General features: G+C 41.4%; 1 protein-coding gene and 1 long non-coding RNA gene across 5 annotated transcripts; one reads left to right on the top strand and one right to left on the bottom strand.

The window, feature by feature from the left end:
• Positions 1-4,614: 4,614 nt before the first annotated feature.
• EMP2 (epithelial membrane protein 2) lies at positions 4,615-36,299 on the bottom strand. Of its 4 annotated transcripts, none has more exons than XM_027827820.3 (5): positions 36,155-36,299; positions 14,077-14,187; positions 10,329-10,419; positions 8,087-8,233; positions 4,615-7,547 (listed from the first exon to the last, which is right to left on the bottom strand). In XM_027827820.3, exons 2-5 carry the CDS (start codon positions 14,152-14,154, stop codon positions 7,366-7,368), a joined length of 498 nt encoding a protein of 165 aa, XP_027683621.1. In that variant the 5' UTR covers positions 14,155-14,187; positions 36,155-36,299; the 3' UTR covers positions 4,615-7,365. The 4 variants fall into 4 exon arrangements, with proteins under 4 accessions (XP_027683621.1, XP_043379371.1, XP_043379370.1 ...); XM_043523436.1 differs by lacking the exon at positions 36,155-36,299 and adding an exon at positions 16,814-16,979; XM_043523435.1 differs by lacking the exon at positions 36,155-36,299 and adding an exon at positions 16,573-16,887.
• Positions 16,888-107,459, top strand: LOC122461910. The gene is made up of 3 exons (XR_006284156.1): positions 16,888-18,112; positions 106,389-106,546; positions 107,296-107,459. It is a non-coding gene; the product is annotated as an uncharacterized LOC122461910 (long non-coding RNA).
• The last annotated feature ends 2,229 nt before the right edge of the window (positions 107,460-109,688 follow it).

The raw sequence follows: 109,688 nt of genomic DNA, 5'->3' as shown, positions 1-109,688 counted from the left end.
AAGGATATAAAGAAATTAGAAAATATCTGGATTAATTTAATTTTAATAATAACTACAAGCAACGTAAGTTTTTTATATACAGTTTAAATCACGCTATGTAGGTTACTCAAAATATTTTAAAAACCCAATAAGTTTGATTCTTTCAGTATTAAACAAAAGTTTTCATATATGGAAAAATTCTAACAAAAGCAACTTGAAAGATCATTTTGTTGCAATAATTTGCTGTTCTTTGAATGGCCTCTACATATTCCCACTCTTGGGTTTGTGCCCTTGGTGCATCTTGAGTGGTGGAATGTTTTCTAGCAGTGCCTGTTGGAGTGCTCTCCTGCATTTTCCCTCACCGGTTTGAGCATTCTGAGGATGAGCCTATGTAAAAGCATGGCACTCAAGACACCTCAGTTGATTCCAGCCAAGGTTGTGAATGCACTGTATTAGAACCTCTCCAGAACAACCTCTTCAAGCAAGACAGCATCTTCAGGTAGTTTTAGTCATAGTTAGCTAGCTAGGATTAAAAACTTTGAACAAAACAATATAATTATTTATTTATATTTCTTAGGATCTTAGAGCTTCTACACCCCAGCGCCAACTAACAGTAGCCAATAGTAACTGATCCAGAAGATACTTGGACTACAGTACCTGCAGAAGGGAAAGATACAGGTGATACAAGGTGGAGAGAAATAAAAGATTGTATAGCATATTCAAATTTTCCAGTTTCCCTGTCCTAAATCTGTGAACTCACAAGTTTACTTCTCCCTTTCAGTTTTAAAGTTGCCAAGACCTTTCATTTCACCAATATCTTCTGCTTCTGATCTGAGGTCTGATTAGTCAGATAGGGACAGGCAAGTTATTCTACCACCTCAGTTCCAGTCACCTGACAAAAAACCATTTTAGAGCAGACATTAGACCAATGCTCTACATAGTCCAAACAGACACAGACTCTGCCTATATCCTGGTAGGTTCTATGACAGAGAACCTGATTCTGGTGTCTTTCAGTTTCCTCCTTGGTCTGGATGGGTTTACTGGCTTTCTTTGAGATACTATACAGAGGTTGAGAATAGCCTTTATAGAGGAGTCATTCCTCCCAAGACTTCAGGGGAAGCTCCATTCACCAGAGCTGGTTCTCTGGAATGCTATCCTTTGAGTGTCCCAGACATTTTATCAGAATAACCACCTATGAGTTGTGGAATTTCAGGACATTGATCTAAAGCCTAGGGACCAGACATCCCCAGATGACAGTGGAATTGCTGCAGCATCTTCCCTGTCTAAATATGCCATAAAATTTCATGAGATGGTATCTAGAAGGGCTTCTATTTAACATCAGTTTCTGTGGAAATAATCTTTTATCACTCATCTTGACTTTGATATTCTGGGAACCCTTCTAATTCCAAGATTGTTCTACCAGTATTAAAAGGACTTTTACAACCTGCCAGAACAATGTGGTCCAATCCAGCAGTGAATTTGGCAGGGCATTGGAGGTGTCAGACTATTTAGATTTACCCCTATTTGTATAACTGGTTCACAAAGGCCTTACAGAAGTCATCGTACATGTTTACTTTTTGAGAAAGTGGGACTCGGAATAAATTGAAAGAAATCTTACCTTCTTATACAGAAAGTCTTTTGTCTGGGTGATGTGTAGATTCTCAAGCAAGAAAGGTTTTCCTTCCAGAGGCAAGTCTGCCATTCTCAAACATGACGATAATTCCAACCAGCTGTAATATTCTTCCTCAGAATGATAGGCCTTATGGTTTCAGTAATATATTCTTCCATATGCTTATCTCAGAAAGAGAATATTATAACATTGACTGGTAATAAATTACCTGTCAAGTTCAGACAACACATACATGAAAACTAATTCTTCCAAAATTGGTGTTCCTATCTCTTACTGTATAGACGCAGCACATCCCACCCTGGGATGGGGAACTTAGGCTGTTAGAAGTAACAGCCCACCGTCATTTTCTTTTGAGTGAATGTTTGCATGTATTCCACTTCTAATGACTCAAAAGCAATGATTTTGTAGGTTGGAGATGGGTGCTCAATTTATTTGAATTTCTGCCAAACCAGACATTGGATCTTAATGCTGTGGCTAGGGAATAATATGGTGTAGAAGTGTGGACAGATCACAGTGAAGCTGCCCTGCAGTTTTCAGAGATTGGTATGCTTTCCTGGGAAGCTGCAGAAGCTGTTTGACCCCTGGTGGATTTTAAACTGTGGGTGCATCTAATCTTGCTAACTCATAGCAAGATTTAATACAAGTAAGCATCCATTAACACAGCATTTAGGTAGGCATTGCTTGATCCCTCATTCTGTCTTCCACACAAGAAGTAGCCTAGGGTTGCTCCTGAATGACTTCAGCCTGATCAGGTAAAATGATAAACTTTAGCTACACTAAGGGTGTTCTCTGAATCTATTCAGTTTTCTGTTTGTATCTTGCAATACTTTGCTTGTCACCTCATACCTATATAATAGTCTCTTGTAAGAGACCTTGTCAAATACTTTTTGAAAGTCTACATTATCAGCAGTTTCTATTTTATATACTACATTGACACATTAAAATAATTCTACCAGGTTTGTGAGGCATGATTTTCCTTTGCGGAAACCATACTGGTTAGACCCTACCTTACCATAATAATATGCTCATTGTGAATTTTTTTAACTGTCATTTTAACTAGTTGATTAGGTAAAGATGTAAGATTTATTGCTCTGCAATTCCCTGGAATACCCTCAGAGACTTTTTAAAATACAGATACAACACTTGCTACTTTACCACTCCTGTGGCATAGAAATTATTTCTAATGACATCTTTGCTAACAAATCAGTCATTTCACAGATGAACTCCTTCAAAAATCTTGGATACATATAATCTGGATCAGTTTGTTCCAGGTCCTCTTTATTAACCAACAAAGAGGAGTTTTGGGTAGGTAATTCCCTAACGTCATCTGTGGTGAAGACCCACACACAACAAAACAACCCGTAACATTTAGCTTTGCAGCTAGGTCCTTATTGTCCTTAATTTTAACCCATACTGACCCAGCAGATGCACTGATTCTTTTGCAGGTTCCTTGCTTCTGATATATTTAAAGAATTCCTTGTTTCTTTTATAGTGTTCGCTGTTTACTCTTCAGAATCTATTTTATACCTCATAACTTCCCTCTGAGATATCTTATTGCCTGCTGTAACTTACGTTCCTGTTTGTTAGCTTCATTAGGATTTGATTTCCAAATGTTGAAAGATCTGTTTTTCTTGAATAACTTTTTCAATCTTGCCTTTTAGTTATATATTTCTTGTGTGGCTGTCTCTTTTTTGCTTAGTAGTGTGCATGCCTTCTTAAATGTGGTATGGATTCGACTTAAGAAAAACATAAGATAGTCCAAGAATTTTACTTTAGTACCTTTGACTAGCTCTCTCCATATTGAAATCTCCCTTTCTAAAGTTTAGAGTTACTGTATCAATTTCTGGAATCTTATTTCCCCTTAAGAAGTTGAACTTAACTACTGTATATTGTGGTCACTGTTACATAATTCTCAAAAGTGAGTCTAACAGTAGCTATTCTGTTGTGCATAAGACCGAATTGAAGAAAGCCTCGTCTCTTGTGTGTTTTTAGAACTAGTTGTTTAGAGAAACAATTTTAGTGATTGCTTCTTCAAACAAAACTTTGTCCTGTTGTGCCATTGGACCAGTTCCCCCAGCAATGTCCTAGCCTTGGCTAGTAGTTTGACCTCTGAGTAGTGTGTGCTCATCATTTTGAGTCAGAAACTATTAGTGTAGCCCTCCTAATATATTTACATCTGACTGCAGAAGCTTTGTATCCATCCATATTCAGCCACGTGGTGTTCTCCATTCAATACTTCTCATTGGATTCAATTGAATCTTTTAAATAGTCTTATCTTTTCTGTGTAATTCATAGTCAAGTCCTAGCCTAACTGATATCATGTTTCAGTAATGCTTATTATCTGAAAGGCCTCTGCCATTGCCAGGCATTTTAATATTGCTTTTAAGCTTCTTGCATTTGTACATAGACCTCACTTTCACTTTTTAACAGATGCCTTGTTCATTTACCTCCTTATACTTTGCTGATGGCCCACACGCTTCTTGTGATCTTTTCCTGGCCTGGTTTGTGTTTTGGGTCCTTCCTTTCACTGGATACAGATTTTTGTATTACCTACTTCCTTGATCTAAGTTCTGTCTAAATTATGTGCTCTTTGGTTTCTGTCATCTTTCCCTCATGTCCTAGTTTAAACACTCAGCCAAAGCCTTATTAAATTTATATGCTGGCAATATGGTTTTACTTTGCTAAAGGAGCAGGCTCCACTTTAATCAAAGGGTCCCTCTTCATAGCCACACCGTGAGAGCATGAAGTTCCAGCTGCTTAGCTACTTCCAGTCACCTAGAGACAACTAAGGAAAATCTACCTTATCTGACTAAATTCTTCTTGCTACTTCTCCCATAATGAACCACCAACTTGTTTTCATTTATAGTGTCTTAATGAGGATCTCACAGGGAAAGTAAAGAGCTATTAATTTTTACTTATTTGCACAGAAATACTCACACACAATGTTTAAATGGATCCAGAACTTTAAGGCAATGTAAGGGCTATCAAATGTATCAAGCTTGCTGTTACAGTACAGTAGTTGTTTCTGCTTTATTTTCATGTACAATTTGAGTATATAAAACATAGAAAATGGAATATTTTCAAGGCAGAGTAGGTAAAAAGAATATCCTAAAACCATGGTTTTCCTGTCACAAGACACAGAAACTGTCAAGAAAAGTTTGAGCTTTCAGTGTACAAAAGATTCACACTTGGTCTAACTAAAATATGGCAGCATCTATAGATAGCTGTATGTACTCTTCCAGCATATGCTATTTGCTTTAGGGTGTTAGGGCTTTCATTATGAAAGCATGATTGTGTATACATGTATGTACATATATGCATGCTGTATCTTACATATTTAAATAGTCAAATATAAAATGACCCAGGTAAAATGATTTACTGTAAGTAACTGAAGTATCTGTCAAGTAGCCAGTCAGTGGCACAATTAGTATTTATACTGTAATGTGTGAACTTTTATAAAATATTGGACTGTTAGCCATAAGTCAGTTACATAGTTTTGGTCCAAGTATTTGCTTTATAATTTCATTAAATCATTTTACTGTTCATTACATGAAATGTAAGCCAGAATATCAAATTCTTGGGGTGAATGCTACTTTAACCCTTTCCTTATAGTACATCTGTTTATATACAGAACAAATTCTATTCTGTGTACCTAATTATTCCTTTAACAGAATGAAGATTAGGGGACAAATATTACAAATTAAAGGAGTGTTAGTTAGGAACTTCACACGTTAGGACACACTTAGAAGGGAAATAATGCAGGTAAGAGACTAGCACTGTCATGTTACGAGGGCAAGAAAGCCCCATAGTACTAGGACTACTTTAAATCTAGTTTCCCTCTTACTCTACTTGTTCTCAAAGGCCTGGGCTACACTAGGGAGGGAGGTTTGAACTAAGATACGCAACTTCTGCTATGCTATTTGCGTAGCTGAAGTCAAAGTATCTTCGTTCGAGTTACCTGGCCATCCTCATGGCGGCAAGTCAGCCGTGGTGGCGGTGGCTCCCCCTTGACTCTGCTTACTTCCTCTGCCAAGGTGGAGTACAGGCATCGATTTGGGGATCAATTGATCTCATCTAGATGAGACGTGATAAATCAATCCCTGATAGATTGATCACTACCTGCTGAGCTGGTCGGTAGTGAAGACATACCCTAAGCCAGTAGTTTTTTCCTGCCCCCTGCAAGTAATACATAACCACCACCAATTTGGGAAACAGAGTAAGACCCATTCCTATGTTTAAGATGGTTCACTTAGTTGTATCCATTCCTACCTTGTGAGTAGTCAAACAAGTGTTACCTCACTGTGTGGGTCAACTATTTCACTGATTTATAGGGTGTAGTTCTGACTTCAGTAGAGCTATGCTACTACTGATCTGACTCAAATGTAACCAGTTACAGGCCTATTCAAAACCTACTAGCTTTCCTTTTTCTAGACATGGGGTTTGTCCAACTGTGGTAGGTAAAAAAGGCCATGATTGATTATGCCAAACTATAAAATGTTACTTTAAACATACACTACAATAGACAAGTAAAAATGACAACCTTCAAGGATGATCAACCTTTAAAATCACCATTAACCACAACTGTATTTTACAGTAGCAATTATTTAAGTTTAATACCTAGTACAGGCTTATATCAGTTATTTCCATATTAAAAAAATCCTTAAGTCACTTTGAGGAAGTTTAAGTACACAGGGCTAAATGGCTTAGGAAAACCCCATCCTGATGTGTTGAGCAGGTGTGTTTAGGCTCCTTTAAACATCTCCAACAGAAGTTAAAGGCCACCTGTACATCTTTTGCCAGGATTTCCTAATGGGCAGTCCTGAATAATACTTTACCATGACATTCCTCTTTTGTCATGAAGTCACTTTACAAGTAAATACTTCATGCTAACTTGTACATCCAAACCTATGTGTGCTATCAGTGGGGAATATGTTGGCTTAAAATTTTTTTTTTAAAAAAAAGCCTGAAATAGAGGCAAGCAAATTTTAAGGTAGATCAAGAGTTGAGTAAAACTATGTACAATGCAGAGTTAAGAGTATTTAGGGTTTGTTTTGTTTGTAAATTAGCTTCAGCATGTACAAACAGAACCAATTCCAGACCCAAAATGTGCAATGAATTATTGACAGTTTGTACTGCTTGAGAATGCTCTGGACACAATCTGAAAAAATTCAGCATACAAAAGGGAGTGGTTTACTTTTTCAAAGCAAGGGGTTTTAATAAAAGCTTGTAGAGCATGTATTGTAGAGTTATAAACAGCAAGAATGCAGGTTCCCTACTATGATATGCTCAGTGCCTATCTTTGAACTCCCCTAATGGTTTTTTAGGTAATGTAGTGTGTGTGTGTGTCTTATTCTTTCCCCATACTTATCCCCAAGCAGATAGATCTTAACTTCTAGTAGCACATTGCTAACAGTGTAATAAGCACATACTGTATCTTTTCCACTATACATGGTGTGAACCATTTAGAGGGCAGGATCAAACTCTTATGAATGCCTAATTTAGTGGCAGCCCTTTAAAGTTGTGAAATGTACAAAGGAAAGCTAATTTGGCCTTGGCTTGTTCAGACTCTTGACCCTAGCTGGCAAAGTGTTCCAGTCAACTTGCATTATTTTTTCCATATAGTCTTTCATACCAAGAACACAGTACATTTTTAGAGAAACAATACCTTTACTACAAAACACAAATGATTATATACAAAATGGTTACTGAAATTCTGCTTCTGGACTGCAATGACAGAAATAACTACCTGCTGACATTTATTTACGTTTCCTTAATACTAGGTACATGACACCACTGATCAGAGTAAAAGCAAATGCAATCCAGGCTAAGATGAAGGAATATCCATATTGGCCACTAACAACAAACTCATATCCAACACTCCTGTGCAGATCTTCATGCCTATTTGTATAAATGGAGGCTGCCATCATAACACACAGGCCTGGAGGAGAAAGAAAGAAAGCATTAAAACAATGTGTTACTTTTTAAAAGATTTAAAGCAGTTATACAGGCTCACAGTGTGTAGTTCAACCACCCTATTCATCCCCTGCCCAGATGCTGCTCTTTGCAATCATAACTGTATTTAGGGTAATTCAGGGCTTCAAATCCTTTTCTTAAGCCAAGTTGAAATAGTCATGTTACTAAAATACGGTCAGTAGAGCTGGATGAAGTTTTTCCAATCAAAACATTTTTGGCAGAAAATGGAGATTGTGATACCGAAATGTTTTGTGAATGTTTTTTTTTTAAATTGTCAAAACCAAAGTCCAAAAAAAATCAGAACATTTAAATTTAAAACATAAATTTCAAATTAAAATGTAGTGTTAAGCTAGAAATCTAACAAATGTTTGGCAAAAAGCTTACCAATTATGTACAACATTTTTCTGCTTCTGCTTTGTGTTGTACCATGGCTCCATTCTGAACCCTATTTCCCACTTTTAATGGAAGGGCTATTGAAGTGAGACATGTCAAAGAACCACTCACATGACAGCAGCTGGATCGTAGAAGTCAACACAAATCTTTCTCCTTGCTTTAGGCGGAAGAGTTGAAGAATGAAAACCAGAAATGCCACACAACACAGAATAGTAGACAGGATCATGGTGGCCTGAACAGCCTGCACAGACTGATATTCTGTGAAAATAAAAGCAGGTTTTATTGTAAACCTTCCTCCCCAGCTGCTTCCACTACCAGCCCCAACCCTTACCTGTTCCCAGGTAGTCTGTTCTTACTGGGATTTGCTGGCTACCCTCCTTCTTGCAGCTTTCCCTTCTTGTTGAAGCCACTGCCTCTGTGCCACCTTCCTACTTCCACTCACCCTTCCCCTCTTACTGACTTTTCTAAAAGATGTGCTGTAGGAATTACATGGGGGACGTTTGGTGGTCTATACTGGAAGTCAGACTGGATGATCCTAATAATCCCTTCTGGTCTTAGAATCTATTACTGCTTTCCCATTAAAGGCAGCTTTTTAAACAGTCTCTGCCAGCCCTGCAACCACAATACACAAATGGAGCTTCCCCAGCCTCTCACACTACACCTTCCCAATTCCATCACTTGCTTCCCTTCAGATGCTTCTGATCTGTTATACAGAAGTGAAGTCAGAGAATATAGCAGTGCAAGCATCATCTACAGTATTTCGGATGGATTCCAGCAGTGCTGTCCTTTAGAAAGTACCTGAGGTCAGGTGTTTGAGGATTCCTGTGCTAGTGTGTCTCTGGTTGCCTTTTCTTAAATAAGGAAGAGTGGACAGTGCAATGCTAAGCAGACGAGCTACTGTAACCCAGGCCAGTGTGAATGGCTCATTGTTCTGCTTTCTACACTGTGGCCCTATAATACAGGGTCCAGTTGAAGGCGAAGGGATACGTCTGTACTGAAATTGGAGGTGTGGATTGCAGCAGATGTAGACGTTCTTGAGCTAGATTTAATCTAACTAGCTCAGGTACCAACAGCAGTGAAGCTTCGGCAGCATGAGCGGCAGTGCAGACTAGCCGCCCAAGTAGAAGCCTGCCAGGGAGCCTGGTTATGTACTCAGGCAACTAGCTCACTGCTGTCGATACCTGACCTAGTTAGATTAACCCTGGCTCACGTTCATCTACACGTGCTGCAGTCACACCTCCAACTGCAGCATACACACCCTTTGTCTTGATATGCAAAGCCTTCAATAGAACTGACTTTAGTTATTAAAAACACTGTCTTGCTCCAAAATAGTGTCCTCCTGTACCAGGTATATTCCACCACCACCGTGGAGATGGCTCGTGAATGCAGAGCAGGGCATTGCAGCAGACCTAGAAGAGGTAAGTGACCACGGACCTACCGGCTTTCAAAACTCAGTGTAAAACTCTACTTCCATTAATCTTTTCCTCAGTTTAGTCTCACAACCCTGTGAGTTAATCCAGCTATTGCTCTATAAACTGAAATGGAAAGGCTGTGGGGACTTTTAGTTTGGTTTTGTTGTGTTTAAATACTTGAGGTCCTTACTATAACCATATCATGGTGGAGGCCATAAATTACCTTAATAATCTTCATAACTCCTCCCTAAATGGACTTATAGACAGACAATACAATGATTTTCTATCCATCCATGATTATACTTGTCAAATTGTTCACCTCTTGGATATAGACCAAGAATGAATGGATGGGATAAGAGAAATTGTTACTACTGTTTCTCTCGTAACTGAAATACATCTTTTATTCCCAGTGAAGTCACTCATGTTAAAAATGGGGTAATCTAGTCCATATTGTACATTGTTTTCCCTTAGTTAAGATTTTGCATTGCGTTCTGTTTTGTTAATCTTTAAGTTAGACTCCTCAGAAGTATTTCTGGTAACTACCATTAATACTAGAAGAACCTGAATAGCGAATAAGTTAGAATTTGAAAACTGGAACTTATTTTTAGCATTTAATGCCCTTCATTGCAGTCACGTGGGACCTCCGTTTTGTTTTAGTCTCACTAGTTTGCTGTGGACTCTTGATGCCAGAGAATAGGGGGTGTACTTTATCTCAGACCTTTCAAAACACACTCTTGTGCACTTTATGAACATTAATTCTCAGTTCCTTTGTAGGATGGAGAGAAAGAAATAGCATCCACATTTTATAGATGGAGAAATGGAGGCAGAGAAATGGAGATATTAAGGTTTTTTTGTCTTGCAACATTTTATAGTTTATTTACATGATATTGTTTAAAAGCAGCTTCTAGTTTGACAGCTTAATAGTATGTACTAATACTCACCTGAATTCTTTTCGTTAATGACTGTACAGTTGGTGATGTTGATACAGACTTTCCAGACATCTGTAGAAAAGTCTTTTCCTACCCACCAGGCCTGTAAAACAATATAAAGGAAATATAAAAAAAAATTCAGACCAGGAAAGTTAGACCACCTCTTAAAATTGTTTTATAAAAAAAGTGTTTGGCTTAAATATATTAACTATGTCCAAAAACTGTACTGTGCACTTGTTCACAGCTATACAAGTGGGCATCCGTGTATAATAACAACATTCTCAGCACCTATCTTCAGCCACTTAAATTACTTGGAAGTGATGTTTCAGCCTAGAGATACACAGTCTAAGGATACAATTATGTAGCAACCAAGAAACTGATTACAAAGATCAATTGCTACTCACTAGGATACAAATGAATAAAAACAGCTTCTGCAATAAATGAACATACATTTTCCTGCATGAACTGGTTACACATTCTGAAATTAAGTAAATCTTACAATTCCAATCGCTAAGTACAATTTAGTCTTCTGTGAAGAGTGGGAAGGGAATGGGCAAGAAACAAATATCCAGTTACTTTGTCCAGATGTTGGAGAGACTTTCTGCTGCTCAGACAAGTGTTTCAGGTGCTTTTTTAAGGACTGATTAAAAATCATAAGTTGTTCAGATTTAAAACTCCGCTCATGCCATATACCTGCTTCTAAGTGAGGAACTTGTACATTACCGTGTCTGGAGAAGCACCAATTTTCTGCTGGTCAGAAGTCCCCTTACCCTCAAGAAAAAATAGAGATCAGATTCCTAGCTCCAGCTCCCAGAGTTCACATTTTCTAAATTTCAAATGTGGCCCCCTGAGGATCCAGGAGTTGGAATTTTCATACGTGTTTAAGTTGCTTCTTTTTCTGTAACCTCTCATGTATGTTTGCAACATTTGTATTTCTCCCTATGGCTTAAAACCCAATCAACAGGTGAAGAGCAGTGGGAACTGTCTTACTGTAAATATATCCAGTGACGGATGCTGGGGTAGTAGGCACTACTGGAATACTATTAATCTCTGCTACATTGCTAGGGTTGGAAAAGTAATAGAGCTCCATGTGGGGAAAGGGGGCACAAATCTTTCTACCCATCTATGCTACAGGAGGCTTACATGGTAGATCTCTGCAAGGCAACAGCGAAGTGTGGTGGGTATAGTGAGGTTAAGGTAGGCGAGTGCACGGAGCACAAGTCTATAGTGACCAGAACTATAAAACAGAAGTTGATGGCTGCATCTGCTACTCCTAGCCAGAAGTAGGAGATCACCAGCCAGAAATGCCAGTGTCTGTTCCTTTAATGAACAGAAGTGAAGCCTTCCCTGGTACATTCAGGTGGGGCCCTATGTTATGTGAGCATATAAGATACTCTTGTAATGCATGTGAGCAAGGGAGTAAAACTACAGGCGTGGGAAGTTGGAACCTTGTGCATGAATTTCCTGACTGATTTAACATCAGACATCATGCAAAGTTGGTATTGACTTATCTGTACTCTTGGTACAATGTCCAACTGTATGACATCAGACTGGAAGCGACTAGTGACTCATTAAGGTCCACTTGTGATATTACTATTGTTGGCGTACCATCTGTTAAACAAACTAGCACTGTAGTGACTGAATGCCTTCTTCATAGCAACACTACAAATTCTGCAAGCTGTCCAGCCAAGCATATTTCCTGAGGAAATCCAGACCAGTTAAAATACCTACCCAGGCCTTTATTCTGCTGGGCTTGGGAAAATATGCCATTTAAATATTATCTACAGTAGTGTCTGCTGCTGGAATAGCCCATAAGAAACCTGAGAGATTGTTAAGTCACTTAATGCAACAATTGTTTAGAAAGCAGTTCTGGAATTAGTCACTTTACAAGGAGAATTCAGACTGGATAGTGTCCTGAAATGCTGGATATTAATTCAAGGAAGACACAGATAGTTTCACATCTGCACTATCAGGTTTTATTATGGTATTGACTTATCTGTATTCTTGGCCTTTGTTCAAGACTAAATAAACTGGCCGTTTAAGGATGGCACAAAGAAGTGTTACAGTTCAATATAGCATTTTGAACACCCTTTTCATTATATTCAGCACTGTGCAAAATCAATTCAGGCAATGAGAAAAAAATTGAGAAGGTGGTTACAAACCTATAGGTTTCATTATTATTTTTTTTAAAACAATGCAACTAGATGACCAAGAATGCATGTTTCTTTATAGCTAGGGTTACTTGGGTTTCATTTGCTTGGACACTAGTGTATGATATTTGCACTGAAGTTAACATATTTCCTAACTGTCTTTCAGTCAATATTTTCCCAAAGTGTTTATAAAGGAGACAACTGATAGAACTTGAGTTCTTAAGATAGAGATGTAGGACTGAACGGGACCTCCTGGGTCAGAGTCCAGTCCCCTGCTATTGCAGGCAACCCCATCAAAGAGAGTCAAAGTTTTGCAAACAAAGTTTCTGCTACTGTTGGGAGGGAGAAGTGGGAGGGGGAGGGGGGCGCTTTGCTGAGCTAGTTGAAAAACAGATGGAGATACAAGCTGTGCTTTCAGTATCCCAAAAGCCTGTGTGTACATTTGCCTTCTTAGCAAGAGTGTACCATGATAAGTAACTGCAGTAGCAACAGTGGGACAAAGGGTGTTCAGCAAAAGGAAAAGATCCAGATGAAGAGCCAGACATGTACAGATATTGCTAGAGCAAAATCCCTTTATGTAAGAGCAAAAGGTCAGTAATGGGAAAATTCACCTTTCCAAGCAACACTAAAGTATTTCTAAACTTTGAGGCTCAATTGACTCCAAGCAGGCACAGAAGCTGTAACATATTTCAGCTTCTAGTGTGTCTTCCATGGTACTGTTTTAGGCATCTTGCATAAATGTATTAATAAGCCTCTTTCTGAAGGCTTATTAGGCTGAAAGTCTCCCCCTACACAAATATTAAATTAACTGGCTTTGTGTATGTGACATTGGCAGAAGTGCAGTAGAATCTTCACCTCTCCCCAAAGCCACAACTTCAGCCTCCAAGCTATAGTAGTGTTTGTAGATTGCTACACTTCTTCTGTGTAGGGTTCTTGGCTAATAGATCCATGTAAGTGCAGGCCCATGGGCCACATGCCCCTGCCCTGCTGCAGAATGCTGCTCTGTGAAACAGAGTGCCGTGGCATTGATTTGGATCGCCTCTTCCAGGCACAGTGGCAGCAGGAGGTTTCAGGTCTTTCGAGCAAGTACAAGAAGCCTAGAATTTCCCCATTAAGTAGATCAAGCGTATTAAATCTTAACACTATCAAATGCTTTTGAGAGCTCAAAAGCAAATCTTAAGTATATGAAATAAACACAAAACCAAGAGAGAAGAGATTGAGCTGCAATATGTTGTTTTATACTTACAAATAGCTGGTTTTTACCCAGGCTTTTGGGAAGTGAGGGATCTGATAAAAAAGGGGCACATTGTTGAGGTTAAATATGCTAGTTGGTTACATTTTGGGTTGGCCTGATGAGCAACTAATTTAATTTTTGATCCGACTGTATTTTTAACGTTCAGCTAGACTCTAGGACCAGGAAATGTTTTTCTTCACGTTTTATATAAAGGTGTATTTATATTTCAATTATGATTGTGCCCAGATCACACGCTGGGGAAGCTGCTTTTTCTGCGAACACACAGCTAGAAAACACATAATCTGAAGCTTGAGTCAGTATAACATGGAGAAACCTATGGCTCTGAATTACAATTTCTAGGTGGAATGAAACTTACATTGTCAATGGTTGAGATGAACAACAGCGCTGCTGAAGTTATGTGAAACACAATAATGAAAGCCAGAAGAATCAACATGTTTGCTCCTTGAAGGTTTAGCCTGAGATAAAGCTGTTTAAAAAACAAGGAATATATACAATTAGATTATGTAGTGATAAACTGAGTAGCTGACATCTTAAAACAGGGATATGATCTCAATTGCTTGTGGAATAGGAAGGTCTGAGTATTAATTACTTTCAGAGTAAGGAAATACTGTACCTGCCAAAATGTTACTATTCTGTATATTTTGAGCCAGGAAGTTAGAGCACTCGCTTTTATAAAAGATAGAAGGCTCACCTGTAGCTTTGGTCAATCTTAGTATAGAATAGCATAATGCAACAATTTCACTGGATATACAGGATTAGTTAGTGAGTTCCTTATGTCCTTTCCTGTTGCAATGAGTTATAATTAAAAAAACAAGAGTATGAATGGGAGTGTTGCATTTTGAAATATGCCAATTACAGACAGATGCATTGTGCTAGCCTTGTTGGGTGACACACTGTTCTACAGAATTTCCTAGCTGCACGTATATTTCTGACTGTGAGCCTCTCCAGCAAGCCAACAGGGCTTAGGAGATCTTGTCTTTACTTTTAGGAAAGTTAGTGTTTTAAAGACCAAGGGTGAGATCCTGGCCCCTCTGAAGATGATGGAGTCCTGGCAATGTGATTACAGTAGGGTCAAGATTTCACCCTAAATCTTCAAGGAAGAAATACTGGATTCGAAAGGATGCTGTTGCCGATCAAACCAGGACAAGATTAAGCAGTTCAGGAATTATTCGCTAGGTTTATCAATAACCATGGTATACTATATTATATTATACCATACCAAAAAGGTCTTAGTTTTTGTTTAAGGAAAAACTATTCTAGGTCTTTTGTCTATTGCTGACTGAGTGTTAGTACTTTTCCCACCGAAGCGTAGCTTTGCTCATACTCATTGTAGCTGATTTACTGTCAGTCACTTAATGTTTTTTCCGTTCCACCTTTATCTTATTGCCCAGTCAGCCTCCCTTTGACATCAAGAGCAATCAGAAAAGGGACCACTAAGAAAGAGGTATGGGTAGTCACCAAACACAGAGCGGAATGTATGTTAAAGACAATATTTAAACTTGTGTTATTGCCTATCCATTGCATTTTTTCCCTCTTGCTATTTAAGAATGCTTGTCAATGAGAGTGTATTTTAGTTATGTTCAGTTGTGTATTTTTCTGTTTCAAGCTCTTTATATTTCAGTATAAGGCTATTGTATATACCATTGTGAGAACACGGATATGTGACTGAAATTAAGATGTTTACATTAATGGATGTTTCTCCATTTCCTTTATTATGGAGGGTTTTTTTAAATGACCAGATTCACGTAACAGACTTAATTTAATGGTCAATCTATTTTTACAAATTTACCACAACCAAGTTGCTGCATGTCTAATCGTCTCAACCCCAGCCTTATCTGCTGGACTCATGAACTACATGTACACTCAGCAATGCAGACAGTGAGTTTAACCAAATAAAAGACTATTTTGACAGCATTTTTAATGAGCAAGGGATCTACTGGCATTCCCCTCCTCCAAAATACAACTACTCTGCGAAAGTTTAAACAAAAAAGCTGACAACATATAGACATACTGGAAACGAGGAGTTCCAGACTAATGTGCTGAGTCTACTATGGAGTATTATAAGATGTATAAACCCATTTAACAAAGCATTTTTTTGAGAAAAGGAAGACTGATCCGATAGGTCTTTTCCATATATAGCTGGCAAAATCCTACTGGAATATTGCAAAGTTAAATCTGGATTCTAAATTAAAGGAAACTACTGTTTATGCCGGTCTAATTACTCACTGTTAAACTTTGCCTTTTCCACATCTAGCCTTGTGTGCTAATTTTCACCAACAAATCTAGGTTATTATATGACTGAAGCCACTAGTCATGTTTGTTCCTATTAATGTCATCCAAACTCTTCCTTGAATGAAGCGCAAGTCTTGTGGTTTTGTATACAGGTAGTTTGAAATCATCTATACCACTGATCTCCATACTGAATGGAGAGCACACTCCCTCCCCAGTTTAAGATTTCATTTGCTGGACAAATTATTCCCAAACAAGAACTTAATCAGGAATAACAGGTCAGTTGCCACACCATGAGAGAAGCAAATTGTATTACAGTATAAAAAGCAGTATGATGCAATTCTGAGTTCAATTCATATCTCCTATCCTGCTGTACAAACTAACCAGATTTGCTCAAATTAAAGTCAGCCTTGTAAAATCAAGTTTTATCAGCCTAGGGGGAAAAAAAACAAAACAAAAAACTTAACCAAGTTAATGGTTTTGATTTACTGATTTTCAGCCATAGATTTAAGTACTTTAGAAAGCTATAGATAAACATCCTCCTTAGTTCACAGAATGGGTCATGAGGAATTAGAGATTGGGTATTAACTTGGTTAAGGCACAAGAAGTCAGTATTACTAACCTTAAGCTTTCAAAACACTTCAGTCAGGTCCTCAAAAAAAATCTTTAACAAAAAATGATTTTCTGCCAATGAAATTTGGTTTAGAATCTTCTAATAACTTGAATCCAGGAGCCAAAGCTTGAAGAAAAATCACCCCATATAGATTAGCAACCCACTAGAATCTAAACTCTTTTGTGCTCAATCCACTGGCCAACAGCTCCCTTATGATGCAAATAATGAAACTACTAATGATTTTAGTCACCTGTCAAATTATTCAGCCTGGCCACACAGATGTTTACAAGACCCAATGCTCAAAGAATCAGAAAACCCTGCTGGTGAGGTACATTTAATTGATAGGAGAGCAAAAAATATTTACAGCTGTCAAATTCAGCACCCGGGTGCACTAAGAATTTAACAGTGGCCAAGCAGGGAGATCCCTCCTCGTGGCAGCCAGAAGATAACATGCAAATGCCAATACCTGTTGTCAACTATCCAATTAAACACAACTCAATGAAAAATGCAGCTTCTTCAGCAGTGACAAGCTTAACCTATTTTATAAATTACATTTTTATTACATCAGAACTTCTACCTAAATTCAAGTAATTGACATAGACTCAAATCTCCCAATTTGTTGTTTGGAAGCCAGCCAAGAAAGTCTGAAATCAGAGCTATACTAAAGAGCTTTCTCCAGGTTTGGGCTGGTAAAGGGGCCTTATTGGGATCCAGGAAGTCTACAGCTTCATCAACTGAGATCATACCTTCCAAACTAATAAGGCCCAAACTTGGGATGCAATGCATGACAAAGACCTACAATGAGGGGAATTTCTTTTCCCTCTTGCAGAATGCTTGAAGTCTTTAATGCAATTAGCTTTCTAGACCGGCAGTTTTATGATTCTTCATTGCTGGCATGGTTGGTTTAGGATTTGCTAGGGTCAGCAAGTTTGGGTGGAATACAAATAATTTCTGGACTAACATGCCCTTCATAATGAAGCACACTGAGGCTTGATAGACTAAACTAGGGCTTCTGTGTTTAAATATAAAGCTGCCTGTCTTTTTAAGGTTTGAAAAGAAATAACCCTTCCTCAACTGCCTCCTTCTGGAATGTCTCAGAATGCATTGCTGTAAACCAAGGAGACTGGCCCTTCAGGAGACTGGGGAAGAGAGGGAGATGCCTCAAGTGCTAGCGCAATACAGAGCAGCAATGGGAATAAACCTGCCACCCCAACATGCTGTAGCAGGGCAGAAACTCAGGAAGAGGATGAAGAGGTCTGTGTGGCCCAGACATTACTAGCAACAGCTCGCTCCCCTTTGCCTCAGGGCTGAGAAGAGCAGAGGTATCCCTGCCCTCAAAGTAACAGAAGCGGTCAGGATGTATGTTCTACCTAAGTGCTATAGAATGTGGGCACCAGCAGAAGCAGGCAGCTGCTTTCCTCCCTGAGGCCAGCCTGCAGTAAAGGGAACACCCGAAACGCAGGTCTCACACACCACTTTCAAGAGACAGGAAGAAGACGCAGCTTCCTCGTCCTCTAGCCAACTGTCCTACCTTAACCTGAGAGACAAGGTGGGTGAGGTAATATCTTTTATTGACCCAACTTCTGTTGCTGCAACAGACAAGCTTTCGAGCTACACTGAGCTCTTCAACACTGCGAACTGCTAGTTTAGCCTGGACAATGTCTTGTTCTAGGGCATTGGGATCGTGAGTGAGGTATTCTTCCCTCTGACCTCCTCTGCAGGCAGCCTCTTTCTCATAGCAGTAGGCAGCTTCGGCTCCCCTTCCCTGGCTGAGCTAGGGGAAAAGAAAGGATTGGACCTTCACTGAGAGAAGTTCTGAGGCAGTGGGGAATAGAGGAAAACACTGAGCGTCAGGAAGGGATAGGTCCTATGGACAGGGAATAGAAGATGGGATTCACTGGGGGCCTTCTGGAGGGTTTGTGCCTTTTAAGCTAGCTTTTTCTGCTCAGCTCTCCCCTCTGCCCAGTGAAGTCCAACATGGTTCCTACACAGCCCTAAGGTGGCGGGACTTTAGATGCTTTTCCTGGAGAGGCACCTGAGCTCAAACAAATGCAGAGGAGCTCTCCCCACCTTTGAGGAAAAGATCCCCTCTGCTTTGTGTGCACAGACACCCTCCCCCCCCATCAGCACAGAACAAAAGAAACATCTCTTTCCATTTCTCTTCACTCAAAAGCAAGAGGCACAACACTCATCTCAAGAACATCCTCAGGGTATGTCTACACTGCAGTGTAAGCCCAGGGTTAGCAACACTCAAGTTAGTAGACTCTGGGTTTGTTAACCAAGGGCTTGAGAGCTACACTAATTTGTAACCCCAGGTTAGGAATAGTTGGACTCAGCATCCCAACCTGTGGCTCCAGGGTCCACATTGCTTTATATAGCCCCGACTCCAACCACCCATAGCCCAGATTTTCTAGCATCCTCCCCAAATGTGGCCGCTGTAGCCCTTTGTATGTTGGGCAGTGTGGGAAAACTTGACTGTCCACCAAACTTGATTGCTAGGGAACAAAGAAAATTGGCTCATGGGATTGTGGAATACTTTTGACAAATACCCAGAGCACAAGTCCCACAGGGCTGTGTCTACATGGTAAAGCAATAGAGCTTGAATCCTGAGTCCCAGCTTGACTCAAACTTGCACCCTCCATCCCTGGGGGATCCTGGAACACTGGATTAAAGTGCTTTGTGTGTAGAAGGAAGCGGGGGGTTAGGCTTGAGCCTGAGTTTGAACCTTGGGCTTACACTGCAGTGTAGATATACCCACAGCTGGCCCATATCACCTGACTCAACTGCAGGGCTATAAAACTGTATTGTAGATGTCCCTTAAGGGTTCCCAAGCCTGGGCTCCAGCTCAAGCCTGGCTGTCTACATTGCAGTTGTATAGCCCCACAGCCTGAAACAGCTGACACGGGTCAGCTGTGAATGTTTAACAGCAGCATAGACATACTCTCAGAGGCCAGGCCACTCAATCCCTGTAGGGCCTCCCCAGGGTCAGATGCTGGCTTTCTCATGCCTAATCCTAGGGGAGCAGCTCCAATTCTGTTCCAATCGAGAAAGAGGTAGTTTGATTCTGAAGCAGTGTTTTTCAGTCATTCTTCCTCTTCAGAGTTTGTGCAGGTTTTTTAAAATGGGAGGTTGTGATGGGGTGTTCCGGTCCCCCCCTCTCCACACACACACACACTCTGCTGCTAGGGTTGATGAGGGCCAATAAGGAGGCTAATTAACCTGAGAGGCCACAGCTGTCTAGGACTGCTGAGGAACTATACCCCGAAAGGGGGAACTTTGAGTGACCTAGCCAGAGGGCTGAGTCACGGAGAGGATGCTGCGGTTAATGAGGGGCTGCAGAGTTGGAGAGAGAGGTGGTGTGCAAACCACGGAACAGGGTGTTAACTGAATGAGCAAATCCCCAGAGCGACCAACAGGAGGCATCGCGAGTTGTGTGCCCTGTGACAGAAGTAATGAATAGATTTCAGCTGTGCATCTGTAGGCATCCCACATTCCAATATGCTGCAACAGCAGTGGTGCCTTTGTAAAAATTAAGTCACCTCTTGGATGCTTGTGGTGATCTTTGCTATATAGTATTTTGTGGGGGTAGGGAAGGAGACAGTAGGTGTAAAAATTGTGTAGGTTTTTTTTTTTATATCATTTGACTAATCTCTTCTTCCTCCATTCACATGGCCCTGTACTTATTCCATTATGTGAAGGGGGAAAAAACCCAGTCCACAAGCTGGCAGGGAGGGGGTTAAAATCCCTCCTCTGGAGAAAGAGGCACATGTATTCCCCAAGTGCAGACTAGAAGGGCTGGCCAGAAGTAGGAAAGTGATTCCCCCCTAGCTATCTATAACAATACTGTACTGTGGAGAGTTAGAAGGTAAATCTGGCAATGGGTCAGGAAAGATGGATCTGTATGAAAATGGCTGGTGCAGAACACTGGATGGACCATTTTTCTCCAAGGAACTTTGTTGTAGCAAGCCATGCCTTGGCTATCCAAACCCCTCTGGGCATAACTTACCTGATAAAAGTGCTTAGGTCAGAATGGTCATTTCTCATGGAATTGCCAAGTTGTACATAATATTACAAGCTTTTACTACTCCTAGCTTTGTGTTGCCATGGCCTGAGTCACAAATCCATGCTACGCTGCAAATTTTTGCACCTACAAGTAATATCATAGATTTTAAGATCACCTGAGCCTCGATTTCCTTGATATCCGTGTAAAGCCGCTGCACTTAGCATATCGTTGTGCATGTGCACACTTGGCTTCTTGTATAAGTGCTGCACATCTTCACCAGGTGTACTCGTGGACGCCAGGTTTGTATAATTTTTGGTGGTGCCCAGAACAGGTCCAAGCAGAGCTGTCTCATCCATAGGACGGACTGGGGCAACTGTCCTGGGCCCTGCGCTTTGGGGGGTCCTGCACTTCAGGGGGATGCAGGATCCAGGGCAGCCTGGGAGGTTAGTGAGGGGCCTAGTGCTGCCAGCAGCGAGCAACCCAGCCCCAACCCAGCCTGCTCCACCCTTCTGGTTCCCAGCATCTCTTGAGGGGGAAGGGGTGGAATGGTGGCAGGGAGGGGGTGGAATAGGGGCAGGAAGAGGTGGGGTGGGGACTTGTGGGTGGGGCATAGCAGGAGTGGGCTGGGGCCGGGTTGCTTGCTGCTGCCAGGCCCCCCGCTAACTCCCCAGGCTGCCCTGGACCTTGCATCCCCCTGAAGCGTGGGGTCGCCCAAAGCACAGGGCCTAGGGTGGTTGCCCTGGCCAGTCCTATGGATGGGACAGCTCTGAAAATATAAGCCCAAACATTCATGGAGCCAGGCCTACGTTCCTAAATATTGGTGGGGCCCTGGCACCACGGGCCCATATAACTCGCCACCTATGGGTGTGCTCGTGTCAATGTACAGTGCAGTACACCATGGATAGGTCTTCTAGTGCACAACCCACCATCATCCAACACAGTATCTTCTGGGAAGTTTTGGCAATGCATGGCAGGACAGAAACAAGTTGTGCAGGGATGACGGGGAGGAAGGAGTCAATTTCCCAGCATGCAACTGTATCCATCCCATAACATTAACCATAGCCTGTAATTTTCACACCTTTTTTAAAAATTCCATGAACCCACATGGTTCTCCTCACTGTCTGCCATCTTGACAGAAACATGGAGCCCGCACAGCTCTGCACTATTGTCATAAGCATTGCAAGCACAGAGTGCAAAATCCTCTAGAATTTACAGAGCTGCAAGAAGAACTGAATCAGGGGGAATATGATGATTCCTGGAGGGCAGATTGCTGTGGGACATAGCGTGAACCAGGAGTGGCGGAAACTCCCTAAATGTGTGTGAGGGGGCAGGGCCCTCATCCCACCCCTTCTCCCAAGCCCCACCCCCTGCTCACTCCTCTTTGCTCTCTCCCTCCCATCGCTCACCCTCACGGCCAGTAAAAACTGGGAGGGCATAACCCTCCCACTTTTAAAAGTGATGGGTCCCCTGTTCAGGGAGCCACAGTAATGCCTTGTGGTGTACTGTGCTCTTCCTGGCCCAGTTATTTTGGGGAAAGTTAGGATTCGTGTGATGCTTAGTGTACATCTGTGAATATAACATTGTCAATGGACCTATTAATCTTGTGGCGCTTGCTATATATTTAGGATTATTCCACTGTTTGTCACTGATCCTATGAGTTGTCACGCTGTGCAGTGACAAATAAGTGGGTGTGTTCGGTACCACTAGGCATTCTGTTGTGAACTAATCAAGAAGAATTATTTTCCAAATAATAGAATTTTGAGTAACACAACCAGTGCAATGAAAAATCTGTGAAATTTTAAAGCAAGTACATTAACAATTTAATAAATTAATGGAACAGAGCTTAACAAGGGGAAAGAACATGCATGTCCATTTTACCTACACATACAGCAACCATGGCTTTCACAGGTCAGCCTATGTGAAGCTGTGGCTGTCCTTAATGTCCCTTGGTGTGGAGTGGTATGGGTAGGGGTGCAGCCCCTGAAGCCACATGGGATACTGAGGAAGCAGGAAGGTGCTATAATGAAGTTTTCCATGGACTGCAAAGAGAGACGAGCCCATGACTGATTGTTGAACCTATAGGTCCACAAGAGTCTGCAGCATCCATGTTAGCTGTCGGAGAAGCCCCATCATGTCCTGATTCATCTCTGTCTCCTTTCCTGATGGGCATCCTGGGCCTTTCTCCTGTCCACTCTTTCCTTCTCTAAGCTGTCTGCAATATTCAACCTCCAGGCCCTTTGCGCACAGTCTGATGCAGCACTGGCTAATAGGATCTCTTTGAACATGTCATCCAGAGTCCTCTCTTTCTCCTCATCTGCCCTCAGGCGTTCTGCAGGTGTGGAGGGGGAACCCCTCAAGGCTGCAGTGGCAGCAGCTACAGATAAAACACAGAGAGGTACTATTGTCAGTATAGTCACAACAGAAAGCGAAAGTTAAGATTTAGAACTCCCTTTCCATGCTCCCCTAAAGTTTTAAACAAGACATGCTTATTGACACTTCTGCTTTGAAGTGCTTGAGCGTGACACCACTCACAACACCAGCCAGGGTGAATATGGCCTGTCAAGGGTGAGGGAAATGAAGAAGGAATCGCTCAGTTGCATGAAACTAAGCATAGGGCAATGGCACTGAATACTGGCACCGTTTTCCACAGGCAGTGGTGATTTTAGCTGATATCTCTCCTTAAGGTGACATGGGTTGAGAGAGCACAGCTGCTGCTGGCATCTTAAAGCCACCTGGGCCTGTATGCTGCTAGCCTGTGTACTGCGATGGTGTCTGCTGAAGTTAGCACTGACTGGTGTGGGAAAGTGTCCTACCATGGAGGAAGAAATAAGGCTGCCACCCCTAGAAACCTTCAGGAGAGGATTGCAGAGTACCCCCATCAAAGTTTCAAGATCTCTCAGGAGGATGTAAGGGACATGCCTGTGTACATAAAAAAACTGGTCTGTATTCCCCACCCCTGCCTAACTCTACAGGGGAAAGAAAAGAAGAGAACTTCTTTCAGTACTGATAACTACTTCTCCTTGAACAGCTACCTTTCCTAGTGTAAGTAAATTAATGAAAGGTCAATAACTGTGTCTTGCTACGTTAGGGGCACCAAACTGTAATGGGAAATACATTTACCCACATACCTGAGAATCGTTCCCTGGGACTGATTGGACTGTGGTGGTGTCTCAAACTGGTCCTGGCGCCTGGCGTAGCTGGAGCCCATGGTTGCATGTCTCCCACCACCTCCTCACTGTTCATGCCAGAGGTCTGTGACTGGATCCTCAGAGGTATCCACGTTGGTCTGTGGGGAGGTAGAGGGGTCTCCGCCAAGTACGGCATGCAGCTCTTTGTAAAGCACTGGATTGACTTCCCCAGTCTTCTGATACGCCTGTTGTCGTTCCTTCACTGTCATGTGCCATTGCTGCTGATTCCTGTCACACCCCTTCTCCTGCATCCCCTGTGCAATTTGCCGGTAGATGTCCACATTTCCACAACTGGTCTGTAGCTCTGCCCACACAGCCGCTTCTCCCCACGGGCTCCAATCTCTCTTGTCTACTCCAAGCCAGAGCACATCTGGAGCATGTAGCCGGCATGGTCAGCTGCACACAACAATGGAGAGCTGCTGTGTGTGCTCGCCAAGCTGAGCAATCAGGAAAAGGCATTTTAAAAGTTGCAGGGCTTAAAATGGGGCAGAGAGAGGGGACTTCTGGTGTCTGTGACCCTGGGCAGTGCAATTCACAAGTGTGATGAGAGCTGTCAGTGTCAGGCATTATGGGACAGCTGCTAGTAGACTGTTAGGATCGATATAGGTAATGCAGCGTCTACACTCACGCTACATCAACCTCAGTACATCGACCGCAGCTCAGTGCTGGTTGGGCAGGAGGCGTTACTGCATCTCTGTGACAGGGCGTTTACATCAGTGGGAGACAAATTTAAGCACAGACACATGAACAATGAGGTCTATGGAGGGCAGCTTATGTGACATAACTTTGTAGTGTAGACCAGGCCTCAGCCTATATTGCTTCTCTCATAACTCCTCCTTTTCACAGACACATGTCCATTTATCTACTGTATCTGAGACAGACTAACTCTCAGCAAAACATGCTGGTTTGAAATTCAAAGGTGACAAAAAGGTTGAGAAATCAGGCTACATGCACTTTATCTTATACCCTCCTATAAGCAGCTACTTCTGCTTCTCTATCCTTCAAATCCCTTGGCATGTAACATGCCACCTTTAATTTGTATCATTTACATAAACAATGGCCAGTTTCCTTCCAGAAGCCAGTTAAAGCTCAGAGGAAACCAGATCATTCATCGCTTGATTTTGTCTCAAGTGATTTAGTTGTGTAGTTCTTGAACATTAGGAAGGGTTCAGATGAGAAGACTTCCATCCATCAATATTCAGACACTTCTGTATCTTGACTGTTTACTTGTCCAGATAGTACAGTAACCTATCCATTTTTTTTTGTTTCCTAGTTGTTCACTTTGTCTTGTCAGCCACCACCAACACTTTTCCAAGAGTTCTCTTCATGTTCACAGTTGTACCCAGTTCTTTCAGCAATAGATCAACCCCTCATTGTAGCTTGCAAAGCCAACAGCATGGCATTTGGCACTGTATTCAATGTTGGCTCTCCCCTTGCTATTTCAAAATGGAATACTGTATTGTAACTAGTAGACAGTTTTTCAACAAACACATTATTGGACAGGGAATAACTTGCCTCTGCATGCCATGTTAGCAGCAGTATATGGATCAATACCAGTCCCTTACTCTTACTAAGAAAATAAGGCAGCTTCAGCCTCCTGACTTGTTTTCTGTTATTTAAGTGTAAGACAATAAGGAAAAACTAAGTTTTGCTTGTTGTTTAGATTAGCAAGTAGAAGAGAGTCCATCTCTGCTAATGCAGGACTTCTCTGCAAAAGAATTACCACTGCTTTCCAGTCTAGATGCCATCTCTGGTGGTATAACTCTTTCCACTGAGAGACTTCTCCCTGTCAGGAAGTTTCCTGATATTCAGCCTAAATTTCTCATCTTAATTCCATTACTCCTATTTGGAACACCCTTTTAAGACCTCTACAACTTTAACTCCATGATGTTTATCACTTAGGTTTTTCTCTCCCTCTGTATCAACTGTTCCTCCCCCTTCATATGGCAAGTGTTTTTTTGGTTTGTTTGTTTTTTACTGAAGTTCAAAGCTTGGATATATCTACCTTGACCTCCTTCATTGAATAAAGCCTGAGTTCTGGAAGGCAACTTCAGCATCCCACCCTTTGCTTGTCAAACTCTTCCACTATTTGTCAATTCTTCATTTTCTGGGACCAAAAGAGTTTTACCAAGGAAAGATGTTCTACTTATTTTATCCTGTGCTCACTGCATTTAGGTGATGGTAATTTTACCCTGCAATGTCAACTCCTGTCCTCTGCCTATTCATCACAAACTAGCTCTTCATATCATTTCCATCTGGGCTATGTACTTAGGAGAAAGCAAGAGTACCCCTGAGTTTTTAGAGTACACAGAATCCAAAATTCAGAGATACAGTATCTCTGTGCAGTCTTTTCAGAGTTTCAAATTCTAATCCACAAGCAGTTGTATGGAAGCTTAAAACCCTGGAGTATTCCGACTCTATGGCAGCAGCCAGATCATGTCCATGCATCTCCAAATCAAGGTGATTATCCCAATTTCATAGGGACATTGAATAGTTTGAATAACTGAGCGAATTCAGTGTAAGATAGGGAGAGGATCTTACCCTAACTTGTTGTTCAGCATCTGGTAAAGAACTTCCCAACCATTTGAGATTTGTTAGAGTGCAGGAAGAAGAGCAAATGTCCAAATTTTAACTCATGATTTCAAGCCTTAGCTGTATTTTCTACGTCATTATAGCTCAAAACTGAATCAGGAGAAGCCTGTTTCATTTTTTAGGAACTCCAAGTAGTGTCAAAGCTACATGTTTTTAAGTTAGAAGAAAAAACTTTTTATGGATTGGCATGAGAGGTTTGTTACCTTATGATGTATCACAAGATTTTTGATTTAATCACAATAACTTATTTTACTCAGAGTTCTTGTGCAACATCTCATGGCATCTTGTGACATATCACATGGTAACATAGAAGCCAGTTCAGGTTTTCATTGTACCTTTGTCCCTAAACTTGTACAAAATTCACTGGTTTGTAAGAACAGACTGGAAACTTACTAGATTTTTTAAAATCTAGTATGCAGGACTTCTTTTCCATGGCCAATAATCTTCAGTTAGAAAAGTAAAATAAGCTGGTTCAGTTAGTGGATTTTTTTTTCAAACTAGCAAAAGCTTTCTCTGCACACTTGTCAACCTGCTGAGGCCTAAACATGGGACAATATGCAAGACAGAAAATTCAGAAAACTTAATACTGTTAGATTAATTCCTTTAGTGAAAAGAATTAACTTCAGTTTCATTAGCTGAAGCTATTTAACATTACATTTGCAGGGTGCAATTTTGGGACTAAATTGAGCGTCATTCTTTAAGATGAGGGACAGATAAAGAAGAGACTCTGGATGCTTTTCCATTTGAATAAATGTGTCAGACTTTTTAAACAGGCTAGACTATTAAAATAAGCATCATAAAACCAAATAAATAGAAGTGCCTCTCAGATGTTCTTTGGGACACTGCCTAGCACATTCTGCAGTTATTTTCTCCTTCAAAGTATGCAGCTACAACAGATTCCAGGCAGTGGAAAAAACAGGCTTACTATTTGCTTAAGTTGTTCATTAGCCAGCTGTGATGATTGAAAGTATTCTGGCAAGTATAAACTGTGATTGGGCTTCTGTGATAAATTGAGGGGGGGGGGGGGGTGGAGCTCGCTTTTATAGACACCCACCCAGCCAGTTAGCTGTAAAATCCCTCTTAGTAGCTGTTCTCTAAGTGCTCTACCTGTAAAGGGTTAAAAAGTCTCACTGCTATGCATAGATAAAAGGAAGGGCGTGGGCACCTGGCCAAAAGAGCCAATGGGAAGGCTAGAACTTTTTAAAATGGAGAAAAGACTCACCTTTTGTCTGTCTGTCGGTCGTTCTCCCGGGGAGAGGCAGACAGGGCAGCAGCTATGCAATAAGAAGCTTGGGCCAGGTATGAAAAATCATCAGTATCATACCTAGAAACTACTCATTTAAAACCCCAGCTATGTAAGTAGATCAGGAAATGTCTAGGAAGACGTGATTAGGTTTATCCCTTTTATTTCATTATGGCTTGTGGACTGCTCTGTGCTAGCCCCAGGTGCTTTTGTTTTGCTTGTAAACTTTAAGCTGGACCTCAAGAAAGCTAGTCTTAGTGCTTAATCCTTGTAGTTGCTCTTTTAAAATCTAGCAACAGCCTGAGTTCCCAAATGTATTTTTTTTTCTCTTTTTAATAATAAAATGTACCTTTTTTAAGGACAGGATTGGATTTTTGTGCCCTAAGAGGTTTGTGCACTTGTTGTTTAATTAGCTGGTGGCAACAGCTAATTTTATTTTTATTTTTCCTCAGCTCTTCCCCAGAGAGGGGGTGAAAGGGCTTGAGGGTACCCCACAGGAAGGAGTTCCCAAGTACGCCTTTCTGGGCTCTCAAAGAGGTTCTGCACTTGAATGGTGGCAGCATTTACCAATCCAAGGTCAGAGAAGCTGTAACCTTGGGAGTTTAATACGAGCCTGGAGTGGCCAGTATTAATTTTTAGAATCCTTGCGGGCCCCCACCTTCTGCACTCGAAGACCCAGAGTGGGGAATCAGCCTTGACAGCCTCCATGATAACTTTGAACAAGCCAAGGATTGAAGTGTTAGTGGTTCTACTTTAATTAGCCTTCAATGGTATTAAAAATTTGACTGAATGTAATTATTTTGTACTCATTAGTATTTGTCAGAGTGTAAATTAAATCCATAATAATAGGAGGAATTTAGTCAAGAATGAAATTCTGGTCCAATTCTTCCTCCCCTCTCCCTGCTATGCTGGTGTGAATCCAGAATGTGAGATTTACACTGGTGTAACAGAAGCATTTGGCCCCTTGACCCATTTCTAAGTATTCCAGGAGTGGTCCTGTTAAGACATGTTCCTGCCCCAAAGTTCATATCTACTCTTTTGCTCAGTCATTCAACCCTTACCCATGAGTAAATCCAGTCAGGGTTAGATTAAGGTAATCAACATAAGGTAAACCACATACACCCTCAATGGCTCTGTTCTCCACTTAGTGGCAACAGGGTCCCATCTCCATTCAGTGATTGCAGCAAGGACTCCCTGCACCGTACCTACCCCTGTAGGCAGAGTATATCTATTTCGGAGGATGGGTGGGTGGGCCCTGCTGCATTCTCCTTCTCCCGCCACACAGCCCTTCACTGGGGTGATGTTAGCCCTTTGGGGTACAAGGGGGCAGGAACAAAACAGCCAAGTTCTAGTTAGGTGTTTAGCTATTGAATTAAGAAATTTACTTTAGGCAACTAGATTTTAACGTGTTAGCCTCTGAATACTCTTCAAATTATTAGCCCTGAGGATATGTAAAGTTGTCAGGGAAATGAATACAATGTATTACACATATAAAGACATTGCCAAGAAACTGCAAGCTGGATTCTGTACTTGTATCAGTAGTTCTCTGGTCAAAGAAGTGAGCTGCTATTGTTAGGTTTGTAGCAACCTGCTCATCACCTCTTTCTATAAAGTGTAGTTTTATGTTCTACAGAAGTTTTGTAATTAGTCTAATTTGAAAAATTAAAAATGTCCTTACTAACTAATAAAAATGGCCATACTGGGTCAGACAAATGGTCCATCTAAGCTAGGATCTTGTCTCTGACAGTGGCCAGTGGCAGATGCTTCAGAGGGAATGAACAGAAGAGGACAACTCTGCGTGATCCTTCCCCTGTCAGCAAGTCCCAGTTTCTGGCAGCCAGAGATTTTTGGGACACATGCAGCATGGGGACTTAAGCTGGCTTAACTATGTGGCTCAGGGTGTGGATTTTCCACACCTGAGTGATGTAGCTGGGTTGATCTCATTTTCTAGTGTAGCTCAGCCCTGTATAGCCTCCACTCTGCTGGACTTCTGGCTGCACATCTCCTACTCTTAGAAGGGTTTTCTGGGTGGGGGTGGTTGTTTTTTTGCAGGGAGGGGATGTGAATGGGTGTCCCCCACTCCCATACAAGGCCTAAGTAGGCAAAAAAAGCCAATTAATCCTGTGACAGGCTGCACCTGGAAGAGAGTCAGGGCTGAGAAGGTCTAACTGACGCTGAAGCCCCACTCAGCAGGGGAAGCCTGAGCAGTATAAAACCAGTATAAAGCGCAAGAAGGAGCAGCAAGAAGGAACCCTGCAGTCCTAGTCTCACTAGAGTAATGGGGAGTTGGTAACAGATGGGGGAGGGTCACTTAGGCTCTCCTCCTTGTTAGCCTGGAGAACTCCCTTGCAAAACTTCCCTGTTTGCTGCTCCTGTTTACAAGCCAATGTAACACCCCCATTTCTATAATCTTCCTTTTGCCTACTTGGTTCCCAGACAATTGAACATACTGGAGAACTTAGGAACAGTGAATGGTTTAAATGTGGTGCACATGCCAACCATATTCTGAACTAACTCTTTGTAACACTGCATAAAACTGTCAAATACCCATGTGACGCTGGACCCTAACTGATCTGAAGTGATTCTGGTTTAGTGATTGTGCTCCACACAGCTGAAAGGGGGACTGCTGAGGTACACCCTGGATCCTTCACTAAGGAGACAAACTAACAGTGTTTGTGTCTTATGAACAGAGGGTCACAGCCAAGCCTGGCTGTAACACACTGGAAGGACTTTTGTGTCTTACAGAACGTTGCTCCCCCAAAGTATCTAGTTAAGTCAGTCTAGGTTCTAGAATGGATGTTTCATTTCATGTGTAACCATTTGATACTTCTACTTGCTATCACTTGAATCTCTACACTTTATTCAATAAACTGTTACTTTTTTCGCTGTAAACATATGTAAGTACTCTGCATTATGTGGCACAGTGATCTGAGGTGAAACTGGCAAGCTGGGGTGTACTGCTTCTTTGGTAGCAGCAAATATGTGAATACTGCGAGTGTCCAGTGGAAGAGGGGTTGGACACTCCAGGAATGCTCAGGGGTTAGCGTATGCTCATCTCTAACCTACAGAGAGAAAGAGGGGGGCCTGCATAGGCCTACAGGGCAATACTTGTGTTGCCCTCAACAATCCATTGTCTTTACTCATACACAAGGACCTCTCCTGCTGTTTTTTTTTTCCTGTCAATTTCCTCTTGAAGATTTCATAATCTCTTGATTAGCATTTGGCTCAGTATGCCAACAGGCATTCACTGTCAGACATACAATGTCCAATACACACTACCGGACAGAAAGAGAGAAGCGTCCTGTCTGAGACATATCACCTCCTGGTTACCTGCCTTAACATAATTTTCAGAACAGGCAGTCCTCGACTTTTCTGATGTTTGACTTATGATGCACGGTACTTATGACATTTCTGAATTGACACCCTGATTCAACTTACAACAATTGGTTTTGACTTTGACACTTGGTCCTGCAATGGAGTGGACTGCAGTTCCGAGTTACGACCTTTCAACTTATGATGCAATTTTCAGGAACCAATTGTGTCATAAGTCCGAGGACTGCCTGTACAGACAACGCTTTTTAAATAGTATCCATATACACATTTTGCAGTGATTAAGATGAATAGTGGGCTACTGGCTCCTGTAAAATTCTATACACCATCTATGCCCTCTGCCAGTTGGCACCCAGAGGTTCTTGGGTCACACATACATTGAAATCTCTTCATGATCAAATTGAGCAAAACTGATGTTTTAACTGTAATGAGGTCCAAAATCACTACTACTTTAAAAAAAAAACAACAGATTTATTCAGTGCACAAACAACCTATCTTTCAAGGACAGAACAAGTTCTACTAGGCACTTTAGTTCCATGGCAGGTCAGTCAGGTTATACCAGCAGTTTACCCCCACATGCTTTAAAATCCTTCTCTTGGATTGCAGTGATCCACAGGCCTCTAAATTCCTTCCTATCTTTGGAAGAAATCACATACGTTGTTCCTGCTCCTTCAACCTACAGTCCCACTGATTAATATAAAGAGAAAACAAAGCATTTTAGAAATTCAATTTTGAACTATATAGCCGGGTGATCAATATGAGTGGTGGTACCTAAAACTGATCACTAACACAAATCAACCATCTCAAAGAAACTGTAGAATTTCTTAGGTTTATATTTTTGGGGAGGGGTCTTCTCCATTTTTAAAGGAGCTCCAAAGGTTTCCTTCCATATCTTGCACTTTGGTCACCAGGTCTCATGAAGAAGTATGTGGGACTCTATGGAATCTTCTGGCATAGTTGTCTTTCTAACATTGAGGAGCAAGAGACTTGAGGCCAGTTTTACTGAAGTTGGAGCAGGGAAATTGGGGAGTAGCTGTAACTCCCCAAAAGCTCCAGAAAAGCCTTGTGAGTGCCAGTTCATGGAGGGAGTGAATGAATCCATGCACGTCCTAGCCCCACTCTGACTGGGAAGGAGCTTGGCCACTTTTTTTGGTGTGACTGGCCCCTCTTTCAGAATCTCCCCAGTGCAAAGTGTCAGACTTTGTTCTATCAGGCCCTCCAGCAATGTCTATGTTGGCAGAAATTTGGGGTCAGTCTGGCTCAGTGAACTCTTCAGAATACTACTGAAAAGGCTGACCAAATTACTTTTGTTGAGCTGTACTCTTACAAATGTGTCTAGAATTAGGCCAACAAGTGACCTCTACTGAAAACAGACAGCCATTTATTCCAACTGTTATTCCAGATGCACTAGAACAGCTAGTGTGACTTATGCTGTTCCACCTAATTCGCCAAAAACAAAAGAAGAGTCTGTCTTTCCAAATTAAGCAAAATGCATCTAATTCAGTACAAGAGAAAGATATAATTGTTTTAACTTTGGCCAATGATATATAATATTGATAGCTATCTAATGCTTTATGCTCATGAATATAACAGTTTCAAACTATTTTGATTTTGGTTTAGAATCAGACACTAATTCTGTAGATAATGAGTATTTTTGCTTTCAGCTAATGTAAAATTTACAATTAAACTGCCAAGAACAAGGGTGATAATTACATCTATTACCTGCAAAACAATCAGCCATAAACTGAAGAGAGCAGATTCTTCAACTGCTAATATTTCATTCCATAGTGATCCTGTCAGGGCCATGAGTTATTGTAGCATATGATTGGAATTAAAATTCAATTGAGAACAAGCAGCTTTATTCTTAGTGACTATTTCTTCTCATCTTGATTTTGATCTGGTGCAATTGAAAGTGAAACTCGTGGCTGTCATGCGGTCAGGCTGTTCCAGAAGATGCATTACAAATATTTTGTTTGGCAAACGAATGGACCATTCATTAGGCAGAGATCGATCCTGTTCTGTATAGCTGTCATACTAATGTGGGCTGATGAGTCTGAAAGTGAGTATAATATGCTGCTTTTCATTGTTGATCAAGATTGAAAATAAGGTTGTGGATTTTCAATCCCATTTAGGAAGATGTGGCATGCATTTTTACAGCCATTCCACAGGAGTATGTGGTATCCTCTGAAGTAATAGTGGTCTCTATGTAATCAGATGCTTCAGAGAACCCAGGCTGCAAATAAGCAGAATGCTCAGGCATCTACAAAATGCAGGAGGAACTTCTTTCAAACCTGCACTCATGTAATATTTAAGAGATGCACAATCAAATTTTAGAGAGGGAAGTCTCTATGCATCCTGTTAACAAGCAGTTGCTGTCAACTGCATATTAATGAATGCAGCAACTTCAACACCTGGAAAGGTACTAGGACCAATTATTAAACAATCAATCTGTAAGCACCTAGAGGATAATAAGGTGATAAGAAAAAGCCAGCATACATTTGTCAAGAGTAACTCATACCAAACCAGCCTAGTTTCCTTCTTGACAGGATTGCTGGCCTAGTAGATGGGGGGGGGGGGGTGCAGTAGAGGTCATATCTTAATTATTAGTAAGGCTGTTGCCATTCTCATAAGCCAACTAGGGAAATGTGGTCTGGATAAAGTTACTATAAGATGAGTGCACAACTGGTTGAAAGACCATACTCAAATAGTAGCTATCAGTGGTTTTCTGTTAAACTGAGAGGGTGTATCTAGTGGGGTCCCAAAGGGGGTTAGTACTGGGTCTGGTACTAGTCAAAATTTTCATTAATGGCTTGGATAATAGAGTGGAGAATATGCTTCTAAAAATTGCAGATGACACCAAGATGGGAGGGGTTGCAAGAACTTTGCAGGACAGGATTAGAATTCAAAACTTTGACAAATTGAAGAATTGGGTCTGAATTCAACAAGATGAAATTCTAGAGACAAGTGCAAAGAAGGAAAAATCAAATTTATTCCCCATTTTATAGCTATGACTAGCAAGGTGGTAATACTGCTGGAAAGGATCTCCAGGTAATGGTGGATCACAAATTGAATATGAGCCAACAATATGATACAGCTGTGTGAAAGGCTCATATCATTCTGGGGTGTATTGTATGTAAGATAATTGTTCCTCTTTACGCCACACTGTGCAGTCAAATTGGAGGGAGTCCAGAGGATAGCAACAAAAAATAAGATTTTTCTAAATCTTACCTATGAGGAAAGGTTAAAAAAACTGCACGTGTTTAGTCTTGAGAAGTCTCAAGAGACCTGATAAGTCATCAAATATGTTAAGGGCAGTTAAAAAGAGACCAGTGATCAGTTGTCTATATCCACTGAAGGCAGGAGAAGAAGTAATGGGGTTAATCTGCAGCAAGGGAGATTTAGGTTTGATATTAGGAGAAACTTTCTAACTACAAAGGTTATAAAGACTCTAGAATAGTCTTCCAAGGAAGGTTGTGGCATCCCCATTTTTGTCAGCTTTTAAGAACAGGTTTGACAAACATGTATCAAGGATGGTCAAGATCAATGGCTCTCAACCTTTCCAGATTACTGGACACCTTTCAGGAGTCTGATCTGTCTTGAGTACCCTCAAGTCTCACTTCACTTAAAAACTACTTGCTTACAAAATCAGACATAAAAATACAAAAGTGACACAGCACAGTATTACAGAAAAATTGCTTGCTTTTTCATTTTTACCATATAATTATAAAATAAATCAGTTGGAATATAAATATTGTTCTTGCATTTCAGTGTATACTGTATGTTATATAGAGCAGTATAAACAAGTCATTGTATGAAATTTTAGTTTGTACTGACTTCACTAGTGCTTTTTATATAGCCTGCGGTAAAACTAGGCAAATATCTAGATGAGGTGATGTGCCCCCTGGAAGACCTCTGTGTACTCCTACAGGTATGCATACCCCTGGTTGGGAACCACTGGTCTAGGTTTACTTGGTCCTGCCTCAGTGCAGGTGAACATTTCTTGTTGGCAGCATGAACAGAGAGTTAGTAGCTTCCCGAGTGTTACCTGGCTGAACTGGGGAGGGCTTTGGAACATTCTTAGCAGTTATCTCCAAACAGGACATTAAAATTTACTACGGAGTGTTATGAGCAACATAAATTACTAAAGGCCATTTGCCTGAATCTGGCAATTAGTCCCTCTGAAGGAGAGAGGACAGCACATCTGGAAAGAGGTACCAGCATGCAGCTGTAGGAAGGCAGATGGCTTTTAAAAACTCTAGTCTAGTTAAAGAGGAAAAAACTTTTAACACCAGCAAGAATTTCATAAGCCAAAAATCTGTACTGAATTATGTTTAAATATTTTGTGCTTCCACTAGGGGGGGCACAGTAGTCAAGATCAGCCCGAGTTCTTGTTGGAGCCTAGCAAACCCTGCAGTGAATCACATAGAAAGAGACTATCCCAGAAAAAGTTTACAATTGTATTGTCCAGGCTTTAAGTTACTTGCAATAAAGTGAATTTCAAGTTTCTTCTGCCCTCCCTCTCCGCCCCCAAGTTCCTCCTGGATTTTGATAGGCTGAGCAATATCTTCCGATGAAGACTCTCTTCATATTTTTTTAAAGTCTAAAATTTCAAAGCAAGATAGTTTGACAGAGAAACTAAAAGGTTTCCAAAGTGCTGCCTGATTCTTTGGGGAAGTGAATAGTTTTCAAGGCCACTCTAGGCAGAGTTTCACAGGAGAAGGGCAACACCTTTTAAAGTTTCAGAGTAGCAGCCGTGTTAGTATGTATTTGCAAAAAGAAAAGGAGTACTTGTGGCACCTTAGAGACTAACCAATTTATTTGAGCATAAGCTTTCATGAGCTACAGCTCACTTCATCGGATGAGCTGTAGCTCACGAAAGCTTATGCTCAAATAAATTGGTTAGTCTCTAAGGTGCCACAAGTACTCCTTTTCTTTTTACCTTTTTAAGTGCCAGCTTTAGAAGGACCAGCTAAGCAGCAAAAGCCTAAACAAAAAGCATTTGTGGATGTCCCATTTTTAGAAATGTTTGTTCTAGACAAACCCCTGCTTTCTTGGTCTCTCCCTTTCTTTGCTGGAAAAGCAATTCCTCTCCCTCCAGCAGTGTAGAGATCCCTTTCCTCTCCCTCTCCACTAAATCCCATCTGGCAGCCAGCACTGCTTGCAAAACCTTTCTCTCATAATAAAATGCAACACCCCCCACCAACCCCTCCCTCACTAACCAGCAAGGCTACTCACGGGCTGCTTGTGTCCTCAGGAGTTGCCCAGAGATCTGAGCAGGGAGATGGTGGCGAGCAAGGCAGATCCGAGGGGAAGATGCTGCAGGACTCTGGGTTGTTTTGAAGGTCTGACTCTGGCTCTCTCCAGCCCTCCCTCCCTGGATGAATGATGTCAGAAGCAAACTGGGTGTGGAAAGAAAATAATTTTCAAAAGAGCCTCTCAACTGCCTGGAAATGCGGAGGGGGGGTGTGTGTGTGGAGGGAAACCTGGAACAAACTTTTCCCGCCCGTTTCAATCTCTGAACACATACAGATAGTTAGGTCTCCCTTTCCTGCATGTTAATGGCTAGGCTTGGCTTCCAAACTCTTTGTATTGGGGGGTCACAGACAGCTCCTGAGGACTAGAATTTCTAATTTCAGTCTCCACTGAGACTTGAAGGATTTCCCCTCTTTACCTCCCCTCTCCCTTTTCTTTTTTCTTTTTTTAAATATTGCCAGCCTAATAAATTGGCTTTGTCCAAGAGGAATGAGAAAGGTGGGATGCTACAATAATCACCCATGAGATTAGGGAGAGTTGCCTAGGTTTCCCTTTTAAAAAAGCTGTGGGATTTGCAAATAAGTTACTGTTTGTTTCTGCAGTTTAACAGAGACGTTCTCCACCCAGGGCACACATACCCCTGCGGGTACTCAGGGGTACATCAACTCATTTAGATATTTGCCTAGTTTTACAACAGGCTACAAAAAAGCACTAGGAAGTCAGTGCAAACTAAAATTTCATACGATGACTTGTTTATACTTCTGTATACTATACATTGAAATGTAAGTATTTATATTCCAGTCCATTTATTCATGGTTATATGGTAAAAACACTTACTCTTTTTCAGTAAGTGTGCTGTGATACTTTGTATTTTTGTCTGATTTTTGTAAGCAAGTAGTTTTTAAGTGAGATGAAACTTTGGGGTATGCAAGACGAATCACACTCCTTAAAGACTAGGGACCGAATGGCTAGGCAGCAGTTCTGCAGAAAAGGACCTAGGGGTTACAGTGGATCAGAAGCTGGATATGAGTCAACAGTGTGCACTTGTTGCCAAGAAGGCTAACAGCATTTTGGGCTGTATAAGTAGGGGCATTGCCAGCAGATTGAGGAACGTGATCATTCCCCTCTATTCGACTTTGGTGAGGCCTCATCTGGAGTACTGCGTCCAGTTTGGGGCCCCACACTACAAGAAGGAAAAATTGGAGAGAGTCCAGCGGAAGGCAACAAAAATTATTAGGGGGCTGGAGCACATGACTTATGAGGAGAGGCTGAGGGAACTGGGATTGTTTAGTCTGCAGAAGAGAGGAATGAGGGGGGATTTGATAGCTGCTTTCAACTACCTGAAGGGGGTTCTAAAGAGGAGAGATCTAGACTATTCTGAGTGGTACCAGATGACTGAACAAGGAGTAATGGTCTCAAGTTGCAGTGGGGGAGGTTTAGGTTGGATGTTAGGAAAAACTTTTTCACTAGGAGGGTGGTGAAGCCCTGGAATGGGTTACCTAGGGAGGTGGTGGAATCTCCTTCCTAAGAGGTTTTTTAAGGTCAGGCTTGACAAAGCCCTGGCTGGGATGATTTCGGTGGGGATTGGCCCAGCTTTGAGCACGGGGTTGGACTAGATGGCCTCCTGAGGTCCCTTCCAACCTTGATATTCTATGAAAGAGGTACAGTACCGTGGAAAGGAGACCCAGGGCTGGATCAAGGCCACACACAGACCCCTGGGGCCCTGCACCATAGCACTAACCCCACTGGGGTGGAAGTAGTGGCAGGGTCTACTCATGCACGGAGGATCCAACTGCTGTGCAGACTGACAACACTCTTTGCATGAAGTGTAGTTATAGTCAAGGCTGTCCCAAGACATTAGCAAGACAAGGGGAGTGAGGGTTAGGGATCCACTTCTGTTAGTGAGACAGACAAGCTTTCAAGTCACATAGAGATTTTCTTCAGGTCACAGAGGGGCTCCTAGCCTCACAGAAAAATGCATGGTGGAGCAGATTAGTTAGCATGTTAGATGCTAAAAATTATGGACTGAATAGACACTGGATCTATGGATTATTACAACAATCTGTAACCCACTAACCCCTCTCTTTCTGTCCTGTGCCTGCAGAGGTGCTAATGGGCCACTCTATGAATGGTCCCTTACAATATGCGCTAACTACTTTATGCTAAACAATCTGTTCCACATTGCATTTTGCTGGGTGTACCTTTCTCGACTCCGGGAATAGCTCTGTGTGGCTCAAAAGCTTCTATGTCACCAACAGATGATGGTTCAATAAAAAGTATGACCTTGCCCACCTTACACCACTCCTGATTCTTACTCTGGGGGTGCCCACCCTCAACCCTCTCCAGAGCTCTGCTCCTCATCTCCATCTAGGTGGGGTCTTTGCATATGAAGAGAGGACTTGGGCCTCCTCCACCTAAGTGTATTATTTCCTCACCATCTTTACAGCAAAACGTGGTGTGGGGGGGAGGTTGCCAGTCTAGCAAAGCCATAATGGGTTGACAGCAGTAAGGCTTCCCCCAACACAGTCCTCTACTTGCCTGACTGGGCCTCCCCATGCACCTGTTGTTAGAAGGGAGGGGAAGTAATATTTTCCCCTGGGTGGAATGAATGAATACCTGTGCTGAGCTCCAACACCTGCGAGTGTGCACTCCACCACCCCCTCCTTCTGCCCTTCCAGTCATGTATGCAACTGAAAGGGCAGCTGGAATGAGGGAGGAGAGAGGAATGGGAGAGGCTGTGCTCTTTGGTTTCAAGCAATTGATTCCCCAGAGGAAGAGGAAGAACAGCAGAAAGGGGCTGCACTGAAGCTCTCCTCTCCCCTCTCCCCCATGCTGGGACTTGGTGCTGGAGCTGCAGCAGATGAGAAGGGAGTCTCCTAGCAGCTGCAAGCTGCAGCAGGAGGGAGAACCCTCCCCTGGCATGTGGAGCAACAGCATGCAAAGGCATGCCTCAGGGGCAGCCCAGCAGGAAGTAAAACCTGTCCTGGGCAGGAGGTAATGCTGAGCTCCATGGGGCAGGTACTGCTGAATGTTGGATCCACTACCAGCTGGTGAGCAACTGCACAGCGAAGATACAACTTGCAAGGTAACCGAATGAGACTTTAGCCTTTCACCTCTACCTTACCCAAGCAGAGGGCCCTGAGTGAAGGAGCTGCAGTTGTGTCAGTTTCTCCTGTCCCCGAGGGAGGGGGGAAAAGGAGCTGAAATAGCACTGGTGCAAGACTGTCTTGTACAACACTATAGGCCATGTTGTGCTCATTTACCCCGGCTTCTTCCCCCTACTGGGTTGTATGTCAGGTTGCAGTCTGGCCCCATGTAGTGAGGTTAAAGCAGAACTGTTACGCTACCTCATGTCTCTGGAGCTATATAATTTTATTTTCTGAGAGCCCACAGGTTCTGAGAAACAAGGTGGGTGAGGTAATATCTTTTATTGCACCAACTTCTGCTGATGAGAGAATCTTTTGGGTTGCACAGAGCCCTTCTTCAGGTCCTTGAAAGCTGCCCTCTCTCTCTCACCAACAAAAGTTGGTCCAATAAAGGATATCTCTTCACTCACCTTTGTCTCTCTCCTATCCTGGGACCAACGCAGCTCCACCAACACTGCATACGTGGATACTGTTGTTTTTTCCAAAAACTGAAGCATCGTCCATATTCCATTTTAGGGGGAAATTCCCTGGGTAGAGTTTACAGTTTTATTTAAAGCAAACAAGCAGCATAATAAATCATCATGACTGATCCATTGAGCAATCACTTATCAGTGATTGCTCAATTATGTCAACCCTAGTGACTTTTTTATACCTTAAATGATATTTTGCCATTATTGGCCAAAGGAGCAGCTCCTGCAATACTTAGTATTTATATGCTGTCTGACTGTTACGGTGCTTGAATGCATCCACAAAGAGGAAGCGCCTCTAATGGTTAAAGCAAGGGACTGGAAGTTAAAATGCCTGTGTGCTATTCCCCAGCTCTGTTACTTCGCTGCAACCTTGGGGAAGACACTTATTCTCCATGTCTCCGTTTCAAGTTGGGATTGTTCACCTACCTCTCAAAAATGAGGTGAGAGTTGATGTTTGTGAAGCTTGTCAGAATATATGGATGTTAGGTGCTTTGTAACCATGCCGAAGAGTACTATTCACAGTTAAAGTGGGCCAAGCCTCTCTATCAGCCTTTAGGATTTGTTCCTTGGCTCAGACATTTCACCAAGAAATGTCTTAATTCTGATGGATGTATTCAAATGTCCCACTAAATATTTGTAAAAAGAAAAGGAGTACTTGTGGCACCTTAGAGACTAACACATTTATTAGAGCATAAGCTTTCGTGAGCTACAGCTCACTTCATCAATGATCCGATGAAGTGAGCTGTAGCTCATGAAAGCTTATGCTCAAATCAATGTGTTAGTCTCTAAGGTGCCACAAGTACTCCTTTTCTTTTTATGGATACAGGCTAACACGGCTGCTACTCTGAAACTAAATATTTGGCCATTGTTGCGCCTTCAGTCAGAGCATCTCCAAGAACATTTCCTTACCAGTAATGTAATCTCCAGCTGACTATTAGAGACAGTGAAGCATAGTTTGCTCAAGTGACTCTTAAGATCACCACAAGTCAGTGACAGAGCGGGGTACGGAAGCCAGGTTTTCTGACGTACCATCTCTTGCTTTCATCAGTAAGCACCACTGCTTCCTTTCATGCACAGAACCTTTCACCTAGTGGATGGGGTGATGACTTCTGTAACCATACCATTAACATGGTGACTACTACTTTCGTGCCATGTTTTACATATTTCCCCCCCTGGGTAATGCCAACTGCCAAACAGGACAAGGAGAGATACCAGTGCTGCTGTACACGAGTCACTTTCACATACTAAGCTTTTAAGCAAATCTGAAGATATCTCCTGGACATAGTGTTAATTGAACCATGGTAAAAAGTCTTTACTCTATGGATTCATTATATATAGCTATGACACTCATGACATTTTGAATACACACTTTCTCCTCAATCTTCTCTAAATGGTTACATCTAATTAAACAGAGAAGGTTAATGAGAATCCACTAGGAAAGTTCAAATCCAGAAGAGGTGAAATCAGGTCTAAAGCTAGCCCTTAACTTGATGACTGTACTGTAGCCACAACCAATTTTTGGAGTTTTCTTTATTATGTATGCTCATGAAAGACTTCTTTTGTCTATTTTAATCTGCAATATTCAACAATAAGGTACAATATCTTACCCTTGCCTCTCCATGCAACTTGGCTTCTACACATATTTGGGCATAAGACTAATCATAGTGTCCTGTTGGCAGTATTAAAGTCATTCTTCCTGTACTTTGAATAGCATGCATACGTCTAACATCCCATCTTGGTATCAAGATCATTGGGTCTCTGTCCAACAGGGAAAAGTGCTAACTCTCAGCCATATGCCACTCCATCTTCTCTGCTTTCCCCTTCGGTAAAGGTGGATCAAAATATGATTAAGAACAAGTAGGAGCTCCAGTATTGGCTTCCAAGTAGGACCTGAATGGGAAAAGGTTCTTCCATCCTTTCAGACATACAAGTCAGAATATTAGTATCCTTGAATGTCACAGGCATGACACTAGGAAATTCTGCTACTAATACAACAAATTATAATATGAGCATTTAGGGGTATTGCTTGAGCTACCTTTTTTGTATTAAATCAAAACTCTAGTCTCAAAACTGGAGATAACTGCTTTCCCATTCAGATTGTTATAACCTAGGTCTGTTTGTTATGTGCTTTCATTTTCCCTGCAAACTGAGTACATGTCAGATTCCTGTACTGAGTACAGTATTTGGTAGTACTTTTATTGAAAGAGGGTCACCTATATTAGGACAAGCTATACTGCTCTTTTGGGATACAAAGTAAAAGGCCATTTAGGCCATCAAGTTGGTCCCTGGAAAGGATAACATTTTATTTACTGCAAGCATTAAGGAATTAGATTTGGCTTGCTTAGTTGGTTTGGCATATAACCTACTGACTTGCCCTAAGTAGGGGAAGTATAGAAAATGATACAAGCCAGAGACCATATGCTAACAGCCCAATTACCTGAGTAGGGACTTACTCAAGTTTTGAATATTGGGTTCCTTTCACTTGAGGCATTTTGTGTACGAAATCAGCACCTGGCTAGAACCCTAGGTAGCTAGGTCCTTGTGTTTCATGTTTAAATGTAGGAAATAGGAGACAAGAATTCAGAATGCCTGCTATCTCTTATAGTCCGAGAGAAGCCAGGGCTCTATTGATCATTATACATACAGGGCAGTGGCTCTCAACCAGGGGTATATGTACCCTTGGGGGACACAGGTCTTCCAGGGGGTACATCAACTCATCTAGATATTTGCCTAGTTTTACAACAGGCTACATAAAAAACACTAGAGAAGATAGTACAAACTAAAATTTCATACAGACAATGATTTATTGTACTTCTCTACATGCTATACATTTAAATGTAAGTACAATATTTATATTCCAATTGATTTATTTTATAATTACATGGTAAAAATTAGAAAGTAAGCAATTTTTCAGTAATAGTGTGCTGTGACACTTTTTTGTATTTTTGTCTGATTTTGTAAGAAGTAACTTGAAACTTGGGGGTAGGCAAGACTATTTAGACTCCTGCAGGGGGTACAGTACTCCCGAAAGGTTGAGAGCCACTGATATAGAGCACTGGGAGTAACTTGGAGTTCAGACATAGGCAATCCTCCCTCACTGTGTGTGTTCCCTTTATGATTTATTACTTTAGCTTTAGCTACTAAATAAATTTGTTTGTCCATGAGTCACTTCAATGTGATTCACAACAAAATCTAGTGTCCTGAACTGGCCTCTTCCTACACAGTTCCTGTGTTCAAAACTTCAGGTTTTGTATAGTCATGTATTCCAAGTTACTAGGTAGGAGGAAGTTGGCAGAGACCTGAAGTGATTGCGTCCTTTGTCAATAGGGAGGACAAACATGTTTTCAATAACCGCGTTGTTGCTAGCCTGAGTACAGAATATTATTAGCTCGTGGAGCTAGAGGTAGTTGCTTATACCCTTGAGCCTGAAGAAGCAGCCTGCAGAGGTAAATAGAAGGGAAAAGCTGGAACTGTGGAATAAGAGCAATGGAGGCTGGGCCTCTGAATTTTGAAAGGGGACAGGGAGAAAAACCAGTCCGTCGTTTTAAAGGCTGTGCCTGCTAGCATAAGCATGAACAGCTGACTGCTTAGGCTGAAGAGCTGGAAATTAAGTCATTTAAACCATGCTTTTGATACATACAAAAGCATTTCAGAGAGAATGTGTTTTTTAAAAGCATGATGGTTTTAATGAAGTATTTCTGGCTGTGAATTATGACTAGAAAGGGGTAAGTTAGTGTGTTTCATGCCAAAAAAAACCAGAACTTACTAAAAAGTAATTTTTTTTTTCTTCCTTTCGCTGTAGGATAAATGGCTTAATCTTGCCAATAAGCATAATCAGCTTCTTTCTTGCTCCCTCACTTTCTCTTCCATATATTTTTGCTTCTCTTACAGTTTACTTACTCATTTGGTTTTTTTTAGCTAGAAATTAGATGCTTCTAGATCTTAATATCCTGCCAGATGACTTCAGGCTTCTCACTGAACACACACCTTGTTCAATGGTTCTACCACAGGTCACAAGTTCTCCAGGCCTGGGCTGGTCTGGAGACCGTGGTGAGCTTATCAACCCAAGGACTGCAAGGACCCAGTGTAGTTGATGAAGGATGTAGTATAGGAGCAAACATGTAGTGCAGGCAAACTTTTTGGCCTGAGGGCCACATTGGGTTTCCAAAATTGTATGGAGGGCCGGTTAGGGGAGGCTGTGTCTTCCCAAACAGCTAAGGGTGGCCTGGCCTCCGCCTCCTATCTGACCCCACCCTGCTTCTCACCCCCTGACGGCTCCCCCAGGACTCCTGCCCCAACCAACCACCCCTGTTCCCTGTCTCCTGATGGCCCCTCTGGGACTCCTGCCCCATCCAACCCCCCTGTTCCCTGTCTCCTGACAGCCCCCCCCCGGGACTCCTGCCCCATCCAGCACCCCATGCTCCCTGTCCCCTGACCACCCCTGGACCCCTCACCCCTGACTGCCCCCCCCGCCGGGGCCCCTGCCCCATCCAACCCCCCTGTTCCGCACCCTCTGACCACCCCACCCCCTATCCACACCCCTGACCACCCTGACCACACCCCCAAACTCCCCTGCCCTCTATCTAACCTGCCTTGAGCACTGGTGGCTGGCGGCGCTACAGCCGCGCTGCCCAGAGCACAGGGTCAGGCCATGGCTCTGCAACAGCAGTGTGCTGAGGCTGCAGGGAAGGGGGAACAGCGGGGGAGGGGCCGGGGACTAGCCTCCCGGGCCAGGAGCTCAGGGGCCAGGCAGGAAGGTCCCGGGGGCCGGATGTGGGCTGCGGGCCGTAGTTTGCTCACCTCTGATGTAGTGACTGACACTTTCTCTTGGTTTGACTACACAGACGTGTCTGAAGTTCTTCTCTTATTGCTCTAGCACCACTGTATTTCCATCCGTGGGAGCACTAGTGTAGACCAACCAGTGGGTTTTTTCCCACTGCACTAGTGAACAAGAGTCAGCTTAGACAGCAGGGTGTTAGGGTACAGGTGATAGATTCATCTTGGAGAGGATATTTAAGACCAAGGTCCTAGAATTTGTGGTCATTGAAGATACCAAAGCACCTCTATCATGAGCAGTAGTTTTAACCCTAGTGTCGTGAATTTAGATGCATGTATCCAATCTACCAAAATTCCCCATTCAGTCTCTGGAGAGAGGCATGGTTCGTTATCATAATTGTTTGTCACTGTGCCACCATTAGTTGACAAGCTTCACCACAGTATGCAGTATGCTCTGTGTAATCTTCCACATCAGTCTGTAAAATCTTTAAAGCCTATTCTATATATCCACATTAAGTCATAACTTACTGTTTTAACACAACTGTATAAAGCTCCCTTTTGGAAGATCTTATTTCTAATAGCAGGTCTTGAAGTCCCTTCAGCTGGTTTGATAACACAGTGTACTGGATGGATCATTCTACTTCCAGCTCCTTCAAAAAGCAAAGGTATGATGAGATTGCCCATTGGTAACTGCTAGTAGTAAATATCTCCAGTGGCCAGGACAGTAGATGGGAGGGCTCTGAGTCACTACAGTGAATTCTTTCCCGGATGTCAGTGAGACCCACCAGCCAGACATGCTCAGGATCTAACTGATCCCCATATTTGGGGTCTGTAAGAAATTTTTCCCCAGGTCAGATTGGCAGAGACCCTGGTTTTCTTCACCTTCCTCTGAAGCATGGGTTACCTACTGGTAGGTTACTAGAGCAGAGGTGGGCAAACATGGGTTACTAGAGCAGAGGTGGGCAAACTACAGGCCACATCCGGCCCGTGGGACCCTCCTGTCCGGCCCCTCCCCTGCTGTTCCCCCTCCCCCACGGCCTCAGCGCACCGCTGTTGCAGAGCCGCAGACTGACCCGGTGCTCTGGGCAGCACCACCAGCCACCGGTGCTCCAGGGAGCACGGTAAGGAGCCGGGGGGGTTGGATAGAGGGCAGGGGAGTTCGGGGATGTGGTCAGGGGTGAGGGGTGTGGATAGGCGTTGGGGCAGTCAGAGGGCAGGGAATAGGGGGGTTGGATGGGGCAGAGGTTCTGGGGGGGAGTCAGGAATGAGGGCGGGGGTGGATTGGGTGGCAGGGGGCAGTCAGGGGTGGGAAGTCCAGGGCTGGTCAGGGGACAGGGAGCAGGGGGTGGTGGATGGGGCAGGAGTTCCGGGGAAGGGGGCATCAGGGATCGAGAAGCAGGGTGGGGGGTTGGATAGGAGGCGGGGACTGGGATACCCCTGGCTGTTTGGGGAGACACAGCTTCTGTGTTTGCCCACTCCTGAACTAGAATAAAAGGTGGATTCTCCGTAACTAGCAGACTTTAGATCATAATCTGAGGACTTCAGCGAGTCAGACAGAGATTAGGGGTCTATTACAGCGGTGGGTGGGTGAGGTTCTGTGGCCTGCAATGTGCGGGAAGTCAGACTAGATGATCACGATGATCCCTTCTGGTATAAATTCTGAGACCTAAATGCTTTATTCTTATTTGAAGGAAGCATTTTCCCTCATTACTCATGAGAGGCTGAACCTCTAATGCACTGTGCAGAGGTTGAGAGCCAGATGCATCCTCCCCTGCCACCCACCCCCTTTCATGAGCCAAATGACTGGTTTTACATGAAAGTTTACAAATGTACTGGGTGTGACTGTCTTGGCTGACATAAATGATTTCAGGACTGGGACATAAATATGGGTATGGAAGCCTTAATTAGGCACCCAGATTTGAAAATTTAAGCCGTAAACTTTTTTGTGTTACTTCAATTCCTGATGGAAAAATAAGTGATAAGCTAGAATCTGAGATTATATTAAAAGTTAATTAGTTATTATTTTTCCATTACAATTATAGTAGAATATTTTTCTGCTTTTTAAAAAATGAATATCTACTTACCTTTTTGGAAAGTTTCCTTCAGTTGGTTCCATAGATAATTTCAGAATAATGATTTCTGAGGAGGAAGCAGTGAGATTATAGTACATGATCCTTTTTCAGAGTAGCAGCCGTGTTAGTATTGTATTCGCGTCTGTATTCGCAAAAAGAAAAGGAGGACTTGTGGCACCTTAGAGACTAACACATTTATTTGAGCATAAGCTTTTGTGAGCTACAGCTCACTTCATCGGAATGCATCCGATGAAGTGAGCTGTAGCTCACGAAAGCTTATGCTCAAATAAATGTGTTAGTCTCTAAGGTGCCACAAGTCTCCTTTTCTTTTTACATGATCCTGTAACTCTAACATAAAAACCTAGAATCCCTCTTATTTTCTCCCCATTGTCTGTAGTCGAAGTATTTGTACAATTACTCCAATCCTGGACAAGGATTAGTAATTAAAGGAACCCTCATTTCTGACGTATAGGGTACCACCACTGGAAGGTACGCCACAAAGTGCGTAAAAGAAAAAACTTACTTACAAAAATTCAAAATACCTTTTACTCCTATGGCTTAAAATTTAACATTAATATTTTTTTAATAGTTACCTGGTTAGTCTGCTGCTTCTTTGAAACCCACAGCAATGACTGAGCTTGCACTTCGGTTTTCCCTTTGATAGGAGCCTTTCCCAACATAATCTCCTTTGTGTTTGACTGTTTTAGGCATACTCTCTCTCTCAGTATCTTTTTATTACTATTGTTGTTGTTTTTCTGTGTTTAAGTTTTTGTTTAATTTTTTGAGGACTCGCTAGCTCTTTACAAATAGACTCAGGTAAAATAAGCTATTTTATTAGTCATAACTTAATTTATTGAAACTGATAGACTATAAGAAATTTAACTTGCATTTCACCATTTTCTGTTCTTTATTTCCTCTTTTATTTAATTTAGCTTGACCCAGAAAAATAGAACAGTTTTACTTTGCTTTCTGCTTAGTTCCATTTTTTTGGTTCCACGTTGCAGGATGGTTGTAGGGAGGTCAGGGTTGTTGGGTGGTTTTTTTGTTTGTTTGACCACATTTCAGGAAACAATGTTTTAAACTAAACAGCCATTTGTTTCAATTAAAATAGTCTAAAAAATTATCAATTTATTTTTATTAACAACGGTCTTATGTAAAAGCCCATTATTAACACACACTAAATTTGGGGTGTTAAGCTACCATTAAACAAAATAACTGCTCTACTGAAAAAGAAAGGCTTTTATCATCCACTGTTGACCTCATCAGAGCTATTGTCTTATCCTTATTTCATCTTTCAGTTTTTTATAAACTTAGATTGTCTTTTTATAACCTTTTAAAATCAAACTTTAAAAATGCATAATATATTATTACAATTAAGCTCTCGTTGTTTGACTTGATGGCTCAGGTCTAAATACTGGCACAAGGTCTTTTTTTAGGATGATTTTGCTTAATGGAGATTTTTAGGTTTATAGGCCTGCCGTTACTCATTTAGATATGACTTTGTAAGTGGCTTTCCTTTGACACTTTCTGAAATGTAGAGTCAAAAAATGACTGCCTTAGTGGGAGAGCCTAAACTTACTCTCCCAGTCCCCCGGGGGATTGCAGCCCAAAGCACACCATAAAAGCCCCATATGAAAACACTTTATTGTAGGTCCCCAGCTCAAGTTATTGGCTTTGCAATTAGTAACCGCTTTGACTCTGCCTTACTGTCCTTTCTCATTTCCTTTCATTTCTGTGTCTTTCTGTTTCTTCTTTAATTCTTTTTTTCTATTTTCATTTCATACAGTTAAGGTGCTGGTAATTAAGTTACATCCTAATAAAGTGGCACACTCTTAGTCATTTAGACAAAGAATAAATAATGACAAATTTTGGACTTAATGATAAGTTTTAATGGTTTCCTTTTAAAAAAAAATTACCCTCCTCCCTCCCCCTACATACAGTAATGAGTGAATACTCTCTTTATGGGACCTAGTCCAACCTGCTCTTTTTGAAAAATTATATTTTAAAAAGTTGTCAAAGATGGTTAGACTCCTCCTATACATGTATCTGCCTACAGAGTGTTACGGGGAGTTAGCTTACAGACTAATTCTGCCTCTGGCCACATGCAAAAGTTTTTTATTTCACTTAGGAGCCTCTTCATTTTCAGTCAATAGAATAATATTTATTTTGCAGTATTTTATCTAACACACTGCAGAGGCAGTAATTACAGGGTAGTAACAGACACTGTGTGAGCAGCAATGTGTTCTTGGAGGAATTCTGATGGAAAAATCCATAACTAGTATTCCAGGCATGTTACAATTGTGTGTGTGTGTGTGGGGGGGGAACAAGCGTACAAGTTCAAACCATTAAAAGGCCAGTTTTAAAGGTTCTCCTGCCTTCTGCCAAGAAGCTCCTGCAATCAGTAAGAATCTACCTAATGCTTATAGCAGTGCTACCATCACCCTCATAGCTTTGGAAAGCTGCAGTGTTTCCTGGACTTATTCACTGTCTGTCTCTTTCTTTCTTTTCCCCCTCCCTTCCTGCTGATCTCCAGAGGCCCGCGTGAGGGGAGCTGCACAGACCCACAACTCCACCTGAGTGGGTGCATCAGTCATTTGGTGCCTTAAGAGACTCAGCAGCAGTCTCTTGCCTTCCCCTCCCCTGCTGCAGGTGTTAGGAGGGTCTTTGCCCTGATCCCCATGGACCCTCAGATCCTGTGAGGAGTCTCACAGACCCCTGCCCATCTACAACGCTTAATGTGGCCTTTGTGGACAAACTTACTAACCGTTCCACCCCCCAGTTTTAGCAACTTTGTCCCCGATAAACCGATGAATTTAAGTAGGATCATTAGTGTCCCAGCTCTTTAGGTTCAAGGGGGCTGAAAACACTATTTAGCCATGGGAGAATCTGCTGAGTCTAATAAGGCCGTGGCTGTGAGAAAGGCTAGCGAGCCTATTAAAGGTTGGAGCCAGGGAGCTGATATTTGCTGCTGTTCTTCCTCTACTCTCTACTGCCGCCTGCTCTGGTGCACCTACAAGCTACCTGCTGTTCCAGTCCCTCCCCCTACAGGACATGGACGCCGATGGGATCTGTAGAGAGGGACATCAGAGCAGGGAGGTATTGTCCCCAGTCAAACAGATTAATGTAACGCAGCAATTAATCTAGTTCTGCTAATTTTCCTTTTCCTTGTCATGCAGCTCTACCGAGGTGATGTTAAAATGAAAGGGATGGATCTTGTGTGTTCTCGTGCAAAGTGCCCCTTTTGTATTAATGCTGTAAGTACTTTAAGAAAGCCAGTAAAAATTCTAACACAAACCGCCAAGACAAACTAAAGCGTTACCTCTGGAAATGTTATTACTTGATCGGACAAAGCTATTTGCTAGTGCAATGATCTCATTCTTAGAAGCACAGGTTTTTGGAGGCAATATTTCTGAGAATGACTTAGAAAGACAGAAGTATCTATTAGGTCTGAGTGCCTGCATGTCAGGCTATCCTTTCTGGCCCCCTTGATGAGTGTTTTTTTGTTTTTGTTTTTTCCTCCTCATTCAGTGATTGTGCAGACAATGACTAATTAAATATACTGAGTAACTGAACCTGGATGTTAAAATTCTGTCGTGTTAACATTTGACAATCCTACCTTTGTTTGGGGAAAGAAATTGGCAAAGATTAGAGACAAACTGAGAAAAGTAATGTGTGCGGCCCTTTAAAGTGCAGTATGTCAAGGTCCTCATACACTGCAAATAAACCTGTACACTTGTTTGCATGCTGCCAAAGTAATTTCGGTAGCAACTCAGCCCTCTGTTTGTCAGCTTTGCAAATGAAATACAGAAGAGAACAACTTCAAGCAAGTCAACGTACTAGAAATGTGAAAACAGAACACCAGTTCATGGGTTGTTAATAAGAGCTTTAGTGGACCTTACCCATACAAAACTCCCATTGTTTGAAATCAGTGGGTGTTTTCTAGGAGTAAGAACTTCAGGGATGGGCTGTAATTGTGCTAACAAAATCCAAAACTGAGTCAAAGTGCCCTACCAAAATTAATTTTCCAAACTAGCCCCTTGTATTAGTTAGTTCACAAATATTATGTCAGTTCAAATAGTGACTTTGCCAGCCAAAAACACAATCTGCATCGAGCAAATGCAGATACCCTCAAATAGATTTAGTGAAGTGATAAAAATGCCAGCTAGCACCACCAATATATAAGCCAAACATCGACATATTTGAAATGGCAACATATGCCTAGAATGTGGGAGATGAATAAAATTCCATTTATCTCATGGTTGGTAAAGATAAATTAGCACTTGATCTGGGTTCTATTCCCAGCTTTGCCACTGTTCTGATGTGTGATCTTGGGCAAGTTACTTCACTGTTGTGTGCCTCAGTTTCCCAATTTGTAAATTAGGAATAATGCTACTGACCACCTTTGTAGAACACTTTGAGACCTACTGTGAAAAGTGCCATATAAGAGGTAGGTATAAATATTATCATAGTAGTTACCTCTTAGTAATGTCAAAGTGTATAATGGGATTTACTCATCATAGATTAAATGGGACCTGTGGGTGATAATTTTGGATTCATTTTCAGATATATTTGTCCTGCTGTAGCAATACTCGTATAAATAGGCAGCTGTACAGTCAGTGCTAACCACGAAACAATCCTGCTGCTCTACCATGTAGTATCATTCCTGTAGCTTTCACATTTAAATAAGTAAATTCCCAGGAATAGCAGGCCTATTCCAGAGCTACACACACACACACACACACTTTTAAAAAATTGTTGAAAGCCAGTAATTCAGTCATTTACAAGGAATTTTGGCTAGGTATATTGTCAGAGGACTAGAAGTTGTATATTGGACAGATTCTTATTTTACACTGCATACTTTCTAAAAATGCACTAGCTTTGTATAGCATGTAATTTTGCCTCTTTATAAGGCTCTCTATTAGCAGACCACAGCACTGAGGCTCCTAGTTCTACTGAAATCCAATGTAAACTCCAGAATTTTTCTAAACCTCTTGTCTTTCAGAAAAAAGCACTGTGAAAAATGGGACCCTACATATTTGACCCCCACTGAAGTCAGTGGAATCTGCACATAAGTGCCGAAGGGAGAATAGGGTGCTGCATGAGACACTGGAACATCACTCAACTGAAATCTGCCCTCAGCCACATGCTTGTAAATCCCATTGACTTAACTAGGAGTTGCTACAAACATAGCTGTGGGCAGGATTTTGCCCAGTGTTGTTTCACAGTGGAAATTATTTTCACAGATGATGTGAGAAATAAAACTAGGTGGGCATAATATAAACCCTTCTCTGATGGCAATGCCAAAAAAAAAAAAGGCATGAATTGACAGTGTTAACAAAGTTTATGGATATTACTTTTAGGATTTTATTCCTACTGAGAAGTCAGTGCACTATCATGATTGCAGACACAGGTGTTGGCAACACTTCCAATTTTATTGTGAGTCTTGCAATATTAGGTGTTTTTCTTAAAGCCCCAGCTCCTGAAGTCATGAGCATCTCCACTTCCACTAAAAAAGTATGTTTTTAATGTCCAAGGTTGCAACAAAAAGGTAGAAAACATGACTTGAATATAATCTAAAGGCTCAAAAATCAGAAGGCAAAGATAATACGCCAAATTTGTTATTAAAAATCTCTTGATTTTAATGCTAATCTTATGATTTTTTGAAAGACCTGGGTCTGTCTTTTATTTTATTTATTTTTTAATGTTTGGAGTTAACAATACTGAGATGTCAGATTCAGGCGTGTGTCTAAATGCCAAAAAAACACCCCCACAACAAAAAACCTGCCAGCAATACCCTTTGACTGGTAAATTGCATGTTATTTATTTGAGTGCTGACGGCGTGTTTTGAGTTGCCCTGAACATGGAGTAGACTGAGCCTCTGCCAAAGGTGCCTATATAAAGATAGACTACAAATCAGACACAGAATACAGATTAATGGGCAGGGTGGAGGAATTTGTGCTTTAGGAATGGATTTGAAGGAGGGAGGGAGATCAGTCAAGGACCTTGTTCCAAGTACAAGCGGTTGCGGGGCAGAAGTTCAGGAGCTGAATGAGAGGCTGTGAATGGAGCACCTGGTCAGTCAGCTTGGACATCACTAAGGTAGCAAGCTACACAGTGAACTGAGAACAGGGAGCTAAGATATATAGAGTCTTGAAAGCAAGGATGGGCTTAAGTGTTAAGTGGAAGGTTGGGGGAAGTCAGTGGAGGGGTTTGGAAAAAAAGGCTGATGTGATTGCAGGGGGGGCAAAGCAGATGATTTGTGTGAAGGGGAAGGAGGTGGGATGTCTAGGACCCAGGAGAAGGGGTGTGCAGGAGTTAAGGTGACAATCTGGATAAAGTCTTTCTAGCAGAAGTGGATGAAAATATTTGCAGGAGAATGTGGGAGGGGTGGGGGGGGGGGGGGGTTCAGTAGGCTGTCCACTGACTGGGTCCAGGACTTGGCCCTTACTGTGAATCTGAAAATGTTCGATTTTAGAAATCGGGGAAGAGGGTCAAACAATTCAAAAGCTAATTCAGCCAAGCAGTATTTCCTCACTGATTGGAGCTGAAGTGTTCCTTAGAACCAGCAGTGCTTTTGGGACAACTGTTAATCTGAACACTTGCAGCAGTTCCTTTGCCAGACAAATGTTGTCTGTCTGCCATGCAGATGGGGCCTTTTCTTCATTGCTTCTTGCATTTATCCTGAGATCAGTCTAGACTCGTCTAGCACTGCTTTACATTCTGGCAGCTTTAAGTAAACACATGCCTTGCTGGCACACATGTAGGCTCCTCGCTCTGAACGCAACACAGCTGGAATGCCCAGGTTAGGCTGCTGATTTTGAAACCCTAGCTGTAAGTTTATGCTTCTTGAGAGCTCACTCTAAACTCCCCTGCCCCTAGTCAAAACATCATGTGGGACAATATTTATAGGCCAATGAGTGGGAAATTTGAACCTTGCGGTTCATCTGCTCCTATTTAAGTAATGGCTGTCAATATTCAAGAAAAGACATTAAGGACTAAATCATCCGAGAAACCTAGAGAGCACTTTTGTTCCTGCAAATAATCAGTTTGTATGTAGGTTTATAAAGAACTGATGGTAGATGAAATCTAAAATATATCTGAGAGAGGTGAATAACAGGAAATCTCATGACGATTCACAATTTATTTTTATTCTATACTATATAACACACCTTTTGTGCTTAGAGCGTTCAAGGAAAATGACAAAAAGGGCCACGTGCAGCCCTCTAATCAACCCTGAAGGTTAAAAAGCCTGTTAAAAGGGCACTTTCACGAATGACTGGCTGGCAGCTCAAACTAGGGCGACCAGACAGCAAATGCGAAAAATCGGGATGGGAAATAATAGGAGCCTATATAAGAAAAAGACCCCAAAATCGGGACTGTTCCTATAAAATCGGGACATCTGATCACCCTAGCTCAAACCCACTATTTTTCTTTTATGCGAGGCTGGGCAGCTAAAGAAGCAACCACACCCCCATTTGGCATTAGTGCAGGAACATTGCAAAGGTTTTTGGAAACTGATTCCCTCTGCTGCTGAGGTAAATTATTCTAGCGGGCAGAACAGGGAATCTGGTCTCCTGGTTTGGTTTGGTTTGGTTTGTTTTTTTTTCCTAACTCCGCTGCTGTCTTGCCTTTTGATATATGGCAAATCACATAAGCTCCCATCCGTGAAATGGAGTTAATGCTGACCTGCCACCAGGGACCTTACGAAGTCCAGTCTGTTTGTAAAGTGCTATATGATCCTATCAAGAAAGTTGCTGTAGAACGGAAAGCTATAAAGTATAAGTGATTATTATAAACTAATATACTACTTTTGTTTATAAAGCACCATGGCAGCGTTTAACTTGCTGGATTTTGAAAGCTGAACTGAAATGCCCGACACATCTCAATCCTGGTTGGAGTGCAGCTGAGTGGTGTGAGCAGCACTGAGCCACCTGGAGGGCTGCTGGGAGAGGTGCTTTGCTACTCACAGTTCCCCTAACAGTGCAGTTCTGCAGACTGGCAAGAGCACTCAAAGGAATACTGTTTTCTCAGGGCCCTGTATGTATTTTATGCCTGTTTTGTGTCTAAATGCAATTATTAAGCAGTAAAGTCAATATTTGCTGGGCAGTCAGTAACTGCAGATACTAAAAATGACAGCTATGCACGTTATTCAATGAATTACACTTAAATATCTCTGTTCTTGCCATTCTGACTCTTCCCTGGCGTGTCCTCTTGGCCATATTCATATATGCATAGTTCATTTCAGGCATTGAGGCTCACTCATATTGCTCTGCACAATGACTACGTCTCACTATGCAAATACTGTGTTTTGGATACTTCAATGCAAAGAGTTTCATACTTGGATATAAAACCAATCAAAAATCCTACTTGATACTGAACTGTAATGTATAGGGAATATGTTCCAGACATGGAAAAAAATATGGCCACCTAATGTTCAGAGTGTGAAATCTCTCCACAGGAATACAATTATCTTGCACCCAATCCAGGGTGACCAGATGTCCTGATTTTTATAGGGACAGTCCCGATATTTGGGGCTTTGTCTTTTATATAGGTGCCTATCTTTCTCCTCCCCCTCCCCCATTTTTCACACTTGCTATCAGGTCACCCTAACCCAATCAGGTGTGAAGTATAGTATAAATGCACTATGTAAAGCAATATTTTTTCAGGAGTGTAATAATATGCCTTTGGAACTCACTCTCTATGGCAATAGACCAGAGTTTTCCTTGGGTGAATATAAGGAATCAATGCACAATTGACCTGTTTTGGCCAGGCCTTTATTTAGCTGATATCATCCCTGCTGCAAGGTATTTTAAATTTAGTGTATTTTATTTTTGTTTTCAATTGCTGTAAGTTGTCCCCATGCTAGTGCAACAGGCAATGTTTGTAAATCTGTAAATAAAACTGTCTGCCATCTGTCAGAAGGATTTGAAATTAGAACAGTGCCCATTTTAGAAATACATTGCAGTATATGGGGGGCGTAATTTAAGATAGAAGATGAGTTTATAGTCCCTTGGAGACACCAGAGATCCACAGATGTATAAATAACAATCTTAGTAGAAACTCTTTAGCTCCTTCTTAGGCTCTTCTTTTGTGAAGATGTTTTTCTTAGAGCTTTTCCTGAAAGACAAGAAGAGTGACAATAGCATGCTTGACTGGATGGAAGGAAACTGTGTGATTCACTATAGCTTTTTGTAAGTAATGTTATGTAGACATGCTGAAAGTAGATGGTGTTTACTGTCAGAAAGAATTACCACCTTCAGTGCCTGGTAACATGCTCTATAAAGCTACCTCTACTTCCTCTTCTATAAGGATAATCATTTCAGTTTGGAGAAATACTGTTTCAGCCACCATGTTGGGAAGGGCTTGACCTACAGTATTTTATGTCTAATTTTTCTGAGTAGACGGAAGCATGGAAGACTGATAAACTTGGAGGCCACACTCAGCTCTCAATGGTTACTTTCTGGCTAGTGCCTTTTTCTTGAATTATAACCAAGGCAACAAGATACATGTTACATCACCACCCAGAATCAGTTATAAGACTCTCCTGTTTAGTTCTTCCTCCTCCCCCAAATTATACTTAATAAACCGTATCCCTCTGAGGATCTGATCCATCATGCTGATGAATACATGCAACTCCCACCGAAATCCATGCAAGGTAGGTACTTGAAGAGCTCTCCATGTGTGTTGCGTCCAGGAGCCTTTTTGTTGTTGTTGTTGTTACAAGAGCCCGGTGTCCGTTTTTCTCCCTTGTAGAGAAATTTAACTTTTTTTCACCTGTTTTCCATACTCTAAAATAGAAGTAATTTTAGACTAAAAGTACAAGATGTGTTCTTTCTGTAAAGACACATCACGCACCAATGCTGCCAGTGATATTTATTTCATGTAATAGGCATTTTCCCTGGCTAGCAAGAGTAACAGCTGTCCCATCCCACCTCTCGGCATTTTAAAAAATAATAGAAAATGGCACAATTTCATAACACATGTTTAAACCACATGTCTTCAAACACGTCAAAGGTACTTGTCCTTACTTTGGCCTAAATTCGTGGCAAAGTAGAAAGGTTCACTAGAAGCTGATGCAGAGTAGTTGAAATAAAATACATACAATGTTTTTCACCAGTGGACTTGCATATCTCAAAAAAACTGAACAGAAACTTTCCAGAGCAGTCCTCGTTTGGGCTGAGACCAAGAACCAAAAATTATCCAATGTGGTTTTGCCCCTTAAGGACATTAAATCAGGAATGATTTGGCAGTGTTTGGTAAAGAAAAGGTTAAAACCCTAATTTGACAGCAAGAAATGAACAGGTGTCTCCCACCCTCGCAGCACTGAAGAGGGATTGAGGAGATTGGGGTTGGACATAGCTGGGTGTGCTTATGCCCTCAAGAATGAGAATTCTGTAAGAGGAGAGGAGAAAAACTTATTGGTGTCCTGGCAGCGGAAGTCTCTCCCTGATATAGAAGGACACTTAGAAATTCTGGTTGCAAGAAGCCTTCTTCCTGTATGCTTGCGCTCTAGCTGTAAGGAAACCATCTGCTCTGCATTTGACTTTAGCCACAGGAGTCTTCCCTGGCGTTTGGAAGAAAGTAACTGAACGTGAGCCAATTAATTCCCACTGGGGGTACACTGTAGGCTGCTGATCCTCGCAAAGGTCTTAAGATGAAACTGCTTCCTAATGCAACAGTAGCATGATGCTAATGTGATTAAATCAAGAACATCCTACAGTAAGTTATTTTTATGCTACATTTTTTTGCACTTGAAGTGATGGAAGTGTGTGTGTTTCTGATCACGCTTTTGAAGGCGGTTATGTCTTTGTTCCTAGCATCTCTAAAACTCTAGTGTGATCAGTGATAAGTTTCAGCTCTTTTGGCAGACAAACACTGAAAGTCCTCCACCTCCCACCACAGCCCCAAGTTCCCTAATGAATTTGCATTAAAACAAGAGTCCAGTCCTAACCATCACCTAAATAGTCCTCACTGCTGTAGCTCACTAATTTTTTTTTTAACATGAGTCCTGTTCTTTTCCCATTTATTTATAGCAGTAAACTCCAAGGAGGGCTGTAATTACAAATGTTTGGTCTGAGTTCAAATAAAGGGCATTAAACTTCATCAGTGTCAAATCTTTGGTTATTAAAATAACCCACTTTTGAAGAAATGTACTGTTTAGCAAACATGTTTCTGTATCCTGTTGAGCTGTATCCTGTTGCTCCCTCCCTCTCTTGTAGGCTGGGGAAGGAGAAGTGCTCTTTTGTGGCCTTTGAGCAAAGGAGTGGAGTGGGGGTAGCAGCCTGGAACTCATCAGCAGGGCCGCCCTGCTCATCACAAAGGCTAGCAGACTTGTGAGCACTGCACGTGCTGGTGGTCTGTAAGGATTGATGAGCTTATGATCTACAGTGAAATTTCTCTATGTGAAACAAACAATCTTTCTCCTGACCATAAGGTCCCTCAAACCTGTACCTGGGGAAGAGAGGGGAGCTGATTGGTGCATGTACCCAGTTTATACATATTTAGAGTGATCACCTTTTCGAAAGACAAAAGCAGGACACATGCAGGAGCCCCGCTTCCTGGCCAGGTTGGAAGATGGAGCCAGGCCATAAGAGCCACCCATGGAGCCTGGGCCTTTGTGGGAGAGCCCTGAACCCTCTACCTCACCTTGGTGGGAGGTCAGAGGGCCTAAAAGCAGCCCCTGGCCTGTATCCCTGTCCTCCCAGAACATGCCACCCAGGGCAGGTGGAGGGTCTGGGGCTCCCCACAGTGGCCCAGGCTTTTACTATGGCCTGGCTCCAGCCTGGCCAGAACGTGGGGCCTTGGGGGGGAAGAGGAGGAGCAGGGGTCAGGGCCTTGTGGCAAGGGGGAGCTAAGGTCCACCTCAGCCCCCACCTCCTCCAGCAGGAGGAGGTGGCGCTGCCCCTGATCCTTGTGTGGACACGGAGCAGTGTGGCAGGGAATCTGGGACAAATGCTGTTCTGGAATCACTGAGCCCTGGATCGGGACTTCGACTCTGCATTTTGGGACTGTCCTGCCCAGTTTGAGATGGGTGGTCAAACTTGGCATATTCCATTACTTTAAGCATTAGAAATTATCCTGAGTTTCTTGAAGTGAGCAGAGATCCCTGCATTCCAGGCTTAAAAAATTAAAAGATCTGATCAAAATACTGGTGAATTCTGTCTAGGTAACAAGACAAAGCAATACAGGGCCTACTGCTGTGAGACCAGTCAGTTTGGTGATCAGAGTCCGATCACAGCTAGATTGAATGCTATGCTATAATCATAACCCAAGTTATAATCACCATTTTTATTGGGTCACATCTGGTATTTTGCCAGGAGCAATATCAGTTTTGTAGCTGAAAGTTCCCTTTGTCTATTCCCCTATGTGGAACTATTCATAACTATTGTATACTTTTTGTTTTGGGCTCTTTTTTGTTTTGTTTTTAATTTTACTTGTAAGCTATTTACAAGTCGCCTATCATGGAAGTAGCTGAATAAAGTCTTTAATTTTTAAACTTAAAAAATACAAAGTAGGAGCCCAGGGGGTGTGGTATAGAAATGTAATGCATTTCCATTGTTTGGTGTTCATACAAGTTACCTAGTTACCACTGACTCTATATATGACTTTCTGTATTTTCCCTCTTTCTTGTAAGGGTTTCCATAGCGCCTTAATATACCATGTTTGATTCTCCAAACTATGTATTAACTTTTTAAGGATCTATGACCTTCATTAGAGTAAAGATCTACTCTCCCTCTGGTGGTTGACTTGAGAGTGTAGTATCTAAGAGGAATATTTTTATACCATTAAAGGGGTTGAAACAGATTTAATCTTTTCACCTGGCATATTTAATGGCATTAAATAGTCTACCAGACTGCACGGGATATGGATGGATGCATGATGTACATGAAAGGATGTTGTATAATTCTGTTTTGCCCTGTGAGAGGCTAAAATCTGGACTCCAGTTTTTTCTCCTCAAGGCTTACAGAGAGGTCTACTAGAAACTTTCCACCCCAGTGAGTTCGAGATATCATCTCAGCTCAAAGCCCCAATCCCAGTGGAGCTGATGCTGTGACCCTCTTCGCTGAGTTCTCCTCAGTGTTTCCCAGAGATGGCTCTAAGTCTAGATACTCTCACCCCAGCCAAATTCTAGGAAATGTGCATAATGGGCTCAGACCATTATTACAAAGACTTCCTCCTTTTCCAGGAATTTGTTGGTTTCAGTAACTCATACTGAAGTTTTGGGGGAAACAAATGTGAAATCCCTGTATGCTGTTCTGCACCCGTTGTCCCTTACTTCATTACCCATTCATCACTGTGATATACTTCCATTGTCAACCGTAGTTTTCTGCTGAATGTCAGGGTAAAGAGCAGTGGAGAGTCTAGGCAAACAGAGAAAGCTAAAGTTAGACCAAGTAGGGCAAACATGTCAGGCTTTTCCATGGAGTTGATTGTCTTTATTTATTTCCTAGCCAAAACACAAGAGAATTGTGATACTCCTCGTCTGTGCACCTTCTAGATGCAGGAAAAATTAAGGGAGGGAGAATTCCCTCCACAGAAGAATGTGGTTTTCTTGAGCAAGTATAGCAGATTCTCATTTAAATGCAATCTTTCTCACAAATGAATAGAAAATATACATATGACACTTCCTTTGGATGAATTCAAGCCAGAAAATTCAGATCCAAAAACTTGAGGTGTTTCTGATCTGAGGCCGGGCTTTGGATGCGTCTCCAGATTTACCATGTTAAATGTGGTTTGTCCTACATCTTTCTAGAGGGGCTGTCTTCTGATGTATGAAACACCGCTGATTTCAGGAGGGAGCACTCTACACATCTCCTACAAGTAGCAATTACTCTAATTAACAAATTAATCCAGTTAATAGAAGCTTGGGTATCTGGCAGATACTTTGACTTTGGGAAGTGGTTTCTAGTTGAATAACCCTACAGCTGTCCTCATAAGTATTCATTTATTAGAGAGAGAAGTTTAGAAAATGCCAGAGTTAATAAGGCTACAGATATCTCTTTTGTAGGATTGCTGCGCCTGAACAGACCATTGGTCCATCTCTTGGCAATGGCCAGGACTGTGTGCTTCAGCAGATGTTGTTTAAAAGTCCGTCACAACATGCCTACTGTAAAACGGTATTGTTCAGAATTTTCTTCTTGACCCAAACTAGTCAATACATGTCTGATAGCCCTTATCATTTTATCTTAATGCTAAGTGTAAACTTGCATTCTATTTCCAGCTGAGTCAAATATTCCATGGAAAGAGCCTCTCTGTGTCTGTTGATTCTCATCAAAACTAGAAAATTCATAGATATGTGAACAAATACCAGTTGAACTATTTAAACCTCAGGAAAGATGCACGGGCCTCACGTAGGTATGAGTCAGCTTTCTTATTTTATCTGAGCGGATTCCCCTCCCCTTAGCCATTTCTGCTAAATATTGGGTGTGTACCTGGCCAGATCAGAACAACTCCTTAAAATGTCATCCTGGCCTGATGAGTGAAGTGTTTTGTTTTTTGTTTTGTTTTTTAAAAACCACATAATCTTTTATTGGGAGTGTCAGATAATACATTTCCCTAATTCCACTCAAGGAACAGAGGATGTAGGTGATGGGTACTCCCTTATCTGTAAATAACTAAAATGTAAATTGAAAATTGGCTAAATCAAAGATCAGGCTTTTTCTGTACTTGCCCTAATGCACACAGTATTTTGTAAAGTTCTCTATGTCTATGACTTTCCTCCTCACTTAATTGTCTTCTACCACGTGTTTAAATGGGACATGGAAACTTGATCTGTTTCATAGCAATCTAGTATAGTGGGCTGAGTTTTTCCACAAGACTCAGGCTCCTAAACAGTGAAAGTCAAAAAGCAGCAATCAAATGATCACATGACTCTGAGACTTTCCAAAAACAATCATTTAAAAAAAACAAAAGGGGGCTGGCACTTTTCTCCCTTATAAACTAGCAACAGATTTTCATGCACAAGTCTTCCAGCTTCAAATTCTTCCGTGTTAGGCTATGACTGCTTGTTACGTGAGAGCTGTCCGCTTCTGAAGACTTTTTAAAAGGTGAGCAGCAGCTCCTTTTCTTCCTGCAAATTAAAAAAAGAGAGTAATACTTATAGGGCATCCTTTACAAATACGCGCAGGCAAAAACCTCAATCCCAAATCACGAATGATTTGTGCTTGAAAAAGCTCAACTCTGCTGGTTTATCAGCAGCAGCACAAAGCAACTACTGTACTTCTCACTCTTTTGTCGAATTCTTAGCACTAATGCAGCATACTTGTGGTTTATGCACCACATTCAAATTCAGATGGTCTGACTGGCCACACAGTGCATGGCAAGGATATCATTAAAATAAATCCTAGAGGTGTGATCAGACCACATTACAACCAGCAGTAGTGACTTGAGCAGAACAGTTAGCTAGCATTCTGCTCAAGTGCCATACTGCTTACTGGATTAGCTAGTTTTATTTGACCCTTCCAATCTTTAGTACCAAACAGTTAGAAAATGGGACTCCTATGATGACACTTTTACCTGCATCCTTGTACGTTTCATTTTATAATCAGAAGAGAAGTTGCAGTGCAAAACTAATCCCTTTTCATTAGCACAGTGCTGCTTTGCTTTAAAAGAAACAACTCTGGGCAAGTCCAGCCCCTTCAGATGGTTTCCTTCAGACATTTGCCTCCCCCAACATCTGTTTTAAACAAAGATTCAAATTACAGGCAAAGTTAGTAATTAGTGCACACCTGTTTTAGCTGCATTTATCCAGCTATCCTTTCAAAGTTACAAAATTAATGGCTTTCTCAAGTTTACTCTGCTCACAATGGTCCTTGGGGATGGAGATCCCAATAAACATAAAAGAATTTCCTTAGATATGTGGATTTACAAAACTGCTATTTCAATTAGAGGCTCTAGTAATACTTTTCACTACTGGGGGGTCTTCCACCCAAAACACGTTATAAATAATTAAACGTGGCATGCCCGTAATTCTCCTTACCGCTCCCTCAGTGAATTGTGGAGGCCAGCGGAGGATGTCTCACTGGCTCACAAAGGGCTTCAAAGTCCCCTTGCATGTTGTGTCTGTTCCTTTTGCCACTCTGTGAAGCAGATGAATGGTTTGAGGCCAGCCTAAGGTGCCTGGGAGTGGGTGCTTCTTGAAGAGCAATAATATACTTAACAGTGTGAATACACACTTGACAAGTAAATAATCACACATTTGGCAGTGACACAAGAAATATCCCTTTCTGGCTGTGCATAATGCCTTACCATTGAGCCACACTACTGATTATCCTCATCAAAACACAAGAGAATGCATTTTGTTTACATATGAAGAACAAAATTTGATAAACTGGTTCACCTCTGGGATGACGACAAGCATGAAAAATAGCAGCCCCAAAGGGATCTGTGTTAAGAAATCTGCGAGCAGTTGGAGAAGATGATTCTACTAGAAATTGCATTTCAACCTTAACTCTAGAGTGCACTGCTAAGTCCACTATAGTAATGCAATACATGTTTTTTCTTGATTTGTGAATGAAAAGTTTTATCTTGGGAAATGTGCTCATGAATGTAAAGACTGATGCATACGTACTCCAGGGAACAGAGTTAAGCGTGTGCATTTATACTTTTCAACTCCTGATGTTAGACTGCACCATTTGGCTCTCATACTGTTGCATTTAGTATAGTTTTGCATTCAGTTAATGTTTGTACTTTCATAGTGATTTCCAGCCAATAGATAGGATTTTAAAACAGTTCTCACAACATCTAAGATAGGTCATTTGAGAGAGAAATTAAATAAGGCACAGCCAATAAGTGATTTGTCATACAGAGGTCAGAGGAACCAGGAATTAGAACCCAAATTTTCTGATTTTCCTCCGCCTCAGCCACTAGAATGCTCCCTTTCATCATACACAGCTGGTATCTTCTAGTCATTTTAATGGTTCTTATTTTAATATATTTGCCTTTAATCCCCTCTGGAAATTTTCTCCAGGAATTAATAGATATAGAGCAAGCAATAGGAATTGGGAAGAGGTTAAAGAGTAAGAGTCTCTAGGAGTAGGAAGGACTGTCTGCTTGCTCAGGAATACACACTGTAGGAATTTTAAGTTTTTATGTATAATAGGGACCGAGCAGCCTGTGTTCTGACTGCTATGCAGGATTACTTGAATTAAGATTAAGGTGATTAAAATGGATTTTATGCACTGACTGACAAACATTGGGGAGAGGGTGTAAATCCTGGATTACAAAGAATACTTTGTGTACAATAAAACACTCCACCCTCCATTTCTAAATTCTAATTGTGGTTCCCTAGATCAATATGACTTTATGAAAAATGATTTGCATAGAAAGCAAATTATTCTAGAAACAGATGCCTATAAAACAACGGCAGAGAGCTTTGATCGAACAACCTGATAAATCCAATATTTACATTGTGGTGCCGGTGATCTTAACAAACACTATCTGGCTATAAAAGGCTATGGTATGTGTCTGTGTGCTGAGGGATGAAAAGGCCTGCTACTTATATATGTCTCTTGCATAACTTGAAGGGTCTGGCTGAGTCCCACAAAAGACAGGAAATGCAGCATTAAACTTAAAACTGTCTCCTGAGTTTTGCCAATTGTGCCAAGTTCTTTCAGCTGATAGCTCTTAAAGAGGACTCTGCCCTTCAATAACCAGACACCAAGGGAGTGAGTTGAGGAAGGAATCTTTGCTCTGCTTTTCCTAGCTCTCTTGAGCTAAAGCCAAATCCGTTGTGTGTCTTTTTATTTTTTAAGAGAGAAAGAGTGCGTGTGTTGGGTTCCTCTAGTATGAAAAAACTCTCAATGGATACATGAGCTGGGGAAAATGAATAGCAAACAGATGTGAAGTGGTTGGGCCAAAGGCAATGTGCTCAATGGAAAATGCCATCAAGGTGGTTAGGCACAGGCAAGTCTAAACACCATGCGTGTTACATGAATAAGTGGGCTCGTGGTAGTCCTTTGCTTTCTCTGATCCTTTTGCATGTCTTTGTCTGTCACATGTTTCCTCTTTGTCTTTCTTCATCTTACTTTCTGGCTTTTGGCTGTCAGATTCCCAGTGGCAAGGCCTTTCTGCTCTTTCTCTGCTACATGCATTCTCTCCTCCTGTGACATTGGAGACCAAAGAAAATATTATTCCTGCCAAGCCTACCAATGTTAATTCAGCAGCAAAAGATGTTTTTTTTTTTTAAATGGTTAATAGTGCACAGATCTTACTTAAATGCTGCTATGAGAGAAACCCTCCTTCTAGCCACTAAGTTCATTATATATTTACATTATTTTGCTTATTTTATAATGTCAGCTCGGTAGGTCAGGGACAGCGTCTCGTGTTTTGTACAGTCTGTCATGGAACTTTTAGATCTCACATCACTGGTGTCTGAAAATCTACACTGAGTATTGGGTAAGCCAGTGTCCTGGCCTGTAGTCCCCTTTTCAAATATATCCAAATATCTAAGGACTTGAGCATACTTATGCCAGCAATTAATTTGGTCCTATTTTTAAAACACTAGATGCAGCTAGTATCTGACTGATTGCTTAATAAGATTGTCTATAAAAAGTACAATTGAGCCACTTTCTAAATTCGAATTAGCTATCCTCCCATCCATTTTTAGAGAAAGCATGTTCTTTAAATGAACAAGAATGTAAAAGGTCTGCTTTCATCAACAACCAAAAGTTAGACTGACATCGCTTGCATAGGGTCAATCGAAGCAGGAGTTTCTTAAAGTGCCAAGAGGATGCTGATCCTATTTAAACATAGTCAGTGAACTGGTTCAAGTGTCTACACAGTAGAAAGTGAAAGGTCCACAGTTTGTTTTCCAGTTGTGGTATTTGGAAACATTCTTTAGTTTGAATTGTGTTTCTCTGCTTTTCCTCAGGTTGCCACGTATCTGTAATCTGAAGTGGTGTTGAAGTAATTTCTCCAGATTTTTAAAGGCAGCTTTTTTTCTCCCATCCTCTCTGGATGACATGGAGTATCACTGACCTGATTAACTGTTTGTTTCTTAGGCTATGTTACACGGCACAACTTACAGCGCTGTGCCGCTGTAAAGTCTCCTGTGTAGCTGCTCTTTGCTGGCAGGAGAGAGCTTTTGCGCTGGCAAAAGAAAACCATCCCCAACGAGCAGTGTTAGCTGTGCCAGCAGGAGAGTCTCTCTCATCGACAAAGCGCTGTCCACACTGGTGCTTTTTGTCAGTAAAACTTTTGTTGGTCGGGGTGTGGTGTTTTTTTTTTTTCCCCACACTCCTGATGGACCAACAAAAGCGCAGCGTAGACATCGCCTTAGTCAGCACTTAAGCGGTTTGGATTATGTGAATGTCTTTTAGTGAACCAAAAGGATCAGTAGTCAGAAAGCCATCAGCCTATTCCTGGGCCAGGCTGGCTATGATTTAGTAACCCTTAAAGAGGGGAACCCGCTAAGGGAGAGAATCTCTGTAGGTAGAAAATTAGGTGTTGAAACAGAAGATAAGTGGGCAGATAGTTTGGAAGGCCAGGCAGGCACAGTATAGAAGACAGTCCCAGAGTTAACCAGCCAGATGGTAACTGTGAGATGAGCTCTGGAGCTAGGGATGAGAATAGGTCTGATTTGGATGGGGCTGATCAGAGAAATGGGCATGGGAGAAGACCAGAGCAGCAGGGAAACTTGAACTGGAAAGTAATAGGTGAATGGTGATAAAATCACTTTCTCTTTGTTAGTGGTGTCTGCCCCCATTTGCTCGCGCTCAGATGGGGCACCAGCAGCAGGCACCACGGGTATCTGTAACAGTTGCTCAATGGCATGGGAGCCTGCATGAAGGGAAACCATTCGGAGTGACAAGAAAAGATCCTCCTTTACCTCCATGGCCTTGGAGAAGTAGAAGATGGAAATGTTTTTACATTAGCCAAAACATTGGGAACATTTTCAAAGCCAAGGGCAGGAGTCTTGTTTATCCATGAAAATTAGTCCCTGCATGAGTCTCCACCAATTCTGGTATAGAGGGAGTTAAAACACCTCCCCAGACTACCAGCTTTAACAGGGATGGGTGGATCTGCATGCTAGCTACTGTGTGAATAACCTTGGTAGCTAGTGCAGGTGTTTCATGTTTGTAGAAGTTCATTTATTGATGCTCTTGTTTGACTATATATGTAAATAAGCCTCTTAAACTGTCTGAAGAGATGGACTTTGTCATGAGACAGGTTTCAGAGTGGTTTCAAATGGGCCACCCTGATCATCACTGCAAAAGTTTTTTTTCTCCTGCTGATAATAGCCCATCTTAATTGATTAGTCTTGTTAGAGTTGGTCTGGCAACCCCATTTTTTCATGTTCTCTGTATATCTTCCTACTGTATTTTCCACTGCATGCATCTGATGAAGTGGGTTTTAGCCCATGAAATCTTATGACCAAATACATTTGTTAGTCTCTAAGGTGCCACAAGTACTCCTCGTCCTTTTTATTGTCATGAGATGAATTACTGCTGAGAAACCACTCGGCTACAATAGCCTTACAATGTAGCAGACTGATGCAAAGGGAGGACCATTTAGGGTGTGTATCACACACAATATCTGGTGCAAACTGAAGTGTCTTGAATTTCTAGATACCAAACTCCTTATTTAACTTGTGTGAATGTCCTGGCACCTGGACAGTTATTGTAACCGTTAACCTGACTAATGCAGCACCTTGATCATGGATTTATATTCTTTGCCTCCTCCATTGAGCACTGTATGGTTGCACGTGAAAATGAGTGACTGTTGGAGCAGTTTTATCTCCCCGGGGCCCTTAAAACATCCAGTTTATATCCACAACCATCATATTTAAAAGCTGAATTTTCAGTTCAGAAAGACACAGTTTTTTTAGTTTTCCCATGGAGGGCACTAGGTCCCCTGATGTTGACACTTGCACAAGGCCAGAAAAGAAGCTGGTGTTACACCCTGAGCAAACAAAAATACAATAATGTCAGCCTGTTGGAGAGTTTAGCTCCAAAGTTGGGGCTGGAACAGAACAGTGTCAAAACATGTCCCCAGTCAAACTTGCTCACATAAAAAATCCAGGCAGTCTGAATATGCTTCATAGATTCCAATGCCAGAAGGGACCATTCTGATCATCTAGTCTGAACTTCCATATAACACAGGCCAGAGAACTTCCCCAAAATAATTCCTAGAGCATATCTTTTAGAAAAACATCCAATCTTGATTTTAAAATTACCAGTGATGGAGAATTCACCATAACCCTTGGTAAATTGTTCAATGGTTAATTAATCTCACTGTTAAAAAAGTATACCTTATTTCTAGTCTGAATTTGTCTAGCTTCAGATTCCAGCCATTGGATCTTGTTCTACCTTTCTCTGCTAGACTGAAGAGCCCATTATCAAATATTTGTACCCCACATAGATACTTATAGACTGTAATCAACCCCTTAACCTTCTCTTTCTTAAGCTAAATAGATTGAGCTCTTTTAGTCTATCGCTATAAGGCATGTTTTCTAGTCCTTTAATCATTCTTATGATTCTCTTATGAACCCTCTCCAATTTATCAATATCCTCTTTGAATTGTGGGTGCCAAAACTGGATACAGGATTCCAGCAGCATGTGCACCAGTGCCAAATACAGAGGTAAAATAACCTCTCTACACCAACTTGAGTTTCCCCTGTTTATGCATGCTAGGATCGCATTAGCTGTTTTGGCCACAGGGTCACACTGGCAGCTGCTGCTCATGTTCTGTTGATTATTCATCATGATCCCAAATCTTTTTCAGAGGCATTGCTTCCCAGGATAGAGTCCCCCATCCTGTAAGTATGGCCAACACTCTTTGTTACTAGGTGTCCACATTTACATTTAGCTGTATTAAAACGCATATTCTTTGCTTGTGTCCAGTTTACCAAGCGATCCAGACCGAACTGAATCAGTGACCTGTCCTCTTCGTTATTTACTACTCCCCCAATTTTTGTGTCATCTGAAAACTTTATCAGTGATGATTTTATATTTTCTGCCAGGTTGTTGATAAAAATGTTGAATAGCATAGGACAACAAACTCAGGCAATATAAAATATCTTCATACTTGGGAATAGTCCCACAAAGGAAATAATGGAAGCCATGTTGCCTGGACTGAGTAAAGCACTAGAAAATGGACTGTAAGGAGTAATCCTGGGCTGACCGGATGATAGCCTAGGTAACTGGATAGGCCTCGTCTTTGTGTAACTTGTATGCCATGATCCCCGTAATCCTGCTGTTTCTTGCCTCAGCTCTTGAAGCAAGACCAGGTAGTGGGTCACAATATGTTCTGAACCCTACTAGCTGGAGGAAGAAATACTGGCAATAGGTTGGGGCTTCTAGGACCCAGGAGGACTGACAGGGCGGGGAGGGAAGATGGAAAGAGTGGCTCTTTCCCTTCCTTCCTCTCCCCTTCCCCTCCTCCTGCTGCTGCCGCTATCCTGCTCAGTCCCAAAGCTGCTCTGTGCTCCTCCCTTCAGGATTCCAGGGTCTCTGCAACTGGATGTCTGGCCTTTTTGTGAAGAAGCCCTGTCCAGAGGTGAGTGCTTGGCAAAGGATGGGTGAAGGGAAGAAGCCCGCTCAGCACCTGCAGCCCCATGTGTACACAAGCTCCTTGCCCTTGGCAACCAAAGCAACCTTAGGGTTTTTTGCTGTAACCTCAATCCAAAAATTGTTTGTGGCTGCAAAGGACTGTGGCATTGGATGGGTTGTGGAAAGAAACCGTAGGTAGTTTTAGAGTGGGTGAGGGGAAAACACACAAATCCCCCAAAAGCCTTGGACTAAGGTAAAAGATTTGTTTTGTGCATAAGCTGATACCTCTTGTATGACATTATCTAATTTTCTTACTTTGGAGTAAGCTGTTTCCTTCCCTATGTGTGAAGGAGTGACTTAAAGAAGGATTAATAATTTCTATTAAAGCTAAAAAAAAATGCTGAGGTTTCAAAGAGTTTGGAGTCCCTCAGAGTCCTTTGAGCCTCCCTGGTATTGTGTACAGTCCACTTCCAGAAGTCTCTAGTGGTTTCCACTCTATCTTAGGGCTTGTCTACGCTGGGAAGTTAGTGTGTGGCAAGCTAGGGTGTGAATTTACAGGTCACTACCAGTGTTCCCTCTAATTTTCCCCACCCGTGTGCAGAACAAATTTTGTTACGTGCACCAGTATGGAGGTGATGTGTGACAGGGCTGGGGCAGAGGATTGGGGTGCAAGGGTGTGAGGGCTCCGGCTGGGGATGAGTGGTTGAGGGCTGAGGCAGAGGGTTAGGGTGAGGGCTCCAGCTGGGGCTGTGGGCTCTTGGGTGGGGCCAGGGATGAGGGGTTTGGGGTGCAGTGAGGCTCCCGGGGGCTACAGTGGGGAGAGAGAGTACCCACCCACGAGCCCTCTCTCGCTGCAGCAGCACCTGGGCTGGTGGGGAGAGGCACCTCTCCCCTGGCCGTGGCAGGTCCAGGCCAGGCTGGGTTGGGGCCAGGTCTGAGGCCGGTCTGGGGGCTGGGCACCTGTCCCCTGGCTGCGGTAGGTTTGGGGCTGTGGGAGATTTGGAGCTTAGGGAGGGGCATCTTTCCCTGCCACAGCCCTGAGCACCTGCATGGCGCTTAATAGGCAGCTGCGCGGCCGTGCAGCTTAGAGGGAATTTCGGTCACTACCTATCCCAGACTAACTCCCCATGTGGACACTCTCACTGTGCATTAAAAGTGCCATCTGGCCGTTTAGCTTTCTATGCTAAACTGTCTGATGGCACTTGCAGTGCCCAGTAAAAGCGTCTGTGTGGGGAGTTGGTCTGGGGGCAGGTAGTGACCTGTAAGTTCACACCCTAGCTTGGTGCATGCTAACTTCTCAAGGTAGACAGGCCCCTAAGTACATATATGGCCCCCATTACCATAGTATCTGAGTGCCTCAATCTTTCATGTATTGATTCTCTCAACGCCGCCATGAAGTTGGGAAGTACCAGTCTTCTGATTTTTCGGAGGGTGAACTTAGGCACAGAGAAGAAAATGGCTTGGCCAAATTCCCCCAGGAAGTCTGTGGCAGAGCAGGGAATTGGGTCTCTCAAGTATTAAACTAGTGCCCTAACCACTGGACAATCCTTTCTCCCCCTTGAGAGGCTATTTTTTAGTTCTCTTAGACCTAGTTGTCAGCAAGATTTTTCCCCTCTCTTTTCTCTCACTGCCTAAATGCCCATGTAACCACCTTAAATAATTTATCCCACTTTACTGACACCCTTCAAATACTCATATATACAGTTATCATGATATTAACCGTGCTGACATCTACCCAGTTCAGCCAATGTTTAGTCAACCCTCGCATGTTTAGCCCTTTCCCCCTAGCCTCACAAATTAATCCCTCCAGTCCATAAAGGTTCTTGCTGTTGTTCTCTGACTTCCTTCCATTTGTCTTATCTTTCTAGTATTCAGAGGCCCTAACCCAAACATATTATCCCACAGGCAGAGCCATATGAGAGGGAGGATTGTTTCTTCTTTGCTTTATATATCCTCTCAGTGCCACCAAGAACTGGACTACTTTTGCTGACAAGCATATTGCAAATTTCTTTTTCAGTCCAACACTTTCCACGTAGGGAGTGTATTCTCCTTTCCTCTAGGTTTCAGTAGCTCATGTTAAATAGTTCATGAGAACCCATTTACCTCCGTAGCTTTGCCACCTTTGTATACTTTCCCTTCTCTCCAAAATTTGCAGGTAATTTGCTGTCTGCTGTATGGATATCTAGCTTATTCAGTCATGTAAATAACCTCCACTTGAAAATTCAACCTTATTTCTGCTGTTAGCTCCAGTTATTGTCCATTTCAGACACACAATAAAAATATCTGCTGAACCCACAATTTTACATTTTCAAATGTAGATACTAGCAATTGGCACCTCCACTTGCACATGCCTAACTTTAAATATGTGAATACTTTAATGTGTTTGTGCACATCAAGTATTTACAGTGCTACAACTGTATAGCATACCGCACCTTTCAGACCAATAAAATATGATTTCTCTCCCCAAAAGCTTGCAGTCAAGGTAAACCTGACAGAAAAAACACCCCCAAAAGTGATGGGTCGGGGTAATGGAGGACAAGAGTTACACAGAACAAGACCATGTGGTTGCTTTTGTTTATCATGCAGGTATTTTGGTAGGCTGGGTTTTAATATTAAAAATGTTCACAGAAATTAGATTTTTATTTTTTAAAAGCACCTAACTAGCCAGTTACGCTTGCAGATACTTGACTTGCATCAATGCATTGGATATTTTTATACAAGCTTTGAAAATCTGCAGTGTGAACAAGGATCAGTTTATAACGATAGACAATTTGTGGTGATGGCTTAGACTAATTTATAGCCAGTGATATAACCTGCTTAAATCCGAAACTGAACAAGAGCATGATACATGTATAGCAAACTAAATGCTCTGAGTCTCCCTTATTGTCCTATGCCTATAGACGTATATAGTACTGTTATTACCAGATTGCAAAAATCACATGTTGAATGACTTGGAACAACCACAGCTAGAGGTTTGGTTTATTTTATTTTATTTATTGCAAACCACAAGATATTCTAATCTAAGTAGTCTGGAGTATCTGTCCATGATCTTTGTTTGCAATTTAGTACTTAAATCTCAGAAATACTTTGATTTTTTGTAGTAACTGAAAAAATCATTTCTGCTTTAAGAACATGAAGTTTGCACAGTTAAGCACTCAAAAATTGAACTACCAAAGTCAAGGTTGAATGAATAAGTTTGTCTACCCCTTGTGCTTTTGACAGTTTTGAATTATTGAGCACATTCTTTCAGAGTAGCAGCTGTGTTAGTCTGTATTCGCAAAAAGAAAAGGAGTACTTGTGGCACCTTAGAGACTAACAAATTTATTTCACGAAAGCTTATGCTCAAATAAATTTGTTAGGCTCTAAGGTGCCACAAGTACTCCTTTTCTTTTTGAGCACATTCTGTATCTCAAATTCATTTTCCCTACAACTTTAGTTACACGAGTAGCATCTACTCTTACGTTGCTACTCTGTGTATGCTATGCAGTCCCTGAAATCTATATATATATGTTATCCATGGTGAATGTAGGAACCATGCTACAGATACCTTACACAATGTGCCTGCTTCAAGAGGTACTGGATAAGTTGATAGGAGTTTGCTCTGTTTGCTCCATTTGTATCTCAGCAATAACGTGTTGATTAAAAGTTACCACAGGGAGACAGAATGAAAGGTACATGGGCTGCTTTATTTTTGCCAGTGTGACCTTCGAGCGCTGAGCTGTGCAATCTTAACATTCTCTTTGTGGTTTGAGATTTCCTAGTTTCTTTTAAAAGAGAAATGGCAGTCTGCCAGTGTTTGCCTGTCCTATGTATGAAAAACACTTAATGAAGCAGGGCTCCATGGGGGCTTTGTCTTTTTCTACGTGCAACTTTGACAGTAGCACCAAATGAGTCAGGATTTGGCTCCCGGCTTCCTTTTTGCTGTTATCTCTCACAATGGCAGCCTGTTATAGCGGGTAAGGGTTTTCCTTGGTGTTTGAGGCTTTGTGATGTGGATGGAACCCTTCACTGCTGGGCAAATGGGATTAAAATTCCCCATTTTAGACAACTGAAAAGTCCTAAAGTAGTTGACTGTAATTAGGCCTGTCCCAGGATTAGATCTTGATTTTAGGATAGTCTTGATGTCTTATAAATTTGTAAGACTAATGGGCAGCACACAGCTAATTCCCCTGAAGGGCGGGATTTGAAACAGAAGCAGTGTGAGTGTGTGGGGGTGAGCATTTTGGGAACAGGAGGAGGCCAGATGGGTGTGAACCTTTAAATTGCTCCAATAGCTGACGTGGAGCTGCTAGAAGTTCTCACTTTATTTGAATTCTGGTTTTTGCAAGCTCCTCCCCACTCGCCTGCCCGCCGGCCGGTGGACCGCAGCCTTGACTTTAGGACTAAGCCTATTTTGCAGATTCCTTTTGTGACTAGCTGCTGCAGAAAGGGGCTTGTGTCAGGCTCACTCCTCTGGCTTTTGTTTAGTAGGAATTAATGACACTGGAATTGTATTTCTGCCCAAACAGCAGTACAAGGTGTATGCTGTGGATGAAGGAACTGGTTTACACTGAGCAATTATTTAATTGTGCAGTTCCCTCCCTGGCTTGAAAACACATGTTCCGTAGACATGCTATTATTACCTGGACTGATTGATCTTCCTTCAGGGGCAGTGCTCTAAAGTCACTTTTTCCCCCTCCCTAAACCTGTTTGGCAGGTGAGAAACAGGTTTTTCTTTTGATAGTGTCTGCAGCTCTACCCGGTGCAAGGTGTGGCAGCATGGGAGCTGAACTGCTCTGTGCTCAGTTATTAATCTTTGCTTGGAAACCTGGATCTACTTGGTTGTGGTTGGGAGAGGAGGCATTGCAGATTAGATTACAAGGCAAATTGAGACACCCTATAGATGGGGCAGCTCCATCAATTTCTATAGAGTTGCACCTGTTTCTACCAGTAATTTGACCCATTATTTAAGAATCTGAGTTTGTCCTTTTGGAATGCCCTTTTTGTTTCTCTAGTGGTAAATAGCAGAAATCATATGCACCAGAACTATCACCCTTTTAGTAGCAGTACCATCATTTCATGTATTTCCTATTACTAACTGTACCTCTTGGCTGAATATTCAGACTTAATTTAGTGTTTGAGATGTATTGTGTGAGGAGTACTGCTTGAAGACCTCTCTTCATACATGGAAAAGCAACAGCATAGCATAACACAATGAAGTCAGGATATATAAGTCCTGCGGTCATGTAAAATCTTACAATAGCACTAATATTGTGTCAGGAATTTGCACGTGCCAGTAGTTACTTGTATGCAAACATTCTCTTTCATGCACTACCAGTATTGGGTGTGAGTGAGTCTCCAGTTTTAGAAAATGTCATGGTGTGCTAATGGGGTCCAGAGAACAAACACACCTAAACTTTGCCATTTCTTGTGATTTTTATAATAAGCCTCAGGGCTCCTGGTGTGTTCGGTTCCTGGAGACAAGAGATGACATGAGAATCTCCGCTTTCTTTCTTTCTTTCTTTCTTTCTTTTTTTTTTTTAAAGTGTTGGGTCCTTATGGTCCTGGAGAGAAGCTTGAAAACCCAAACCCTAAAGACAAACCAGAAGGCAAAAAAACAAAACAGAAGACTCTAAATTTACTTTTAAAAAATATCACTGATGTCTTTCCAAGTCAATCTCATGATCGTTAGGCATCTGACTAGTTACTTTTGAATGCTTGGGGGTGGCAATTCTGACTTTCAGGTGCTGATCTTGCAATAGGATCCAGTAGCATGGACCTTTGCACCCACATGGTGTTGCTGAAGTCAATAGCATGGATCCCATATAGTATCTTCTTATGTTATTTTCCCAGTTCATTAAGGTTATAGCTATGTACATTTTTCTCTTAATCCCCCTAATTGAAATCATGTGGTAGAGGATGTTCAAGATTTCAGTGCTGCCTGATACTTTCTGCGTTCCAAGAGAGATGCAATCTGCTGGAATCATTTTAGACTTGCTAGCAGGAGGACCTGCCAATGTGCTCCTTTATGGATTTCATCATTTCCATTTTGCAGTTTTCCATAAGAAGTTGGAAAAGCCTGCTTGGATTAAAATAAGTCACACACTTGAGTGGAAACCAAAGTTGAGGAGTATTAAAAGCTGACTGGAGCAGGAATGTCTGCTTTCAGTTTGGGTCAAATTACATGATCTGAACAAGAAGAAACAAACTCAGTCTGCAGATAATAGTAATCCCACAAGATGAATATTGTACTTTAGCCATGCCTGCTAATAATGCTTTGGAGAAAGTTCTGGCAGTTTGTTCATATTTCAGGGCTGTGTAACTTAATTTGGGGGTGAAATATGGTGCCCAAGATCATAGTTTTTGTGTTAAAATGTTCTTCCACTTTTTGCTTGATACAGACACACACAATTCACAGGTTTTAGAAGCTTTGTCTGCACTGACACTCCAAAGTGGCTTTTTTAAAAAATTGTCATCAGTCTGAAAACATGTTTTTTTCCAACTCTTTAAATATGTGCATTGATATTAATATTTTGGTTAGAACTGAGTGAATAACTTTCAGCACATTAACTTAATAAATCTAGTTTTTCTTGCTCATACAATCCATGAACAGAACACAGTATCTTCAGATTGCAAAAATATCTGGATTTATTCAAAACACGTTAGGAATTTTTTATACTTTGTGCATTAACCATATGAACAGTTTTCTTATAAGTATTTGATGCTCAATATTCCAAATTTAATCTGTGCTGACAGTGTCACTGTTATAAACATACAGCTAAGAGTAACATAAATTTTTTTCTTTACAGGTAAAGGAGGGATTCTATGCTACCCTTAGATGTATGTTTATGACATGCCCCCCAAATTATAGACAGTGCTGGACAGCCTGCTCCACACTGGCTGTGATTTTTTTCTTGAGCTTTAGGAAAAAACAGAATTAATAAGACACCTGCACCTTTAGATATACTGCTGATTATATGAAAACTAATAATATTTTTTACATTTTAAGGACAATTTTAACCAGTTGATTTTGGGAAACTTTTACTGGAGAGGGAATTAGCTACTTTGTTAAAAACTTTTGAAATCTGCTGTATTTTAAAATTAAAATTTTGGAGAGCTAAAACTTCACCGAAGAAGTTTTTTGTTACTGTCCTTGACAGTATGAAGCCACTGTAGCCCAGCGTGGTCGGTTTGTAGATGGAAACGCCGTCCCTAAACGTATGGGCATAGCTTTTTTAGAGTGTATACAATGGCATAACATTTTTTTGGGCTGATTGACCAGTGGCTTTTTCTTTTAGACAGTTTTTTGCTGAGAAACACTTCTGGATGGAATTTTTTTATTTGGGTGGGGTTTTTTAGTTTTGTTTTTGTTTTTGTTTTTTTGCATTAAAACTGCCCCCACACCACACTTGGACGCTAGGAAAGGTTTGTTAAAGTTTGGGGCCCTTAGCACAGGGTCAGACATGAGTGTTGCTTTAAGCTAGTTAAAGGCCTTTTGACACATGCTGACAGTGTCACAAATACCATGTTGCTATTTCTGTTCCTTGATTGGATGAGCACACCCCTTATAATCAGGAGGGAGAGCTGAAGAAATCTCTGTGGCATGGAGAAGAGGAAAGCAAGATTTGGAAACGCTAGAAAATTTCAGACCTCTTATTTTTCAGTCCACACAAACCTCGCCTGAAGGATCATTCCTAGGAAATGTAGTCTGCTGTTAAATTCGCCGAAAGCGTGGCAAGTGAAGTGCAACTTTCTATACTCGCCAAATGCAAATTCATTCAACCGTAATTATATGCTGATAACTTTGTTTGGTTCACTGTAACTTTTTCTGTGCCAGACTTTGGCAAGCGAGTCGGGAACCCCAAAATTTAGAGTGGCAGGTGAGCCTGTCCTTAACTTACTCTACTGTGCCTTCACTGAGGGCTAGTCTACACTAGAAGCACTACAGCGGTGCAGCCACACTGATGAAGCTGCTCTGTGCTGACGGGGGAGAGCTCTCCCACTCGCATAATAAAACCACCTCTGCAAGAGGGAGTAGCTCTCCCGCCAAAATAGGGCTGTCCACACCGGCACGTAGGTCAGTGTAACTTATGTCGCTCATGGAGGGTGGGGTGGCTTATTCACACCCCTGAGCAACATAAATTTTCCAATATAACCTGTAGTATAGACAAGCCCAAAGTCTTTCAAAATGGTGTGACTTACCAAGATAAGCTCACTTTTCAATAAGAAATCAAAGCCTGCCTTAGACCATACATTTAGATAAGCCCAAGTTCCCATATTGCTGTAGGACAGGGAGAATGTTACATGTATGCTACTTTTACTTTTAATCCATGCATTTGGTCAGCTACTGGACACACTCATCTGTCATGCATGTCATCTACATTGGTAGAGCATGTCATCTACATTGGTCTCATATTAACATTTTAAAATATGTTAAAGCCAAATCCTATTCAGCCGCTCACCTCATGGAGCATCTGCCCAGGGGGGCATGATTGGCTGGTTAGTTTGTTTGCTCCAACGTACATATGCTATTTGGTATCATGTATTATGGGGCAGCGGGGCAAGGTGATGGTCTGCTTCCAAGCTCTACCCTCAGAAAATTTGTCACCCAGGTGAGCTGCAAGAATCAGATACTGCTCACAGCGGATTATGCAAAGGTTCAAAATATGATTATGCACATTCACTGAGCTCCCCAGGGCTCCTTCAGCTTGGCCCCCACCTCAGTGGTGCTCAGATGTGCCCATGGGTTCTGCTGTTCTTGTTGGGTTTGGCTCGTTGATTGTGCGTGTGTGTATGGGGTGTGTGCGGGGGAGGAAATAAATAGCATCTCTAAATGTCACCCCCTTGTGGCACCAAAATAAGGTGTCACGGTACATTATGTAAATCTGTGACTCTCCCTCTCCCTTGAAATCTCTCAGAGTTATTGTTCCAGGCTCTCTGCTGACTCTGATATCTCTGCATCAGTTACACTTGGTTTATATTTTTGAAGTTTTTTGGAACCATCACAGCTAGAAACTGACTTTTAAAAACTGAAAGCTGAGGTTCTGGAGAACATGATGGGAGCATGAGAGGTGGTGGTTCACCATATCATCATATACCAGTGCCCTGTATATTAGAGATGGTGCATGCTGTGCCCTTTCAAAGCAGCAGTAAATTCTACTCCAGAATACCTCCCATTGGCCTCTAAAGCATCCTGCAGGAATAGGTCACTGATCCTCCATATAGTTAAGATTAGTCTCTGCTTTTCAACTCACTTGTCGGGTCAGAATGCTCCCCTTAACTCGCACTACAGTTTAGAGTAGGTCCAGCATTCTTAATGGTATTGTACAAGAACAGTAATCTGTGGTCTTCCTGGAGGTTCATCTGCTGCAGTATTGTAACACCAACCAATTGAGTGTATTACCAAGGCACATCACCTCTGTGAGCTTCCAGCTTCCACTGTAACAGCTTTTGAATTGCACACTTTCCTTTTCCTTAATGGGAGTGAGTGGGTGTAGAAGAGGAGACAGTCAAAATGAATATCCATGGTGCCAGGAGTTGTATGTCACTGTCTGTGAGGCAGATGGCTCAGGTAATTGCAGTGGTTTGGGGTTGTCGATTTTTTTTTTTTTTGCATTCCAAAACCAAATTGTTTTCAGAATTATTGTCTTCCTTAGAGTAGCTAAATGCAGAAAGAATAAGTGAAAGTCAAGTCTGCGCAGCTCATTGGGCCTCATTGGGTCAGTTTCATATTGCTCTAATTCAGAGGGGATTTCAGTGAATCAGGAATGTCCAGCAAGAAATTAGATTGGAAAAGACAAGTGAAAGAATAGGCATTTAGCTATAAGTATAAACATTTACATTGCACGGTTTGATATTAATTCATAGCCCTTAATAACACCTACAAACCCGGCAGCTGTCTTTTTTTGCCAGATATTGTCATGTTGTTCTTTTATTGAAAAGCAGTGTGAATAATCAAAAGACAGACATAGGTATTGTTGGATAGAATTGTAGAATACAAATAAGCTAAACAATAAGAGCCTCTTACTCAGTTAATAGCTGTTTTTCTTGAGTGAGGTTGAGTGAAGATCTCTGAACTGGCCCATTGTTCAGAATACTACAATTTAGAAAGCATCTCTGTCCTTTTCTTTGATTATTGGTAAGCTGGGTATTGTTGCCCCTCTGCTGAGTGGTATCAGATGTTGAGGGGAATCTTGCAGGTCAGTTTCCTGTTTGGAGGGGAAATTAATGGTGTGGATTCTGGGTATATTCTTGTTTGTTTTTCCACTTTGTGACCAGCTGTGTTCAAGGACAGCTCTAAACAATGTGCATTCAATGCCATCTTTCAGAAATCTCTGTCAAAGCCCCAATCCCCAGTTCTCAGGGAGCAACTCAGCCCCAAGAATTGTCTCTATGTGGAATGATTAAAGCAAAGAAAGAGCCCCCTTGCTACTTGCCACAGCTCTAAGACAACATATTCACAATGTTAACATAGGCCTTTGTTCAAAAAACTGCACAGTGCTTGTGCCCTAAGAAAAGGAACATAAGACCTGTAACAGCACCACCTGGTGACCCCCACCATAACAGTATTGTGAAATCCTAGGTGGTTGGAAGTATTCACAGATTCCAAGGCCAGAAGGGACCATTGTGATCATCTAGTCTGACCTCCTCCGTAACACAGTCCATGGAGCATCCCCAAATAATTCCTACAGCAGATCTTTTAGAAAAACATCCAAATGTGATTTTAAAATTGTAGGTGATGGAGAATCCACCATGACTCTTGGTAACTTGTGATTGCCTAGTCTGACCTCCTGAATGAAGACATAGCAGGACAGTATTTATTAGTTAAAAAGTAATATGTCATTGTTTAGAAGCTGATTCTTTTGAAGTGTGGCCTAACATGCCTTGTGGGGGGGGGGTTGTGTTTTTGGGGTTTTTTTGGTTTGTTTTCTCTCCTAGATTTTCTTTTGTGCATGGCTTATTTGAAAATAAATGTTCAGTATCCATACATCACCAGTGGTTTTAAAATACAGATGGGCATACTGAAATGGAACCAGATTCTGACACCTTACTTAAGTTGAGTATCATCTATTGAAATCAATAGGACTATTCATGAAATAAAGTACTACTCATTCTGGCTCTTAAAATCTAGTATTAAGTAAAACTAGACTTTTGGGGGTGTGGAGAAGTGTTTTAAGTTGTCTGAAAGGTGAGTGTGTGAGAGGGGGCCAATCTATCATTTTCTGCAGAAATGAAAGTGACATCACATCTCCCTGTCCTTCTGCCCCTTCAACCCCACATCAGTTCTGCCCCCACAACCTTATCTCTGCTTCTCCAGCAGCTCCTGGGTTTTCTATACCCCTCTCCCAGGCCGAAGTATGGGCTGCGGCGGGGGCCCCTCTTCCCAGGCCCAGGATTGCAGTGAGGAGAAAGAACAGAAGATGGTCCACTGTTGACAGGAAGCTGGGGAGGATGGAGGGGAGTCATTGGGCTCTTTCTATGGTGGGCCCCTGGGTGCTTACACTGCAAGAGATGGGGAGGCAGGGAAAGAAGCCAATTTGAGGGGTTTTTCCTCAGAAAGGGATGAAAGCATGCCCCTCAGCAACCCAGTTCCAGTTTAGAAATTTTATTCGCCAGATCTGTGACCTCCTTCAACCAGGCACTCTTTAAAAACTGGTTCCAGGTTTGAGACAATAAATGTAACAGCAAGGAAAACCCTGCAAAGACTTTGAGGTTTAATTTATCTGGTATGCCAGAAAAAAAGAAAAAGTTTAAGGTTACAAATTGCAACAATCTCTTAAGATTAATAAAATAACCTGAGAAAAAACAAAATCATGGTGTGCTTTCCTGCCGAGTGATGGTGGCTTCTAATTGATCTGAGTTACCCAGGAAAGAATTTTCTGTAGTATCTGGCTGGTGAATCTTGCCCATATGCTCAGGGTTTAGCTGATCGCCATATTTGGGGTCGGGAAGGAATTTTCCTCCAGGGCAGATTGGAAGAGGCCCTGGAGGTTTTTCGCCTTTCTCTGTAGCATGGGGCACGGGTCACTTGCTGGAGGATTCTCTGCTCCTTGAAGTCTTTAAACCACTATTTGAGGACTTCAATAGCTCAGACATAGGTGAGGTTTTTCGCAGGAGTGGGTGGGTGAGATTCTGTGGCCTGCGTTGTGCAGGAGGTCAGACTAGATGATCATAATGGTCTCTTCTGACCTTAGTATCTATGAATCTATGAATCGGTTACGAATAGTTACTACAAGATTTGGACGTTGCTATTAAACAAACAAACAAAAACCCACAAGGCAGATGCTCTCTAAGTAACAGTGGTGTAAAACAGGAGTAGCAGTAGAGAAAATCAGAGGAATTCCTCTGGATTTACACCAGTTTCATAGGCCACTTGAATCTGGCTCCATACCTCTTTATCAAGCAGGAAGTTCACCTCTGCAACTCGAGCCTCTGGGAACTGCATGTCTTTTCTAGATTCCCAAAGGAAACAATGTCAACCAAAGTTAGAAATGGCAGAAGGACAAAGAAAGCAAAACTGCACACCCACTGGGTTTGGCTTTAGAGAGAACTCTGTGCTGCACTGTAATTTTAGAGATGCTTATGAAATGTAAGATATGCAAAGACTCTCTTCCAGATGAGACTAGCTTACATGGCTCCGGCGGGTTCCCTCAGGTAGAGGCTCCTTGAGGCCCACACAGTTAGAGCTGCTGTCTATAACGTGCCAGGGTCTGCATTTGAGTCTTGCATGCAGTGATGTACAGACTATTCACCTGTTGAGTCCAGCCACCACTTAGGGAGCTCTACTGATTGGATTTGTGGGATAAACTGATTGACTGTTGTAAATCTGTCATGAGTTGAAATCTTCACTCAATAGGGGTTTAAGCCATTAGAGTCCCAGCTCCATACCAGACTGAGTCTAACTGGCAAATGCTTAAAGATACTTTCAAGATAACACTTGTCTCTGAATCTGTTAAGGGCAAATTAGGTAGCAACTGCTTCAGTGCAGTAATTAAATTCCATCATGGCATAAGCACAGCTTGGAAGTAGCATTAGAGCTGCTTATACCAGAGTTGCACCAGCTTACATGAATTTTACCCATCAACTCCTATGGGAACAGACCATTTTGTTTACCAAGAAAATCTGAATTCCCCAGATATACGTCCATCATGGATGCTCAATAATCTTGTGACATGCAGAGCGCACATACTCCGCATAAGAACTGGAGGGAAACTAGCATGTTTTCTTTTTACATAGTGAACCGATACCTCCAGTATGAACACAAATTGGCTGCCCGCTTCGGCAGAGAGCATAGACCTTGCGGGTGAAAGGGACAGTAAGCACATTTGTTAGTGATATAGCTGTTTTATTATATGCTGCCCTGTAATATATTGTGGGAGGAGCTAAAGCAATTTTGTCCAAAACAAATGCCATAGAGCAGTTGGAGCAGGGAACACAAGAAAAGCTGTGTGAGAGATCTGTTGGGATTGAAGTGATAGGTTGAGGAGTGCTCCAGGGAACACCTTCTTAAAATTCTGCCACCCAATTGCAGAGAAGGCTGGGATGACTCCACTACTGCTGATGGAGTCCCCCCTACTCTCTGAAAATTGCTAAATCATCCATGCCAGCAATTCTTGGGAATATACCAAACAATGAAACTTTTAAAAGGCCTTTGTGGGTACATCTACACAGAGATAAAAGACCCATGGCATGGCTGAGACTGGCCCAGGTCAGCTGACTTGAGCTCATGTGCTCGGGCTGCCAAGCTAAAAATTGCTGGGTTTTTGGCAATTTTTCATCCCGGAATCCTTCAAGTCCCAGTCAGCTGTCCCAGGCTAGCCATGGGTTTTTTATCCCTGTGTAGATGTACCCTATTAGTTCTCCACTCCCCATTCATGATATCTTTTTGTCTGACAGTTTTCTATAAGAATCCATCACCATAGTATCTAAGCACTTCCCATGTAAATTACAACTTCATGTTGAGCATTCCATGGAGTCTCCTCTTCTCCCTTTTCTGGCATAGGAGACTGTGCTTGAAATAATACCTGTAATTCCCTACCACCACCTCTGTCAATCTAGTTAGGGCAGGAAAGCTTTTTCAGAGAGGAGAGTCTATCAGCATGCTCCCAATGTGACCAGTTCCTTTGGGAGTTTGTTTTATAGCCAGACCTCCGTGACAAAAAATGCTTTATCACCAGCTGTGCCACAGTTTCTGCTTATAAGCTGCACCCTCCCAGTGAAGAGCAACTCTCTTGGAAGGTCATAGAGAGGTTTGCAGTTTCTGATACCACTGGATTCCGACTGTTCAGCGCTGTCTGTGCTAGGGAAACTTTTGGAAAATGTTTGCTTTGCTAACACTGGAGCTCCACCCATATAGGCAGCTTTGGAAGGCCTATTGTAGATGTGCCGCTTGTTTCCACCAGCGTTTTTAGCCTATCTCATATCACCACTGTGCTAAAACATTGGCGGGCCACCTACTCTAGGGCGGTCAATGTTCCTAAAGCTGGTGAAGCTGAACCAGTTTTAGCAATACTGGGAATTTTTTTTAAGACGGTTTCATTCGTGTTGATGGGCATTTGGCCTAGAAGACCAGGGCCTTCAACTTGAAACAGAAGTGCATTTGGGGGCCTGTGGAGGAATGGGAGTTCTTCCAGTTCTGCAAAGTAAGAGCCGTTATGCTATGAATATATTTGAGTGTATTTTGTTAGAAACAAATAAAACAATAAAAGATAGAATAGATAAAGATAGAAACAAATAAAAACAAAAGTATAACACTTACAGGAAGTGTCCTTAACATAAGCTGGATTGCTCAGTGGTGCTGCCTCCCTCCTTGGTTATAAGAGCAGTGGTCTAAATGAGAAAATAAACTAATAGATTTTCTAACTCCTAACCCTCCTTTTTGCAAACACACGCTCTTATGGTACATGATTTTTATGACAGGCTAAGGGGAAAAATATTTTTGGGAGCTCTTTGTTAAAATATTGGCACCACATCACAGGCTTATTTCCAGGGTTAAATGAAAATTTAAAAAAGTATTTTTTCTTAAGTTTAAATGTACAGTGTAGGCAGAGATCCAGAGAACTGGATCCTAGTAGGAGGTATCTTCCCAACATTATAGTAACCATCAGAACTGGTTTGTTTTAATGCCACAAAAGCCGGTACTAATGGACACTAGACACCTCACTATATGAAAGGCAGCCAAGGCTAACTGGACTCACTGACTCAGTGGAATTTGGTCACTTGAAATATATTCTCTATAGCTTTGCTTTTATTCTCAAGAGGCAGCCACATCAAACAGTAATTGCATGTACATGTTTCATTTAGACCTAGAGTTACACAACTACCCCAGCTAGGATTCCTGGATGACCGCTGGAAAACATAGTAAACAAGAAATATGTGCTTTGAATGGCTCGAGGAGATCCAGAAGTACTAAAACAGCAAACGCAACTTTGCCAGCCTCCCAAAAAAAGACTGTTCCTGTACAGAGTCTGAAATCATGATTTATTGTTATGGTGCCTGTTCCACGCTTTGGTAGACAGCAGTCTTTGTCTCTGCATTGCCACTATGTCGTTGGCTGGGAGTTGTAAGATTTGAGTGCAGTTTCTTGAGGCTTTGTTGCCAGTTGGACTAGAGGTTCCTCACACTGGGAACTTTAAGTGTATTTTGGAAAAGTCTACAGTTCCACACAAACTGCGGAAGTTAGAGAGTATTTTAACACTTTAAGCTTCTAATGCTAAATTTTCCTCTTAAATTTTTGCTTTGGTATCCTCTTTGACATCATTGTGAACATGCACGGTCAGAATTTGGCCATAATGCATAGATGATATGAAATGATAGATGGCTAGGTCTTCCATGTATCCCCAACTCCCATTGTGATGATGGAGATAAATGTTTACAACAGGCCTTAGAATAAATAAATTGCAGGCTGACATTATGAAGGGGGAAAGGGCCAATATAGGTAGCATGTTTACCACAGTGCTCTCAAGCAGCCAGTGACTGTCTATTTTTTACCTTCAGTGACAATGCTGTGGTATTGTATTAAAAGGTGGCAGGGAGTCCTCTACTTCCATTAGAGGTAACAATTATAATACGTTACTCTCCCAAGCACTTGTCTCAGTTGAGATGTGATGGGGCCTTAAAATCCTCTGGCTTTTCTCAGACTTTAGTTGGAAGATCCTATTTTCTTTTTACTATTCATTTCCCCTCATTTGTGTTTGACACTTAAGGTTTTAGTTAATGTCAATAACCCCAGAAGCTTAAGAGACTGGAATTGGTTTTGAATTAAGAATTTTGGTGCCAGACAGGCTGTATTTTCCCAGGCTTCTAGCTGATGTTGCTGAATGGCGCACTTTAAGTGTGTTTACACTTAAAATTAGGAAATGCCTTACTGATGGCGTTATACAATTTAGTAGCTGAGTCTGTGAGGAGCAGTTTCATCATTAGTCAGCCATTTAATGGGAACCATTTGAACTTCTGGCTGCAAGTCCAAAATAGTAGTTCCCAAGAACCCAACATCCTTGAAAAGTTTTAACTTTAAAGCCCCACTCTTCCCAGCTACACTAGAAAAATGTATAACTGTATTTAACAGGTATATGCCTCAGCTGTAATGTTATCTTTTTTTTTTTCAACTCTAGTGCAGGCAGGGTGCATCCTTTTAATACCACGTCAGCTAATCAATGTAACACTATCATAGCTGCACTTCTGTTTAGCAAGTATCTAGCACAGTTATGAATTTAAGTGTGGAGGGCCTCAAACTTTACACTCTAAACATGCTTAGTCTTGTAATCTGTGCAAAAGGATTTAGAAACCCAATCCACAGCTTGTCAAGGCAGCCTACCCTAATTTCTTATATTGAAGGCAAGCGTCCTAACAGCAAACTGTCTTGATGATTCTGGGCTGTTTGCGGCAGCCATGAATTGGGGAAGCAGAGGAAAAGATGCAGGAGATACATGCTTAGAGTTATATAATACCATGCTATCGGAGGATCATTACTTTATTTGTATTACCATTACTAAGAGCCTCAGTCATGGACCAGGACCTATTGTGCTAGGTGCTGTACACACACAAAACAAATGGATGACCCCTGCCCCAAATAATTTACAATCTAATGAATTAAATGTTAAATTTTACATTAGACTTTTAGCATAAATGAATCTAGCTCCACAGCATCCATGAGACAGGTGTTAATTTACAGATGGGAAAATTGAGGCACAAAGAATCCAACTGACTTGCTGAAAGTCACACAGTAAATCCATGATAGAGCTGCTTAAAGAATGCAGATCATGTAGTCCAGTGTCTTAACTATAGGGGTATCTTTTCTTTGCAAGAGATAGTAACAGAATAACTTAAAATGGCATAAATATGGGTAAAATATAAAATAAGAAGAAATGAGCAGCTAAACAAGATGAATTAAAAGCACACAAGAACACACTCAGATTAAACACACTATTAAAATATATTCATGTGTTTATTCTACCACGTAGATCAGTGGGGTTGAGTCTAAGAGTACATCCATGATGTGGCTAAAACTGCCACCTGAGTAGCCATTTACATCTCCTCAATTCCCCATGTCCATGCCAGCTTTTCCCCATCTGATTTCTTTCTCCATTACCAGATTCAAGGAGCAATGTTGATCAGTTTAGAACCAAAATTATTTTACAGTAGAAAGAGAGGTTTATAACATTTAGTAGGAAGTGTGTTTTTTGCTTTGTCTTTTAATTTAAAAAAAACTAAAATTTTAACCTTCTCCTGCAGGGCTAGAAACTACTAGTACATGAGAACCAGAAAGTGAAACAGCTTAGCCATGCTGAGCGAAGTGCAAAAACTATTGTGACCAAATTCCCCCAGTATTCACACCCTATACACTATTGTAATAATCTTTGTACAGAATATGTCTTGTGAGGTATCATTTGACAACTAATAACAATGAAGACCCAAGCTATAACAGGGTTCAAAAATAATTAACTAAGTTCATGGAGGATAGGTCCATCAATGGCTATTAGCCAAGATGGTCAGGGATGCAACCCCATGCTCTGAGTATTCCTAGCCTCTGACTACCAGAAGCCAGGAGTGGACAACTGGGGATGATGGATCGCTCAGTGGTTGCCTGTTCTGTTTATTCCCTCTGAAGCATCTGGCATTGGCCACAGTCAGAAGACACGATACTGGACTAGATGGACCATTGGTCTGGCCCAGAATGGCCATTCTTATGTTCTTAGGTAACACACTGATCATGAATATTCTTGTGTAATGTATGTATGAAATGCCCATTAAGAGTTATGAACATAAGCTGAAACTATGACTGAGGTGTGTTTACCAGACAAGTCTAGGGAGGGGGTAAGCCTGTTTCTGAAAGACAATGGACAAGCCGATGCCGCTAACCAGGTGTCATCAAAGCTGATTCGCCATCACCAGTCAAGTGGCCATTCTTTGGCAACAAAGTGGGGCAGGAACAGATCGATCTGCGTTTTAGTAAACAACAGCATGGAACCTCTTTCATTGTCAGACTCCTTGTCTCCGTCCTCACAGTAGAAAGGTACTTTATCTAGGGGTACCCTCAGGAAAATGCATTTCAAAGTAGGACTGGCCTGTAAAAGTGAGGGGCAAACCCCCCCTACATGGCCTCTCTTTCTTTCTCTCCCTCTCTCTCTTTCACCTGAGAAGACAAAGGAACCAGTGCTTGGGCTTTTGGGGGGTGGATCCTGTCTGGAGAATTTGATCAGCTGTGTTGCTGGGAACATGTGGTAAGGATTTTATCTTTAACCCAGAGGTGCTGGAACTAGGGGTCCTGGGGGTGCTCCAGCACCCCCGGGCTTGAAGCGGTTTCCATCCTATACAGGGTTTACAGTTTGGTTCAATGGCTCTCGGCACCCCCACTATACCGATTGTTCCAGCACCCCTGCTTGAACCAACTCCAGTTTATTAAGTTTTCGCTACTAGAAAGCATTCTATCTTTATTTCTTTTGTAACCATTTCTGACTTTAATGCCTTATACTTGTACTCACTTAAAATCTCTCTCTTTAGTTAAGTAAACTTGTTTTATTTTTTAATCAAAAACTAGTCCAGTGTAGTTTAAACTGAACTGTTTCGTAACTCCAGTTAAAGAAGCAAACTGTTGGACATTGACTTCTTATAGGGGCAACGAACCTCTATCTGAACTGACCAGGAGAGGGCTGGACCATGCAGAACACATGTTTTGGGGAAAATTCAGGACTGGGAGTGTGTTGGAGGTCACCCTGCAGGTTGTAACCAAGGCTGGTGAAAGCCAGAGTGTGACTGGAGTGTTGCTGACAGGCTGCTGGGGTCCGAGTTGCTGTATACAGACCCTCAGGGTGTGAGTATCCCAGGTTGGGAGCACCAACAGCAAAGCATTGTCAGGCACCCAAGGTTGCCGGACAGGTGGTCACACAACCCCTCACTGGTCTGGATTGCACCCCAGAATATGCTATTTGTGCACATCATAAATGGTGAAAACTAAATTAGATTTTTAAAATCTTTCAGCTTTGATCATGTGAAGTGTTAGTAAAAACACTGTCAAGGAATTTGAATTGAATATGTATGTTTGAATTTTTCTTTATATTTTTGTACGTATCATAAAATCTTCTGGAAAAGATCTATTGGAGATGAATTTAACTGCTTTAAAAAATCTGTACCAATAAAACTCTTTGAGATTCCCAAATCATTAACAAAATATGTGTATATATTAAAATTGCAAATCAGTTTTAAAAGTCAACATCGGAGTGCATGATCAAGTACTGTGAATTCTGTGCTTCTCAGTAGCAGTTGACGTTCCAAATTGGGCTTTTTTAGCTACCTTTGGAAAAGGGGGAGAAATCTCCATGTATTTTTGTTATGTTTAGGGAGAGAACAGAAAAATAAGGGTGGTTTTTAAAAAGTTGGTTTGCATCCTGTTTTTGTATGGAAGCGTTCTGACCAATGTGATGAGGTAAGTTTGGGATTTTTGATTGATTGTTTGGTCTGGTCTTAATTTAGTAGTCTGAGTTTCTATTAACAGTTTGCTTGTTATCTCAAAGCACTGAAATTGTGATAGGTACAATTTTAAACATGTCTTAAGACAACAGGTAAGAGAGAGATGATGCCTTGATTAGGAATACAATAGTAAAATTATCTTCAATGTTTTGAACTTGGAATCATGTTTCAGCTTGTTGCTGTAAGATGATCCACACAATGAATAGCTAAGCTTCATTGAGCAGATGCATGTTGGATATATGCCATATGTTCAGAAACTGGATGGTATTCTTATCATGAAGCATGAGCGTTTGGCAAGGGCTGAAATGATCTGACAGTGGGTCATCTTGTGAGAAATTATATAAAAATCACTGCTACCTGACTACTCAAAGTGAACGTACTTTAGCTTCTAAGGTACTGATGTATGTCAAAACTTGATCCAGGTTCTTATTGATAGAGGGGAATGCCCCATCTAGAGCCAATAAGTTTAGAGAGAGCGCAGTCTAGGCCCATCAGTAATGGTTAAGGCTACGATTCTGGCCCGGATATTTTTATTGAAAGTCATGGGCAGGTTGCGGGAGATAAACAATGAATCACGGAAATGAACACAAAGCCAGTGTGGGGGATAGCAAGCAGGGCAATTGCCAGGGGCCCTGTGAAGCTAAGTTAGGGGTGGTAGGGTTTTGGCTTCAGCCCCGGGCAGCAGGGCTCGGACTCCTGCTTCAGCTGGGGGTGGCAGGGATCGGGCTGAGAAAGATGGGTCCTTCAGCCAAGGGGGGATTGAAGTCTCTGGGAACTGAATATAGGTGAGAAAAAACTCTGCAGCAAAGCCTGTAGCTTGCTAGATTGTTTTAAACTTTTAGATGTCTTTTCACTTTTATTTCCTTGTAACTTTTTCTAACTTTATTCCTTTTACTTGGCTTCACTTAACCTCTGATCTGTTGTTAATACATTTGTTTTATTTTTACTATAAACCAACTCAATGCGTTGTTTAAATAGAAGGGTGTATTTACCCCGGTGAAGTTAATAAGCTGTGATGTGCTTGTGAGTCTTTAGGGGAATAAACAAACCTTTTTATTTCTCTGTCCAGGAGGGGGCTCAATATTACAAAGCACCTGGTTTGGGGAAAATTCAAGACTGGGAGGGTGTTGGAGTCACCTTGCAAGCAGTAACCAAAGGTGGTAGAGACCCAGGAGCGTGACTAGTATGTTGCTGGCAGGCTGCTGGTGTTGCAGTTGTTGGTGCAGCACTGTAATTATACACAGACCCTCAGGGTGGGACCTGCATGCTTGTTGCTGACTCTGAACATCCAGGCAGGGAGTTACAGTAGCAAAGCATTTGAGGCACCCAGGGTTACAGGGCAGGCTGTGACTCAACCCCTCGCTGGTCTGGGTTGCACTCCAAATCCTGTAATGGCTAACCACCAGTTTTGTCTGTGGTAGGTCTCTCTTTCTCATTTGTCATGGAAAACATTTTATAGATCTCCATTTTGTCCCAATGTGGAATAAGACTTTTTAGAATCTTGAAGGATTTCAGGGAATGGGAAATGGGACAGTTTTCTGTTTTGCTCTAGTATTCACATTCCAATGCCTAAGCAATCCATAAGGCTAAGGAGAGAAATATAGGATAAAATCATTATAATTAAACTGTTGTGCCAGACTGTGAGTCTGGTGTCATGCACTCTGCAAGGAAAGCTTTGCATCTTGATGACCAATAATATAAAAATGCAGTTCAGTGTCACTGAGGAAATAGATTCCTGGCATCTTACTGTTAATTGACTCCTTCTGTATATTTTGCAATGAGGACTATATCTGGTGATCTGACTCTGGAGTTATGTTCACATGTGCTGGGAAACACCAAGTGATGACATCGTAGCACAAACCTAGAAACCAGGAATGCATGTTCCAAAGGTATCTTTTACAAACTTGCCTGACAGGACTGAGAATTAGGCCTCCAGTTAAGAAGTCACATTCCAACTCGTGGGCGGGAGGGAGGGGACTTGACTGCCTAAAAATGTCTCTAGGAAAGTGGGTGTGGACTACCATATTGCGCACACCTTTCTGGGATAGCATTAGAAGAGAAAATATGTAACCAGCCTCTCTGAGTGGTGGTGGCTGGAGTATCCAGATATACAGTGTAGACAGAGTGGAGGAGGACAGCAGAACTTTAGGCTGAAATAAGAGACTATTCATAACACTATCCGTAGCTTAATTTCAAATAAGGACCACAAAACCATTGGAGACACCATTTATCACTTTTACAGGAAGGCTTTTATTCTTTTGTGATAAACCACTCAAAGGGAAAACATAAATGGATATTCTGGGGTGAACTGCTTATGTTTCTGATGCTTTTGAACAGAGAAGCAGGGTATGTGATCCAGAAGCTGAAGATGTGAGCGTATGTTGTGCGGGCACCTCACTGCACTTCTTTCTATTCCTTGTTTTTATTTTCTTCTGTGGAATCCTACACCACTTCAATTGTCTCTTTAGAAACCTCCTCTAGAAAGTGCCCCCCCCCCATTGCTTATACATCTTAAATTCTCTTCCACCTATTTAACTCTGAAGTTCTACAGGTATGTGCAGGGAATGCCGAGCCAATAGTCAACACAACTCACAGGTTGCACGTTGTGAAATACTTCATTGGGGAAAAGTCAGTTTTAAAGCAGTCTGTCTGGAGGCTTCCATGGAATGCAAACCAAGTCTCAGGCTGATCTGGTGAGTGTAGTGCAGTGGCTACATATTTCAAGTCTCATTTGTCCCTTGTAGGGCGAGAATAGTGGGTCAAACTGTTGACCATTGGAGATTATCCTTAATCCAACCAAAGACACAGAAGGGGTGAGAGGAAATCTAGTTTGTTTTCAGTTAGGGATGTGGTAATACTTAAAACCCAACATAATTTTGGTTGATTTTATTCAGTAGAGCTGACTGGGAATTTTCAATCAGTGATTTTCGATGGAAAATGTAGCTTCCACAAAATAACACATTGCATGGGAAATTTGATTTTTTCCCCACAATTTTTTTGATTTTCTGTCAGGGACAGCTAAACAAAATATTGACAAAGTATTTATTTTCAAGTCATTAACATTAAACTACATCTGCCTGACATGCCTTTGTGACTCCTGGGAGTTGTAGTGTGTCATCCCCCTACCCCCCATTCTCTCCTATGAGCCAAGCGCCTTTGCTGGACTACATCTCCCATGAGGCACTGCAGTCTCATCTCTGAACTCTGATATTTCTGAATTGAAACTCCCTGAACTTCTCATTCTGATAGTTGAACATGGCTGACTCTGAAGCATACTCAGTATTGTAAGATGCATCAAAGGAGATGGTCCTTAGCTCTGAATAATTTAACCACTTAGAGGATATTTTTGAGGCAGCAAAATCCTTACTTATTTCACCCTCGATTGAAAAGACACACCAAATTACAAGAAGACACTGGCTGGTGTGTTGTGATAGAAATCACCACAAGTGTAGTACTTCATTGAAGCTTCTGAGGATATAATCCTTATAAAAGACAAGACAGGAAATAGAACGGTATTGTCTGCCTTAATATTTGTATTGCCTTCTTTCCACTGAAGGGAAACTACGATGGAATTAAAAATTTTAGCATCATATTATTAAACTAATCATTTTGATAACTAGTCATTACCCCAATGCTAAGTTTAGTCTATAAAATATGATGATTCTGATTACTATAGACTGCAAAATCCAAAGTTGTTTTCCTATGGAAACATTCCACAATCTACTAGTTCTAACACCTAAGATGATACAAGCCCTAAATGTTCCAGTTGCCCCCCACACACACACACAAGTGAATTCTAACTCTGAAAAGCTATTTCTTTTTCTCAGTTTAGGAATTTGCCCTAAATAAAAGTTGGTGAGTTTATTTTTAGTTCTGGAAATGCGTTCCTAACACAGCATTTCAGCTGGGGAGATGGGAAGGAATATATTTACACTTTATTATTCTAGTCAGTTAGCACAAGACAATTTCTTTTCATTTATGTCCCTTTTAAAGTAACGCTATTTAAAACCACAGGTCGAGGAGACACATATTTGAAATAGAGGCAGATCCACCCTTAATTTGGTTCAACAACCAGTCAAAGTTAATAACATTTATTTATTAAACAGTAGTTTTTCCAGTATCTAACCCACCCAGGGAATCTCTTAGAGACAGCTGACGCAATTGCTGTTCCAGTACCTCTGATTTCATTGCCACTAGCCTTGTATTGCTGTTGTCAAGCACAAATAAATAAGAGAGTGATTTGGATACCGAACCCCTTGGAGAATAACAAAAGAGGGATCTTTCTGTTTGGAGTGTGACAGTGTCCAAGGAATTGTGAGGTTGGAGGTCAAAAGTGAAAGGCAGTCCAAAAGCAACTGCCCTAGCACTTGAACACAATAAAGCCTAAAATAAATCTGTCAGTCTGCCACTTAAAACTGGACTTTTAACTGCAGTTTCTAATCTTCAGTGCTTTAAATACAAATGTACAAAATAATTTGCCTTTGTGATCAGTGTCAAAACTTGACCAGCATGTGGTAAAGGAAAAACTTGCCAACTCTTGATGGAAATAAATTCCATTGCAATGGAGGCAACAAGAATTTAGCTGAAACTTAAGTGTCCCCTCCCACCTCCGCCAATCCTTTTCATAAAGATTTATCTGTTGCACATTCAAAACCATCTGGGAGGAGAACCCTCCAGAGACTGACCACTAGACTTTTCACAGACTCCAGAGATTGAATCCCACTTAAAATGAATCAATCTTAATTGACTTAAGTAGAAAGTGCTTTCTTATCTTGATAATAACTGTAATACACCCACTCTTACAAGAAGTTCTTTCCAAGGACGCCAAGTGAGCTAGTCCCAACTAGCCTGCACATCCCACATTAAGGAAATGATGTCTCTCTTTACTGGCAATCGTCCTTGTATTATAAGTGAATAGCTGGATCTGCTATATACCATCGTGTGTTTCTTATAATTTTTCACCTCTAGCTGAAGGTGGGATTTTTACTGTGGTGCAAACAGGCCTGATTCATCCCTATTACTTCAGTGTTATGCGAGGTTACACCGGTGTAATACTGCAGTAATAGTGCTGAATCAGGCTCAGTAAATTAAACTTTGACAGGTTTGTAAGCATATGGGGGGTTTTGTGTATACTTGGTTTTGTTTTTGTTTTTTTGTATTCACAAATTATCTAAATTATTAGGTATAAATCCCTTGGCAGACACGCTACACCACCAAGAGCACAAAAAGTTTTTCTGTACCAATCAGTTCAAGAAAATGTGTTCGGGAGTGAAGTTGTCACCACCAGCACTTTCTCCTTGGCTCTGAGGAGGAAGAACACTCCATTTAGCTTGTAAGAAACATACTCATTCTTAATGAAGATCACTTTCTTGTCAGCATTCAACAAACTACTGTATTAAAAATACCTGCACAATTACATCTCCTATAATCCAGTACCTTTCATTTATCTATTAAAACTTGGATTGTTTGACAACGTGTTTTTTATCACTGCATGCTGATTTTTGCTCATGATTCCACTATCTACTTTCTTACGCCAACGTTTTCCAACTTGGGTGCCTGCAATTAGACACCTCAATCCCTGTATAGGCACTTAAATAAAGGTAGCCTGACTTCCAAAGATGCTGCATGGCCACAAATAATTTGGCTAAAATTTGTCCGCTTAAGGTGCTCAAAAGGGCACACACTGGAAAATAGTCTTTAGACCTTTTCCTCTTAATGTTTTTCCTGTCTTACTAGTAGTCTAGTAAGGGAGTGTGTGTGGAAGTGTGAACAAATGGCAGAGTTAAGATGACAGGGTATGGGGCTGTAGTGTACAGTAGCTGTAGCAATGGTAATGCATGTGCTTGTGGGTGGAGGAGTAAAGGGTATCTACTAAATGGCTTAACTTTTCATTTCCTTATTATTGTGGGTTTCAGGTATGTGGCAAATAACTATTTGCACGGTGCAGTTTTTTGGATGTAAATATATAGGAGTGGCTTTCAGCACCATTATAATGCAACCACATTCCCAGTGCAACTTAGGAGCTGTTTAAAAGCACAAAGCACCATGATCATGATTTAGGATAGGGAAGTGAAGAATATCCTATCAAGCTGAAACTACAGAGGATATTGATAAGCAGAATATTGCCCCTAAACTTGAGTTTGATCATGGTGCTGCCATAAACTCTCAGGCACTTTATGAAAACATAATATATTAAATAATGTCCTATTAGACTGTCCACTGGTAACCTCGTACATTTGGGAACCTTTGGATAAGGTATTATGTAAATAAAGGTGCAGATCATGTAGTATGTGTATTGTTATGTACATAATGTTTCTATAAGTATCTATTCAGTTGAAATAAAACATGAACATATAAGAGACTGCATTCTGTTGCGTATTAGTGATGCTTCAGGATAAGGTAAAACATAGGAACAGTCTGGGAGGCAAAGGGGGAAATTGAAAACTATGAAAAATAAATTGAACATGCTTTTTCTTATAGTTCAGTCCAGTGTTAGTCACCCTTGTAACTAAGCTGTTTGGTATGTCTAGTGGATAAAATCTCTGGTGTGGGAAATAAACAAACAATATGCTTACTGTGCACTGCCCACAATCATGCACTGAACAATGCTTTTCATATCTATCTAGGTACACAATTTTGTCTCCCCTTATTCAAGTGCACAGTGCCTAAACAACTATTTGCGGTCAGTCTGCTGGAATGAAAATCTTCACTATGTGTTGTGATGGTGGGTTTGATGCATCTTGTGATGAAGACCAGTGTAGACATGATGCAACCTGGCAGCTTTTTAAAAGTACAAAGCACCATGATGTGATTTAGGACAGGGAAGTGCAGTAGGTTTTGAGGACACATGGGAAAAACATGAGAGTTTGAGTTGCAGCTAGACACTATGAAGATTGATCATGGCTTTTTTTTCCCCTTAAGGTCCAGGTTAACCTAAGGGGAGTTGGGTGGGAGGAGGGGAACTTATTTGTAAATCTAGGAGCACTTTTCTAAATATCTGGATAAGAAATAATTACTGCTCAGTAGAAAGCAGTTTGACTTTTAAACTATACGAAGGTTCTCAATGTATAGTGAAACAAATTACTCACATACAGAAATTCTTAAACAAAAGCCTTCAAATATCAATTGAAAAATATTATTTAATCTATTTCCCCTGTATTACATTTATATAGAGCATATTAAAACCTACAGTATTCTTCAGTAATAGCTCAATTCACTACAATAATAATCTTAACTGTGGTATTTTGGATTTACTGTGGAGATTACTATATATATTGTTGCTGTAGCTTTTTTTAAGGGATTTTAACATTTTAAACATTTATCTAAAGTGTGAATTTATACTTAACTATGAGAATAATTTTTACAATCATTAACTATAGATGGACTTGATTTGTACATGTTCTATTTCCTATTAGATACCAGTGTCAGTTTCTGTAGTATTGTATTTTCAGCCTAAGTAGAACTAACAATAGCCCACATTACTCCTGCAACTACCAGTATCTCTCTCAACATCTCAGCCTGAGCCCTGTAACCTAAAGGTTATTTCCAGCCAATTGCATAGCTATCATAATGACTGATGATAGTAGTTCTGCTGTTTGAAGCATGAATTCACTGAGCTCTTCCGGCAGCTGGTCTTGCCCCTACCCTTAGTCATTTCATCTTTTTCAAGGTAATAAAGAGCTCTCCGGTACAATACTGTATAGCGAAGAGCTAAACCCACAGATCCAAACACTTCCATACTTCAAGGTATTTGAAATCTGAACTTGGGTTCAAACCCAAATTTTGCAGTTGCCCAAAAGCCTCGGATCCAAAAACTTCCACACTGGATAGCTCATCCCTCTATTTCAAAGTTGTTGTCTGAGACTGTCTCTTATTTGACAAGTTTCAGAGCAGCAGCCGTGTTAGTCTGTATTCGCAAAAAGAAAAGGAGTACTTGTGGCACCTTAGAGACTAACAAATTTATTTGAGCATAAGCTTTCGTGAGCTACAGCTCACTTCATCGGATGCATTCCTTATTTGAGTAATTCTTGTCGGGCGAGGGCTGCGTACTCATGAGATCCAGTGCACCTACACTCCAGTCACATTATTCCAAGCTTTAAAGATATATCTCCTAAAATCTCCTCTATGTACTTGTTGTTCCATATCTAAGTAGGTTTCACTTCTAATAATACTGGGGTTCCTTAAGTCATGAACCTGGCAGGGGGGTTCCTGTGTAGGATCCTTAACTTGTCTTTTCCCCCCTTGGTTTGTCAGAGCCCAAGTTGCTTCCTGGCATGCTGCAAAGATGACACTTTCTTGAGGAAAGTTTGGGTGAGGAGAGGAGAGGGGTCATGTGACTGGGGTGATGAGCTAAGTGTACGGGATGGATTTGGCTGTTCAGTTAATGTTGGTTAGAATTTACACTGGGTATTGTGACCTTCAGTTCAGTTAAATGCCAATGGTGAGCTGATGCTGTAAAATCAAGAGAAATATAAATTAAATACTACTGTTTTTGTCACCATATACTGCAAGTAACATGTCCACAGGCCAATTTTTAATCTCTCCTCTCCGTCTTGAGTTAGCACTCAGTGTTAAGTGCGCTTGCCTTGTGTGGGTAGAATTTGCTTATGAGTTCAAAGATATAGTAGGCAGCTTGGAATCAGACCTCATACTTTAATAAAGCTGCTGTTGGGTCCCCTACTGATGTGTACGGAGATCCTGATTAAATTCACACGTCTATTTGTTTTTGTTAGAAATAGTTATTCAGTCTGCTTACTGTGCCAACTGCAAAAGTCCTTACATACAGGAATTGGCAACCACCTGTCTGGTGATTCCAAAGAGGGACGTTAATATCGCTGCAGACCTAGCATGGAGTACTATTGAGTGGGTGGGGAGTACTCAAAATAAAGAGGAGAGAGATGCCAACATCTTCATGACGAGTTCCTGTAAAGGAAAGGCACTAATTAAGTTAGCTGTTACTTTAAAAACACACACACACATATACACACACACACTCTGCCTTGGAAGTCTACAGTGCAGTCAGAGAAATCTTAACTGAGGTACTTCCAGGGGGAAACAGAATACTTGTTTCTCATTTGTCATTTAACCAAAACAAAAGTGGCTACTTTTACAGTTTGCACATGGGCTCTGTGACAGTTTCAGGGCTGTATTTCCCTCTCCAGTTCTCAGTCTTCAGCTGTCACCAGTCTCAGAGCAGGGACTCTTGTCCCACTGTCTTCTGACCAGGAGGTGTTAAGGTCACACAACTCCCTGCCATATACTGTGATAAGCCCAGCAAGCCAGTCTGCTTAATGACCCGCGCCTCTACATTGCTCTCTCCCCGAGGGCTATGAATAGTGTATTGCCAGCAAGTTACCATATGGCTCTCTCTAAGCATGCTTATATCCTTAAGGTAAAAATATCTGAGAGAAAACATAATAAAAACAATAAATAAGTTTAGCGTGTGTTTAAATCTACCAGGAATCACTCATCAGTCTTATGGGACCCTAACAAGCTAAAATCCTTCCAACCCTTCAGCAGGATTGAGGCCTGTCAGACAAAAGTCCATGGCTGATCAGAATGAAGGCCCTGAAGCTACATCAGAGAGGCCTCCCTTGGGCTCTGACTGGAAGAACACCAAGACCTCTGGTTGGTCAGGGTTTCCTATTTAAATACAAAGAGAGGCACAGGAAGTTGTCTGCACAACTGGGCTCTACCTGGCTGCTGCTCAGACCCCCTTCATCATACACTAGAGACTCTTGCCTACCTAACTCCCAGGCTCCTGATCTTAGCCTGACTCCTGGTGACCCAAATAGTGCCTGATCCTGCCTGGATTAGTTTGACTAGCTCCTCCCTGATAACCTGAACACGGCTTCCCTGACCCAGGTCGCTAACCACTAGACTGGGCTGCCTATGTCCTGGCCGTGAGAGATACCATGATCTCTCAGTCTCCATACAGAAATGTTAGTATACTGGTGGAGGAAGAGATTCCACTGGCTGAAAACCCCCCATCATTGTCGTCTGATCGACCTCCTCTCCCTACTGTCAGAATCACCACAAGATCCCTGTACAGACACTTTCTATGTCACCTGCCTAATTGCTGTTTCCACACTTCCTGTCAGATGGGGGTCAGCTTGAGAGTACATTTCTATATGGGTCAAAAGCAGAACGTAGCCGAGGGTGTGATGGGCAAGAAACAGGTATAAGATGGATGAAGGAGTACTTGAGGAAAGGTTCATTTCAGGCACTATAGAGGGTGGGGGAGTTACAAAAAGATTTGAGAGACAGACTGGGATGTGTATTTTATGAGGGAATAAGTGGGTCAGATTAGCAACTGTGGTGGAGGAATGGGGAGCTGAGAATAATATTAATTGTTTGTCATTCCTCAGCACTGTTTAGAACCTATTTATAGTGTAGTTTATAACTGTTGTGGCAGTGATGCTGTTAGTCTTCCAAGTTCTTGTTCTTAGTGTGCGAACAAATGTTCCGTCTTGGGAAGACATACAGTAATATCTTTGTTATGCAAGGCTATGAGTAGATGGAGCTGACTTAGCAGCAGGAGACCTTACAAAGTGGGAAACAGCAGCAGGAAACAGGAGGGGAAGCTATGTCAGAGTGAAGCTGCAGAAACTTAGAAGGCTCCTGCAGGCTGAAGGGAGCAGAAGACTGCAGGACAGAGTCTCAACCCAGAGAGGGAAGGAGAGAAGACTTGGGAAGCTGTGGGAGTGCCAGACCTGAAGCAGAGAAGAGATTAAGGGAGAGGACCATTCTAGCCAAGTAGGGCTGGGAAGGATGAAATTTGGTCGCAGAGGAGTTTACCAATTTGTGATGAATTGTACCAGTTTGATTGGTATGTCAATCTCATGCAAAAGATCGGTCTAAAGAGAGTTAAAGAAGCAATTGCCACCAGTTTCTTTCCTTCTCTCAAGTTCTCTTGCGCTAATTTTTATCATATATTTCCCCTTCTCCTTCTCATTTCTTCCTCATATCATAGATTATTTCATTATAATAGCTGATAATTAGCATATTATATTTTCAGCAGGCAACTTGATCACAGATAAAAAGAATGAAAGAGTCTTTTGTATGGTAGGTAAATCTCTTTAAGTTCCCATGATTTACTGGTACGTTTTGTCTGGTCCAGTATAGCAAAGGGTATAAAAATAGAGGCAATACTTCATTTGAACATTTTAGTGATTATATTATGCTGTATCACAAGACTTTTTATCAGCTTGAAGTTATTTCCTTAGCTTTTTCATAGGGATTCATGTTTGATAAAAAACAGATACTGTACACAGTGCACAAGCTATAAATTTGAGTTTGAGTTGAAGATTCCACTTTAATAATAAAGGTCAAAATATATGTGAATGCTGCATGATTTTGCTGCCTTTAATATTTGAAATCTGTATATTAAGATGAATGGAAGAAAAATGTTAAGGACCTGGAAAGTCATTGAGCATATGGGATAAATGATCTCTGGCTTTGGAGTGTGTAAACCAGATGCAGAGGAGAAGAGCCGCAAATTGCTTTTGAAACTCTGAATTGTATTAATAGCTGCAGTTTACAGGATTGCCTATTAATTTATATGCTAATAATCCAAATTAGTATTACTTTTAGTCACCTTTCTATTCAACTCCCACAGAGACCACACAAAAATGGCAAATCAAATTGAAATGGATTTTACCCTTTTTTTTTTACTTAAGATGTGTAAAAATATTTTTTAAAAACAGCTTTAACTATTTTAAACATTACAAATGAGGCATTAATTTTCCTCTTTGCTGGAATCCCTTAGCAAGATATGTGTAGGACCTGAATAGTAGTTTTTCATGAAGCTGTAATCTAACCTTCTGTTTTTAATCTTGCTTCTATTTTTTATATCTTATTATATATTTGTTATATTTTAAGATATGTTATTTTATATATTATATTTTATACTGTGTAGAATCTTTCTGCCCAAAGATGCTAAATTATTTTACAAATGATATATCATTGAAACGCAGCCATTTCTGGGGTGGGTAAAGGAGATCAAAGGTGCACAGTGTGCTGCATAAATATATGCATGGAAGTGTACATTTTAAATTGACTTTGCTGAGATTTGAACCTGTTGTTCTAGGGAGTTTGGTATCTTAAAAACAGAGGCTTACACAACTAAGACATCCATTCTTTTATATTGAAAACAATGAAGTAAATAGTTGCTTGAAAATTAGTCATCAGCAGAACTGGGGACTACAAATCACTTTTATGGTCATGCTTTTTACCTATTGAGAACATACCTGTTCATATTCCACTGGACTTCACATCTCTGTGTATGATGCAACTTTAACTATGGTCTTGCTGCTGCTCCCCACCATAATGCTAAGGCTCTGATCCAGCAAATCACGTAAACATCTGTTTAACTCATAAGCTCATGAGTAATCACCTTCATTTCCAACCCCATGAACTTCCTAGTGGGATTTTTCAGACTTAAAGTTAAGCACATATGTATTCTTTTGATTACCTTATGTGCCTTGACTACAACATAAGTGTTCTTGAGTTGAGGAAGGAAAGTCAGACTATTCTAGGGTCTCACAGATATTTACTGTACATATGTATTTGATGTGGGAGAAGTGTATTTTTGAATTTTCTTTCAAAATTAAGTTTGTAAGAATTGGATGAAAATGAGTTTCTAAATTTGGGTCAGTCTTGCAGTTCATAATTTAAAAGCTTATGAAAACAGACTAGCCAGTAAATGAGATGACATTGTTTTACTGGAAGATAGAATAGGGCTCCCTCAATCTGTGACTATTTAAATGAGAGCAATCCAAAAATATGGAGTGAGATTTTAAGCTTCTCACTGTAAAATCCTTCATCAGAAGAGTGAGATACTTTAAAATTCTCTCAAAATTAATTCACAATGAATGAGATGTGGCAGATCTGATATAATCTGTGATACATGTTATCTTAATGTAAATCTGTAGAATTTTATTTTTACTGGAGTAAAAGGAAAAGAAGAAAGACTTTTCTATAGTTAGTTTTTGTGTCTCACTCTCTGTAGCCAACAGAATATAACCAATGTTTGGGACTTTGTCTAGACTGTGCTATAAACTTTTCTACCAAACCAGTGCCTTGTCTGATTAAATTAATTGGAACAGAGGGCTGATTACACTCTTCTGGATGTAATATAGTAACATGGCTGTTGCCCATTTGAAGTCCCTTAGAACTTGGTATTAATAATCAGACACAAAAGACAGAAGGAATAAAAAGGTGGGGGTAAAAGGAATTTCTGCAAAGAAGACTTTATTAACAAGGCAGAGAATCTGTTACAAATTGGTTACACCTTTGCGTTTAATGGCAAACACATTCTGTGCAACAGGTATATTCCCTTCCCTATAATCTTCTTAGTCGGTGTCAACCAATTTAAAAATTCAGTACATGATAGTGAACTATTTGTGAGGATAGAAAAGCAAACCAGGTCGATCTTCAATAAAAGCTACCTCTAGGAAAAATAAGGATGAATAGGAGATGCAAGGTGAAAACTTGGTGTGAACTGCTATTAAAATATTTTTTTTAAACTGACAGTCATGTATAAGGAGAGAGATTTAATGGCTAAAATGGAATTTCTGTTGGCAAGAGCATGTGGAAGGATAGTCAGAACTGCCAAACCCCATGTAGTATCATTAATGGACAGCTGCCACAAACTATTGTGGGGCTCAGTTCTGGTAAATCTCACATTAACTTCAGTGGGACCAGACTGGACCTTTACAAAGCAAAATGTCCTTTTTATGAGTCAAAAGTAAAAATCTGGGCAAGATTTTCTTTTGCATCCCAGCTGACAGAATCTTTATTGGGAGCTTTCTGGTTTCTATACTTAAGCTGCTCACCAGTTGGGAGAGTTCTTAATGCTTTTTCCTTACATGGCACTCCTTGAATTTTGGTGATGAATACCATATAGGCTATCTACTGGCTGAGCCATACAGAAGGTCCTCAGGGGACATGCATGAACGCACAGACAGAGTAGTGGCCTTCAAGCTTCGCCTATGAAACACGTACAGCCACCTGCAAGTAATACTGGCTGATTTTTTTGTGCCAGTTATGAATCATAAGATAGCCAAGAAAACATTCCAAAAACCTCTCCTCAATGTCTGACTCACTCACAACATTGTCTTAACTTCTATAACGCATTTAAACTAACTCTCAAGATGAGTTATCTGCCAAAGAATATTTCAATTATTTGCTTTCATTTAAAGCAGAAACAGTTTTCCAATCAATCTGTTTTTGTAACTTGCACGCAGATCCTACACATCTGGGGTGAAGAAGGAGGAGGGGGAAGATTTACTATGGTTGTATTATATGGGAAATGTCATTTGGGTAATGACATTGTCCTTGTAACAAAGCAGATCTATGCCAATTGCTGAAGCCAAATATTCAGAGAACTAAATTTGGGTGGGTGTTTTGTTATGCACAGAGTGGTAATTAAGCATTTCAGCCAGGGTAGCACAATCACTTTTACAATGAAAGGGGTTCTCAAAAGAGCCTAAGGGAGTTAGGTACTCATATCCTATTTAATTTCAAGTTTCCAAATAAATTATAGTTATTTTTCCTGCAATGTTTAACTCATGTTAATGGGAAATTTGTACAAAATGTCAATATTCAGATATCTTGTAGGTGTGACATAGAGAAATACTGCTGAAACTAGGATATAAGAAAATCGCTTAATATCCTTTTCCTAGTTGAGCAACATCTTGGAGGTTTAAAAATGGACAAGCTTTGAGCATTGTAAATATTTTCATTTCTTTCCAATTTAACCTTCTCTTGAATAACCTTGTTCAATTTGTACTGAGGTTATTTATTTATTTTTATTTTTTTGGTAATCTAATCTTGAAGTCAACATAAATGTACATGAGAGATAACACAGCTCATAATTTCCTCCTTGTCAGCCTGTCTTGAGTGAGCTTTAAATTCATGCTCAGAGAGATAAATTTGTACTTTGTTGTTCTTCCAGTGGCAGAGGGAGAACTGCCAGGCTCATCGGACTCATGACGTTAAAGTCCTGCTATTTCTTTGGAGGCTGTCGCCAGGACTCTTTCTGGCTGCCTATACTCAGGTTATTCTCAGTTAACCAGGACATGAGCTACAATATCTGGATGCAGCTACAGGTTCAGCTTTGAGACTGTCCAGATCTGCTGTTTGTTGTTGCCAATCTTGAACTGTAACCTGATCAGGAAAGTTGGAAGGTTGCCAAAACTCTTGGTTTGTGACTTAATCCCACTTTAAATATATTTTACAGTAAATTGAGGGGGAAGGAGAGGAAGGACACAATCTTGAGACTAGTTGGGTGAGGTTATGTCAGGAGAAAACTGTATGTCCTGGAATTATTACTAAGATTGAGTTCTACAGGATGGGGGAAATGTATATTATTGATAGCAATATTTAATTAAATGGAATTATATCCTTAGGATAAATTGGCTGAAACATGTATGAAAGTTACAAGTATCCAGACTGGAACTTCGCATATGCTCAAAGTTCATTAAGTTGAATTAAATTTACTTTGTGATATTAACTGTATCCATGATCTATTAATGGCAGGGATGGGCCCAACTTAAACCTCTGATTTTAGCAATCCAAACTTTGGGTAGGTTTTGGATCTAGATCTGAATTTAAAGCTTGGGCTATCCTCTCATTGGCAGCAACAAGAGAAAACCCATCTTTGGACAGGAACTGTCTTATGTGTTTGTACAGTAGCAGAATAGGGCCCTGGTCCATAACTGAGACTTCGAGATGCTACTACAATATAGAGTTGTTCTAACAATGTAAACTGCTAATGGATTATGGTAGGAGAAGGGGACAAGCAAGGGCTAGCCAAGAATCTTGGGCAGGGTGAGTGGGTCCTAGCAGAAATTCTGTGTACTGAAGAAAACATACAGAACAGCTACCTCTAAAAATAGCACTGCATAGTCTGGGAGAATAGTAAGTCTTTGTCTTTCTGTAGCACCTTTCATCCAAGAATCTCAAACAATTTTACAAATGTTACTTCCTAGCTTCTCAGTTATTTTTGGTCATAGGAAATATCACAACTGAGCACTGAACTAGTTAAACTGAATCAGAAATTAAAGGTGACCCTCGTGGAAAAAGGGATGACTCTGTTCCTTTTTAGGTTGACTTGTGGAGCATGCTAGACTTATGAATGAGGCTAGAAAATGTGTGGTGGGTTGTTTAGGGAGGGGGGAGGTGTTGGTTTTCTCTGCATGTGCTTTTACTCAAGAAATTCAGATATTGTTTGTCCTTTCTGTTTCTGGGAGACTGTGGACAAATGAAAAATTAGTATATACCTCTTACTGAACTTGCCTCTGCTTCTGGTAGTTCAGGAAGAGAATGAAGGAAAACTATAGAGGAGAGGACTTGTATAGGGAACTGTCTGACTGGTGTTAGAGTAAGCAGTCCACAAATCTGCAGAGCTACAATATTTGTGTAACCAGGGTCTGCCTGCCAACTTTTGTCTAAACAACAGTCACAGTCCTAAACTTTTTCCATTTATCATTTTGTACCACAGCTACAAAAGGATCTTTTCACTAGACACAGCATAAAGCCCAGCTTCACACTTGGATCCAGCCATATTTGCAGTTGACCTGCTCATATCAGATCAAAAACCTGCAAAGTGTGCAAACGCAGGACAGAGTAAATCTCCTTTCTCCCATCCCTCACCCCACAAAGCAAAAACTTCAACATTACCAGGCATGTCCTTTTCTACAGACAAAGTATAAGGGTTGTTGGGGGTGGGGATGAGGTTGGTTTTTGGTGGTTTTTTTTTTTTGTTTTTTTTTTTAAAGAAACCAACAATAATGAATATTAATCTTATGGGCTCATTGTACATAGTAAATACTTTCCTTAAGTCAAAAGGGTAGATAAAAAGCTTTTTAAAATTATCAATAGATGTGTCTACCAGATGCTTTCCAGATGGTACAGTGAGGGTAGAGAAACCAGGATCTTTGGCTCAGCACAATCCCTTTAATTTTTTCATATTTCTTTCAAAACATGTTTTTATTTTTAGGAATAGAAAAAAAGAACTTGGCAAGTAAGAGGCAAATATACAAACTAAATATAAATTATGCAATGAGTAGACGTGACTTTACAAGTGAAATAAGATTTAATTTTAGTAGTATTGTATAGAAACACAAGGCAGTTGAGCATAGGAAAGCCAGAAACGCCTTAAAGCTCGTTCAAAACCTCAGATGGATTTTTTTTAAAACAGATGGGTGTTTGCTTTGCGAATGTTAAAGAATGTTCTGTATGTGAGAGATCTGAAAATAGTAAAATCGGCATTTTAATTACTTGATTTGCGTCTTTTTTTCCCCCATGTCCAGTTTGTAAAAGGCTCATTGTTCAGTGAACTCTGGAAATTGAGAGGGGAACAAGCTACTACTTTGTTTTCTGTTTACACCCTGACATTTCTAAACAAGAGAAAAATGCAGCCCACTTGTGGAATAGACAATATTCTCCTACTTGGCAAGAAATAACTCAGGTAAGTTTGAGTATGACCCAGCTTTGCTTTGGTAATTATGTAGTTCACATAAATCATTTGGAACAATTAAGAGTGCTCTGAGAGTTAGACATTTTAAACCTCTCTACCAGGAACAAATAAATCCCAGATCTGTTTTTCCCAGGTCATGAATATCATTAAGGAGGTTCTTTTTTATGTGCTGGACAAACAGTTGCATCAGCGCATGGATTAATAGTGAATCATGATGTCACATAAATCATTAAGCATTAAACTGATTAAAAGAGGACCAATGCATAGGAGGGCAACCAGAGAGACAATTCACTGACACTTTACTCCCCTGGAAGGGCATTATTGCATTCATAGTTTGTAAAGCTTGTTTCCATTCAGCAGTGTTCACAGGAATGGTCTCTGCAACCTTCACAAATGATATAATATGACAAGAGCCTATCTTCCCAGAATGATTGTATCATATCTCATTTCCAAAGTCAAAATTAAGTCTAAACACTCGGTTTCTCACAGCATTATTTCCCCATCCTCCCAGTATGGGAGAGAGAGCACCACTGTCAAGTCAACTAGCTGTGATTATTTATCTGGCCTTGATACTGTAGGTATGCAGGAAGGCAGACTTCTATAAATACAGGCTGAAGTTTGATACAAAGCCTTATCAAAACCTGCTTGTGAGTGAGTCTCTCCTTGTACAATTACTCATCAAGGTCATGCCTGTCAATTTCTGTCCACAAGAGAAAAGGGGTGTGTTTCTTCTTTTGCAGACTGAACTACAGGCCTTCCCTATCTCCCTGGGATACATGATAGGGAATATCTGTATATGTTTGTTCAGTACCTCTGCCATCCATTGCAATTCTTGCAGTTCATCATGAAGACATGGTAAGAACGTGAGTCAAATTTCACTCAGAGTGCCCTGAATGTTATACACCTGCAGCAGGATCTACCATATAGACTTCAATAGGATCCACATGTCAGCAGAAGTGGCTGCAAAGGGATGGGATTTTGATGGTAACCATAATTCAAATTATTGAATTTCCCAATTTCTCCTGATCTATAGTGTTAAAATCATTCTCCTGCCTCTCCAATTACTCTCTCCAAGCTCTCCGCTTTGCCTCTCTTATGCAGACCCTGAGCCTATGCCTCATTCCCCACTCTTCTGTTTCAGACCCTGAGCTTCTCTCCAACCTTCTGCTGCAACCCTGTGTGTCTCTGTCTCTTGGTACACTGATAGCTTCAAGCCTCTCCATTTTCACTGAGTCTTCTCTACACTTCCTTCCCAGCCTCCAGGTTGCAGCCACTGCTAGCTAGCTGAGCATATATTCTGTTTTTAATCCATGTGAGAGGCTAACTAACATGAGACTCTCCTTTTTCATCATCTCTAGAAAGTAAGGCCAGGAGAGTCTGAAACAGGGAAACGGTCACTTTCTCTGGAAAGCGAGAACTTTTTTTTTAATGGCTAGATTTGTGATTTTTGACTTGTAACTCCATCTCTGCTTTTAAATATCTAATATATATAGGTAGCTGTGTGGATACTGTAATGAAAGGCCTTTCCCTGTTCCTTGTGAATTTTTTCCTGTTCTGTAGAAGTAAATTTGTTGTTGGTTGTAGATAATGTAGCCAGCTCAGGCTATTTTTTCCACCAAGTACAGAGACGTGTTGATGTCAGTGGCACGTATGATGAAGCAGGAAAGTTGTGCAATAAAACCAGGAACTGTCTAAGGTTAAAACTCAGTTTGTATTCTAATATGTAACATGCCTGTGTTGCTATTTTAAGATTGGTACTCAGATGCTCCTAGTGAAACTACAGCAGGAAAAAAAAACTTCTAGGCTTCAGGCAAGGGCTAAGGCACCGAAGCTTACTCAGCAAATAAAGAAGCCTTAAAAATATTTTAATCAACCTCTGGTGATGTTGCCTTGCCCCATGGGTTCCAAGCTATTTCAGGAAATCTCAGTTTCACCTATTTTTGGACTGTTTTGAAATCCAGCCATGGTTTGTCCCTCCTCTCTGCTGGTACTAGAAGCTGGTCCGAAAGTCAGACCTGTCAGTCACAACGTGTACCAGAGCTCCTCCTCTCTTTACTATTTGCCAGAGTTTTTTTTCTGCTTCCCCCAAGAAAATAAAACGTTGCTCCTGACCTCCTATTTCCAGAAATTGAGAGAGCTAGAATTGTGCGTATTTGTGTCCAGCTAAACGGAGAATTTTACTAATGTGTAGTAATATAAAAATCAATTGTGCTGGTGAATGTGCTGAATGGTGGGGTTTCTAAACAAGAGCGTTTCCCCTCAGAGGTATTTCAGATTCCACTTCTGCTCTCTCACTCAGCCTGTATCTTAAAATTCTGTCAAGGGCACTTGTACAGAACAGGAAGCGTACTGCCTGCAGTGTCCCCACATCCAGGCACGTCATGAGGGGGTTGCTCTGTTCTTTGTCTGCCTCCAACACACTATAGTCTCATGTTTGCCCAGATGTGTTTTGACAGAAGCAGGAGAGGAGAGAAAAGGTCCCCAATGCAGTGAGGCAGACAAAGCCATTGCTTACCTCAGCTAGCAAGATGGTCAGGTCCCGGCTTGGCAGCCTGGAAAGCAACACTGGCTGCTGTAAGGGCCCCAGAGACTCAGCTCAGCTGCTGTTTGGGATGCACCTAATCGGCTTCAGGAGCTTTGTGTCAGGGTCCTGACAAGAGCAGTCAGGACCAAGGACCAGAGCAGGGTGAAACCTGAGGCTGAGAATAGCAGAGGAGTTTGAGGTCAAGTTCTAGGCCAGGGTCAATACCAAGAATTCGAGTCCCAGTCAGGTTTCAGGGTCTGGGTGAGTGGCCAAGGTCCAAATCAAGCCAAGGTCAAAGCCAGGAGTTTAAGAGCAGGAATGGTCATGGCACAGGGCCCGCCCACAACATTCTGGCACCTGAGGCGGGGAGCTCAAATGATGCCCCCATACTCCCTCGCTTGGGCCAAAACTTTGAAACTCTGGGTCCTAGTGGCACCTCCTCCTCTCCCCCCACAGTGTGGCACCTGAGGCAACCGCCTCAGTTCGCCTCATGGTAAGGCCAGCCCTGTCATGGCAGCTACAGAAGAGCCACACCGTTGCCTGGACACTTCCTGGAATGCCCATTGAGTTTGTATAGGGTAGGGCGCCAATCAGGAGCCATGAGGTTGC

The sequence above is a fragment of the Chelonia mydas genome, chromosome 10 (assembly GCF_015237465.2).
Source record: "Chelonia mydas isolate rCheMyd1 chromosome 10, rCheMyd1.pri.v2, whole genome shotgun sequence".
Classification (NCBI taxonomy): domain Eukaryota; kingdom Metazoa; phylum Chordata; order Testudines; family Cheloniidae; genus Chelonia; species Chelonia mydas.
This window is presented reverse-complemented; position numbering and strand designations above follow the sequence as displayed.

Coding starts and splice junctions, on each gene's coding strand:
- EMP2 (XM_027827820.3), bottom strand. CDS start 14,154: ATGTTGATTCTTCTGGCTTTCATTATTGTGTTTCACATAACTTCAGCA. Junction 10,420..14,076: donor TCATCTCAACCATTGACAAT/GTAAGTTTCATT, acceptor ATTGTTTTACAG/GCCTGGTGGGTAGGAAAAGA. Junction 8,234..10,328: donor CATTAACGAAAAGAATTCAG/GTGAGTATTAGT, acceptor TTATTTTCACAG/AATATCAGTCTGTGCAGGCT.